General features: G+C 37.6%; 3 protein-coding genes across 5 annotated transcripts; 2 read left to right on the top strand and 1 right to left on the bottom strand.

Moving 5' to 3' along the window:
- Positions 1 to 2,652: 2,652 nt before the first annotated feature.
- On the top strand, positions 2,653 to 3,069 carry LOC134200509 (uncharacterized). The gene has a single exon (XM_062673503.1). The coding sequence runs from the start codon at positions 2,653 to 2,655 to the stop codon at positions 3,067 to 3,069; it is 417 nt and encodes a 138-aa protein (XP_062529487.1).
- Positions 3,070 to 12,942: 9,873 nt separating this feature from the next.
- LOC101739666 (protein eva-1) lies at positions 12,943 to 119,841 on the top strand. 3 transcript variants are annotated; one of them, XM_021347816.3, is made up of 9 exons: positions 12,943 to 13,308; positions 23,718 to 23,929; positions 75,284 to 75,501; positions 83,279 to 83,402; positions 91,214 to 91,363; positions 93,516 to 93,659; positions 105,324 to 105,416; positions 116,580 to 116,744; positions 118,374 to 119,841. In XM_021347816.3, exons 2-9 carry the CDS (start codon positions 23,857 to 23,859, stop codon positions 118,892 to 118,894), a joined length of 1,488 nt encoding a protein of 495 aa, XP_021203491.2. In that variant the 5' UTR covers positions 12,943 to 13,308; positions 23,718 to 23,856; the 3' UTR covers positions 118,895 to 119,841. The 3 variants fall into 3 exon arrangements, with proteins under 3 accessions (XP_021203491.2, XP_012546467.2, XP_062529283.1); XM_012691013.4 differs by having other exon boundaries at positions 83,264 to 83,402; XM_062673299.1 differs by lacking the exon at positions 12,943 to 13,308 and adding an exon at positions 24,459 to 24,484 and having other exon boundaries at positions 23,720 to 23,929; positions 83,264 to 83,402.
- Positions 119,842 to 128,910: 9,069 nt separating this feature from the next.
- On the bottom strand, positions 128,911 to 132,371 carry LOC119629787 (uncharacterized). Its single transcript, XM_038016966.1, has 3 exons — positions 132,257 to 132,371; positions 129,514 to 131,050; positions 128,911 to 129,016 (listed from the first exon to the last, which is right to left on the bottom strand). Exons 1-3 carry the CDS (start codon positions 132,369 to 132,371, stop codon positions 128,911 to 128,913), a joined length of 1,758 nt encoding a protein of 585 aa, XP_037872894.1.
- Between the last annotated feature and the right edge of the window lie 1,590 nt (positions 132,372 to 133,961).

Below are 133,961 nucleotides of genomic sequence, written 5' to 3'. Positions count from 1 at the left end.
CGTAGATGTCTATGGGCTTCAGTAACCACTTAACACCAGGTGGGCTGTGAGCTCGCCCACATCTAAGAAACATCATCGTCTTCATATCGACTGCAAGACTTGACTCCACTTAATTGGTTTCAATCAATCTGCCAATAATGTATTCCTGCGATCTCTGTCACTTGTTGTTTGACACAATATCACCGATTTTTTTAAATTGCTTTTATGGGTGGAGGAGCTCACAGCGCACCTGGTGTTAAGTGGTTACTGGAGCCTATAGACATCTACAACGTAAATACCGCCACTCACCTTGAGATGTGAGTTACAACGACTGCCCTGCCATTCAAACCGAAACGACAGCTTCACGACAGAAATAGGCGGAGTGGTGGTACCTACCCGTACGGACTTACAAGAGATCCCACCACTAGTAATTACGCAAATTATAATTTTGCGGGTTTGATTTTTATTACACGATGCTATTCTTTCACTGTTGAGGTCAATTGTGAACATTTGTTAAGTACGTATTTATATTACAAAAATCGGTACCCGCCTGCGGGATTCGAACACCGGTGCATCGCTAGATACGAATGTGCCGGACATCTTATCCTTTAGCCCACTACGATTATGAGGCAATATAAATTTTATAGTGAGGTATACCATATATTCCTTGACATAAGCATATATTCTATCAGATTTATTGTGAAGATTTCGTTAAGAGTGATTTTCCCACGTTAGTTTAGGTCATCAGAAAAAAAAAGATTGGCAGAAACTCTTTGCAGTCTACAGTACAGCATCAACTATAATACCTAGTCAGGTCATAAATTCTGTCACATGTTTAATGTAAAATAATTGAAACAAGTTTATTCATTATGTAACCATTCATATACCAAAATGAACTTAACAAAACATAGATTCTTATGACACTAAAGTTTATTCAAAATGACCTCCGTGATTTTGAATACAGGCCTTCAATCTGCGCGGCCAGTCGTCTATCGCAGCACGAACGAGGTCCATGTCAATATCGGCGGCTGCCTTAATCAAGGATGTCTTGAGTGACTCCAAATTGGGATGAGGCTTTGAGCACGCCTTTTCCTCCAAGTGTTGCCATATCTTGTAATCTAACGGATTCAAATCTGGACTGGAGAAGGGCCAGTCTTCGTGCCGGATGAAGTCGATTTCACGCGCCGCCAGCCAGTCTTGTGTGCTCTTCGCTCTATGAGCTGGCGCCGAATCTTGTTGGAATACCCAGTGCCTGTTATTGAACAGGGTATGAGAAACAGGTTCCACCAGGTTCGTCAGGACTGTATTTTGATACACAACTGCATTCGTTTTTACACCTTTCTCACAAAAATGTACCTCTGTTAAGCCCCAATAAGAAACTCCCAACCATACCATGAGCGAGGATGGAAAATGACCTCGTTGGACACGCGGAATACGGTTGCTCGCTTCTTCACTACAGTGTGCGTACACCTTATCATTTTGTTTGTTGTAGCTCTCTTCTACGATAAAATTTTTTTCATCCGAAAAAATAATTTCCCGATATTTTTTTCCCGCGTACCGCTTCAAGAAAGCGCGGCATCTCTTCAGTCTCAGGTCCATTAGACGAGCATTCAAACGATGTCCAGTTTTTCTTCGATATGCCCGAAGCCCTAAGTCTTCATTTAACACCCTTTTCACCGTGGTTCTGCTTAACCCCATCTGAATGGCCAACAGTTTCTGCTTACGTTTGGGATTTCTTTGAATTCGCGCCTTCACAGCTTTTATCACTGCTGGAGTCCTAACAGACCGAGGGCGACCACTTCTTGACTTGTCATCTACACTAGAGTCTTCATTGTATCGTTTGATGGTACGATAAACGAATCTTTTGGTTATATTCAAATATTTCAGTATGTTAAAAATTTGAATTGGCGCGTAGCCGCAACGATGCAACGCAATAACTGCAACACGGTCTTCTTTAAGCGTCCACTCCATATTTAAAAATGAGTAAAATTCTAAAAGTATACATGTTTATTTTCATGAACAATTCGAAATTCGAATTCAATAAACTTTTTTGTGGCCAGCATTCTAAAAGAAAAGTTTTTACTGTGTGACAATACTTATGACCTGACTAGGTAATGTATCAAAACATTTCGTTTTAGTTACATTTAGACTTTAAATTAACCACAAAGCCACAGAAATTCAACAATCCATTTTGAATTTCGATTTCACTAACTTAGAGGAAACGGATCAAAAGCTCAAACCGTTTAAATTAAGCCAACGTTACAAATAGGCATCAATACTTTCAAGTCACATTTGAGGGGTAAAGACATCAATCGCCGTCTTATTTGATATCTGTTGGCCGCTCGTGAAATTTGTTACCCGTTCAGATAAGGTGGCCAGTAATGAAGCCAGTTCAACCGGAAAAGCTTGTGATAAGGTAAGGCCCGTTTACGAAACGTCGTGCAGTTTTGTAAACTGTATCGCGCGTGTATTGACACTGTCACGTTGCATAAGTCTTGCTGGTGCATTTTGTCAGGCTCGCGATATGCGTTTAGTTCTACACATTCTAATAAAATTTACATAGGCTATCATCGACTTTGAAACGGTGTAAGTGCATTCTATCCTCTTTTGTGCGTTTTAAGGTGGACTTCATGTATAAGACATTCTATACCAGTCAATCACAGGGGCGCCACTATGGGAGCTGGAGGCCGAGTCGCTCGCTACCGATTATATCGGTGGCGTAACGAACTTCGTGCTCTAGGCGTGGCGCGTGTCCTCAAAAGTGAACTGCGGGCGCAGAAGGCCCATTCTTGGCGGTCCGTGTTCGAGTTGTGGTCGAGGCGGCTGGCCAACCCGATGTGGGATTTATGGACCGTAGCGGCGGTTTATCCGGTCTTTGATGACTGGGTAAATCGTGGTGGAAGGCGCCTAGCCTTTCGTCTGGTGCAGGTGCTGACCGAGCATGGGTGCTTCGAGAAGTACCTACACCGGAAAGGAGCTGAGCTGACGACGAGGTGCCACCGTTGTGGACACGACCTGGACGGGCGGAGCATACGCTTTCTGTCTGTCCCGCTTGGGAGATGCAGCGCCGTGTCCTGGTCGCAAGGATAGGATTGGACCTGTCAGTGGCTGACGTCGTGGCGTTGATGCTTGGCAGTGACGAGTACTGGAGGGCTAACCTCGACTTTTGCGAGTGCACGAACTCGCGGAAAGAGGCGGTTGGGCGAGTGAGGCAAAGCTCTCCTAACTACGCAGAAATCCGCCGCCATCGAGCAGGGTGTCGGGACTGGGTCCTGGGCTGGCCGCCTAAGAGCTTAGGGCTTCACCCGCTTTGTACGGAGAAGGACCCAGGCGTGGGACGGCGTGCACGCTCGCCCGTAACAGGAAGCCGAGTAATGGTAGGTTGCGTTTCCCCGAGTGCTCCGGGAAAAGGTGCAGCGTGGCGCCATTAATCGGGCTTCCGGCCTGTCGACTGAGGGAACCGATGATCGTGTCGCTGGTGGCCACCAGTACGGCGTTTGGGGGACGGCGGGATGGATGCAATATGCTTTGCGTCGTCCCTGTTCCGCCGTCTCATTGGCCCAGACTGGGCTCCGACCCGGTCCGAGGTCAGGTGCTGGTTGTGGACGGCAGGAGTTTTTGGTGAGGTTCAACTCCCACACACATATTCTCCTGTAAAAAAACAAAACAAGTTAACCACAAAGGTGATAGAGAGATAGAGAAAAATAAAAAACAAACATATTAATTAAATAAACAAATATGTACATTTATTATTAACCAAATACGTTTGTTATATTATTATAACGCCATTCATTAAAATCATAATAATAATAATTTACGACATTGGTGTTGTTTATATTTTACTTAAATTCGAGAGGGAGTTTGTTTGCTACACGCTTTCACACATCTTAGCTACGCAACCAACGGATCATTGCCGCCGGAAATTACATACCCGATCCTGTGGATTGAATGGTAAACAGTCGACGTCACTCTAAACACGTCATTACGGATCCTCCCGATCCATTCACGGTGTTTTTAGGTACCTCAAGCACCGGTCACCGTCCTCGCGGAATCCGTCGCTTGCGACAAAGGGCTTGACGAGTAAATTAACCCATAGACACAGCCCACTGAGTTTCTCGCCGGATTTTCTCAGTGGGTCGCGATTCCGACCAGATGGTAGAAATCTGCGAAGCGCTGATCTTGCCAGGGCCAGTGTTAGCGACACTTCCGGTTTGAGCCCCGAGAGCTCACCTACACGCTAGGGTATACCTGAAATAGCCTCTGAACACTATCAGTATAGGTAAGGCAAAAAAAAAACGATCATTATGATATATTGCGTATACATTAGCAGGGTTACAGAAAAGGATATAGAGTACCTTTCAACCAGAAAAAAAGTATTATACTAATCCTTAGGTATCAATATTTTTTCTACAGTAACGCGAAAAAAGGCGCGGGTAAAAGACGGTAATTTATATTTGAAACTGTCATCTTCAGTGACAGATCTGTAAATTAAACGATTTTTGGCATATAAAAACGCATTTCATTTATATGTAGGTATATAAAGTTTAATTTAGACTACGTAAGAGCTTAGCGGATACTCGTATCTTTTTTTTAATTAAAAAAGGTTCGTTTGTCTAATATATATTATGGAAATAATGTGCGTTATCGGTAATGATTTACGTTCTGAGACGTGGTGCTTCATGAAAAATCTATTGAAGAAGATTAGTGTCGTGCAGCGAGCTATAGAGAGGGCTATGCTAGGTATTTCTCAACAAGATCAAATCAGAAACGAGAAAATCCGTAGAAGAACTAAAGTTGCTGACATAGGCCGTAGGATTAGCAAGCTGAAGTGCCAGTGGGCAGGTCACATAGCGCGAAGATCGGACGGCTTATGAGGCATAATGATCCTCGAGTGGAGACCACGTAGTGGCAAGCGCAGTGTGGGACACCCAAATGGACCGACAACTTAATGTAATTCGCTGAGTGTAGGTGGCAACGGATCGGCGGCACTGGACATAATTTGCAGAGGCATATGTTCAGCAATGGACAGTGGACAGTCGAGATGATGATGATATTTTGAACTAATAGGTACCATTGCCATCATCATGGTTCCAAGTCGGCTTCGGCAGCGGCGACCAAAATTTTCTGTTCAATAATTCAACATTCATTCGCAAACTCAGCGGCTGTGCAAATGGGTTCGGTACTTAATTTACGAACCCGTTTGCGCTTCCTCCTACACTTGTTTACGAATGTCTCACGAATTTCTCCTCCTTTTTAATTCGTCAATAGAACTTTGAAGAGAAAAAGAGTTTTGAATTCTTTCCCAGACATCATTAACAGCCATGCTGTTTTTATGGGATTTCTTTTGATGAAGATACGCTACACAGTAGACGTCACGATCTATGAAAATAGCGAAACGTCCGTTGCCTTCGCAATCGTGGGCGCAACTGGTCACACGAATGTGTGGGAGACTACACGAAGGATCGCGGTTCGCGCGCTTTGATGTCTGTTAAAAAACCGACACAGCTTGGTAAACCACGAATGCAGTGAAAACTTTGCATAATCATTTGCAAATGTCGTCCTACACTTACGGGTTTGCGTATTCGTGCGAATGTGAGTGACCGGTGTAAGAACACCACCCACAAAGTTGTAAAAAATGGTGGAAGGCGGTCTATTTTTCAGTTTATTTCGTCTGTCGCCCAGTTCGTCTGAAGTCATTGTGGCCTAAAGGATAAGACGTCCGGTGCATTCGTATGTAGCGATGCACCGGTGTTCGAATCCCGCAGGCGGGTACCAATTTTTCTAATGAAATACGTACTCAACAAATGTTCACGATTGACTTCCACAGTGAAGGAATAACATCGTGTAATAAAAATCAAACCCGCAAAATTATAATTTGCGTTATCACTGGTGGTAGGACCTCTTGGGACCCCGCACGGGTAGGTACCACCATTCCGCCTATTTCAGCCGTGAAGCAGTAGTGCGTTTCAGTTTAAAGGGTAGGGCAGCTGTTGTAACTATACTGAGATGTTAGAACTTATATCTCGAGGTGGGTGGCGCATTTACGTTGTAGATGTCTATGGGCTCCAGTGACCACTTAACACCAGGTGGGTTGTGAGCTCGTCCATCCATCTAAGCAATAAAAAAAAAAGTTCACGCCTCCTATCTTTTTCTAAGACATACACGCCCTGCTGCACCAAGCGTCTCCACTCCAAGCGATTCTGCACTTGGGGCTCTCAACAAGAGGGGTCACCATTACCATACCACATATTCCGCCTATTTCTGCCGCGAAACAGTCCAGTTTGAAATAAAGTACATTCGGGATATTGATTTTATATTATAAATATGTCAGTGGATAGTAAACATACACTTAATAATGATTAGTAGTAGTTACTAAAACTATTTGGGCCATCAACTCTGCCCTTCTAGTGCAAATTACTACGGATTCATGCAAGTAAACACATCCATTACAAAAATTGACAACAAATACTCTTAGTAATCGAAACCTTTGCTCCACTATTCACGTAACTCTGTAAAATGAATACGGGATGTAAATATTCAAGCCAAATAAACCAACTAAACAATGTAACGGAACCTAATTTTTTTAATGAATCCAAAACACGATTGTGTAAGCAGAAATTAATATCCGCTCGCACTACGTGAAATGCTTTTTTAATTTACCAGAGCGGTATGGAAGCTTCCGCTGTTGATGAGCTTATAAAGCACTTTAAATTAAAAATTATAACAGTTATGCTATTTCCAATCAAGGTTGTCGATGTTTTTTCGTATGTAGGTCACGTTGGCGTGATCAATTTAATTACTTCGCAATATACTGGAGTGTGATTCAGCGATGTACGGAGATGATTTTGAGCTAATGTTGAGCATAGCTATTTCGCTGTGTTTCCCGCTACATTCAAATTGGTGGATAGCGGGAATTATGTAAATTAATTGTGATGACGCCTATACACAACCGCGGCCAAACGGGTCCGTGGCCGGTGTACTTATATCGAATTATGCGACTATAGGTTATTCTCATATAATTTCCTATATCTTCTTACCGATTTATCTACAAAAAGTTTATTGATCGAAGACAAAAAGCCACATAAATACGTATTCGTAAACAACTGTTATATTGAAGGAATAAGATCGCGTAATAAACATTATAAATCGGCAAAATGACAGAATGTAATTACTAGAGCGAACGTATTACATGTCCACGTAGGCGAGTACTTCTTTCTCGTCTGTTATAAAATATAGGGTGTTTCAGAATGTTTTTTTCGTTTTTGAATTGACTACTCGATACTGCCATATGATCCAGACTTTTTTGGCTACAGAAATGCAAAACCAGTATGGCTACAACCGCAACACCTTTTTCCAGGAAGATGGAGCCACTTCTCATGTTAGAAAATTAAATGACTTATTAGCTGCTCTTCAAGATTTATTCCCTGGAAGAGTGATAAATCGCCGAGGAGACATCAACTGACCAACGAGAAGCCCTGATTGAACGCCAGGTGATTTTTTCCCATGTGGCTACCTAAAAAGTAAAGTTTACAATCCATTGCTACCCAACTTGAATGTTTTGAAGCAAAGAATCACGGAAGAAGTCAACACTTATTCCACGAGCGCTGCTCCAGTGAGGATTGAAAATTTTAGCTCCAGGTTAAATGAGCGTGAACAAGAGAATGGTGCGCATTCTTTTTTTTTTTATTGTTTAGATGGGTGGACAAGCTCACAGCCCACCTGGTGTTAAGTGGTTACTGGAACCCATAGACATCTACAACGTAAATGCACCACCCACCTCGAGATATAAGTTCTAAGGTCTCAGTATAGTTACAACGGTTACCCTACCCTTCGAACCGAAACGCATTACTGCTTCACGGCGGAAATAGGCGGGGTGGTGGTACCTACCCGTGTGGGCTCCCAAGAGGTCCTACCACCAGTAATTACGCAAATTATAATTTTGCGGGTTTCATTTTTATTACACGATGTTATTTCCTTCACCGTGGAAGTCATTCGTTAACATTTGTTGAGTGCGTATTTCATTACAAAAATTGCAAATGGTTGTTTTTTCATAAATAAACTTCAAGAACTGCTCCTTAATTTAACAATAAATAAAACGAGTTTTAATAAATATTATTGTTTTTTATTTAACATCTAAAAACGAAAAACATTCTGAGAACCCGTTACAACGAGAATACGATTTCACTTTTCATGGTGTGGGGAGTTTTCACGATGTGATGCCCATTGCTTCCGGTAGCCATTTAACTTCGAGTATATGATGAGTTCGTTCACCAAACTAAAATGCACTGAATCAACAAAATAAATAACTGAAAAAATGGTGCGCGTGAAACTTGGTGCGCGTGAAAGAAGTGAAACTTCTTTTGCGGTGTCTAGTATTGTGGTTTTCTTCATTTTTCATCCTTATATCAAATTCTTCTGGAATGCTGTGTATGAGAGAAACGTCCTAGTTCACTTTGCCCTTTTCCTTTCTCCACGGTCGAATGGTTCGCAGGACGCTCTGTCTATTTTCTCACTCTCGCTTTTCCTAAATTGTATATTTTTTCGCTTTTTTTTAGCCGTAACGAATCTGTCACCAATAAAATTTTACTATCAACGCGCCTAATGAAGTCTCACTTCAAAAAATAAAAAAATGCTTACACATGTAATATTTTATGAGATACTAATTTTGAATCAAGCTGAATCTTACATACAATCTGCGAATATCCTTATACCAGATGTCGGTGAACTGGACAAAGGTGCCCTGACAATGGTGGCGATCGAATCTCATCCCTTCGAAACGAGAGAGGGCGAGAAATGTTTAGATATTATATCTTTTCAACGACGTTTATAACTTTGTCGTGTACTCACAGTAGTCCAATGAACCGTGTCACGTTATACAGCATTCATATACTAGATTCATTCATTCTTTTGTTCGTATGATATTGTATTATAAATACGGGGAATCGGAATGTATGAAATACTCTTACTACATTTTGGTGAATTTGTTCATTGTTTTTCATTCCTGGTAGTGTTTTAGTTTGTTATGTCTCGATATATTTACTGCTTGGTCGTCTTGTGAGTCCGCACGGGTAGGTACTACCGTCCTGTCTATTTCTCCCGTTAAGCAATAATTCGTTCTTGTTTGAAGGGTGAGGCAGCCGTAGTACTATAGATCTGTGGGTTAGAACTCATATCTACGGCTAGATGGGTGTATTTAAGTTGTTGATGTATGTACATATATGGGCTCAGTTAACTATTTAACACCAAGTGGGGTCGTTCAATAGGCCAAAGGACATAAAAAAAAATCAATAAGGAATCATGCGTGCGCTCTGTCAAAGCTAATAAAATTACTTAAATTCCCAAAAATGAACTGTCATAAGGGCGTCTTATTTCCGCATTGCGTGTCGAACGCGTGACAGCTTGTGACGGGAAGCAGAGCAAGGCTTTTGATTGTCATGTTTATGATTAACTTTAATGGGAAATCATATTTGTATACACGAATAACATTCTTCATTGAACTTTGTCTAATAATTGGAACGAAGTTCCTTACGGCAGGTTTGGAGGGGATAGGGATTTTGCTGCGCGACCGAACTGAAAAAAATGTGATATTAAAACCGTAAGAAAAAATCCGTGGAAAAAAGTGCGTGGAAAAAAATCCGTGGAAAAAAGTGCGTGGAATAAAACCGTTAAATGAGACGTGCGCAGGCGCGACAGTCGTATACACAAGCGAGTAGTGTATAATACCTTTCTCTTTCTCCCTCTTTCTTTTCGTTCTCTCATCCCTTCTCTCTCTATTTTGTAATTATTTCTATTTCTATGTAATTTTATGTTTTCAAACAAAAATAAAGAGACATATTTTGTTATTTTAATTGATAATTTGAATTACGATTTTATTTTTATTTTACGTAATTTATTATTTCCTAAAATACTGAATTTCCTAAATACTTTGCTGTACTTAAATAAAAACTAATCAGCAAAATTTAAGAGAAAAATCAAGAAAACCAACATAAAATTGAGCACGATTTTTTTTGCAAATTGTGTCGATTCTGCATTAGCCGAAGGAACTTCGTTCCTACCTGGTGTCCCACGACACCACATTTAATTCAACATTACAAGATCGTGTTGGACTGGTGGTAAAGCGTATTGCAAGCCCAAAGGGATAAGCAATACCGTCCAGCCTAATTCCTTTCATTAAACAAATTTAATTGACCACAACAACTAACAGTAATCTACGACGCCAGCTACTAGGCCAACAGCCATAGTACTGTAAATACCTTCAGACCACCTACCACCATGCAAGACGGCTTCATAAACTATTTATTTAGTCACTTCTTTGGATTTCGATATTCGTAGTAATAACGTAATTACTTCTACGGCTTAATTTCGCGTTTGTTACTGTCAATTGTTTCCGAAGTTTGGAAGTTATCAATATAGCACGGCGGATTAGTAAGCTGAAGTGGCAAATGGCTCATATTAGCTGGAGAATCGATAACGGTTAGAGTAAACGTGCTCTTGAGTGGAGACCTCGAATTGGCAAACATTGTGCAGGGCGCCATCAGGCCCGGTGGAGTGACTATCTATGCAAGGTAGCTGGTAAAACCAGGATGAGAGAAGCCGAGGGTCGTGCTCAATGGTGTGCTATTGGAGAGGCCTTTATCTAGCAGGCTGATGATGATGATGATGAAGTTTGGAATGCTTTACAATTTCCGTGGTCATGAATGACTAACAGCAGTTGTTTTAATTACATCTAATATCAGGTTATCTGTGAGCTTGTTCAAAAAACTATGACATAAAATGAAAATCTATTATTAGGTACCTTACTACACTACTGTGTGCGATATAGCTAAATTTCATAACTAATGTCTCATTGCCTCATTACCTCAATGTCTCAAGTTGAGTTGCGGGATTCAGTTCTATGGGCTCTACTAAACTACTCATGGTCTTATATTATTGCTTATCTTATTATAATAATACATTTTCATTAAACTAATATCTCGCAATAATTGCTTTCATCTCTTCATCGTCGATAGTAACTTGAATACAAAGTACCAATTTCTCTTGAATCTCAAGGATTAAATTTAATTATCTTTGACGCCTGCTACAGACCTTCTGTCTAAGCGTTTAATAACGAAACGAATTATAATCTATTTCTAAAACAATACATTTTGGTATAATTTTATTTAGTCATCAATTTTACAAAGTTTTTTTTTTTTTTTATTGCTTAGTTGGGTGGACGAGCTCACAGCCCACCTGGTGTTAATGGTTACTGAAACCCATAGACATTTACAACGTAAATGCGCCACCCACCTTGAGATATAAGTTCTAAGATCTCAGTATAGTTACAACGGCTGCCCTACCCTTCAAACCGAAACGCACTTCTCCTTCACGGCAGAAATAGGCAGGGCGGTGGTACCTACCCGCGCGGACTCACAAGAGGTCCTACCACCAGTAATTATTATGTCGTATTGGAATAAAACTTTATAAACACTATTAATTAATGGTACTCACCACAATTTTCACTTTTAATTATTAGTACCCGATATTTGAAATGTAAAAAACTTGCTAAGAACCTATTAAATAATAGTGTTTCAAATGTAGATAGCGGCGAAAGTTTAAAACAATTTGAATAAAACTGTTTAAGTTTTTATGTGTCGATACAGGACTTGGTAAAAACCTATTTAGTTCAATTCAATCAACAAATACTTGGTTTTATTTCACTTATTGTAAATAAGCAAATGGTATTATACTTTATACGCGAGCACACATAAATCTTTTTTCATTTAGCAGGTTGCCCCGCCTGTTTCTAAAGTGATCGTGGTAGAATTCAAGAAGCATGATAATATTGACTTTAGGGATATCAAAAGCTTTTCTAATGACTAAATACTTACTTCTATGCTATGATAATCTATTATAATAAAGATGTTTTTAACGTTCGCCTACAGATAACCAATATTTATCAGTCATCCGTGTTAATGATTACAATACATTGCTATTAATAGATTGTCAAATAGATGTTTTCGACTGTTTGGTAAGGCTCATCCTTATATATACCTCTTCCTGTGGGTGTTGTAAAATATAGTCAAGGAATTTGCCTGAGAAAGACAAGCATACCTACTGCGATAGTTTACCGTGCATATTTCACTATCATTCTGGCTATTTTAGTGTGATTAAGATTTTTGTCTAAAACACTCTGCTAATGAAAACGAGAAATACGGCTTTGTTTCATTATATTTGATCCAAAAGTGTGGCTACAACCTCTCATTAATGGCAGCTTGTTAACATTATATAATATTCCAGACATTGCAATTCTCTAAATTAAATACACTCCTCACTCGTTTGCCCAAGGATGTAATGCCTCGAATAAACCTTGTTCAGAAAAGGCCCGATTGTATGAAGCTTGTATTTTATTCGCTAACAACGAGAAGTCATTCGGAGCTGCTGAAACTGTGTGTATATTACGGAGCGAAGGTAGTTATTTAATTATGTGGTTCGGTGTTGTCAGGTACATACTATTGAATGTAGCCGGGGTCCTACTACGATTTACTATTTTAGAGTGAAGATCTGAATTAAATACCTTTAATCCGAATTCATTTAATGATAATGATTGATGAACAACAATATCCTTGAGATATTCAAGTTTGATGTAGTGAAAATTTTATTTGTTGTTAGCTGTTGCAATGCAGATAGAGAAAATTTGGAAGAAACATCTTCGAATACATAACTTGCAATGGATAATAAAAACTGTATAGTTAATACTAAATGACAAAAGAACACGGTATTATAATTTGACAATTCGTTCCGAAAAAATGTAATGCCTATGTTTCTCGCAAATCCTTAATATTAATTCAGAGAACGTTTAAATGTTTAGAGATTGCGTAACAAATTGTCCTTGCGAAGACACAAACATCTCATCGGAAACAAAAATAGCTTGTCAATACAAAAAAAAGAAACCGATATTAAAATGCCATAAACCAATAGTAGTGGCTCTGCGCACTTTGGGCGGGCGAGAGCAAGCTCCGAGATACGCCGATGTTTCAGAGCCAGTCGTCCGAACGCCACCGTTGTTATCGCCAGCGTATGGCGTACTCCTCGCCAAGCTACACATTTTACGCGCGTAAATTTAGAACGCAAAAATAAACTCGAGCGAATAAGTGAAACTCTGAAACTTTGTTTAGTGAGAGATTTATATAAATTAAGCCCGTTTGTGGTAAATTGTTGAGGTGCCACTTTATATTCTGTGCTGTGCGGAAATTTTATGTTTTCGCGCTATTTTAATTAGGAGAGATGTAATGATTTTCTTCGTGAATCCGTTTGCGGGGTTTTGGTTGTTCGAAGGAAATAAAATATCGGGTACGTACCTAGTTACGTTGGCTTGATTCTTTTTTTATAGAAATGGAGATATTAGTGAATATCTTTTTGAAATAATTGTGTATCATATTTCAACCCGAAATATTAGGCAGAGAGATAAATGTGAATTTGTCCAAGTTCTTTTGAAGAGTGAAGTTTCATCATAAAAAAATGTTCACGTATCTATATTATTTGAAATTTGATTTTCAATTTTATTTCTTGAATGTCACTCTCTAATTAAATTAGTAACATTTACAAACCTTTTGATACAAATAATAAGCCTTTTTTTTAGATTGTCACAAAAAAAAAAGATCTGTCAGTGGGATACTGCAAAATATTTGTTAGGCGTTTACTTAATACTGATTTGGATCCCAATTTGATTGATGAGACATCCACTAATTCGCAAGAAATCCTAGCCCCATTTATCTTTGGTTAATTTATTTAAGGGATATATCCACAGCGCTTAACGCTTATAAATGATTCCTAAAGTTAATAGACTTTTTTGATCTTCCTATATTTAATACATATATTGATACGTTGTTGTTTATCTATAAATTAAATATTGAAATTAATATTGCGGTCTGCTTTCCATAAATAGGTGGTTTACTGGTGGTAGGACCACTTGTGAGTCCGCGCGGGTAGGTACCACCTCCCTGCCTATTTTTGCCGTGAAGCAGTAATGCGTTTCGGTTTGAAGAGTGGGGTAGCCGTTGTAACTATACTGAGACCTTAGAACTTATATCTCAAGGTGGGTGGCGCATTTACATTGTAGATGTCTATGGGCTCCAGTAACCACTTAACACCAGGTGGGCTGTGAGCCCGTGCACCCATCTAAGCAATAAAAAAAAAAGGTGATGGTAATCGCGTTTTGATGTTAATAATTACGCACCGTTAATCGCTTAGCTTATAGAAGATAATTTTAACCTAATTTCTAACCCGACTAGATTCTAGATCTATAGTCAATTTAAAAAAACATAAGTTATTGTTTTCGATGACAGAAACGATATTTAAAAACAAATATTTTCAAAGAGGTTTAATTCTAAAAGAAGAGGTTACGATCTGCCGTTACATTCGTGACGACTGTTTCTTTAGACCATGATAATTGATTATACATGTAACACTGCGTCTCATAACACGGTATTTTACAAACAGTTCCACTCTAACACGAAAAGGAAAATTCTCCAATACCATATTATAAATAACGCGGCACTTCTACAACACGATAAAGAGTATTTAGTTTAAATATATTTAGAAAATTACATTACGCACTATGAACACAAAATATATGGGTATAACCGAAATTTTACTGCTTATTCTTTATGTATAATAAGTAAAAAAATACTACAGGCACAATTGAGATGATTCATTCAAAAAATTGCTCTTCTTTTTGTACTGGCTTCGAATCTCATATAACACGGTTTCGCACAACACGCGGCTTTTTAGGAATGTATCTACCGCATTATAGGAGGGTTACCTATAGGAGGTTGAAGTCGTCGTGGCCTAAAGGATAAGTCGTCCGGTGCATTCGTGTGTAGCTATGCACCGGTGTTCGAATCCCGCAGGCGGGTACCAATTTTTCTAATGAAATACGTACTCAACAAATGTTCACGATTGACTTCCACGGTGAAGGAATAACATCGTGTAATAAAAATCAAACCCGCAAAATTATAATTTGCGTAATCACTGGTGGTAGGACCTCTTGGGAGTCCGCACGGATAGGTACCACCACCCCGCCTATTTCCGCCGTGAAGCAGTAATGCGTTTCGGTTCGAAGGGTGGGGTAGCCGTTGTAACTATACTGAGACCTTAGAACTTATATCTCGAGGTGGGTGGCGCATTTGCGTTGTAGATGTCTATGGGCTCCAGTGACCACTTAACACCAGGTGGGCTGTGAGCTCGTCCATCCATCTAAGCAATAAAAAAAAAACCCTTTACTGTACAATAAAAAAATATATTCCTGATTTCTATTTATTGATGCTAGTTGTCGTCCAAATTTCCATCATTGAACGACAACTCGATTTAGTTTCAAAATTGACAGCATTAAAACTCGACAATAGTTACCGAACAAAAACAATAAAAATCTATTGACCAACCGTGGAGAAAATGGTACTTGTTCGATTTTCCTTGTAATAAATAACTGTCCAAATAAATCTCAGTGGAAACACTAAAACTTCTCAATAAAAAAAAAGAGTTATCGAATGAATTAAATCGGTTGACGAGCAAACAAGAAAACGGTACATAACTATGTTGTTTTTGCCTATACGCATTTAGATGCTTTTATTAAAAGGATGATCTAGAAAATAGTTTTTAACTAAAAACAGTTTTAAAGATGTATAACCTGTGGATGATATAGTTTTTGTTATCATACTTCCCATGTTTTTTTGCTATTTTGTTGTATTTTAATTTGGGAGCTTACTTACTTCCTTTTTATATAAGTATGTTTGAAAAGTCAATATTGCAAGGAATAAGAGAATACTCGGTTGTGAAAAATTGTGCTGTACCGTAAGAAGGAGAAAAATTACGTTATGCTTCATTTACTACCAACCGACATCTCTTTATTATATTACTAGGGACCCGGCCTCGCTTCGCTTCGAAAACTGTGATTTATTATTGATTTCTTCACTATTTAATGGATGTTATTATACATACTATGCTATTATGTTACCTTTTTCTTCAATCACGCTATCTATTAAAAAAAGCCGCATCAAAATCCGTTGCATAGTTTTAAAGATTTAAGCAAACATAGGGACAGACAGATATAGGGACAGAGAAAGCGACTTTGTTTTATACTATATAGTGGTGAATTCTACGATCACGCTCTGATCTTCGACAGGGTATGCCTAGACACTTTAATGTTCTTTATTATTAGTACCGATGTTCTATATAGAGTACTTAAAGGAGTTGTATGCAGTAATTATGTCCATTACTGAAATCACATTATCTGACTAATCTAATTACATTATCTGAAATCCTTGCATCCCAGCTAGGGCGCGCTTACACAGTAATATTTATTGAGATTTTATTTTCCACCAAGCACCGTCAGGGTGACTTTTATCCCCTCTATATTTGTTGGCAATAAAGTAGATTTAAAGAGCGTGGTGTCGATAAAAAATGGAAAGGGTTATAAGCGATTCCTGAGAATATTAAACTAGTTTTATTATACAACAAACTGATTACGATTTCAAAGATTCTTGTTTCGAAATTAAAATCGAGTCATTAATATACACCTGAAGGCTCTGCATGCTTTAGTTTGTGTAAATATAATAATCTGAGTTTTAGTTAATTATCGCAAATCTTATTTGTATTTTCCAAACAAAAATCAATTATCCATGTCTATTATGATTTATTAATAATACAATTAAATGTCAAATCCTTAGGTTCCAAAATCTAATACATATATTGATACGTTGTTGTTTTAATGGTTCATTTCATTATTACACATAAATTATATATTGAAATTGAGATTTCGATCTCCTCTCCTATATTAACATAAACAATATTTCTTTAATCCAATAAACTATAATCTGATTCCTTAAATTATTTTATTTCCAAATTCATAAGCTTCTCAATAAGAAAGATTAATTGAAAGCAGTTTATCAAGATAGTATTCCAGTGTGAGAATGTCCCTTAGTAGGTATATTGGACTTCTTTGGGTAATACTGAAATAAGAATTACTATGTTAAAATATAATTTCTTAAATATACTTTTTTTAAAGAACTTTTCTAATATTATTTTTGTTGTATGTCCGAAAAATACCTTTGAGCGTGATAAGACTTCCAATTCTTGTATGCCGTTTTTGAAAATGGGGTCAAAGCATTAATTAGATTTTACTGCTCGTAGGGCGTATTGTAAGACCGCATGGGAAGGTGTCACCTACCTGACTATTTTTGCAGCGAAGTCCTCATGCACTTGCTGGAAGTCTGAGCGAGGTATAATATTGAGACTTTAACTTGATGTCTCGGGATGGACGGAGGCATTCACATTGTCAATGTCATGTCAGTGGGCTCCGTCAAACATCGGTGGAGAAGTGAGCGCCTTGTTCCATATATACAATTAAAATATTAAAAAACAGTACCCATCCAATAGCTTCGGCTAGGTTTCTATACTGTGGAATAATGGCTGGTAGGGTTTTCCTGACGTGGTTATGTATATGAGACAAGAACAAGAATGTATAATTAGATCGCAAATATCAGATATTTTTAACAAAGATAGTGGTTTCGACCCGATTTGTCGTATTGAAATAAGAAGTCAAATTTCTTTATATCAACCTTCGACAAGTGACAACAGGCAGGAGAAATTAGCTTTAGAAAAAAAAAAAAATAACTTGGACACATTCTGTACACATAAATATTATCCATTTCGAAAACAACATTTAAAGCTTCCTTTTTAACAAAACAAAAAATTACCTTTCACTCTGCGAATATCTCCGTTAACTTACAATCCCCGAGGTATAAAATAAAGGGGATGATTTTTTGTGAAATTCCCGAGTAATAAAAGAGGGTAATCGCGGCCATGCCACTTTTGTATTGGCCATCTTAATGTTGAGCCGCAATGAATGAGTCTTCTAGAGAGCTGTAGATTTAATTTAAACTGTTCACTTGTTTACATTTCCTTGTCTTCGGTCTTGTACGCCTTTCATTTGTTTAAACAATGATCGAGCTCTGAACAGATGTCCTTTTATTATATAAAGGACTTCTTTAGGGATAAACCTTTATTATTAATTTATCTGTATTAAATATTTGTATGTTTCTTACACAATAACATATATCTGAACTTAATTTGATGAGCTTTAGAAAATATATTAAGGCTACACTTAACACAAACTTAAAGCTACACTTAAAATATGGTATATTTTTTATCTCCGTAAATGCCATGGGATATTAGCAATGTCGGGTCGAGTATAGTATTGCTTTAGTGTACAACTGTGTGTTCGCTGATTCGTAATTTTAATGGTTTTAATTCTAGGTTGCAGTTAATATTTTTAAGGAAAAAATTATAATTATCGTTCGGAATTTTGGTGAGCTTGATCTTGTTTTGTAAATGTATTTCCGGTCCATACAATGTTTAATATACTCAGATAATGTTGTAGTCTGAGGTCATTGTAACTTGACATTACAAGGTCAGAACTACATCACTTGGAAATGGTTAGTTTAAATTTCGTCGGCGGTTTAAATGCGTTATACTAATAAAAATATATCATTGTACTAAAAGACGTAATTTGTCAAAAAAGCTTCATTCTATAGCACAACTTTTTTTTAATATATAAAAGCTAATAGATACTTTTATTAAATTTCGACGCTATTGACTACTTCGAAATTTAACAAGATGCATAGGTATTTAAATATTTGAATATAATTATTATAATGAGAGGTAAAATAATATATGATAAGGGGGTTTTGAGTAGAATAGTATATAAATATAATATATAACTTTATATGTAAATGAAAGCAACTAATATTGTAAATGGTTAATATAATGTTTTGTAAAATTGTAAATAGAATATAAATGTTTTTTTTTTTTTTTTTATAATAAAATTAAATGTAAAACACAGTTCATTAAATTATATTTAAGTGTTATTAAATTTTTTGAGGCTATAAATAATTTCATTTAAATGTATCATAAATTTATTCAATGTTAGAAGAACTTATTCTAAAATTAACCTAACTCTATTCACTGAAAAGGTACAAGAAAAAAAAAACCTTAAACACTTGACTCTGAGTTCTTTGAGTTACTAATACATTTCTTTGCCTACGCCCGTCCTTAGTTCCTTATCGCACCATCCTCATTTATTCTTATTCAGATTATAATACACGTCATATAGCATAGGTCCATGGTAAATACCCCAAAGTATTAAATATCTTTGTCTAGTCCCAAATCCAGTATAAGTTGAACCATTTTGCGTGGACAAAGAATGTGCTCTCAAAAGGATTAATATCTTGCTGTCAAAATCACATAATGCTTCTATTTTCTTATTTATAATATATATTCCCAGTGCAATTGTATTGATATGAAATTTGTAACCTTATTTACCCAAACCGTAAAATGTTTCTATAAAAATAATTTCGAAAGCTTGTAAAATATCAAAATGTCTCATTTCAAAATTGTTATAAATTTCATTATATCATTTATTAATAATAATATAATAATAATAAGCCATTTATTTCTTGCTTTACAAAGTTTAAAAAAATATATAATATATATAAATGTATGTGTTAGTATTTAGGATGTAAAAGAGTTTTGTAATGAATCAGTAAAATTTAATTAGCAAGAACCCCGGATCGGGTAAAGGCCTCCTCCAAAGAAAGAAATATCATTTATTATTATAACAAAACTTTTCCTGATTTACTATTTCTAAGATATCAATGAAAATTCAGCTGTTTTAGATCTTACGTTCTCCAACCATATCAACCCAAAGATATCTAGGTTTGCTGTCGTCAACTGGTATAAAGGCGATCATAAATTTTGGTAGTAACGCGCAAAAAAGGGAGGCTACGAAAGATTTACCGTCCGAATGTATCCGTCGTTATCGGCCTTTTGTTTTCGATTCTTATACGAAACGGTCCAAGCTCAAATGGGTAACCAAGTCTGTATATGTATACAGCCATCCAAGACATGAGCGCTTGCTGACTCTGACCTAATATTCAAATGTTTTTACTTAACTTCTTGTGTCAGCTTTACTGGAAATACTTTACGGGCAAGCTTTCCAGAGGAACTATTAGCGTTAACTTTCCTTTTTGCTTACATACTATTTTCATTTTCTAGGTGTAGTAGTTTCCCGGTATTCTAATCTTCTATTATTTATGTATTATCTCTGGTTCGATTTATCGTTTTGTTATGTGTTAGTCTATTGGGATCAAGTTACGTAATTGATTTATGATCACATTTCCGATGCGAAATAAATACCTTCAAAAATGGAACAGGGACTGGACGATTGCTTCATTACAGAAATAAGAAGAACATTTCTACTTATAGTAATTTGGAACATATATTGATGTATATTATATTTGTGTATATTTCAATTCTTTTGATATCGTCGGTAGATTTTAGCTTTGATATGTCCACGCCCTGACTAAAGCATTCAGAATAGAGACGGCGCGGCGTTTGAACATTTTTTCCTTGTTTATGTTAACGTAAGTGCCTTTTGTAATTTTGCGTTGAGGGAAATATTATTTGGCTGCGTTTGGTTTTGAACGATTTGTGATTATTGATTATTGGCCTCTACAATAAACTTATATAATTTATGAGTTTGTTTTTTTAAATATAATCTTTCTTAAATAATTTTCATTTTTAAGCATATATTTGTACGGGTATAGGATAGATATATTTTTCAATAAGCATTATTATACTTTTAAATTGAACCCCGCTAAAAGTACTAGTGATTATCTTGTTAAATTGTCAAAACGGCATTTCTATAAACTTCCGTTGTGCTGTGCTTTTCAAACTTACAATAGCATGAATCTAATTCTAATAAAATAAATACGTTATCTATATTCCGGCAACACCATTTCAATTACGTTATTTTAAAAGATCACTTCAAAACGGGTGCTAAATTAGTAAAATTTAAAACAGAACTCAGTAAGCCCACAAAAGCTTTTAAAAATATCGTTGGTTTGTTTGTCTTGTTTATATTCGTCCAAATGTGACTCACAAAGTCTGCATTCATGAACACAATGAAACTTTGTTTCCAAACATAAAATCTAATTACATAAAGTGACAACTGAGAGAGCACCAATGTCTTCATATGAAACAAAATACTACGACCTAATTTAAACTTTATTTGTTTGACAAGTGGAGCTACAGTTGTTCAGCTGGTGATACTGGCGGATGCTAAATACAATGATTAGTTTTGTCGTATCTGGAACGTTAGCGCCTCATAGTGCCAACAATGTTAGTATTATTTTTTTGCTGGAATTCTTTGTCTCTTTTAACCGAAATTAATAGTTTTTTTGTGTTGATTTTTTAAATATTTTTTTAAAATTATTATTCGTTTTGTTATATAGTCCATATATTACCAAATACCCTCTTTCTCTTAAAAGATAAATTATAAACATCTAAGCATTTGTTCAATTGTGTCCAGAATATTTGAGAGTTTGCCGATTGATTTATAGAGGAAAAACCAATTTAGATTTAATTAGAAAATTAAAATTGTAATATGAATTCTTTGTAGAATACTTGCTCACATCGCGCATGAGAAAGTTTTGCATAAAGCCTCGACTTATGCAGAAATATCAAAGAAGTCATAAAAAGAGTTTATGATATCCGCATGCTTGAAAGAAGCGTGTGTCGTAGAATTCGGCGAATAAAAAAAAACAATTACTTGATTATTGTTGTGCTTCAAAGAGTTGTAAAAAAATAATAAATTCATTTGTAACTTTCATTGAATGATTCGTTCGGTTCAATTGACGGAATAACTGGCTACTTGTTTGTTACTTTTATCGAGGGTGATTATTTTCTGGAGTGTGTAAATAAATGATCAACTTGTTATTAAGCTGATTTAGTTAAACACCGAAAATAAACTCGGCCTTTTTTTATTTATTGCTTAGGTGTGTGGACGAGCTCACAGCCCACCTGATGTTAAGTGGTTACTGGAGCCCATAGACATCCACAACGTAAATGCGCCACCCACCCTGAGATATAAGTTCTAAGGTCTCAAGTTTAGTTACAACGGCTGCCCCACCCTTCAAACCGAAACGCATTACTGCTTCACGGCAGAAATAGGCAGGGTGGTGGTACCCACCCGCGCGGACTCACAAGAGGTCTTACCACCAGTAAAGTAGCCTATTACTGGGTCGGTCTGTGGCACTGAAGACACAACAGAAATCGGCAGTAGTAATTGCCTTAATAAAATGGCAGTACTATCCTTCGGTTCAGAAAGCACAAGGGTTGTGCGGCCGATTTTAATCGTCACATTATAGCACTACTAACAGCTTACAGAATAGGTACTAGCCCACTGAGTTTCTCGCCGGATCATCTCAGATGGTCGCGATTCCAATCTGGTAGTAGATTCATTCGCGAAGCAGCTGTTCTTGAATTGTTAGATCTTCTTTGGAGGCGCTCTGGTAGCTGTTAGCAAATCCCAGCCCTCCTGGCTGAGTTCATGCTCACCCACCTGTCTTGGTGAAACTGAAAAGGCCTACGTGCCTATCAAGTAATCCTTCAATAAAAAAAGGTATAAGTACTATTAGGGATTAGGAATTTAGGAGCCACGTAGGAGGTTAGGCAGAATCTGTGTTGTACCGGATCTTCTCAGCGAGTCGCGAGTCCGATCCGGTGGTAGATTTTACGAAGCACTAGTCTTGCTAGGGCCATTGTTGGCAAATTCTCTCAGGTTAAGCCCGTGAGCTCGCCTACCCGTCCGGGCGTAGCTGGAATAGCCTCTTATTTACCAGCTAATAGACAGGGGGAAAAAAAGAGACGGCGATGGTACCTACCCGTGCGAACTTATAAAACGCCTTACCATCAATAACAGTTAATTTAATAAGCTGTGTATTCGATAGAAGTATTTATCTAACAACTGACACATTAAAGTGTATTTAACTATGGCTTCCTCCCAAAAATGTAGCTCAACTATACTAATCTATACTTCTATACTAATATTATAAAGAGGAAAGATTTGTTTGTTTGTTTGTATTGAATAGGCTCCGAAACTACTGAACCGATTTGAAAAGTTCTTTATTTAGCTACACTATTTCCGAGTGACATGGGCTATAATCTTTTTAAAAAAAAAATTAGGGACCCTTGCTCCAATAATGTAACCCAAGGTGTAAAAAAATACCTAAAGTATTCTTTACATCGCGTGCCCTGCGAAAACTATTGATGATAGCATAAAATAATGTCCTACGACTTCGTAGAACTCATTGTTTACAAAAAGTGTCGCGACAGCATATGTCTAACTATTATAGTTATGCTGCAATAAGTGCTCTTTTACTTAAAAAAAAAAACAACGTCAAATGAGTCGACTATTATCAAAGCCGGCAATGTGACTTTTGGACAATTATTGGTAAATCAGAAAAACGAATTATTGACTTTGTATTCCATTGGCAGTCACAAAACTCTTCTGAACGACATCTTAGATAAATAAAAAGTTAAGTATTAACCTTTATTTAATGCAGGTTTTGAACCGTATTCTTTGAAGGAGACGATTATATTCAAATCAATCTGTATTGACATATCAATAAATTTTTTTTTTTCCAAATGCACAGATTACCACCTTTGATAATAGACGACTCAAATATCGTTGAGATTTTTGTTAAAGGCCCGAGCGGAGCGGGATCGGGCCGCTAGTTACTGGTAAATCTAAAAGAAACTTCTCACGCATATTTTTCTTGAGTTCTGTACAACAAGCAATACATAATTTCAACTAGCGAAATCCGTCGATACAAAATACCAAACGAGATTCTTTATTGTTTCAGACGCCGAAGCGGAAAGTTCAGTCGCCTTTATTCTTCCGCGCTAAAGACATAGCTTGTTCCGGAGCAAAACTTTGCCATGTGCAGTCAAGTGAAAGTGTTTAGTGAACTGTGCGCTAACTGACGCCTGTATCGAGTGAAGATGGAGCGGAAAACAGGCCTGCTTGTTGTACTGTGGGTCGCGATCTTTCCTTTGTACAAGGCTGATAACCTCGGTGAGTAATAGTGAATACATTTGCAGGAAATTGGATACGGTATTGCATGACAGAAAAACACTAGACCATATTATTTGAGCATTCGAAGTCGTCGTGGCCTAACAGATAAGACGCCCGGTGCATTCGTACCTGTCGAAGTGTGCCGATGTTCGAATCCCGTTGGCAGGTATCAACTTTTAAATGTAAATACTTATGAAAGACACGTTGACGAATGGCTCCCATGCATCCGCCCGCTGAGTTTCTCGCTGGATCTTCTCAGCGGGTCGCGATTCCGATCCGATAGTAGATTCATTCGCGAAGCAATTGCTCTTGAGTTTTAGGTCTCCTTCGGAGGCGCTCGGGCAGCTGTTAGCAAATACCACACCTCCTGGCTGAGCCTTTGCTCGCCCACCTGTCCTGGTGAAACTGAGAAGGCCTTCGGGCCACCAGTAATCTTTCAATCATAAAAAAAAAAAAATACGAATGACTTCCACAATTAATAATATCGTGTGTTCCCGAAAATTATAATTTGCGTATTTACTTCTTGCAGAGCAGTCGTCTGATGAGGCCCCAAGGGTAGGTACCACCATCGTGCTTATTTCTGTCGTGAACCAGTAACGTGTTTCGGTTTAACGGGTGAAGCAGCCGTTGTACTCTAAAAACTGAAACTAGAACTCATATTTCGAGGTGGGTAGCGGTATTTACGTTGTTGATGTCTATGGACTCCAGTCACCACTTACAACCAAGTGGCCCGTGAGTTCTTCCACCTATATAATAATAAAAAATATATCTATAAATTTATAAGATTGCTTTGTAAATTTAATGATTTTGCTATTCAAAAATGAAACTTTTAGGGTACATCATTTTGTCAAGTCAGAGCAAATCGAGTCGATAAGTCATCAACGACCCAATATTGACAACATACTGAAGATTATATGGCAAGTCATTAAATTACAGTTTCGATTACCGGATCCCAATATTAATAATTCCTAGATAGTATTGGCAGAAGATTCTGTATTTTTCCATTCTTAATTATCAGCACGAGAGTCCCAATAAACTGGAGTGTCACATAACATTAATCTCCGAGGTAGGTAGCGTTTTCCGGGAACATAATTTACTTAATTATTATCCGTTTGTCATTCTGGTCCCTCGTCAGTTTCCCGGAATGTAGCGAGAACTTTTGACAAACATAATTAAAATATTTATTCGGTGTTTTAATCTTATACCTTTAAACGAGCAATTCTTGTATATTAATATATATGTATATAATGAGAATCTCCGAAACGGCTCCAACGATTTTCATAAAATTTAGTATACAGGGGATTTCGGGGGCGATAAATCGATCTAGCTACGATTTATTTTCAGAAAATGTTATTTTATTCGTGTTTTCAATAATCAACTCTTCCCGACATCTATTGGCGAATAATAATACTATTTTTCTTAATTGAGGGCAACTAACCGCTTTAAAGACACGATAAGATGGCGTTATCAAAAAAAAAACCGACCAAAGCTCGGTCATCATCTAGTAGAATACTTATGCGAGAATGTGATAGAAATCACAACATTCTGACTTGCGTACGTTTTAGCGTCTATTTTCCATTGAAATTCATCGTAGAAGCTAGTGAATTTTCACGCACAATGATTAACAAAAACATTTCTAATTCTAAGTTATTTTTTTTGTTAAGTTACAATAGTATTGTTGAACGTAGAGTACGCTAACTTGGAAATACAAATTTTATGAAGCAACTCAAGAGAGATTTGTGTATTTAGGACTGATACAAACTTATTTGTACTCCGCATCGAGTCAGTATTCTAGACAAAATAATATGTTAAACTAATAACCGACTTTAGTAGTACTCCATCATTGTATTTTTAAATGACTCGTTTTTTTTGTTGAAAGCGCTCGGATACGAGAAAAAAAAAAAAAAAACTTATTCATGTGTAAGTTCTTATTATTGTAAAAATATGATAATGTTTTTTTAGGTTTGTTTTTGGTTAACTCGCATAGTTTAGTTTCTCAAAAACATTTTTGATCGGATTAAATGCCTTCTACTACTCCTCGCGTCCTTTCTGCTCAGGGTCGTGACCATCATGTTTAGACTGGATTTTATTCTTTACTAGCGGTCCGCTCCGGCTCCGCTCGGGTGTTTAACAAAACTTTCTACGACGTTGTTTTATTTTTTAAATAAAATAACACTTATTGCAGCATAACTATAATGGTTAAACATCTGCTGTCGCGACATTTTTTGCAAATAATATTGTGTTCTACAAAGTCGTAGTACATTATTTTTTTCTATCATCATTAATTTTTGCAGGGCACGCGATGTAAAGAATATTTTAGGTATTTTTTTACACCTTTGGTTATATTATTGGAGTTTTAGTTAGGATCCCTAATTTTTTTCAAAAAAGGTTATTGCCTATGTCACTCGGGAATAGTATAGCTTCCAAACAGTGAAATAATTTTTCAAATCGGTTCAGTAGTTTCGGAGCCTATTCAATACAAACAAACAAATCTTTCCTCTTTATAATATTATAATATATAATATAGATAATATAGATTATGTTTTTCCAGTGTTTCCGATCATTGGCCACGCGAAGGGCTTCGTGGAATGGAGTTTCTAGTGTAATGCGGATTTTTCTCGAACCAACATATCGGGCTGCATCCGCACGATCTCTTTCCTTTATCTTCCCTGTCTCTAAAATACTAGGTGTTTTATGAGCAATATGAATTATTGCTCGGAAAAAATCTGATATATGTATAAAACCAAAATAAAAAATTAAATATAATTGAAACCAAAGGGAGCTCCTGAATGAGCACACGACCCACTGTTAAGTGGCTACCGGAGCCCATAGATATCGACAGCGTTCATTCCACCACCTTCACATATGTGTTCTAAGTCTCAGTTCTAAAATACAACGGCTGCCCCACCCTTCAATCCGAAACGCATTGCTGCTTCGTGGCCAAAATTATCAGAGGAGTGACATCTAGCCGTGCAGGTTAACAATACACCTTATAACTAGTATTAATAGACTTTTATTTTAATTTCTAATGTAATTTTCTGGTGTCTGGATTTTCAATAATCATAATAGAGAAGAAATGTCTAGTTTAGGGCCTGTTGTATGTGGAACGTATACATGTGCATTATATTAAGTCTATTTGAATTTTCACAAAACGTTTTTTTTTATTGCTGAGATGGGTGGGCGAGCTCACAGCCCACCTGATATTAAGTGGTTACTGGAGCCCATAGACATCTACGACGTAAATGCGCCACCCACCTTGAGATATAAGTTCTAAGGTCTCAGTATAGTTACAAAGGCTGCCCCACCCTTCAAACCGAAACGCATTACTGTTTCACGGCAGAAATAGGCATGGTGGTGGTACCTACCCGTGCGAATTGACAAGAGGTCCTACCACCAGTTTTTATGTTGCTATGTAGAATCATACAAGCCACGGTCATCCAGATATAAGAACCAGAGTGAATATACTCGTACATTGTAAGCGTGAATACCAGCACTCGCGTTGAGATATAAGAACAATGTCTCAATTTTATTTTACGCTGTTTCCCCCTTCAAACTGTTACTGTTAAATACTTTGCAACAGTATTTAGCCAGTAAATAGCACACGCCCGACGTCTTACTCCTTAGGCTACGGACGTTTACATTACGGGCTACTGAAAATAATGTAACTTTACCCCGTTAGGTAGGTGTTTTAAAAAATTTGATGTAATTAAATTTTGGATAGATAAAAACGTGTTCAATTTTTTTTGTTCACTAGATGTGGTTTTTGGGATTGGTCAAGAAAGAGAAAAGGCTGTGAATAGATAGATAGCAGTATAATTTATGTATTACTGTTACGAACAAACACTGACTTATCCATTTGCGTGTCCATATTACCTTCTACCTAAAATCAAACCCGCAAAATTATAATTTGCATAATTACTGGTGGTAGGACCTCGAGTGAGTCCGCGCGGGTGGGTACCACCGCCCTGCCTATTTCTGCCGTGAAGCAGTAATGCGTTTCGGTTTGAAGGGTGGGGTAGCCGTTGTAACTAAAACATGAGACCTTAGAACTTATATCTCAAGGTGGGTGGCGCATTTACGTTGTAGATGTCGATGGGCTCCAGTAACCACTTAACACCAGGTGGGCTCGTCCACTAATCTAAACAATAAAAAAAAAAAACCTTCTCAAAGTTATTCGACCCTTTACTACCGAAACTTGGTCCGACTAAAAGTAATGTTTACTATTCTGTTACTTCAAGTATGAAAGTTTAGTGAGAAGTACGATATTACAAATTCATGGGTTATGAAATATTATGCGGTATGTGATTGTTCTAGAACATTGTTAGATATTGAATTAAACATGATTTACGCGTATTTTAAACAGCTACCTTTAAATTTTTTAGTGAATATTCAGTTTATCTATATATTAATACGTGAAGGAAAAACTTTGTATCCCTTTTTACGAAAATTTCCCGCACCGAGGAGTATGAAATTTTCCACACTTATAGAGAATATAGAAAAGGAGTGCCGAATGTTAATATATATATATTTTAATTATGCCTAAAAAATACATTAAATCAATAAAAAAAACCTTACACACTCTACCATGTATTTGACGCACACACGCATGCATACTATTTATTTATTGTCAAAATTTTTGTTCTTGACGTCTGTGGTCAAATCGAGAATACATTAAATATTGTTGGTCTTTATTAATATTTTTCTATAGTGTAGTCTTAGCGAAATTTGTGATTATCTAATATATAAAATTCTCGTGTCACAGTTTTCGTTGCCATACTCCTCCGAAACGGCTTGACCGATTTTGATGAAATTTTTTGTGCTTATCCGGTATCTATGAGAATCGGCCAACATCTATTTTTCATCCCCCTAAATGTTAGGGGTAGTCCACCCCTAAATTTTTTTATTTATTTTTTAGACAAAATTTTTAATTTCTATTTTTTTATGATACAACATACAAAAATACATACAATCCTCAATTTTCACCCTTCTACGATCAACCCTTATTTTTTATTTGCTAATTAAAAACTTTAAATTTTTTTGCCAGAATTTTGTTTTTATTTTGTCATGACGTAGAATAAAAAAAATCATATTACTCTGAAATTTTCACCCCTCTACGATCAACCTCTATTTTTTATTTGTTAATTATAAACTTTAATTTTGTTGGCAAGATTTTCATTTTTATTTTTATTTTGTCATGAATTAAAATAAAAAATCTGATGTTACTCTCAATTTTTCATCCCTCTATGATCAACCCCTATTTTTTGTTAATTATAAAATTTAATTTTTTTGGCAAGTTTTTTATTTAGTTTTATCATGACTTAAAATAAAAAAAATCATATTACTCTCAATTTTCACTTATACGATCAACCCCTATTTTTCCATCCGCAATAAGGTTGCAAGATGGCAATCAAATATTATAATTGTAGTACGATAAATTCTTATTCAGAGTTTATAATTTCAAGTTCCTTTAATTATGATTTTTTTTAAATTGAATTTGATCTCCCGCGCTCTCCGGTCGACTACTGATCAACTATCAATCGATCAGCTATCCCCACCAGGTGTCACCACTGATCCAGCAAACATCACGTAGTAGGGATGAGGACGAAGCTGGTCTCCTGTATTACTTACTCACTATACATCATAGATTATACACTTAATATATTTGAGAGCTATACAATACTATACATTTTTCAGCCATGTTTTGTTGGTTTTATTTGTGTATCAATAGTATTTTCAGTAGGTCTGAGAATCGGCTACTATCTATTTTTCATACCCCTAAGTGAAAAGGGTTGTCCACCCCAAACATTTATTTTTTATTTTAATTTTTTGGATATATTTTTTTGTTTATAATGAAGTATTATGTGGTTCAATGAGGTTTTTATTACTACAGTAGAATTTCCCTAGAAATCTTATTTAAGGCAACACAACGTTTGCCGGGTCAGCTAGTAGAAGTATAAAAGTCTTTAACAATAGAATCATAAGAGCCATTCCGACAGGAGCCCTCTTCTTCGATATAGCGAAGGCGTTCGATAAAGTCTGGCACAACGGTTTGATATACAAACTGTATAACATGGGAGTGCCAGACAGGCTCGTGCTCATCATACGAGACTACTTGTCGAACCGTTCGTTCCGATATCGAGTCGAGGGAACGCGTTCCCGGCCCCGTCACGTCACAGCCGGAGTCCCGCAAGGCTCCGCCCTCTCCCCGTTACTATTCAGTTTGTATATCAACGATATACCCCGGTCTCCGGAGACCCATCTGGCGCTCTTCGCCGATGACACCGCCATCTACTACTCGTGTAGGAAGAAGGCGTTGCTTCATCGACGACTTCAGACCGCAGCTACCACCATGGGACAGTGGTTCCGGAAGTGGCGCATCGACATTAACCCCACGAAAAGCACAGCGGTGCTCTTCAAAAGGGGTCGCCCTCCGAACACCACGCTGAGCATCCCTCTCCCGACTAGGCGCGTCAATAACCCCGCCCCCGCCGTTCGCCCAATCACGATGTTCGACCAGCCCATACCGTGGGCCCCGAAGGTCAAATATTTAGGCGTCACCCTCGACAGTAGGATGACATTCCGCCCCCACATCAAGACGGTACGCGACCGTGCCGCCTTCATTCTAGGACGTCTCTACCCGATGATATGTAGGCGAAGTAAAATGTCCCTTAGAAATAAGGTGACACTCTACAAAACTTGCATACGCCCCGTCATGACCTATGCAAGTGTAGTGTTCGCTCACGCGGCCCGCATACACTTAAAATCCTTTCAAATTATTCAATCCCGTTTTTGCAGGATAGCCGTCGGAGCCCCGTGGTTCGTCAGGAACGTCGACCTCCATGACGACCTGGACTTAGAGTCCATCAGTAAGTATCTTCAGTCGGCGTCCATGCGCCACTTCGATAAAGCGGCACGACACGAGAACCCTCTCATCGTGGCCGCCGGTAACTACATTCCCGATCCTGCGGACAGAATGGAAAGCAGTCGACGTCGCCCTAAACACGTCATCTCGGATCCTCCTGATCCACTAACGGTGCTTTTAGGTACTTCAAGCACCGGTCACCGTTCTCGTCGAACCCGTCGCTTGCGACGAAGGGCTCGACGAGTAAATTAACTCTCAGACACAGCCCACTGAGTTTCTCGCCGGATCTTCTCAGTGGGTCGCGTTTCCGATCCGGTGGTAGATTCTGCGAAGCACGACTCTTGCTAGGGTTCGTGTTAGCAACATCGTCAGGTTTGAGCCCCGTGAGCTCACCTACTAAAGTTAAGGCTACGCTGAAATAGCCGCTAGGGCTATCAGCTTAGGTAGGAAAAAAAAAAAAAAAAAAAAAAAAATCATAAGAGTACAAACTTATATTTCTATTAATTATAGTCGAATTTCGACTACCGGGGCATCACTAGTAAATAATTAATGTCCAGAGTGAATGCAGTAAATAGCGACGAGTAATGGATATTTCTGACTGCAATTGACTAAATATGTTAATATTTGTTAGCTTATTTCTTTATTAATAATTTCTTGTCGGAGTGATTCGTCTTTCTTTATTGCTTTAGTTTGTGTAGTCGTGCTGACATCTTCTGAGTCATCGACACCGTAACTTTCGTGTTATTCACATATATTCTTGCGTTGCAGCGCGTTGCTATTAGTATAATTTAGTATTATGGACGATACTCTGTACCCGTGAAACATTGTACCTATTTCAGGAAGACCTATGTTAGCATGGAATCATTTATTTCAATTTGTAGCTTACGGCAGCTCGTAATAAACAGCGAGTCTCTAAGTAGGCTCTAAGTAGCCGAGAACTAGCTAACGTCAGGTGCATCTTGAGACTATAAGCCCGTTTACGAAAGTGACGCGGCGTCATAAATCTCACTATCAAGCTCCTAATATTTCTCGATAATAAGAGGGGTTATTTTTTACTGTTTCGCGATGATATTTTTATAGAATTTTTACTCTAACATAGAAGGAAGCTTCTCTAATTCATGTCTTCCAGACATGTCTCTCATAATTACGGGTCGCATAGAGGGCAAGCGCGCCGTGGGCAGAACAACAGCCAGATGGTCAGATCTAGTAAGAGAAGCACTTGGTGGTCTGTACCATGCGATCCATGCCACCCATAATAGAACACAGTGGAAGAACGTCACATGTGGTTGCGATCCTCAGCAGTGAGGGAACGATATAGAAGAAAGGAGGAAACTGTGTAAATTACGATTTTGAAAAGATAACAGTTTTAATTCGGCCCTTAAAATCTATATAATATCAATACGTGAAGCAAAAACTTTGTATCCCTTTTACGAAAATTGCGCGGACGGAGGAGTGTGAAATTTTCCACACTTATAGAAAATATAGAGAAGAAGTGCACAAGTTTTTTTTTAAAATAATGCATAAAAGATACATTAAATCAATAAAGAAAACATTACACACACTACATACCATGTATTTGACGCACACACGCATGCATACTATTTATTTTCAAACTTTTGTTCTTGACGTCTGTGGTCAAATTTAAAATAGATTAAATATTGTTTGTCTTTATTTGTGATTATAGAAGTATAAAATACAATCATAATAGTGTATTAACTTATTATACAATTCTAATGAATTATAGTCGAATTTCGACTACTGCGGGACCACTAGTAGTATTAATTACGTATCCATTCTTCGTAAAACTACAAAGGCCATTTGCGAAAGAAAATAGTAAGCTTTTTCGGAGAAACAAATAAAAGACCTCGAGACCTTTGCAAATACTTACGAGAAATACTACAAAACACTGCCCTTAGGAAAAGGATCACACACCAAAGAGTGCCTTAAGAACTCCTAAACACACTTCCGTCGGCCTTGTAAGCAGTCAAGTATCGAAACTGATGCCACGATTGTGTGTGTGAAATACATAAACATAGTAACGCAAATAAACAAGGACAGGAATTGTATCTATCTATAATATACATTTATAAGTCTACCTGTGCGGACACACAAGTAGTTCTACCACGAGTAATTACGCAAATTATAATTTTGCGGGTTTGATTTTTATTACACGATGTTATTCTTTCACCGTGGAAGTCAATCGTGAATGTTTTTAAGTACGTATTTCATTAGAAAAATTGGTACTTGCCAATCGATCGGATTCGAACACCGGTGCATCGCTAGATACGAATGCACTGGAAGTCTTATCCTTTGGGCCACGACGACATTCCATCGAAGAGCATAGCACCTATCTAGCCACCTTTACTACAGTTTCATTTTGTAACTGTTTTATTTTATATTAAACTTCTATTGCTTAGATGGGTTGACGAGCTCACGATCCACATGGCCTTAAATGTTTACCGGAGCCCATAGACACTAACGTAAATGTGGCGACCCACCTTGAAACATAAGTCTGAGTCTTACGATACAACGACTGGCCCACCCTTCCAACCGAAGTCCATTACTGCTTCACGGCATAAATAGACAGGGTGGTGGTATTTGCTGTGACCCGTGCGGACTTACAAGACGCCTTAATACTAATAATGAAGAACTGTATTACCATAGTTTTCGTAGTAATACAGTTCAGGCTATTTTGCGAAGTTGTAATACGCCCGGTTTCCAGGGGATGATAACTGTTATTCTAAAATAAATGAAACCTAATTATTACTTGGTGATAGTAATTATTTTACGATGTAAATGCCCTCATTTAACTCTAATTATCAAAATATCTACATCATTATCCTGCCCTTCTCCCAGTCACCTGGGGTCGGCGCAACATGTTTTCTCCTTCCATACTCTTCTATCATATACCATTTCTTCGCTCACTCCCCTCCTACCCATATCGTCTTTCACACAATCCATCCATTTCTTCTTAGGTCTACCTCTTCCTCTAAATCCTTCCACATTCATAGTTAACACTCTCTTAACAACCTCATTTTCATTCCGTCTCATCACATGTCCATACCATCCCAAACGTGCACTCCTCAGCTTCTCTGTCACAGGTGTCACTTTCAGACTTCCTCTAACATATTCATTCCGTATTCTATCCATTCTCGTTACTCCACACATCCATCGCAACATTCGCATCTCTGCTGCATGCAATCGCCTTTCATCCGCCACTTTCGTTGTCCAACAAGCTGATCCATACAAGACGGCAGGCATCTACACGAAACCGAAATACGCTAACAAAACAGTACTTGTAATTTTTAAGTTTCATTATGACTTTAAAGTAAAGCTGGTTAAACGAATGTCAAATTTATTTTGTTAATGGCTGCGCTTAGCTCAATCTAAGTTAAATTACCATAAGAATCCTGAAAAAAAAAAGGGGAAAATGATTAACAAAAATGTCGTATACAATGTTTTATGTGGGACAGTGAGTGGTCGCGTAAAATGGACGTGATACGGGGCTCTGATGACCCTGAAGTGGCTCCCAGCGAGGGATAATGGCCGTAAGTCTGGCCGGCCACGTCTCACCGAAAGCCTGTATGTACGCTTTGACTACATACAATGTTTTAATGGAAATCAAATGTTTGTTTAAGAGTTTTGTTTGAAGACGTGATTGAATTTTTATGGGTCACTACCGAAACCCGACAACGTTCAGCCGTGATTACCGCTAAATAAATGAAAAACAATCCCTTTAACTGAATCAAAGGTATTTGCGGAGTACGGTATTATGAAAAAAACCTTCGCTGAAGTACCGACATTAACTGTATAAAGTTGAATCTGTATCGAATAAAAGGCGAGTGTATGTACATAATATAAATACATTTATGAACATAAAACATTTGAACATTAATGCGATATATTCGCTTTTTAAAAAGCGTTTCGTAAAACGCTTTTTATACCTACACATCTCTATACTTATAAAAATGAATTGCTGTTCGTTAGTCTCGCTAAAACTCGAGAACAGATGGACCGATTTGGCTAATTTTGGTCTTCAATTATTCGTGGAAGTCCAGGGAAGGTTTAAAAGGTGAGAAAATATAAAAAAGCTCGGAATTATATTAAAAAAAAACAATTTTGTTTTTCCTTTGATGTGTCCCCTTGATGTGTCTTTTATTTATTGATTGAGGCACTACTACGTCTGCCGGGTCAGCTAGTATTAGATAATGTTTGGTCGTGAAGACTTATGGAAATTGGTAATAGTTTGAGCTGATTGTCATAATTGTCAACGTATTTTCCCCGAACCCCAAGAGTCTAATCAGCACACCTCTGCTTCTGAGCCAATTTTATCTAGTTCTGAATTACGATTCCTCGAATTTCTGAGACCCATAGAACTAATTGACGTCTGGAACTAATTGAAAGCGACCAATTACCAATTAGTTGATATTACGATTCACTAATATCTGCGACCGAGTAGGTAAATTAACCATACCGAGCCATTAACAGCCTTTGAGTTGAGTTGATTGTTGTTGATTTTTAAAGGTTCAACAGGTTATCTATAATGTGTTTGGAATGTCCGTAGGGTAATGATATTTAGATTTAATAATAATTTGATTGTACAGTACTTACTATACGGGCTTCCATGAAGACGTAACAACATTATAAAAAATAACATAATTACTGATGATCGTGCAGTCCGGAAACCTTCACAGGTTAATAGTCCTATGCCTATTTCGGACGCCATCTAGGCGGAGTTCGGATAGCCTGCTGACCGAGAGGGCTGGTGGTCATGGCACCGACGACCGCCAGTCCGCCGTCCCGAGGGGGAGGGTGATGGGAGAGATGTGCTCCGCACTAAACGCTTCAGTTTCCTCCTTTTGCCTTTTCATGAGTTCTGTCTCATGCGAGGTTTGGACGTTGGTTGTTGAGCGACAGGAGGTTTTAGTCGGTTCGACTCCGACAAGTACGTTTTGGTTTCATTGAATCTTTGTCTTTTATACCAGTAATAAGGTACTGTAGTTGTCACGCGAGTCATTTGAAGCTATTAAGTGATTGTATCTGACAACAAAGCATTTAGCGACAGACACAAAGAAACGTGGCAGAGCCATGCATGAAATATGTCGTCGTAGTCGGTTGCTCTTGGCAGAGCAGTCGTGGTGGTAATGTGGAATTCTTGCTTATTAAAGCCTTGACAGATGTTTTCCATAGTTTGCGAACCGAGATCCGGCGCACGCACTCGTTAAGTGGGATTTCAGTAAGGTCTTTCACCTGATCAGTCCAGCGCATGGGGATTCGTCCACGAGATCTCTTACCATTGACCCTACCCTGAACAAAAAGTTTATCGATAGACTCTGCTGGCCATCGCGATACGTATCCAAAATATCGAAGAATCCTGGATTGCACTATTGACGACAACCTTTGAGAGATATTTAGTTCTTTTAGGATCGAGGCGTTGGTGCGATGCTCAGTCTATATATGCGTCAGATATACGGAGCATCCTTCTCCAGCACCACATTTCTAATGCATCGATCCTTCTTCTTTCTCTTTCTTTTACAGTCCAGGTCTCAACCCCATATAAAAAGAAAAAAAACTTCAGAGGTGTCAAGGGACACCCGGATGGAATGAAGTTTCTTTCGATTAATTAGTGAAGGAATTGTAATTTTTTTTTAAGTTATAATAATAAATTACGGCATTATGAAGAAGAAGAAAACAATACTATGAACTAAATTACTATTGTTGAAACGCTATCTCGAGAAACTGTACTCATTACGCGGACCAATCGGATACGAGCAATGTCACGCGATAAGCGCCTACACGTTGATTGGTCAGAATGACGGATCTAAAAAGTGTCGTGACAACTTTTCGTAAGAATTTTTTTCCGTCTAGCCCCCTTTCACAACGCGCGATAAGGAACTTCGTTCCAAAAGAAAGAAGCATGAAATATGTATGTACATAGATAATAATACTCAATATGGGACGGGATTATATAATTTTGCGCAACAAAAAATTAATAATATGGGCCCGTTTAATTATAAATAATGTTATACATTAAAATTAAATTCGCGATTATTGATTTGATTATCGAATCTATTTTAAGTTTGGATTGTGATTGAGTTTCAACTGTTTTTAGTAAGTCAAAAACAGTCAAAGTTTGCCCTTTTCTTTGCTGGAGTCAAAAACAACATGTTTTTAAATGTACAAAAGGGTTTTTTCGCCGAATCTCGTTTAACGATCCTCTTAAAATTAAATGAGGCATGCACAAAATGGCCGCGTCATGTCTTATTTCGCCCTGTTACGTTCACGATAAGCTCAAGTTTTTAATTGCATAATTTATTAAAACGGGCCGAGCCATTGTGGGCTGTTAGATAAAACGATTTTGTTTAAATTCACTAAGTCGTAGGTAGTAAAAACATTGTTTCGTCCGCAGTGAATACAATTTAACCATTAATGTTGCATTTTTAATATTAAATATTGCATACATATAAACCCTATATGAAACCGCTACTGATATAATCTGTGGCCACTAAATTGCCGCGAAATTTATCATGTGGGCTGTCAGATAAAATGATTTTCTTTAAATTCACTAAGTCGTAGGTAGTTTGTTTCGTCCGCAGTTAATACAATTTAACCAGTCATGTAGCATTTTTAATATTAAATATTGCAAGCATATAAGCCCTATACGAAACCACTACTGATTATAATCTGCGGCCACTAAATTGCCGCGAAATTTATCACACTGAAAAAGAAAATTTTACATAAAAACGCGCAAATTTAGCAGTCTTATGTGCTGAAAACAAGTCGCATTGTGCTTCGTTTTCAGTGTTTCGTTTTCACCTTCATTCGGTAAAATCTCAGAGCCAAAGTCTAGGTTCAACAAATGAAGATGCTAAAAAGTCAGTATTCGGCCTTTATTGGTTCTTTTTTTAGTAGTAAATAATTTAGTAAACGTTTTTAATAGCGGTAAATAGTAATTGACGTACTAACGACAGTTCTATTATATTTATTTAATCACTTCTAGTGGTGCTAGTGTAGACATCATGGCTTTTTTTTTATTTTTTTTTTTTTATTGCTTAGATGGATGGACGAGCTCACAGCCCACCTGGTGTTAAGTGGTTACTGGAGCCCATAGACATCTACAACGTAAATGCGCCACCCACCTCGAGATATAAGTTCTAAGGTCTCAGTATAGTTACAACGGCTACCCCACCCTTCGAACCGAAACGCATTACTGCTTCACGGCGGAAATAGGCGGGGTGGTGGTACCTACCCGTGCGGACTCACAAGAGGTCCTACCACCAGTGATTACGCAAATTATAATTTTGCGGGTTTGGTTTTTATTACACGATGTTATTCCTTCACCGTGGAAGTCAATCGTGAACATTTGTTGAGTACGTATTTCATTAGAAAAATTGGTACCCGCCTGCGGGATTCGAACACCGGTGCATCGCTTCAACACGAATACACCGGACGTCTTATCCTTTAAAAAAATGGCTTCTAAAATGTTATGAGTTCTCAACAATACAATTAGATTACGACCTCATACTTTAAGATGGATAGTGTTAATCACGCTCAGATGCTATTGCGAAAGTAATTTCGGAGGATGTAAAAAAATAAAAAAATAAAAAATTGCTTCTCTTATTCGTTGCGGTTCAATCATATTATCCTAATTTCATTTAAATGGTGGTACCATACAGAAAAAAAAGGCTGAAAGATTGAAAAAAATAGAGTTTTTTTTATTAGTTGGTAACAGAATCATACAACATATCCATAGGCATTCGATTACTAAAACACAAAGATCTAAAAAGTACTAACAAGAGAATATCCTTGAAACACAAATCAAAAAGGGTAAATAAATACTTTACTTTTAATTTACAGTTAATTGAGTCAATAAATTTGAAAAATTCCGCCATTTTTTACGTCAACCTAAATCCCTATAGCACATGAAATCATACGAACTGTCCAGTTTTCAAAGAATTTATATATTATCTTTTCAATGTTAAGTATTTTAAAATCCACCTTATGTTGCTTAGCATAAAAGTCATGAAAAACTACACGGAATTTTAACAATTTACTAGGCAACCGATTACTAAAACACAATCTAAAAAGTACTAACAAGAGAATATCCTTCAAAAAAACAAATCAAAAAGGGTAAATTAATACATTTGTGAAATAAAACAATTGAAACTTTACTTTAAATTAACAGTTAATTGAGTCAATAAATTTGAAAATTTCCGCCATTTTTTTACGTCAACCTAAATCCCTATAGCTCATGAAATCATACGAACTGTCCAGTTCTCAAAGAAATTGTGTATTATTTTTTCAATGTTAAGTATTTTAAAATCCACCTTATGTTACTTAGCATAAAAGTCATGAAAAACTACATGGAATTTTAACAATTTCCTTTGAACTCGTTCCCTGTGACTTCCTATTCCGTTTTACAATTTAAAAGACACTGCTCTGTTTACAGCAGGCGAGGGTGCAGCGTAGTGCGAAAAACGCTTGTTACCACTTTATCTTACTAGGTGCACACCACTTTGGCCGATATTAGAATTTTTTTATTTAAGTTTCGAAGCAGTTGTAGAACTTGAAATAAGATATAATAAAAGTCATTTTTCCCGGAGTAATACTTTGAAATATGGTTTTATTTTGTAGAGAGCGGAGTTTGAATTCTTCGTGCCTAATGAAGAAGGAATCGTAAATAATTTTTTTTTATTGCTTAGATGGTGGGACGAGCTCACAGCCCACCTGGTGTTAAGTGGTTACTGGAGCCCATAGACATCTACAACGCAAATGTGCCACCCATATAGTTACAACGGCTGCCCCGCCCTTCAAACCGAAACGCATTACTGCTTCACGGCAGAAACAGGCAGGGCGGTGGTACCTACCCGCGCGGACTCACAATAGGTCCTACAACCAATATATAATTTTTATAATATTTATATATATTTGTAAATATATATTTTTTAATGTCGTCTCTGTCTGTTTAATATGAATTGGATAATAATTAAGTAAACAGTGTCTTTAAATGTTAAGCACTTAAACCGTTTGCTTATATGGAATGTTAAAATAAAATAGGAAAAATAAAAAAAATGCGTCTACTAATAACTAAGTCGTCGTGGCCTAAAGGATAAATAAGATGTCCGGTGCATTCGTATCGAGCGATGCAATGGTGTTCGAATCCCGCAGGCGGGTACCAATTTTCCTAATGAAATACGTACTTAACAAGTGTTCACGATTGACTTCCACGGTGAAGGAATAGCATCGTGTAATAAAAAAATAAAAAAAGCGTAATTATTGGTGGTAGGACCTTTTGTGAGTCCGCACGGGTATATACCACCACCCCGCCTATTTCTGTCGTGAAGCTGTCGTTTCAGTTTGAATGGTAGGGCAGCCGTTGTAACTCATACCTCAACGTAGGTGGCGGCATTTACGTTGTAGATGTCTATGGGCTCCAGTAACCACTTAACACCAGGTGGGCTGTGAGCTCGACTACCCATCTGAGCAATACAAAAAAAAAAAAAAACTTTGTATTGGACTATTACCACTGTGAATCTTGTACAGCAGTGAGGTACAGCACTATTTAATGCGGAAAAGAGGGCAGCGGAGTGTGAAACGTATGTTGCCACTGCGTCTTACACTCCCCGAGACTAAAACATTGAATACATTACACCGAGTGTCACTGTCTCGAAAGCAAATTTTGAATTTAAAACTAATTTTTGCGGGAAAATTTAAAAGAAAATTTCAATTTTGTGTTCGATTTAGAACGGCTTAGAAAGTCTCATAGGTCTTAAATAATAACTATTTTAAGATCTTCAAGTATTTCAATCTAAGGAAAACATGAAAGTTTTTCCTTTGTTATAAATGAAAACACATTTTTTTCAACTAACAGCGCAGCACTATTTCAAATCTTATTGAAATGAAAACGGTCTAGAAATTTTTTCCAAAGGCTATTTTTGAAAAAAAAGAAATTTGGCCTGGGTCCAATCTACTTTCAGACGCCCATGCTGAAATGGCGCACTGGTTATATGGAATTTCCCTCATTGTAGCTTTGCTTTAGGGCATTAAACATCTCTACTACACACTTTACTCGAACGTCCAAGACCTGTCTGGAACTGCGAAAAGTATGAGGAACAACCGTGTTATTCACTGCAGATGCGTGGCCACGCCAAGGACTCCTAACCGGATAAACAGAGTCATTGACGAAAACGACTTTAGGTCGGCCACCACGTACGGTTGTCGGTCAAGCCGACTAGGTGAAACCAAGTATCAGCCAGGTAAACTAGAACCAGTTGTTGAGTAGGATCACGAAACATCGCTAAACCGTAATTCGTTAATATTAGGTTTACCACGAGTGTCTTGGTTGTTTTGCGGGTTCTATCTCCGGACGATCATCGATGGAGGTAGTCTTACAACGGGGGCTGGGCATAAAGCCCCGTTGGACGGTGATGGATCAGAGAGAGATGGCTATCTCCTGCTCAGCTACCTCTTTTTGCAAAATGATCGATTGTCAGAAGTTGAGCATTGTCATTCAAGACTCGTCGCACCCCAGCATTGTATCCACGATGGTCGGCAGTCACAAGTCTGGTTCTATTTGCGCGACGATGCTACGACGTTGCCTCTCCCAGGCGAAGTAGGCTACGAGTGTATGTCATGCCTTATCTACGTCACTGGCGCAATGGTGGCACTATATTATTGGCTTTCTTTCAACGGTACAGGTTGCAGCATCTGTTGCAGTTGCAAGGTATAGCGTCCTCGGTTACTGTCCATACAGTCCACGAGTGCCTGATTAACCAACTTGAAGTTCCGTAAGTCGGTAGTCGGGTCTGTCAGACGACGAAAGATCACGAGGCACGAAATACCTATAACCTGCCCTAATTAAACCATTATGAGTTGGACGTGTTCCAAAAAAATTTATAATGATAATTTAGAAAATTAGTATTAGCTATTTAGACATCTAATATATTCTAGATCATAATAAAGTATCAAGAGCGCTGTTAGTGAGATTCTTCACAACAGTTTATGTCATCTTTCACTTATAGCTTTCCATTGTTCTACAAATTGCGTACAGTTTTACCTTCAACGACTTAGCGTCAGCGCATTCAATATCTAAGTAATTCAAGAAACAATGCAAAGCTCTTGTTAATGAAAACCGATAAATCAGTGGCGATCCCGAAACACAATGGAAACTTGAAACAAAGCTACGCACCTACAAAATTTTAAGTAATATTGTAGGTGTTAGCCAATATCAGTGTACTTGTTTTTTATATTTACATACCTTTATAAATAGACGCAAAGAACCTTTTCTCCTCTGTCTGATACATTTATATTTTAATAATCGCCCAGAAAATCTATACATATAAATAAAATTGGAGTGTCTGTTTGTGATGTTGAAATAACCGCTTTTAACTACATGCATATGAATATATATACGGTACATAGACCAAAATACAATTTTTTACAATTTTTGTCTGTCTGTCTGTCTGTCGGTCTGTTTGTTCCGGCTAATCTCTGGAACGGCTGGACCGATTTTGACGGGACTTTCACTGACAGGTAGCTAATGATATAAGGAGTAATTTAGGCTACTTTTTTTAGACTAGCTTCGCCCCGCGGCGTCACCCGCGGTACGATAATAACCGCGGGTAACGTCGCGGGACTCAGCTATCAATAATAAAATTTAATGTTTCCGAAGCGAAGCGAGGGCGGGTCGCTAGTGTACAATATAATGAGATGATATGACAATTATAAGCATTTGCGTTCACTCATTTTTTTTTCTTTCTCATATACACAATAAAATGATCATCTTTTCTAAAAGCACTAATAATTCACTTTTCAACCATCTTTCTCGTTCACTATTTCAAACTTCAATTTCATTTCACTTAAACTTCGAATCAATTTTCACGGCTGAAGAATAGTTTCACTAAAATACATTTTCATAAATTAACAAATTCTTCTAATGTAATATGCCAAAGGATTTCCAGCTTTGACTCGAATCGCGTGGGTCCATATTCACACGCAAGCTCGCGAAAACACTCGAGGATACCAACAAAAAAGAAAAATGATCGCGTTTTAAAAACAAAAACGATTTCCCTTCGTTGAGAAATCCGTACGCGAACGAAGAAACATTTATCATATCACCATAAAAAAAACAAAATTATTATCATTGTGATATTATAATCAAAGTTTTCATTGAATAAATTTGTGTACTTAGATGTGAAAATTAGATTTTATTGAGTCTCATTTATATATTAGGGAATAATATATGACCAAGGCTCGTTCAAAACTAATAATAGAATCCTTTGCAATCATTTGGTAACTATTTTACTTAGGACGGATGCGCTTAGAGACCGATCGGGTAGGTACCAACGTCTTGCCTATTTCTGTCGCGAAGCAGCTATGTTTGTTAGAGCTTATGTCTCAAGGTGGGTGGGCGATGTTTAGATTGTAATTTTAATACTTTCACTTCGGAATAGGTCCTACCAAGGCGGACCTTTCAACTGATGCGGGCGAAGAGAACTATGTCCCTCTCGCTGATGCGGACCGATTATACTTTCAGGTGTTTGTAAGAGTTCAACACTGACAACTATATATACTCTATAAATTGTATATAGTACGTTTTCGCAATGTTTATAGCATTTTAATCTACCCTAGTGCCGGTGTATCGATAAAGACCTGCCACGCACTGGTGGAAATATCGTTGGGGGCGTACTTCTTTTCTTTTTTTTTCAAGCTTAGATGGTGGACGAGCTCACGGCCCACCTGGTGTTCAGTGATAGCCGGAGCTCATAGACATCTACAACTTTAATGCCGCCACCCACCTTGAGACATGAGTTCTAAGGTCTCATTTTTAACAGTACGATGGCTGCCTCACATTTCAAACTGAAAAGTATTGCTGCTTCACGGCAGAAATAGGCAGGATGGTGGTACCTACCCGTGCGGATTCACAAGATGAAGTTTTAGGATTTATTTGCCGCAGCCCAGGTTCTAAATGGCTGTAACACCAGTCTAATCGTAAGATTAATCATCTAGCGTATTAAATTATGAATTATTTTCCATATCCTAAAATGCTTGGATACAGAATTTGTTAGAAACCCGTACCCTCATGGGTTAAGCGTCCGTCGTAGCGGGTCATGATTTGCGGGCGACCACAACTTTATAAGCACGGAAAGCGACACGACGAATCTGCTCATAGCTTTGTGACCTTTAAATTAATCTGACAATGATTTTAGCATTATTTTTTTGTAGACTTCTGAACGAGATGGCGACCCACCTGGTGTTAAGTAGTTCTTGGAGCTCATTGATATCACAACGTGATTGCCGCCACCCACCTTGAGATATGACATCTTAGTCTTAATTGCATAGTATAATACGGCTGTCCCACCTTTCAAACTAAAACGAATTATTCATTCGTGGCTGAAATATAGGCATACTGGCAACACCTACCTACGCAACGCTATACAATGAATATGCAAATAAAAATTTGATAAATTGATTAATAATATTATTTTATTCCTTCATCGTGAAGTCATACGTTAATAAGGTTAAAGTACGTATTTTACAAGATAAAATTATATTCGGCTTCGGAATATTGCGATACAAGTGTCACCCCAGGCGTCTTGTCCTTTAAGCCACGGCGATGAGTATATTTTAGTTCGACTAAAAATTAGTTTTGTATCAGCAAAACCTTTACCTAACCACTAATATAAAGATTATCAAGACAGCCACATTAAAGGATAATTATATTAATATTTATAATGGAAGCAAAATCTGGCTTATACTTAAACTGAATGAGCGTCTATTAAATTACCATTACCACATTAACTGTCTCTATAAGACGTGTTCCATTGCTTATCGAATTGTTCCAGTGAAAAAAATGACAAGTTAAAACATTATTAAATTGAACCAAAATTATATCAAACGACAAACAAAAAAAAAATGTAATAAACAAGACTGTCGCGTTTTGAATAAAGCTCCTTTTACAAAGAAAACAAAACGAATTGAATTGTCGGATTTGACAGTCCGTTTTAGTTTATTTTCGCGTACCCGTTTCAAGCTGTCATATTCACGACACTTATTGCTGGTACCTGCTATTACTTTGAACAGACGGCGACGTGCGCTCACACACTTGGATTCGCTTATTTGGAACACGCTACATGCTTGTATAGCTTACACAGGGACATGGGACGCGAAAATAAATAAAAAAATGCTTAGATAAAACCAAGCTCGCTAAAGGTCACAGTTGAGTCAACTGTCAATGGAATTTGAAAGGCATTTTTTTTATTGCTTAGATGGGTGTACGAGCTCACAGCCTAACTGGTGTTAAGTGGTTACTGGAGCCCATAGACTCTACGACGTAAATGCGCCACTTGAGATATAAGTTCTAAGGTCTCAAGTATAGAACTCGTGCGGGAGCTGATTTTTCTCTATGAAACATGTGTTGAATGCACAAAACATTAGTAAAATAATTTTTCGAATTTGATAGATTTATTAGTGCAATCGCGTTCATAAGAATATTTTGGCAATAGTCGCAGTCGTACACCTGGTATTTCATTTTCAATTTCATTCTGACTTTATACTTGTCATTTCTTATTAGTCCGCACGCTATATAAGCGCGCTCCTTATTTAGTCGACTAAGACAAGAAACCCGTTATTATAATCCTCAAAGACTACTAATTTTAAAACATCGTTTTCTCCTTCATTTTTTTTAGGAAAATAGCTTCATTTTAAACCATACCGTAGCTATTTCTTGACTCGAATCACCGATTCCGAATGTTCAGGTCAATTAACCATCAAATACTAAAGTTTAAGTTTTAGTACCCTATTTCTTTAATTTAGTTCATGATCCCATGGTTATTTATATGAATGAGCATCCATGTTCCAGTTTTGGAGTCGTTCAGTATTTTAAAGTTCTTAGACTTACGGATCGGTTAGTTTTCAAAGTTTACAATTGAAAACTTACTCCCGAGAGTTTGTAGTTTACTAAATGTTTGTCTCGATCCACATTCGGAAACAAGAGTTTTCAATAAAAGCTTAAAAAATATGGAGGAAGATATTTTTACGGAGATTTATTACCATTTCAAATATTATATTTAAATCCGATATCATCATCATTCTCCTGCCCTTCTCCCAGTCATCTGGATTCGGCGCAACATGTTTTCTCCTTCCATTCTCCTCTATCATATACTATTTCTTCGCTCGCTGGAACGGATTGGAACAATCCATCCATTTCTTCTTAGGTCTACCTCTACCACTATATCCTTCCACATTCACAGTTAACACTCTCTTACCAACCTCATTTTCATTTCATCTCATCACATGTCCATACCATCCTAAACGCGCACTCCTCGACTTCTCTCTCACAGGTGCGACTTTCAGACTTCCTCTAACATATTCATTCATTCATTAAATCCGATACCAAATGAACATAATAAATAATGTTACATAGTTCTTGTATTATTTTGTGATGGATATATATATTGTGTATCTTACTTGGAATAGATATAACATACATTTATTTCATTGTGCCAGAGTGTGACCATATTATTATTTATTTATCTCTAATGGAACCTAAAATACGGGATTACGATTACGTTTTTAAAGACTCGTCCAAGTCTAAAGGATAAACGTCCAGTGTATTCGTATGAAGTGATGTGATAATGTCAATATTCAAATTCCACGGGCCAGTAACATTTTTTCTAAGGTAATACGTTGTTGCCAAGTATTGAGGAATAGCTACAGTGGTGAATGAATAATAAATACCATATACGACGTATTGTAAGATTGTACAGACACGGGCCACCAAGTTGCAACAGTCTTTTAATAAATTGAGAGCTCATTTCTCAAGGTGGGCGACCGCATTCACAATGTCATATGTCTTTGGGCTCCGACAGCTACTTAGCACCAGGTTGAAAGACTATGAGTTCGTTCATAAATGCATGTAATATTAATAAAAAACGCGTTGTTTTGGGTTTTTCAAGGTGTATTATTCATCATCATCATCAGCCTGCGGCAGTCCACTGCTGGACATAGGCCTCCCCCAAAGCTCGCCACTGAACCCGATCTTCGGTTCTACGCATCCAGTTACTGCCAGCTGCCTTGCGCAGGTCGTCGCTCCATCTAGCAGGAGGGCGTCCTACACTACGTTTGCCGGTTCGCGGTCTCCACTCCAGAACACGTCTACCCCAACGGTTATCGGTTCTGCGACTTATGTGACCAGCCCACTGCCACTTCAGCTTACTAACTCTGCGAGCTATATTGATTACTTTGGTTTTTGCCCGAATGACCTCATTGCGTATTCGGTCTCGCAATGACAAACCGAGCATAGCTCGCTCCATAGCTCGCTGAGTAACTTTTAGTTGGTGGACTAGTCGCACAGTCAGTGTCCACGTTTCGGCTCCGTAGGTAAGCACGGGTAGGACGCACTGATTATAGACCTTTGTCTTCAGACATTGTGGTATGGGCAACGACAAGACCTGACGAAGCTTCCCGAACGCTGCCCAGCCCAACTGAATCCTTCTGGTCACCTCCTTCTCAAAGTTGTTTCTACCTAGTTGTAGGTGTATTATTAATCTAGCACATTTTTTTCGCAATATAGAAATTATCATTATTATTAAATGTAGGAAAAGGCAAAGCTACCGCTACAAAATAACTGTGATATATTGATATTCTCAAGATAAACAATCGACATGAAAATATAACGTCCGATCTATTTTTTGCAATGACCGCTTTCATTATTATGGACCATTTTATCTTTTCCTGTTGTCCAACCTTTAGAATTTTTTTTGATTATTTATTATAGGATTATTATTATTTAAAATGAAGTTAAACTGTGATCTTTTAGGTATATATATTCTTATTGGTCTTATGACGAGAAATATTCGATCGAAATTTCTATTCTAAAAAAAGGAAACAAAAAAAAACACAAGCTTCCATTTCGCTATGGTTCCGGGTAATCAAATGTGTCATTAGACTTTTTCTGTATAGCAAAGCCATTCGGTCCCACATGGCGAGTATTTGTCATGGTTGCATGCATTTTGCACCATTGTTGCCATCCGGACTGTGGGTTTCATATTTTCGAGTGTGTATCGGCATAAAAAATATTTATAACTGCAATTTCCGTCGCGGGGTTGGTTCGGCAGTTTTGGTGCTCACATAAAATATGGCTTAGTTATTTTGCTGTGCACACGAGTGATGTTTACGTTAAATCTGGATGTGTATAGTTTTTTTTTATGTATATATGTTAACGGAAATGTATGTAATCCGTCATTGTATACAATTCCTAGGAAATGTATGTAATTCCTAAAATCGCACGGAAATGTGTGAAATAAATTATATTATACTTACACATTACACATTTCTTAGGAAATCTATACATTTCCTAAATAGCAATCGGAAATGTAAAACATTTAAGATATTGGTGGGTACGCGGGGACAGCGGGACGAGTCTTGCACTACGGTCAGTTGCCAACTTGCAATCCACTGGAACCGGCCAGGGATTTAAGAAGTGCCTTTGCAAGAAAAACTGTGCTACATCAAGATATCTGTGTTTTAAAAATAAAGTATTATGTACTTCCAAATGCCATTCGAGCTTACCCTGCAAAAATAAATAGCTATATGGACTGACAAAGTATTATAATATAAAGATTTACTTTTACACTTTGATATTTATAATTACTTAATTATCAGACTGATTACTTGCCAAATGAAAATTTGATTTTATAAGAATAAATATAAGTTGATTTTGATACGTTAAAAGTTAATAGATAGTTGATTTTAGAAGTTTTAATTAGTAAGATAATATGAATATATTATTATTATTTTACGGTATGACTGTTACCCGATTGTCTCAATAAGTGTTATAATAAAAAAATATTATTAACAACGTGTTTTATTACAGAAAGCATTTACTTTATACATTTCCTAAATAGTATCGGAATTGTACACATTTCCTAGGATTTGTATACAATTCCTTGATTTCATACATTTCCGGTAACATATATAATTATAATTGAGTGACACTGTGCACTTTGAGATATTAACTATATAGAAATCTAAATTGCATCCCACAGCATATCCTACTGAGTTTCTTGCCGTATTTCCTCTAATTGAGCCCCTTAAGCTACCAGCGAATAGGTACAAATAAATTGCATTAGCATCACGACGGAAATCGGTGGCTGTTGCGTTGTGGTGAATAAGAGCGGACTGTATTATTAGTTTGATATTTTTATTAGTTCTTAAGTGACAAATTAAAGAATTTAAAATTAATAAATATAAGAAATAAGAAATAGATGTGTCGCTCTTGGCGGCTGGAAATGAAAAAAGGGAAAAGTGTCATAGCGGACGTGGCTTGTTGTCACTTTTGACGTTCCTTCCGAATTCAAACATAGGCACTTATCGATGCGGGCACTGTAGCCATTTTTATCACATCTGTCATTAATTGAATAAGCTACAATCTACGAACAAACAATAAGTAGCTACAATATCAAAAATTATTGATTCCAAAAAAAACAAGTCGAAGAAATAATTTTACAGGTAATAATTTTCGCGGAAGTATTTTATTTACTATTATACAATACATACTCAAAGTAACATGTTGTTGATAGTGTAGTACCTCGTTACGCAGGGCCTATTACAAATGGTTCATAGTGCACGGTAGTTGAGCTTTGCTCGCATGCTACTCTTTTCAATTTGTGCTAACATAATTCCCACTTTGCGAAGTGATGTAGGATTCCAAATGACTATACCTCTTACTATGTATCTGATATCTGATTAAATTCGTTCGTGGGATACCGAAAGAGTTGCTTCTCCACGGGTAACCTGAGCCTGACAGCCCAGAGTATTTTTATGTAGTCATAGGTGTGGATCTTATTAAAGTGGTAGATGGGAAAAACGGGCAAACACCCAAAAATTAGATCCATATGACCTAGTTTTATATTACACAGTCGACTTGTAACCCGTTCGAACTATTCCGTCTGGCGTCTGGTGTAGTGGTAAGTGACATGGTCACTACACAAGGGGGTCGCGGGTTCGAATCCCGCCAAGGGAAGATATTTGTATGATAAATATAAATGTCTTTTTCAGGGTTATGGCTGTATATTAAAATGTTAAATATATGTATGTGTATAATAAAAATCCTACATTTATTTCCGTTATCTGGTACCTGTAACACAAGTTCTTTACGAACTTATCACGGGACCAGTTAACGTGGCATGATTGTTAATAAATATTTATTTAGTAAATATTCCTTGTTGGGCTAGCCACACTAGTCTATTCACAGCGTAACCATTTTAATATTTATGATATTAGTGTCGTAAAGCAAATGTGTTGGTAGCTATTGGGTAGTAAATAATGGAAAGATAGGCTCTATTGTCGACGTAGTGTACCTCTATAGGCACTAGCTCATAATGTTATTTGAAAATTAAAAAAATGTTATAGTTAAAAAAACGTATGTAACTTTACCATTTTTCAACATTTCTAAGGTGTAGGTCTTCTTTTTAAGTACCAGTGCTTTTTATTTGTAAAAATTTAAAAACTGTAAAATTATCTTAACTCATTATCATCGCCGGCCTACCGAAATGTTTGATTGAAGTAAGCTTCCCCTTAAGTATGTGCCATTGACATTCTGCGTCGTTAGCTTCTATCGGCCAGTCGTCGAATCCTACTAAAATGGCCAGCATCGAGGAAACTGTATAGCATTTTCCTATTCCCAATACCGCAATAACCCTAGTCAAAAGCCTTCGACTAGTTGCCAGTGTGACATTCGGAATTTTCTCCGAATCCACTTCCAATCAAGGTCCACTTGCGAAGCTACAGTGTCATCTTTTATAAACATTTATAATATTAAATTTAAGTAAACGGTTGTTACAATATGTATTAACAGATTTTGAATCTAAATAGTAACACATACATACATAATAATAGTATTCGTAGCTTTGCTTGATTACTCATGCGCCATTTATTTATTGGGGTTGTAACTATTATAATATACTGTAGAGAATAATAGTTTTGGCATGAATTGCCTGAAGATTTTCGGTTTATTTTACAAAAGTATCTTCAACGTATGACAGATGGGATGCAAATTGTTACAAACAAATCAGTGTATTACTTAAAGAATGTAAGCTAGAGAAATTGTTAAACCATTTCTAGTTAAAATTTATGTACATACTAAGTTTGGAGGTAAAATAATCGAAATACTGAGCACAGATTTTGGACTATATTACGATAGCGGTAACATATTATAATTGGGGAAGTCTATTAATTATATAACTCATCATTCAATAGGCAACTGCATGTATCCTTGATAAAATCGTTTTAATATGTTCTACGAAAGACTAAATAGAAATACAATTATTGCTCTTTTGTCGAATAATATAAGGAATCTTTGTCAACGAGGGCGCATGTGTGGTTACAGTGAAACAGAGAATAGTACAAACGCAGACCGGGTGGGTACCTTATGTGGCACCATACATCTCTAAAGACTGCACACAATACAGTTTATGGCTTCAAAGGATACGATTGTACTCCTCTATTTGCTGTTGCCCATGTTTCTGCCTTTAGTTTGTACTGTGTGACTCAAAGGATTTTGGCAAGAATAATATTGACTATATAGTGCAGATTTTTCAAAGCGAACACTTGTTTAGCTCTGTTGTCATTTGAAGCGATATTCCAAAAGTCGCTTTCAAAAATATTGTGGATTAATAAAAGATGTGGATGTACAAATTGTAAGCGTTTTAAAACATGATAGGCGATATGAGTGGCGTTTAAGTTATACTGCTCTTCTAGAATACAACTTATAATATCATATGTGAATTTCGACATATGATCCACTTCAAGTGGTAAATAATAAGTAACTACATATAGGTTTTCTTATGGATGAAAATTTAGAGTAAGCATTTGTCAATATTGAAGAATATTCTAATGACGCGAATTATCGTGAATGTTTAACAATAACTTTTATTGAAGAACTATTTAAATCCATTACAAACAATGTAATATGTCGTCCACATAAACACAGATAAGAATTTTGAATTTGTCAATTGACCAAAGCAATATTAAAGCATGAGAAGAAAGAAAACCTTTCATAACACATAACACATTTTCCTAATTTGAATTTGGAATTATCTTCTTTAAAATTTAAACTTTTAATAATACCAAAACCAGCCAGATACAAATAGTATAGCCAAAGAGATTTCATTACAAGTTCATACATATTATAATTCAAAAAGACTTTTTCCCCAATCTATTATGATTCCAATGCAGTAAAATTCACTAAATTCCAAACTATTGGGATAAATGTCGAATTAAAATTTAATGTCTCATTTTGGCAAAATGCACGAATGGCCACAATGGGTTCGACGACTAGTTAAAATTGGGATACGCGGGTAAAACTAATTTGTGCGTATACAATTTTAGACGCGACTGCGAATAATTATTAGAGAAATACTAGTCCTAAAACAAATTGCCCAACCGAAACTATTCTAAAACGTTTGTGTTCAAAAAAATACCAATAACATCATAATTTTTACAGGCCCATATAAAGCTGTATTCCAGGAGAGCTTTAATAGGGTATTCGACCATTAAACGCTGTTTAGCCGCCGTTATACAAGTCAAGCGTGCCATAAACGGTAAATACGTTCGCAGCTGTGTTCTTTACGTTTTTCATCAGAATGAACGTAAATCAGTCGCTCCGAGTCGTTCTATCGGTCTTAGCATACAGCTGCGGTTTGTGGTGCGATAACTTTTTGTATCTGTGATTCTGAAGACTAATTTAACAGCTATTATTGTACTAACTCAAAAGTTCCCTGTAGTCGAGATGAAATGGCGGACTCGTGTTGTGGATAGATCGTTTTAACTTAAGTTACATTCTGAAGAGAACATAAAATGTTTTTAAACGGATTCGTGGCACGGTTTTTTCTATCACAAATCAATAAAATGTTTTAAAAAAAAAATCATATATTGATAATAGATATTTTGGACATCCTATTATTTCAGTATCTTCAATAAATTAAATTCAATTTACACATAGACATACACACGGATTTATTTAAATCTATTCAGTTGTTCTATAGACCAGATAGTATTTTTCTTATCTAAAAGATTTTCTACTTCCTTCCTTGGCTTCCATGACAACTTCCCAGTCATTCTCTCTGACAACAAACATCATCATGCTTATTATTACCGCGAACTAATCTTGCATTTCGCTTTGCAAGCTGTTCCAATGCTATTAAGATTTTAATGTCGTGTCTCCATCATTACCGAACGTCGGCTCACCCTAATATATATATATATAGAATATTTTCCGAAGACGCTAAAAATAGTTTAACCTCTATCTATCTATGTAACTTAATTTTTCAACGTAATTTTCGGCAAATTTATGACGTCCGACTTGAAAATTTTCATATGTATCAAACGTAATTCATACGTAACTATACTTGAGACCTTAGAACTTATACCAAAAGGTGGGTGGCACATTTACGCCGTAGATCTCTATGGGCATCATTACCCACTTAACATCAGGTGGGCTGTGAGCTCGTCTACCTATCTAAACAATAAAAAAAACAGCGGCGACGATTCTTTATTTTTATTATAAATTATAATAGTTTAGCCGAATATCCTGACCAAGGACAATAATAATTTTAATGCGGCTAGCATGTTTTGTTTTGGCTTCAAAGTATACACAATAATTCTAATTATGGCTCGCTTTTATTCCGAAAACTATAAAAAAACGGTGACACGATCTGAAGGCACACGTTTACTAGCATTTACCGGCGTACCGTAAGAGACATAAAGCATGCGATGTCAGATAAGTGCGGTACGAGCTCACAGCTCCCACGTATTAGCCGCAAACGTGACTTTGTTATGGGCTTAGGCTATTCCAAGGTTTTATTAGGATGGTCGTTAGATGCGCTGACAACCCACGCAATACACGACCTACAAACATTTTTTTACTATTACAAGAAGCGTGCGTGTGGCTAAATAAGAAAACGATTAACTGTAAATAGGTATAACAATATGTTTTTTTTACAAAGACTCTACTCTTATCGACGCCCAACGCCAACAAATTTAATAGTAAATTCGACTGAAAACCCTGAGAAATTCCACGGCTTAGGATCTATAAATATAGCGTCCTTTAATAAAAATTAAAGACGCAATAATTTTTTTGTGTAAATACTGGTGTATGATTGCCTATTTTTGGTGCGAAGCAGTTGTTCTTTTCAATGAGACTAGATTCAAAGTGGATGACTCATTAGATGGATCGTGAAATACATCACCAATTGATGAGAAAGAATGTTTCAGTTGTATAGAGATTATGTTGAATCTGCCTATAACACCGGAGTGGATGTAATGCATACTTTACCGCCATTAAAATTTACCACTCTAAAGATAGGGATCTAAAATCAAAATGGCTTCGTAGCAACTTTTAAAACCATAATAAAATAAGTTAAATATAGTCAAATATAACTTTTGACCAAATCTGTCTTTAAAGACGAAAAAAATTCAAACTAGAATATTATACATGTCAGCACACGTCAGGGATGGCTGAGCGGTAGTTTCATCATCACTCGTATTCGATTGAACTCAGTTTAGTTAATAAAACTTTTTGAATAACAATTATTGAAACTCAACACACACAACTTTCACAATGACAGGATAAACCGACAGTTTCGTTGCACATACCGACAGACCGACTGACTGAGACGGACGGAATGACTGTCTGACACGGAATGCCACGACTCTGTCCACGTACCGCCATTTTATACTGTGGCGTTACGTAGTCTACCCTTCATTTTGTGATATTTATCAAAACAACATCTCATCATTTAAAATAATAATCAAAACCACCGTCTTTTACTAAAAGTCGTTATCCACGACAACTAAAAGTCGTTATCCACGACATACAAATAATCGAGTACCACTTATAATAGCATTATTGTGGTATGTCTTCATTAAGACTTCTCCTTGTTATCTTAAACCTCAGGCAGTAAATTAAACAACTTCCAAACCAAAAATGTAGACTTGACTACATCGTAAAAATCTCTTTGAGTGATTTCAAGGAATACAAATAATTTACTTTTACTTCAAAAAGACATGTCTTTTGTTTTCTTTGAACAGACTTTGATGTTACAAAGTGGTTTATCAGTTTACTTCATTGAAATTCTTGACGCGGCCCTTTTGAGGCATTTAAATTTTTTAGATTTACTTTTCTGAGAGTGTAAGAATGATAATTATTTAAATGATAAAACCAGATTGAATTTTATTTATTAATACGTATTGGATTACGGTAATAAGTATACTTATTTGGAACAATCATATTAATCACAGTCTTAATGTGCGCGTTAGCTGTTGGTTGTTGAATTAATTTAAGTTTTTAATAAAAGATAATGTTGGTTATAAAAAAGAATGGTTAGGCAAAGGAATTGAGCAATCACAAACTCTTTACGTGAACAATTTGTAAATCGAAATGAACACAAAAAATATTGATAATCAAAAAACTCAACAACGTGTTCGAATTTTAGTCCTTTTCTTCTCAGAAATAACTAAAAATGAGCCCTCATTTTTCTTATACAATGACTTGTTGTTCATACAAAAATAAATAGGTACGCTTACAGACATCCGCTGTAGAGGAGCAATATTAAAAACTCTTTCAAGTCCAATTTGGACAAACAAACAGACTCTTAACCAAGAACGTAATGAGGTGAAGTTTTAAGATGATTTTCAAAGTTTATATAAAATTCGAAAAAATGAATTTCAGACCGTTTGTCAATATACACATATTATATTTTAATAAAGATAAACAGTATAATAACTAATTATTTGTTAACTTAATGAACAAGCATGTCAGAATCATATTCATGTCTTAAACAAAGCCTTAGACATTGTTACCGATTTAGGCTGCTATCGAAATGTAAATTATTTACTATAACTTAGATTCTTATTATGATTTTTCAATTCATTTAGTGCTGTTGCAAACGCAAATCCTGTTTACGTAAATTGTCTGATAATTCAGTCTCTGGATTTAATGTTAAACCATTTAAATAAAGTCCAAGATTAATTACCCACTTTTTTAGTAGATAAAGTTCTCGAATGACCAAATGTTTAAAAGACATTCTATTTTTAAACTCTGAATTCGGTCCTAAAAAAAAATACAAGAGAAAAGTTTCCCGGTCGGAAGGAGAAATTAAAAGACGCAAATCTGGCAAACACTGCCTAATCGTCACGGTACCTAGAGCACCGTAAAAAGGTCATCCAATTAATTAAGGCAAATTTAGTAACAATATTGTGGAGGTGCCCATTAATTAATCCGGTCCTCTCCTTCGTGTTTTTTCCCTCTTCACGTCCTTTGACTTGAATGAACTTAGAGCCCTTGTAGTTAGCGTGTTTTATTTATTTTATTTTTTTATTTATTTTATTTATACTTATTGTACACACAAAGAAAATACAATAAAAAACAGATTTAAAGAATGTCTAAATACTATGTACAAAGGCGAGCTTAACTCATTCATGAGTTTTCTTCCAGCAAACCAATAGCAGAGTGAAATACGATGTATAAGAGGGGAATAGTGTACAATATAAAAGCTATTAAAGAATGTTTTTAAACTAAGCTTTAAAAAAAAAAAAAAAATTTAATATAAAATGAAAAATACATATAAATAAACATACATAAAACAATAACTTAAATACAATTAAAGTGACAGGAAATGTTTCTTCATTTGACTCTTAAAAACTTCTAGAGAGGAACTAGCACGAATAGGTTGAGGGAGAGAATTCCATAATCGCACTGCTTGTATTGTGAAAGAGCCACTATAGCGACTAGAGCTGTGAATGGGAGTTTTTAAAAGAAGAGATGTGGCTTGTCGACTAACTTTGCCGTCAGGAATCAGGTATTCAAAGCGTTCACGGAGATAGATAGGGGCATCGGGATTGTGAAGAATAGAATAGAGAAAAGAGAGAATGTGGCAATCACGACGTCGCCTAATCGGCAGCCACCCCAGCTCAGCCCGGAAATCAGACACATGGTCATACTTCCGGAGACCAAAAATGAAGCGGATGCACAAATTCTGCAGACGTTCGAGTTTATCTAATAGCAATTCAGAAGCATCTAGAAAACAGATATCAGCATAATCGAGAAGAGGAAGTAAAAGCGTTTGGGCAAGAGAAATTTTAGTGCGAAGAGGCAAGAATTTTTGAAGGCGTTTCAGAGACTGAAAGGAGTAAACAGTTTTTCTGCTTACTTCGGAAACGTGATTAATCCACGAGAGGTGACTGTCGATGTATAAACCTAGATTTTTTACACATTTCGAATACGCTATCGGAACGTTGTCGTAGAGGATGGGCGCTAACGAGCTGTAATCGAGAAGGCCGCACATATATCTACCACCAACAATGAGAGCTTGCGATTTCGAAGGATTCACCAAAAGACCAAAGGACTTTGCCCAGTTGTAAATCGCAGAGAGATCCACGTTGATTGCCGAAATGGCAGCCCCAACGTCAGCAACCCTCGTATGGCGATATAGCTGCAAGTCGTCTGCATAGAGATGGAAGTGTGAAGATATAGATTGAGAAATTGTGTTTATAAACACAGAGAAGAGGAGAGGTGAAAGTACGCCACCCTGTGGAACACCCGCAGTGAGGTCACACCACTCAGAGAAAGACTCTTCGTAGCGAACCGACTGCGAGCGTCCACGGAGGTAAGAATTAAACCACTGAATTACCGAAGACGAGACATTAAGAGAGGATAGGATACCGAGAAGAATGTCAAAATCAACTGAATTAAAAGCATTGCTGAAGTCCAGTAAAACCAAAATAGTAATTGATTTCCGCTCCATGGCCAAGCGAATATCCTCGGTGATTTTCACCAACGCGGTGACAGTGCTGTGACCTGGACGGAATCCAGATTGATACGGACTCAGTAGGTTATTCGAAGAGAGGTAAAAAGAAAGTTGTTTTTGAACAATGCTCTCGAGGACTTTGGAAAAGATCGGAAGAATAGAGATGGGACGGTAATGGGATAAAGAAGAAGGTTTTGCAATTTTAGGCAAGGGTAGGACATGAGCCTTTTTCCAAAGTGACGGAAAGGAACTGGACTCAAGAGAAAAATTTATTATGTGGCAAAGGATAGGAGCAAGTTCCTCCATGATAAGTGTGAACATTTGAAGCTGCAGATTATCACATCCTACTGCCTTAGTGGAAATGGATTGAAAGGATTTTTTAATATCCCGCTTAGCAATTGGTGTAAAGGAAAAAGAAGTATTTAATGGCTTAGAAAGATTTGAGAGATGATTAAGAGTAGAAAGTTTGATGGTGGCATCGAGCGTGACTGGAGGCTTGGCAAAATGCGCATTGAGTGCGTCAATATTCGCACTTACGGTATTCTCCTCAACAGCCTTACCGATACCAAGAGACTTGAGAAATCGCCATACTTGTGTAGAATCGAGATTAGTTACGGAATTGTGAATGTGGCGTCTCTTTGCATCCCTACACAGGCGACTGCAACGGTTGCGAAGTTTTTTGTAGACTGCCCAGTTTTCCTCAGACGAGTTCTTCCTATACCTCAATTTCGCTTTATTGCGCCTACTCATGAACAACTTAATTTCATCAGAGAGCCATGGTGCAGGCAAGTGCCTAACCCTGATTCTCTTGAGAGGTGCATGGTTGTTGTAGAGATCTAATAGTAGGTTGTTAAAGGCAGCGACTTTACTGTCGATGTCATTGCAATTGTAAACAGACGACCAATCCAGATTACCAGCATCAATCCTCAAACGCTCGAGAGCAATATCTTTGAAACTGCGTAGAAGGAGAAATTTAGATTTGCGTCGAGGACAACGAACTTTGTAAGAAAGGTAAATAAGGTCGTGATAAGAGAACGAAGCTGATAACTGTCCATGCGTTGAAACTTTGGAAGGGTCAGAGACAATAATAAGATCTAAGAGAGAAGGAGTAGAGTGAGGAGCACGATGAGTCGCCCCCAAGGGAAGAGGGTGCATGTTTACAGAAGAGACTAGAGAGAGGAATCTCTGAGACCGTACGTCATCCCTGATCATGCAAGTGTTGAAGTCTCCAAGGATCAAGACATGGTCATATATAGAACATACATTTTCTAACACACTTTCAAAAGATTGATCTAGGGGGTTGATTGCTTCCCGCTTCCGTAGGTTTAACCCGCGATTCCCTACAAGTGACCCCTGGGTGGTGCAAAACGGGAGCCGAACACATAATCGGTGGTAGGACTTGTCCGACTGGCTGGCGACCACCCTCCAACCAGAGTCCGCCGCCAAATAGCCTAGCTGTGTTCCGGCGTGTGGGTTGGAGAGCCAGTTTTATTCCTTCCCTTTCCTCTTCCTTGTTCGGGGTGAATCTTGATGATGCCTGGAACATGCGGAGCAGACGTGCGTGCGAGCTCGCGGGACGTGATTGTTTGACGGGGGTATAGGGAGACCCAGTGAAACGGTGTTCGCCGCCGCCCGCCGGTCAGTTGGGGACCTGAACCCGGGTGTCTCTACTAAACTCCGCCCCGGGAAGCTGTCCCGCCAACCGGTGTAAAATCCTGCCGTGCGGTCGTCGTGCCGGAGTCGGAGACCGGAGTGGATCCCGGCGATCGCACGCAGGGTGGACTGGGGGCCCTTCCATGCCCTGCGTCAGTCTCTCACGCAACCCGTGGTCGAGCACGTACTGTGTTCCGCGCTTTATTCAGGTATCGTCATGATTTCGCTTCGAACTTCCTACCCCACCCATTCCCACTCTCCAAAAAAAAAAAAAACAAACATGACTGTACAAAAAAGGAAAAGGGTTTTATCGGCGATGCCCCATTCCACATTTAATGTGGATTTCAGCAATGTAAGGGGCCTACACAGCAACCTCGACGCCGTACACCACCATCTTGAGACGGCGCAGCCTGCCCTCCTTTTTCTGACGGAGACGCAGATATCTGCTCCGGATGATACTTCGTACCTTGAATACCCCGGCTACGTATTGGAGCACAACTTCCTGCGTGTGTATTCGTCCGGGCTGATGTCTGTTGTCGCCGTCTACGAGGCCTCGAACAACGGGACCTGTCCCTCTTGTGGCTGCGCGTAGACCATGGGGGTTGTACCCGAGTCTACGCGTGCCTGTACAGGTCCCAGAGCAGTGATGCAGGTTCAGCTCTGATAGAGCATGTGCAAGAGGGGACTAGCCGCGTGCTTGAGCAGTACCCATCTGCGGAGGTGGTGGTTCTTGGAGATTTTAACGCTCACCACCAAGAGTGGTTGGGGTCCAGAACCACTGACCTCCCGGGTCGGGCTGCCTACGATTTCGCCCTGGCCTACGGCCTCTCCCAGCTGGTGACACAGCCCACCCGTGTCCCAGATATTGAGGGGCACGAGCCTTCTCTGTTGGACCTTCTGCTGACCACCGATCCAGCCGGATACAGTGTAGTGGTCGACGCTCCGCTTGGATCGTCTGATCACTGCCTTATCCGTGCTGCCACACCACTCTCTCGTCCTAGTCGTCGAACGACGACCAGGTATCGAAGAGTTTGGCAGTATTTGTCAGCAGATTGGGATGGATTGCGTGAATTTTACGCATCCTACCCATGGGGGCGGTTCTGCTTTTCCTCTGCTGATCCTGACGTCTGTGCGGACCGTCTTAAAGACGTGGTGCTCCAGGGGATGGAATTGTTTGTTCCCTCCTCTGAAGTGCCCGTTGGGGGTCGCAGCAGACCCTGGTATAATAATGCCAGCAGGGATGCTGCACACCTCAAGCGGTCCGCATACGTGGCATGGGATAATGCCAGGAGACGTCAGGACCCTAACATCTCAGAGGAAAGGCGGAAATATAACGCCGCTTCCAGGTCCTACAAGAAGGTTATTGCCAAGGCGAAGTCGGAGCACGTTGCTAGAGTTGGCGAGCGACTAAAGAGCTATCCCTCTGGGAGCCGTGCTTTTTGGTCGCTCGCCAAAGCCGCAGAAGGAAACTTTTGCAGGTCTAGTCTCCCACCACTGCGAAAGTCCGATGACAGTCTGGCCCATAGTGCGAAAGAGAAGGCTGACCTTCTGGTCAAACTCTTCGCCTCGAACTCGACCGTGGACGACGGGGGTGCCACACCACCGAACATCCCCCGGTGTGATAGTTCCCTGCCGGAGATCTGCTTTACACAGTGTGCAGTCAGGCGGGAACTCCGACTCCTGGACGTCCATAAGTCGAGTGGGCCAGACGGCATCCCCGCAGTGGTTCTGAAAACGTGCGCCCCTGAGCTGACGCCTGCGCTAACGCGTCTGTATCGCCTCTCTTATTGCGCTAACAGGGTTCCGTCTTCATGGAAGACCGCCCACGTCCACCCTATCCCCAAGAAGGGTGACCGGTCGGACCCATCGAGCTATAGGCCTATCGCGATAACTTCCTTGCTTTCCAAGGTGATGGAGCGAATAATAAATATACAACTCCTGAAGTATCTTGAAGATCGCCAGCTGATCAGTGACCGACAGTACGGTTTCCGTCACGGTCGCTCAGCTGGCGATCTTCTCGTATACCTTACTCACAGGTGGGCTGAAGCCTTGGAGAGCAAGGGAGAGGCTCTTGCTGTGAGCCTTGATATCGCGAAGGCCTTCGACAGGGTCTGGCATAGGGCACTTCTGTCGAAGCTACCATCTTACGGAATCCCCGAGGGTCTCTGCAAGTGGATCGCTAGCTTTTTGGATGGGCGGAGCATCACGGTCGTTGTAGACGGCGATTGCTCTGATACCATGACCATTAACGCTGGCGTTCCACAAGGTTCGGTGCTCTCCCCCACGCTTTTCATCCTGTATATCAATGACATGCTGTCTATTGATGGCATGCATTGCTATGCGGATGACAGCACGGGGGATGCGCGATATATCGGCCATCAGAGTCTCTCTCGGAGCGTGGTGCAGGAGAGACGATCAAAACTTGTGTCTGAAGTGGAGAACTCTCTGGGGCGAGTCTCCGAATGGGGTGAATTGAACTTGGTTCAATTCAACCCGATAAAGACACAAGTTTGCGCGTTCACTGCGAAGAAGGACCCCTTTGTCATGGCACCGCAATTCCAAGGAGTATCCCTGCAACCTTCCGGGAGTATTGGGATACTTGGGGTCGAGATTTCGAGCGATGTCCAGTTTCGGAGTCATCTGGAAGGCAAAGCCAAGTTGGCGTCCAAAATGCTGGGAGTCCTCAACAGAGCGAAGCGGTACTTCACGCCTGGACAAAGGCTTTTGCTTTATAAAGCACAAGTCCGGCCTCGCGTGGAGTACTGCTCCCATCTCTGGGCCGGGGCTCCCAAATACCAGCTTCTTCCATTTGACTCCATACAGAGGAGGGCCGTTCGGATTGTCGATAATCCCATTCTCACGGATCGTTTGGAGCCTCTGGGTCTGCGGAGGGACTTCGGTTCCCTCTGCATTTTGTACCGTATGTTCCATGGGGAGTGCTCTGAGGAATTGTTCGAGATGATACCGGCATCTCGTTTTTACCATCGCACCGCCCGCCACCGGAGTAGAGTTCATCCATACTACCTGGAGCCGCTGCGGTCATCCACAGTGCGTTTCCAGAGGTCTTTTTTGCCACGTACCATCCGGCTATGGAATGAGCTCCCCTCCACGGTGTTTCCCGAGCGCTATGACATGTCCTTCTTCAAACGAGGCTTGTGGAGAGTATTAAACGGTAGGCAGCGGCTTGGCTCTGCCCCTGGCATTGCTGAAGTCCATGGGCGACGGTAACCACTCACCATCAGGTGGGCCGTATGCTCGTCTGCCTACAAGGACAATAAAAAAAAAAAAAAAAAAAAAAAAAAAAAAAAAAAAAAAAAAAAAAAAAAAAAAAAAAAAGATGAGAAATAATCAATGTGACTTGAAGGACTATAAAAAACACCAAGAAGTATCTTGGTGTGCTGGATAGTTACCTCTATAAAGAGGTGCTCAGCAGATTGAGTATAGTCGCTTGGTGACTGATCAACGACTGCATGCTTCAGATCAGCACGGAGGTAGATTGCAACACCACCACATCCGCGACCCGTCCTGTCATTTCGCAAAAGTTTGTATCCGGGGAGTGCATATTGCGAGGATGGGAGTGAAGGCTTAAGAAAAGTCTCAGAGATAAGCACAGCGTGAACATGGTCTGAGTCAAACGAAGATAATAGATCAGGAAAATGTGTTTTAAATACAAATTTATATTAATTATTTTATGGGGATGGCGTACCATTTTATTTATTTATTTAAACACATTTGTTCTGTACGTAGTTTAGTAGCAGCACGTATTCACTAAAGTTCAATTAAAGTAGGTTAAAAATAATCTTTTTCTTTGTTTTATACGTCATAAAATAATCTTCATACTCTATTTATCCTTATAAAAAGCCTACATCGTGAAAAGAACCCGCAAGCGTGCCATTATCAAATCTTTGGGGTGAGCTATCTGCGGATTATGCTAATTTTAGGTATAGAGTTTGAAAAACTTTCCTACTAGGAAGGAGCTTTTCATTTGTCAAATTAAAGATTGGATAAGCAAAGGCGCACACATAAGAAATAAAGATACTCGAATCACCTACAGAAATTTAAACAAACAGGTCAACTGAGTTTAACTTACTTGGTATTCATTGTAGAATAAAAGGACTTGACCCACTTAGGTATCCCGTTGATAACTTTTCAATTCAAGCTAATAAAAAATAAATAAGAACACCCATAAATTAAAATACATTAACCTCATTTTAAATTAATCCACCCATAGCTTAAAACCGCGCTGATTGTACAAAATTCATTGAATATTAAATAGGTCGTTCCACTCAGAGCGTGCCATCAAATATTTATGTGACAAAGATTGATCATTCGTTAAGATGTCTTCGACGGGTCGACTCTCGTTATCTCTTATGTCTATTCACGTTGGTGCATGCTACACCCACACGTGTACGTCGGCTCTAATTAAATCGGTAATGTACCTATTTATAGTATTAAAAGCGTTTGTATGTACTAGTCGAAATTCGACTATAATTAATTGGTATTGTAAGTTTGTACACTATTATGATTGTATTTTATACTTATATAATCACAAATTCCGCCAAGACTACACTATAAAAAATATTAACAAAGACAAACAATATTTAATCTCAATTTGACAACAGACGTCAAGAACAAAAGTTTGAAAATAAAATTATGCATGCGTGTGTGCGTCAAATACTTGGTATGTAGTGTGTGTAATGTTTTCTTCATTGATTTAATGTATCTTTTAAGCATTATTTAAAAAAAAATTTATCATTGTGCACTTCTTCTCTATATTCTCTATAAGTGTGGAAAATTTCATACTCCGCCGTCCGTGCAATATTCCTAAAAAGGGATACAAAGTTTTTGCTTCACGTATTAATATATAGATAATGATAGGGAGTGTTCAAGGATAGCAAGTGTTCACGATTGACTTCCACGGTGAAGGAATAACATCGTGTAATAAAATTGAAACCCGCAAAATTATAATTTGCGTAATTACTGGTGGTAGGACCTCTTGTGAGTCCTCACGGGTAGGTACCACCACCCCGTCTATTTCTGCCGTGAAGCAGTAACGCGTTTCGGTTTGAAGGGTGGGGTAGCCGTTGTAACTATACTGAGACCTTAGAACTTATATCTCAAGGTGGGTGACGCATTTACGTCGTAGATGTCTATGGGCTTCAGTAACCACATTTAACACCAGGTGGGCTGTGAGCTCGTCTAACCCTGTAAGCAATAAAAAAAAAAGAGTACTTCAGAATGAATAAACAATAACAGGGCTTAATTGCGTTTTCTGTTATATGTATAATAAGAAAACAATATTTAAAAACCTTAATCTCTTTTAAAATTAATATTAAAAATTTAACAGTAAACGGTATTAATAAACTATACAAAACTGTGCTCTCTGTTTACTGAATTACAGACTTTATTACTCCATGACATTGAATGACACTGAAGAAAAATCCGCTTTAAAAACTAAAGATCTTTAAATAATAAAGATTTTTCTTTAGACGTATTAAAGGTAATCACTTAAAACCGAATGACATTGTGCTGATGTGTGTTTTATTTTACACATTTTGGTTACTTAATGTCAAATGATTACATTATTTATTCAGTATCTTCACTCTTTTCAGTGCGATTCTTGTGTCGTTTGCCCCATAGAACGGAATGTCTGCTTCTATTCGCTTTCTTTTCCTACCTATGCTGATAGCCTTGAGAGGCTATATCAGCTTCTCTTTGACGTGTAGGTGACCTCACGGAGCTCAAGCCGGGTGTGTTACTATCACTGGCCCTAGCAAGAGCAGTGCTTCGCAGAATCTACCACATGATCGGAAACGCGACCCACTGAGAAGATCCGGTGAGAGACTCAGTGGGCTATTATATTCGCTGTTAATCTTGTACACTCATAAACTGAACTTCCTAAGGCAACACCCTGCTTATTTCTGCCGTAAAGCAGTAACGCGTTTCGGCTTGAAGGGCGGGGCAGCCGTTGTAACTATACTGAGACCTTAGAACTTATATCTCAAGGTGGGTGGCGCATTTAGGCTGTAGATGTCTATGGGCACCCGTAACCACAACACCTGGTGGGCTGTAAGATCGTTCACACATCAAAGCAAAAAAAAAATTAAAGCAAAACATTTGCATATTATTCTAACTATTATAGTTTCTAAATATTCGATACTACTGCTGTTACTTATAAAATAACAAGCCAAAGAAAACAGGAATCTATTTATTTGTATTTAAAACGAAAGCAGTACACGTCGCTCGTTTCGGCATCTTTATATTAATACGTGAAGCAAAAACTTTGCATCCCTTTTTACGAAAATTGCGTAGACGAAGGAGTATGAAATTTTCCACACTTATAGAGAATATAGAGAAGAAGTGCACAATGCTAATTTTTTTTTTAAATATTGCATAAAAGATACATTAAATTAATAAAGAAAACATTACACACACTACATACCATGTATTTGACGCACACACGCATGCATACTATTTATTGTCAAACTTTTGTTCTTGGCGTCTGTTGTCAAATTGAGATTAAATATTGTTTGCCTTTGATAATATTTCTTATAGTGTAGTCTTGGCGAAATTTGTGATTATAGAAGTATAAAATGCAATCATAATAGTGTACAAACTTACAATTCCAATTAATTATAGTCGAATTTCGACTACTGCGGGACCTCTAGTAAAACTAAATCCAAAGCAGTCGAAGTCACAAACAACGGTTTGTTTCTTTTAAGCGAACAATACCAGTAATTGGATGGTAAAAATAGAATACGGAGCGAGATTGGGGAGACGATTTTTACGCGATTAAAAGTTGGGGGCTCGTAACGGCTTTTTGTAATTCTAGACTCGATAATTATAGTTAGCTATTTTGGAAGTTAGCTTACGTTTGGTTAAGATGGTTGAACGTTTGAAACTAGGATGCATGTTTTGTTTCAGTAGTTGTTTTTCTTTTTGAAGTTATTGAAGTTATACTTCTTTAGGCGCGTTATGAAAAATTGATGAGAGTGAAATTTTACGTTCCGCGCGCACCGTGACACAAAATTAACAGAAATGAAGTTGCCCACTAAATCGCTCATTACAATACGACTGATGTAACTTGGCGAGTCTGAATATAGCCGCAGGTGAACTTTCGCGCATGTACACTCGTAAAAAAAAGTGTTATTAGCATTCATTTTTTAGTAATATAAATGACAAAATTATTATTTAATATAATTCATACTAAATATTATTAAATTATTAACGTTAAATATTTATTATGAATTATTAAATATCTAAAAAAAAAAGAAATAAATTTAATAAAAATAAAGTATAACTTCTTACGCGCGTACATAAGTACACGCACCCTTTTTTCTATCGACACAAGCAGCTTTTTTTGTGATACAGAATCTTAAGAAATATATGACAGGGTTTAAAAAAAATAGTGATACGTATCAGGCAGCTTCCCGTGCTCCTGGTATTTTAGACAGATGCCTTTGAGTCACTGAAAAAAAAAAACAAAACGTTCAGTTAAGTTGAAAAAATATACCTTTTACTGAAACAGAAACTTGTATCTATACATTAATACGTGAAGCAAAAACTTTGTATCCCTTTTTACGAAAATTGCACGGACGGAGGAGTATGAAATTTTGCACACTTATAGAGAATATAGAGAAGAAGTGCACAATGCTAATTTTTTTTTTTAATAATGCATAAAAGATACTTTAAGTAGCGTGTGGTGGGCGCCTAAGAATACCCCCAACCCAAACTTAGCTCATGGGTATCGTAGAAGGTGACTAAGAGCCAAAGCCAGACCAAAGCCAATAAAACCTCGGCCCAAGGTCAACAAAAGCATTCCCAAGGAGGGTTGACGTCAGGCAGGCGGCCGGTCATAAAAACTTTGCCAAAACTTAGAGCAACATGAGAAGGAATAAAAAGAAGAGCACCAGGGCTAGGGCGTCCCCCGCAGGCGACGCGCAGGGACAGCACCCGGTCTCTGTGGAAAGTGGACGAGGGTTGTCGCATCACGGGCGGGTGCGACGTAAGACGCAAGCCCAAAATGTGAGAGAGATGAGATTGAGGTATGCAAGCTGGAATGTGGGCAGTATGACTGGGAAAGGAAGGGAGCTAGTAGATGTGTTAAAGAGGAGAAGAATAAATATAGCATGTCTGCAAGAGACTAGGTGGAAAGGAGCGAAAGCTAGAGAAATTGGTGAAGGATATAAGCTGTATTATAGTGGAAGTGATGGCAGAAGGAATGGCGTGGGAGTAGTGTTAGATAAGATAAGATTGTCTGGCGCATGTCATAAGAACGAGTGATAGGATAATAACCGTAAAAATAGTTTGTGAAAGTGTTATTTTGAATGTTATAAGTGTGTACGCGCCTCAGTCCGGGTGCAAGGAGGACGTGAAAGAAACATTTTGGCAGGATTTTGATAGTGTTATCCTTGGGCCCGCGGTCTGCTCACAACACCATGCAGATCGTTGAGTCTCACATACCCCGCGCGCCCCTTTTGCGCGGCTTACACCAAGGGTCTGCACTAAGTCCCTATCTCTTCCTGCTTGTGATGGAGGCCTTGACATCGGAGATACAGGAAGAGCCCCCTTGGTGTATGCTGTTTGCCGATGACATAGTGCTTGTCGGAGAAAACGGGCTCGAGGTCCAAAATATACTGGAGAAATGGCGATGCAAGTTGGAGAGTGTTGGCCTAAAAATCAGCAGATCGAAAACCGAACATCTGTTCTGTGATTTTGGCGGTCTCTCCAATTTTACACCCATTTCCCTCGACGGAACACCTTTGCCAGTATGCCAAGACTTCCGATATCTAGGGTCTGTTATCCAAAGCGACGGTGAACTGGATCGTACTGTGAGGCACAGAATTGACGCAGGATGGATGAAATGGCGGCAGGTCACGGGCACCATATGTGACTTTGAAGTCGTCGTGGCCTAAAGGATAAGACGTCCGGTGCATTCGTATGTAGCGATGCACCGGTGTTCGAATCCCGCAGGCGGGTACCAATTTTTCTAATGAAATACGTACTCAACAAATTTAATGTTCACGATTGACTTCCACGGTGAAGGAATAACACCGTGCAATAAAAATCAAACCCGCAAAATTATAATTTGCGTAATTACTGGTGGTAGGACCTCTTGTGAGTCCGCACGGGTAGGTACCACCGCCCCGCCTATTTCTGCCGTGAAGCAGTAATGCGTTTCGGTTTGAAGGGTGGGGCAGCCGTTGTGACTATACTGAGACCTTAGAACTATATCTCAAGGTGTGTGGCGCATTTACGTTGTAGATATCTATGGGCTCCAGTAACCACTTAACACCAGGTGGGCTGTGAGCTCGTCCACACATCTAAGCAATAAAAAAAAAAAAAAAAAAAAAAACATCCCTCTTCCCCTAAAAGGGAAGATATATAAGACCTTAATAAGGCCTGCCGTCTTGTATGGATCAACTTGTTGGACAACGAAAGTGGCGGATGAAAGGCGATTGCATGCAGCAGAGATGCGAATGTTGCGATGGATGTGTGGAGTAACGAGAATGGATAGAATACGGAATGAATATGTTAGAGGAAGTCTGAAAGTGGCACCTGTGACAGAGAAGCTGAGGAGTGCACGTTTGGGATGGTATGGACATGTGATGAGACGGAATGAAAATGAGGTTGTTAAGAGAGTGTTAACTATGAATGTGGAAGGATTTAGAGGAAGAGGTAGACCTAAGAAGAAATGGATGGATTGTGTGAAAGACGATATGGGTAGGAGGGGAGTGAGCGAAGAAATGGTATATGATAGAAGAGTATGGAAGGAGAAAACATGTTGCGCCGACCCCAGGTGACTGGGAGAAGGGCAGGATAATGATGATAAAAGATACTTTAAATCAATAAAGAAAACATTACACACACTACATACTATGTATTTGACGCACACACGCAAGCTTACTATCTATTGTCAATCTTTTGTTCTTGACGTCTGTTGTCAAATTGAGAATAGATAAAATATTGTTTGTCTTTGTTAATATTTTTTATAATGTAGTCTTGACGAAATTTGTGATTATAGAAGTATAAAATACAATCATAATAGTGTACAAACTTACAATTCCAATTAATTATAGTCGAATTTCGACTACTGCGGGACCTCTAGTAAGATTTATTTCAACGCAATAAAGTATTTACGATTTATACATAATTTGTTTGTTTCACATAATCGTATTTTCTTTCGGTTTCCGTAACTCCTATACTCAGTTAAATCTACTTTTACGATTTAATCTCGCGTTTATGAATCTCGTTTTATTATATCCGACTTCTCGAATACTTAATGGCTTACGTGGTCTCCGACGGCTAAGGTGTCATCGAATTTTGAGCATTATGATAACTACGGTCTGTTTTTCAGTCTTATTAATATGTCGGAGAAACCAAAATTACTAACACCATCGTCAGACATCGTAGGGGCGAATAGGGTGATCGAGCTAATAGATATTATATTGAGTACACCAATTAAGTTAGAAAAACAATTTAATTAATAAAAATAAAATAATTTAATTAAAAAAAAACAATTTAGAAATCTTCTCTTGACGTTAGCGAACGAAAACGAATGACAGTTCTTAGGACGGAGGCACCGCTCTACAAGAAGGCTGGTTGGTAAGTGTGTAATGGCGTCTATGCGCCGCTATCGGCTAGGCTCTGTCGTAGCACGAAGTTAGCCGAGTTCCGACGACACCGCAATCGTGCTGCCATCTCTCGGGAACCGTGCTACGTTTCGTTTAGCTACCAAACTAATGACTGTCTCCGACATTATATATTATTATTTATTTTATTAATTAGATACGTGGATGAACCCACGGCTCATTTGGTATTGAGTAGTTACCGGAGTACATATACTCATAATATAACTACATGCTACTACGTGTTATGTGCTCACGGATCGTTTGGAACCTCTGAGGAATTGTTTGGTCAAATCATCTGGTTTTTACCATCACACCGCCCGCCACCGGAGTAGAGTTCATCCATACTACCTGGAGCCACTGCGTTCATCAACAGTGCGTTTCCAAAGATCTTTTTTGCCACGTACCATCTGATTTTGGAATGAACTCCCCTCCTCGGTGTTTCTCGAGCGCTATAACAATATGTCCTTCATCAAACGAGGCTTGTGGAGAGTACTTAACGGTAGGCAATGGCTTGGCTCTGCCCCTGGCATTGCTGAAGTGTATGGGCGACGGTAACCACTCTCCATCAGGTGGGCCGTACGCTTGTCTGCCTATTAGGGCAATAAAAAATACATGTATGCCACCAGACATGAGATCTATATCAATTGTACAGTACTAAGGCTGCCCCACCCTTTAAACTACAATCCATTACTACTTCGCGACAGGAATAGGCACGTCTGTTACTAAAACATGTTCTAAGCCCGCTCGGATTTGTTTTCTGCCCGTAACTGTAAAGTAAACTTTACTTTTGATAATTATTTTAATTTAAAATCATGTACAATTAAACCACCTGCACAGTTCAAAACATCATCAGTTTATTTACAGCAAAATTTAGTTCTGAACTTATTTTCGCATATTTTGTAAAAATTGCTACCGGTGATATTTAAAAAAAAGTACCTCGTATAAAAACTTAACTTTAAAAAAATAACTTAAAAGTCAATAATAAATTCACAGCAAAATAATTTTAAATGTTTTATTTATAAATGAAGTTATTAAAAACGTTATACATGCATGCGCTAAGACATCCGTACGGGTTGATACCTAATACCTATAATCAAACTGCGCAATAGTCTGCAGTTACGCATTAATAGAGAGTCGATTTATCGACGGTTGGCGCTCAAAAGGTAAAGCACAAGCACAAAAAAGAATAAGAGTGCGAAGATGTACTTCGATAATACAAAACGACAGTAAATATGAAGAAAAAAAAATTAAAAAAGAAATCATTTCTATAATCATTATCGTACATGAACGCTGTAATCAAAGCGTAAGCGTCTTGCATTAAGTCAATCAGCTGACAAAGGGAAGACCACCAGAAACACACACATCGAACAGGTGACATTGCTCCGTAGACCGACGCGGCGACGGCCTGAATGCTATTATTCAGAACTTGAGTATGGGCAAACATATCATGAAAATGTCGTAGCGATATTTAGACATCTGTCAAAATCTTATGTTCTGTGATAGCTACCCGCTGTGTATTCACGGACTTTATTATTTGTGCAGCCTGCGCTAACCACTTAATTACTAGAAGGACCGTTAACATCACGACTCATTAACGGCATGAAAACGATTTTTTTTTTTTTTTTTTTTTCCTACCTAAGCTGATAGCCCTACCGGCTATGTCAGCGTAACTCTAACTTTAGTAGGTGAGCTCACGGGGCTCAAACCTGACGATGTTGCTAACACGAACCCTAGCAAGAGCCGTGCTTCGCAGAATCTACCACCGGATCGGAAACGCGACCCACTGAGAAGATCCGGCGAGAAACTCAGTGGGCTGTGTCTGAGAGTTAATTTACTCGTCGAGCCCTTCGTCGCAAGCGGCGGGTTCGACGAGAACGGTGACCGGTGCTTGAAGTACCTAAAAGCACCGTTAGTGGATCAGGAGGATCCGAGATGACGTGTTTTGGGCGACGTCGACTGCTTTCCATTCTGTCCGCAGGATCGGGAATGTAGTTACCGGCGGCCACGATGAGAGGGTTCTCGTGTCGTGCCGCTTTATCGAAGTGGCGCATGGACGCCGACTGAAGATACTTACTGATGGACTCTAAGTCCAGGTCGTCATGGAGGTCGACGTTCCTGACGAACCACGGGGCTCCGACGGCTATCCTGCAAAAACGGGATTGAATAATTTGAAAAAAATGATTTTACAAAAATGTAATCTAAAATACTTTATTTTGTTTATTCGCCATTTCTCGTGTATTGCGCCGCACAAAACGCATCAATTTCATCCGCCGCGTGCTGTCTATTACCGCTCTCGTCAAGTATGAAATACGAGATAATTCAACGTTTATAAATAGAATCCATCCCCTTAATGACCCCTTGTTTAAGCGGCCGCCTCCCTACATGCATTATACCATTTATTTTAGTCTGAGCGGATAGAAATAGTACGTTTTTCGGTACAGTTGTGGTCGAGCATGTTTGTAAATGGATTCTTGATGGGTTTCTACTTTTGTTTATTGATTTGCAAACAGCGTAATCGTTAAAAACGAACTAAAAGATACGAAACTTGTATCTCTCCGCATTTTAGAGCCTTTACTTTAAATCACTACAATGAATTTCATCCGAACAGATTTAAAAAAAGAGAGTTAATTCGAACACAAGTTCTGTTGGTTTATTGTCTGTTTGCTTTAGGTGCTACTACCCTGGCCATTTATTCAACGATGCAGTTATCCATAGGGGTTTGAAGGATGTGATAACTATTAATATCATCACCATTCCGGACAGGTCACAACACGTTCTGAAATCATTAATTAAGGAAATAAATATTCTTTATGGTTAGCATTTTATTACAAGACGCTATTCCTTCATCGTGCTATTTACATTTTTAGAGTAACCGGCTAATACGCTTACGTAATAGGATTTGATCATGATACGCATAGGGTTATGTCGACCGAAGCACGGATTCTGTGCATATTCATAGTTCCGGGGACCGAATAGCTCAAAATAATTGGGACACCTATGATATTTACTGGTGGTAAGACCTCTTATGAGTGCGCACGGGTAGATACCACCACCCCACCTATTTCTGCCGTGAAGCAGTAATGCGTTTCGGTCTGTAGGGTGGGGCAGCCGTTGTAACTATACTGAGACCTTAGAACTCACATCTCAAGGTGGGTGGCGGCATTTCGTTGAAGTTGTCTATAGGCTCCGATACCCACTTAACACCAGGTGGGCTGTGAGCTCGTCCAGCCATCTAGGCATTTAAAAAAAACCTAAAAATGTCCTCGGACAGTGTAATCGATTATGTTGGCCACTATATTATTATATGTGAGCTAAATTTATGAAGTACCTAATTGTTTATAGCACTGATAAGTTCTATGTCATTTTTGGGAAGAAGGAAATACACTTAGCCTTTTCAACATCCAATTTATGACGATATAGCATTTTTTGTACAATGTCTTCTAGAAAGAAAGTCCATTGAAATCCAAGCGAGCCTTAAGTTGAATAACGTCTAAATATAATTCATGTACATACAATACCATGAAGATTACAATATAACATGTCAAAATGGATGGCGGTACTAGGGTTATCACCTCTATGAGCTTCGGTTTTGTGTAGTATCAAAAATGTTCGTGTCAATATATCCACAAAAAAACCAACAAAAAACAAATCACTACTAAGTGATTTGAAAAAAACACCGTTAAATTTTAGCTTTTTATATAATTTAGCAGATATTATGTTATGGCACATGTAATTTAGATTATATAATTACAGAACAGAAAGATTATTCCACTAGAAAAAAGAGTCCAGAATTCAAGGGGTATTATCGTTATGTTTTCTAATGGAATAATATTTCTGGCAAATTATCGTTATTTTTTTCTTTAATCTTTTAATTATAATCCAAAAAACAATGTTCGTACATACTTGTACCTTCTTCTATGAATATTTAAACTAACAGTCTCTGATTGCCATTAATTACCGCCACGTTCGACGTATAATAAAATATAATTGCTTCTGAACCTAATAAAATTATGAGCATACCAGTCCCGGAGAAGTAAATCCAAGCACTAATCTATCTCGACTTCATTTCTTTCGAACGTTTCACATTTGCCCGTTATAAATATTTTTATTTCCTTTTATTATCATCCACACGTGGTGAATGTGTGGGGTCGATAACGCTAAGAGCTGTTCGGTTGTAAAATTCTGTAATATAAACAAACATAGCTTGAAATTTATTGGCCATTATAAATTCGGTGTAATGGGATAAGTGGCTAATACTCTGTCAGTGTTTTGATATAAAGTAGCATGTTACGTAACGTTAATTGGATTAAATAGGGTGGACCGTACCATTATTGGCACCTTCCAGTTATTTGAACTGGAATTTTAATTTGTGTTTTTTTTCCGATTTATTGACGTTTTTTAGTTGAACATTTTAGTTTATTTAGTAGTAACAACGTTTTTTTTTTATAAAATCTCGACTTTATACTTTCTTCACCTCTATGATGAAAATATCCTTGTTGATAATCTCAAAAGAGGCAATGAGATGTTGTTTTTTAATTAAATAAATGCTACTTTACTCTCGAAGAGGCAAGACCTTTTTTAACTGATATATTCGGAACAACTCTTAATTTAGATTTTAAAATTGAATAGAAATAAAAACATATAACATACATTTTTCTTCATGTAAATTACAGTAAACATATAATGTAAATATTTTTCCCAAACAGCAACCAATTATTATACAAATTGTAATATAATGTTAATATATTAGCCGCTGTATAGTTTACCCTACATTTGATGTGACCATAAATTCTGGTCGTATCCCTTTTGATCTGTTTTAGATAATATCAGAATTGATGTCGTTATTGTGTTATGAATTAGATCAAGTTTTATGAATGTTGAGGTGGATTTATTCTTCGACATATTAAATATTTTATTATTGATGTCAAAGTAAGGAAATAAATAACTCCATTGAATTATTAGTTCTGAGCTGGCCCCATAATTTTAGATTTGTAAGCATTAACGATGTATGTACGCATCATTTTAAATTGAAAAAAAAAAAAAAAAGAATTAGGGCGACATCCTTTTATACAATTGACTTATTGACCGTTGTCTTAAGATGGGTAAACATTTGGCATCAGCTAGCTAGTTTTCTGCCGTGAAACAGTAATGCGTTTCGGTTTGAAGGGTGGGGCAGCCGTTGTAACTTATACTGAGACCTTAGAACACATGTCTCAGGGTGGGTGGCGTATTTACGTTGTAGATGTCTATGAGCTCCAGTAACCACTTAACACCAGGTGGGCTGTGAGATCGTCCACCTATCTAAGCAATATAAAAAAAAACAACTATACAATAAAAAAGAACAGGCAAGAAAAATAATAATTTTAAACTACACGATTTTAAATCGAAGTATTGTCCACAGAACTGCTTCTGGGAACACTACGAACACACCAAAAAGCAGCTTGCGACGAGGAGATGGTGACACTCGTGTGTCCCCGTGGAACAACCATTAGCATCCAGGTAGCGCAGTACGGAGCTTCAGTAACCCAAGGATCCTGTGCCTCAGAGCTGGCCGAGTATCAACCGGTGGCAGTTGAAGTTATTGGCGACACATCCTGCGTCTGGCCTAGTACTCTACAGGTTTGTTGAATTGTTTCTCATCGATTTAAGGTTAAGATGGCCGGTTATTTTACCAGTGTCCACCCGATGGTTGTCTTAAAGGGATTTTTATATGTAATGTTTTGAATTTGTTTTGGTTTAATATTGATGTACAATAACGCATACTTTACTCAAAATGCAAAATTTTTCAAACTGCAGCATTAAAATCTCAAAATTATAATTTGCGTAATTACTGGTGGTAGGACCTCTTATGAGTCCGCGCGGGTGGGTACCACCACCCTGCTTATTTCTGCCGTGAAGCAGTAATGTGTTTCGGTTTGAAGGGTGGGGCAGCCGTTGTAACTATACTTGAGACCTTACAACTTATATCTCAAGGTGGGTGGCGCATTTACGTTGTAGATGTCTATGGGCTCCAGTAACCACTTAACACCAAGTGGGCTGTGAGCTCGTTCACCCATGTAAGTAATTAAAAAAAAATGTGTTGAATACATTTCCTTAAGCAAAAAAACCACTCATACTGCTTTTGTATTGGATATTTTAAATTTCTTGTTTTATCTGAACGATAAATATTTCTCAATCAAATAATCTGGGGCGGTAGCTATACAACACAAAATATTTGACAGATTCCTGAAATCTCGCTTACGACATTTTCAAGATATAAGCTTGCATAATAAATATATAAATTACGAACAACAACATCCCAACATGGCCCTCGGTCTACCGAGAAATTTCATCTGTTCAGTGGAAGATCTTCCCTTTTAAACCCCCCAGAAATCAATCATAATGGACATAACTGGCAGTTCTGGTGCACATTATTTATAACCAAGTATCATTTTGAAGATAGGTTCTTAGTAAGATGAAATTGAATAATATTTATATTCAGTGTTAAAGTCAGCAACGAAATTCACTTTGTTGTAAGCACAACAATCATTAGAAAATTAAATTCAAGGCAGTGAAGTTAATAACTCAAAAATTAAACAAAGTCAAATGAAAAGATTAATCCACGATTTATCTCTGTATCCTTGAATTAAACTACTTTGTGTTTACTAATACCAACGTTGTTTATAAACGAATTGGAAGTTCCCACTAAAACGCACCGAATTCCCAAGCGGCGCGTTTACGACTCATTTTCTCATATGTTTACTCAGTATGGTGGTTTTATGAGCAGATGTCGATGGTATTACCCTCTATATACCGATAAAGTACAAAACGCGATTCCATTCAAATGCCACTATTTCGGATCCAATATATTATCTATTTTATTTGAGTTACACGGAGCGCATAAAATGTTAGACTACTAGGGTTTTTTTGATACACGATTTGAGAAAATCAGTACAGAAATAGGCTGAAACTAATCAATAATATTTATTGGAATTAGATGTTTTTATTAATTTACTAGCTGACCCGGCAGACTTTGTAGTGCCTCAATCGATAAATATAAGACCTAAACTTTTGTTTAAAATAGACTTATAACAAACAAAAGGAATCCATCAAACAAAATTGTTATTTTTATTTAATTCCAAGTACTTTCATATTTATTTACCTTTTAAACCTTCTCTGGACTTCCACAAATAATTCAAGACCAAAATTAGCCAAATCGGTCCAGCCGTTCTCGAGTTTTAGCGAGACTAACGAACAGCAATTCATTTTTATATATATAGATATGTTCAGCGTTAGGCAATATCTGGGACCAATAATTATAATTAACGCATCGCTTGTCTTCAATCAAGTAGAAACGGTAATCAGTTACGGCAAGAGTTTAATGTTTTCTAAAATTATTTCGCATGTCAAATGCTACTTTATCACCCAATAACAAGATTTGTATTTTATTGAAGAAAATTAGGGATCCCTACGAAAATGGCCACAATGTAAATCAAGGTTACCAACAAATGAGTATCAAAAGCCTTATTTGGCGTGCAATGCGAAGATTAATTGATGATCCATAAAATAATGTACAAGCTAATGTTTAGTTAAACAATACACAAGCAAAAACAAATCGACGCTATAGTATGTCTTAAGTCACAATAAAAGTCTATATTACACAATGAAGACAATATAGACAAATAGAAACAAAAGATGATGACAATCATATCATGACTTTAATTGTTTTTTTTATTTTATTTTTATTGCTTTCGGTAGGCAGACGAGCTTACGGCTCATCTGATGGGAAATGATAACCGTCGCCATAGACATCCAAACTACATCAGAGACTCAGATGCGCTGCCTATCCTGGCCTGGATGGGCAGCCTTCTGTATGTTACACCGGCTATCCTCTCCTTCAGAACGGAACACAGTATTACTGTTTTGCGGCAGAAATAGACAGGACGGTGGTACCAACCCGGGCGGGCTTCTACACAGAACCCTACCACCTGGTTATCAAAGTAAATAGAAATTTCTCTTTAAGCAAATTATTCGAATAGGACCATTCGCTTAGAAATTATTCTTCCTTTTAGTCTTTACACTTTTGGCAAAGAGGTCGTGATCGTCATAAGGAATTGAAGGGAGCAAATTTGATGCGTCTCACTATGTCCCGACATCTCTATGTCCGATAGATGTTACGGTGTGCATAAAAAAACATTTATTTATTTATTAACTAATTGCCCATATGTGAATGAATATCTATATTTTATTATTTGTAAACTAGAAACATTCGAATAGTATAGAAGTATAGTATAGTATAATATTATATATATTTTGTAATTTTAACAATATCTATCATTCTTTATATCTTTGATGTTATCCGTCCGATATACTTAAAATTTGTTACAGCAAATACATACTTTTGTGGTGAAAGCGCTCGTTGCGAACGAAATTTCAAATAATCTTTCTAAACTTACCCAAAATTATATTTTTAAGCGACGCAGTGATGTTACCACGAAAATTATGTTGACCAGCATTTAGATAAGTCTTTCCGAAAGGTTTTTAGACATATATCATAATACATGCTGTTTATGCATCAACTCCTCCTTCGCAAAGTCGGGAAAGACGCAGGCAGCGCGGCGAGGGAGGCAACCGGGGAACGGCGAGCTCCGCGACGCGGAAAAAACACACAACCACCTTTACTTCTGAACGGGACTCAACAGCTACAAGACGCGCAATGTTATGCTCAATATTACTTCATATTAAACCAAAAAGAATTTAATAGTATTTTATAATTTAACGGCAGACTTCACAAACCACCTAAGAAAGAAATCACAAAGGAAATACAGTCTGAAAATATTCACAATCAAAACACATGCAAATTATAAATACATATATTCATAATTGACGAGAAGCTTTGATACCATGATAACTACTGAATACCACCAGATGAGTAACGAATATCTAAGAACAAACCGCCTTTGGTAAAATGACACCCTAATGGGACTTACCTATGATTGCCAAGTCGCAGGCATACATCATTGAAGAGGCAAAGTACTTAAATGTTGTCATTTATGAAAAGGATTAGTTTAATTAGAATTTCTAGGTACTCTAATCACAAAATTCTAATTCACCGGTACCCCCCGTAATTTTCGGCGAGTTTCTAGTTAATACTACACAAACAAAAAATTTAAGAAAATACGGACCTTCGAGTTCTCCGAAATCGCTTCATTAAAGGTACAAAAACAAATTGCACGAGTAAAACAATCAAAAAGGCCTCGGAAAGGGATATTTTCATTTCTTCCTTATTTGTTCAGAAGACTAATTAAGGACCCTTCATTAACTCGCAACAAAGTTCCACAAAATTAAGAATCGAAAATCATTTTTGTACCTACCAAACGGAAGTAATACTTTCGTATTTTCTAGGAATTCATTTAAATGGTTTCTTTTTTACCAAGCTTAATGATGGATGTCAGCAGTAAATGATTTTTCAGAAACTCTTTAATATCTGGTTTAAATGCCTGCCTTCTTCTTGCTTCGGTTTCCTCAATACTGAGGGTCGTGACCACCTCCTCGCGACAAGAGTTTATTACGGACAATTCCACACCATTTGCCTCTATCTGCCGCCGAGTTTAGAACTGTGGTGTCGAGGGTAGTGCGGATCTGGTCAGTCCAACGTATCGGGCCTCTACCTCGTGGTAAAAAATGCCTACCAAAAAACCGTTTTCTACATTTTGTTTATTTCTGTCTCTATTTTTATATTTTTAACCCTCTCTCAAATGTAGTTTAAGATATTTTCAAGACAGTTTAAAGTACATACTGGGCTCAGCCTGAGACACTTTGCCTAGGAGCAATGTTTCGCTGAATCTACCACCAGATCGGAATTGGGACCAACTGAGAAGGTCCGGCGGGAACTTAGTGGCCTATCCTTCCCATTCGACTCACACACAACGACACACTGTGTAAAGCTGATCTCTTATCAAGATTCATTCCGAATAAGGTAGTGGAAAGGAAGATAGTGGCTCTGCAATTGCCTTTTCTGTTCTCGTATAACCAGCACCCAGGGGTAACTTGTATAGTATTGCTAGTCAAATCTACGGACGCAGAAGCATCAAACCCCAAAATAATAAGTGGGACACTTGAGTTTTAATTCTATAGAGTGATTTTCCGGGAATCACTAGCAGCACTGCGATGAAATGTTTGGATTCATTAAATGTTCCCGTAAGCGGAAATAAATTGCCAGAAATACCTCTGTAAATAGGATAAAAAAACATTTCTTCAAAGTAAAATGTATTTTTAATCAAAACCTTCGTTTCCAGATCCCTCCGAAGTAATCTCCCGTTTTCTGTTTTACGTCGATATTCGTTACAAGGATTTCGGATATACATTTGAAATGCTTGTTTTTGTTAAGATATTATAACGATTTCACCAAAATATTATATTATTTTCGTGATATCGACATATTCGGACATCATTTTCAAACTACGTTTATTGAAAATAATTGTATACTCGTATGTATTTGACTTCCATAAATGGGTTACACTTTTTCCTCGTTTTGATATCTTTTGTTGCTCTTTCCCGGAAAGGAAACTATTTACAAGGTATTATTCAAATCTGTCATTGTTTTTCCTGTTTTCAACAAAGAGCATTAAAAATCCTTGTTTTTAAATTAATCACATATAACCGATATAATTAATTAAAAAAAAAAAACCAACAGCGCAATTCCTCACCTTAAAGTTGGTCAGATTCCTCAACTCATTCATTTTCGTCTGAAGCTCAAGTTTTACAAAGAACGAAGCGTTCTTTATAGAGACCGTTAATATATTCCAGACTTTCATAAGTTCTATTTAAAATATTCCTTTTGTAGTCTTAGTTCTTATGAAAACTTTTTTATTTGACACTACTTTCAAACTACGACTACCTTATTGAAGAACATACGGAGTTTTTTTTTATTTATTGCTTAGATGGGTGGACGAGCTCACAGCCCACCTGGTGTTAAGTGGTTACTGGAGCCCATAGACATCCACAACGTAAATGCGCCACCCACCTTGAGATATAAGTTCTAAGGTCTCAAGTTAGTTACAACGGCTGCCCCACCCTTCAAACCGAAACTCAGTACTGCTTCACGGCAGAAATAGGCAGGGTGGTGGTACCCACCCACGCGGACTCACAAGAGGTCCTACCACCAGTAAGTTGCTCGTCTGTCTATAATACTCATACATAATTTACTATTTGCGGCTGTTTGTGGCAATGTGTTAGCGTACATTATAGCCTGAGTATACGTCTTGTATTTGTTTAGGTATGACAAGACATATCTTCTATCCTTGTTATGTTTAAGGGTGCCCCCGAGATCCATAATGCGTGAGTGCCGTCAATCATCTCAGAGTACCTCGTGGTGGTACAAATTACAGACGTAATGCATACTTTAAAAGAGCTGCTAACAGTTTTAATGCTCTAGCCGACTGCCCTGAACTGGACATTTTCAACACTTCTACTAACAGTATTAGGAGAACATTAGTCGATGGTTGAATGCAGATATTTAATTGATTATTTTCTATTTACTACGTTTTACTGTTGTTTTTTTCTTCTTCAAATTGTTGTTATTTTTGTTTTTGTTTTACGTTTTGCTTTAATTATTTAATTCTAGGCGATGCGACGCCTCGGTGTTTAGTTGTAAGGTTAGATTTTATATAGTTTAAGTTCACTGTTGGTCTTCCAAATAAAATATAATATAATATAGCTTAGTGCAAACCTATTTTTGTAAGTTTAAGCTTAAAGCATTTTGCTTTCACTGTACGAATGTTTATTATTAAAATACATATATACTTAAAAGGTACTCCACGATTGGCTTGTAAAATACTCAAAGTTTGATCTCTTAGTCCAATAGCGTTTCCAGCTTTAAGTTGATTTCAAATTTGAATTTTGATATTAAAATGTTATCATATTTTTAACAGATCGTAAAAAGATCACTCCGTAAGATAAATAAAATACTACCTTAATATGAAGTGATTCATTCGCTACTTTTACCGTGCATATTGTAGTTGAATTTTCATGACACTGAAATTTAAAGGTAGCTGGTAAATGTCCTGTGTTCATTTGACAAGGAAGATACCAAATAAATTGTTTTAAAATAGTGATTCCTATTTCTTTTATGCTTTTCATTGCTGCTTATGTTTTTTTTTCTTTTTTCTTTATTGCTTGTGGAAGAGCTCACAGCCCACCTGGTGTTAAGTGGTTACTAAAGCCCATAGACATCTACAACGTAAATACGCCACGCACCTTGAGATATGAGTTCTAAAGTCTTAATATAGTTACAACGGCTGCACCGCCCTTCAGACCGACACGCATTACTGCTTCACGGCTGAAATAAGCAGGGTGGAACTTACCCGTGCGGACTCACAAGAGGTCCTACCACCAGTAAAATATGCTGATAACCGCACGTCTCATTGACATCTTTTATTATTAAAACAAATGCAGTCTGTGAAAAGTTTGAAGACACGATAAATAACGAAAAATTCTGAACAGCAAAAATATAAATGTCAAACGAAACGATTTTTGTTCGTTCATTCAATATTTTTAGTGCACGTAATCTCTGAACATGCACAACAAGAGAGCATCCGAGAGCAATGCAATGCAGCAAAATGTGTTTTTAAATGAGAAGGCAACGCTCGTGTAAATGCTCGTAAAACTTGTGTATCATTTTGTTTACTTTAGGTGTCTCGCTGGCTTTTCTTGTTGGAAACATTGTTGTGATAATGCTATACACTTTTAAATATACATTCATTCGTTCTTTTACTTTTTTTTTAATCCTTAGATGATTGGACGAGCTCACAGCCCACCTGGTGTTAAGTGGTTACCGGAGCCGATAGACATCTACAACGTAAATGCGGCCACTCACCTTGAGATATAAGTTCTAAAGTCTCAGTATGGTTACAACGGCTGCCCCACCCTTCAAACCGAAACGCATCACTGCTTCACGGCAGAAATAGGCAGGGTGGTGGTACCTACCCGCGCGGACTCATCCTACCACCAGTAATTACGTAAATTATAATTTTGTGGGTTTGATTTTTATTACACGCTGTTATTCCTTCACCGTGGAAGTCAATGGTGAACATTTGTTGAGTACGTAATTCATTATAAAAATTGGCACCCGCCTGAGATTCGAACACCGGTGCATCGCTCAACACGAATGCACTGGACGTCTTATCCTTTAGGCCACGACGACTTCATCTGGTATATTAGATTTTTTTATGCAACCTTGAAATACCACACCGTATACATGATTTCATTTAAGACAATATTGCCAGCTTCTGCGTTAATTCTCGAAATCTTTCACCCGTCTGTTTAACTTATAATAGATATGTGCGGTTTTTAGCACATCGAGCTATTTTTAATGAACAGATAATCTAACTAATGTTCGTAGTATTCCTTGTTGCAGACAGTTGTAGAGGCATGTCAGAAGAAGCGACAGTGCAAGTTCCACACCAGTCCCAAGGCGTTCGGAATGGACCCATGCCCCGGTTCCAGAAGGTTCGTCGAGGTCGCCTATAAGTGCCGTCCTTGTAAGTTTTTCTCATTATCATCGTCTTTCCATACGACACTTTCAAAATCTTATTTGAGTTTTTCTTAACTGTAGTTTTGTTAAAAGTTTTAATTTTTGACATAGTAATCATGTTCAATGAGAGTTTGGAAATAGTTTTTGTGTTAAAAGCCTCATTGGCGTTCGTAATCCAGTTTCTTAAAACTTGATCCTAAGCGGTTGTCACCGTTTATTTACATTAGACATTCCATGTACCCGACTTGGCTGTATCTTGGTTCTCACAAAATGCAACATTATAATACTCTTACCTATACTAATCTAAATAATTGTAATTATTATAATACAGTGTCATTGGATTAATACCTTTTATTCACTTTACCGTGGAATTAAAATCATTAAAATTATTCAGAGATAGCCGCCATAATTATTGTCCGTAATTAGATCGGATTCTCGTCCTTGCGTCGCTTTCCTCATCACTAAGGGGCGTGACTCCCCCGCTGCATCAATCTCTCAGGTACAATTTCCCCCCATCTGCTGCGATCCTTGATTTCGTGGAGGGAATCGCGGAACTTGATGTGGAAGGTGTGACGTGGAACAGTACGCTTGATTGGCTTGGATTGATTGAAAAAATGTATAGAAGCATCGACGGAAGGAAGTCTGATTGAAAAATACAATAAAATAATTGATAGAAGCCAATATTTTAATAGTTCTGTAGTTAGGGATGAAAAAGAGATGCTATGTCTTGTTCTCGCAACTGAATATTGTTATATCATATAATTTTATTACATTTTCGGTACGGCGTTACCATTATAAAAAGTATTATACTCTCTGTCTACGACAAATTGAAAATGCTTAAGCAGAACAATTTCTGAAAAGCTGTTTTTGCTGATCGGATCAATAATATAAATCTGTATTTTTAATTACACAATAAAAACATCAGACAACACGCGAATGATCCGTGACGTTCAAAATGTAATTTATGTATTTGTTCAGTGTTTTTCGGAACGCAATTAATCGCCATTAATAAAGCAAGAACGATGTATTATATGGTAATATGTATATTGTGTTCATCGAAATGATAATTCGTGCAATAAAATCGAGTTACGTGCTTAGTTTCATAATTTTAGTCTCTATTATTATTCGTATTGTGAATATTTGGAATTCACTTATATTAATTGTCGATTGTATGGTTATTGTTTCGGGCTTAGCTCAAAGCTGTTTATGATTTTTAAAGGTATGCTTAGATTATTAAATTAATAATTACTCTGAAGGATTGAACTTAGCTCTATTGTGGGTATTATCGTTTCGATTTATCTCGTCATTGTTTTCATAAATATTTTTTTATTGTTAGATCTGTGGTTTGTTATTCGTTGTTCGTATTCGCGGGATATTATACTCCGAACATATTATAAAAGTCAAACACAACAATTCCACAATATCTACTTAGTCTGGCCATAAATACTGTTACAATAAAAAATAAAAAATAAACTATTGCAAATAACATTTATTACTTTTACAGTGTGTTAGTTTAATACATAAATATAAAACAATTTAAAGTATAAAAAGCTTATTCGAAGTAGTCTCCATTGGCTGTAATACAGTCCTTTAAACGTTGAGGCCAGTTATCAATAGAAGCACGCACTCTTTCCATAGAGAAAAATTTTCACTGCCAATCGTACGGATTGTTTTAGGGACTCCAAATTATCATGGCGTTTAGAGCAAGCCGTACTCTCTAAAACTGACCATAAATCATAAACCAGCGGATTAAGATCGGGACTAGACGACGGCCAGTCTTCAACTCTGATGAAGTCCGAAACATTCGTTTCCAACCAAGACTGCGTAGACCGAGCTTTATGATCAAGACTCGGCTGGTTGGAAGGACCATTCTTGATTATTGAAGATGGTGTTGTTAAGGGGCTTCATTACCTTCTCAAGAATGGTATCTTGATACACTTGTGCCGATGTTTTGATACCTTTTTCACAAAAGTATGGCTCAGTCACTCCTTCATAGCTAATACCCCACCAAATCATCACTGAAGTCGGATAGTGCCCACGTTGCACTCTGTCGACTGATTGGGAAGCTTCCTTAGAGCTTTGAGCATAAATACGGTCATTTTGTTTGTTAAAATGTTGCTCAATTGTAAAAATTTTCTCATCCCTAAACAAAATTTTTCTATGACCTCACTTTGCGTATCGCTTCAGTAGTTGTTTCGATTTTACCACCTTATTCTCTTTTAAATTAACAGTTAAGAAATGACGACCAGTACCTTTCTTATAGGCTGCAAGTCCTAAGTCATCTTTTAAAATACGCGACATGGTTCTAGGTGCTATCTTCATCTCCCGAGATAAAATCTTTTGCTTTCGGACAGGATTTCTTCGAATTCTTTCCCTTACTGCTTTGACCATCTTTTTCGTACGAATACTACGTGGACGGCCAGATCTTTTTCTGTCACAAGCAGAGGAGGTCTCATTGCACCTATTAATAGCCCGGTACACAAACATTTTGCTAATACCAAGCGTATGGAGAGTTTTAAAAATTGCATTTGGTTCCATACCTACTTTGTGTAATGCAATCACAGCGATTCGGTTATCTTTATCACCCCACTCCATTTTAATATCGCAAAATCTTGTACAATGTATTGGCCCCAAAATGAGAAAACTCAATGAACAATCATATAAAAATGACAGATTCCAAATTCAAATGTAATATTTTGTTTATTTTTAATTGTAACAGTATTTATGGCCAGACTAAGTATTGAATAGGCTCCGAAACTACTGAACCGATTTGAAAAATTCTTTCACTATTTGGAAGCTACTTTATTCCCGAATGACACAGCTTATAATCTTTTTTGAAAAAAAATTAGGGATCCTTACTAAAACTCCAAATATGTGACGCAAGGTGTAAAAAAAATACCTAAAATATTCTTTACATCGCGTGCCCTGCGAAAACTATTGATGATAGAATAAAATAATGTACTACGACTTTGTAGAGCATATAATTATTTACAAAAAGTGTCGCGACAGCATATTTCTAACTATTATAGTTATGCCGGAATAAGTGTTCTTTTACTTAAAAAAATAAAACAACGACAAATATCCATGAAATTTTTGTTGACCCGAGCGGAGCCGGAGCGGGCCGCTAGTTAGTTAATAAAAAGACGTTATGATTAATTGTGGACTTAAAGACACTTTCTCAATCTCAGTGTGATTTTTCTAGCATAATTTTCTTTCAAAGGAAAAATAATATAATCAAATTTGCCACAACATTCCAAAAGCCAATCTCGCTGTTTTCAAAAAACACATATCAAAAATAAACGAAGCGATTAATGAAAACGAGTATCGGTACTAAGTATCATTCATAAAATTATAACGAAGCGCCGGAAATCGTGTATGAACTCGCGAACGCGACATTATTGGCAACGATAGCCTATTTAAAGCTATGAATCAAAATAATAACTGTGAAGTACCATTTTCTGCAGCTGCGTCGGGTTTGTTGGCCTGAGTCTTTTATAGGATTAAAGGATCGAAATCAGGGGTTTTGTATTAAAAAAAAACATAACACAAAACACGTGGACGAGAATATTCAAGTTGTGGTCTTTGGTTTTTTTTTTCTTTCTATCAGGCCTAGAATTCCTCAGTCGAAAGATTCTAGGAATTGAAGTCTATGAAACAGCATTGTCTTTGAACTTCAGTAGCAACTTAATTGTCTATAGTTAGAATAAACTTAGTATTTTTAGAACAAGATTTTATTTTACTTCATCTTGTTTTACTCCGTCAATTAAAAACGGATTTAGATTTTTTACGTTTTATTTTAACGAATGTACTTTCGGTGTAATTCAATAAAATCGGTCTCGTGTTTTCGATTTTTAAATCAAAGTTTATGGAATAATTTGTCATTTAAATTGTAAATAAAATATAATAAAAAAGCCTGTCTTTCCTTATCCTTAACTTTCATTTCAAATGTAGTGTTAATGTTTAGTTAGTTATTAATGCTTATTGTCTAAATGTTAGTAAGAGTTAGTTTTTATTATTGGATATGGACCCTTCCAATTTGTCATTTAAGTTAACGAAATTGTGTGTTTTGCTTTTAATTAAGTAAAATTCTTGAGAATTTAAGTTTTTATTTTATGTAGTAAAACCCGGCTGGGCTCTAGTGACTATCACAAATTTTATGAAATGTTTTCGGTGGATTCTGCAAACATTTCGTCCGTTCAAGCCATGTCCAATTACGATTATGAACACGAAAAAATATTCAGTCAAATTGGTCGAGCGGTTCTTTTGTGATCCTTCGTTATTCATATGGTAATTTATTTTGAATTAGACAGATTAACTTGTAGGCATCACAAACTTGAGACACGAGACCAAAGTTTCAATGTAGTTTCTGATGTAGAACGCATGACTGACTGCACATGACTGCTTCATAGCGGAAATAGGCAAAATTGCGGCACGTATCCTTGCGAGCTCACATCATACGCCTTATCACCGATCATTGAATTAGGAGCGCAAATTTATATTTAGTGGACTCTTCTTTTACTATTTACTAATATTATTTACTATTTACTAAACATAGTATAGAATAGATTCACACAAAACTCAAAGGAACTTGAAGTTAATACAGTGATAATTACATGTCAAATATCAATTAGATTTAATAGCACTGGGCTGCGTTTTGATGATTGCACTGTATTAATATAATTGATTTTCACAGCCCATTCAGCTCGGATTATGTAAATGAATTCAGCTAGTTCATCATTTGTTATAGTGTAATTACGACTAAACTGGGTCACCGAACGGCTCCATTCTAAAATGTAATAACTCCCAAAGACTTTGTTTACTAAGGGTCGATTCGACCAAACAAGAGTAAATCTTATTCTTAGAATAACTCGTCAGTTAATCGAGAGTAAATCAATTTTACGTTTTACCATCTACAATTCTTAGAATAGTGGGCCTATTCGGGAATTGTTACTATACCGCCGTTTCGCACGGAATAACGGAGCTATTCCTAGAATAAAGTAATGGCGTCTGTCAGTCCAACATCTGATTTCTGTCATTTCATAAATATTTATTCTGTTTTAATTTCAAGTCAACGCAATGCACTAAATGATTATTAATAGTCTGAATGCAACGTTTAAACGAAAAAAGATAAAACCACACGACAAAACTTGACAATTCCCTCAAACAAACAAGAAATAAAAATAATACGTTTGACAGCTGGATATCTTACACAACAGCTACTTTTTCACACTAAAATACGGCAAAATCGAGTTGACGATTTGTATGCTCTTACACTATGCCGTTGAACAACAACATTTATTTGCCGGATTTTATTTTTGTTCACCATTCACTCTGCTATTCGCGTATTGTTATTCCTAGCGCAAGTATACGTGGAAAAACGACTATGAATTTACTCGAGATTAAAATCATGGAATAGGTTATTCCTCGTATAGTTACTCGAGTTTAAATTTAAGTTTGGTCGAATCCGCCCTTATTCGCTTTTTTGTATTTATACGTGAACCGTGATGTTGGGCTGTGGATATTGATTCGTCTTTGATCTTATTTACTGGCGCACAATTCATTGTAAAATTCTCCGAACAATATGTTAACCGTATAAAATTCAGCTAATTTACTATTAGAGAATGCGGCTTACAAATACCTATTTGAAGATTTATTTCCATTCTATTGAGCATTTCAGTGTGGAAAGCTTCAGCGGTTTAAAAACAAGTTGTTTGAAGAGTCATCTGTGGGCTCATAGCGTTAGTAGGAAAGAGGTCTAGGGGACGTAGTCCCATGCGCTGGTCCGATCAGATTAAGGCGACTTTGGAATCCAGCATCAATGTCGCTATCCACTGCGCATAGGACAGGAGTGAATGGAGGAACATAGTCCTAACAAAAGTGCTCCGTAAAGATCACGACCCTCAGCACTGAGGAATACGACGCACGGAGGAGCGTTAGTTTTTTTATTTTTTATTTATTTATAACTTCTTATACTAGAAAGTATAAAGGCGGACTTAATGCCATAGGCATTCTCTAACAGTCTACCTTAGGGGAGTGCAGAGATGAAGCTTAGTAGGTGTAGTGTGAAGGGGATATTACTTAAACATATATTATGTGTATATATAACATACATAAAATATAGTACTTAAATAAATACATATACATAAATATATAGATATATATATATATATATATATACATATAAAACATATATAAACAAATATTATCATTTAGATGACTCTGCTAACTCTCTGAGAAACAGTTCTCGAACCTTCGTCTTAAACGCTTCACGTGTAGTGGCCGACCTTATTTTGAGTGGGAGCGCATTCCATAGAAGAATAGACTGAATTGTGAATGAAGAATGTAAAAAGTCAGAACTATGTGGAAGACAGCGAAGAAGAAGATTGTGAGATGAACGAAGATTTCGGCTGTGGTCAGACCCTAAGTATTGAAAGGAATTAGTTAAATAAGCAGGTGGATTTGGGGAGTGCAACAAAGAGTAAAGAGTACTGAGAGCACGCAAGCTACGGCGTTGACGAATGGGGAGCCATTTGAGTTGGGAGCGATAAGAAGATACGTGATCGTATTTCCGAAGATTATAAATAAATCAAATGCAGTTATTGAGAAGCCGGTTAAGTTTATTGAGTAGATCTGCATTCAGGTCAAAGTAGCACACATCACCATAGTCGATCATGGGGAAGACCAAAGTTTGAACGAGCATTGTCTTGGTCTCGGGCGGAAGGAAATTCTTCAGGCGGTAAAGCATACGGAGTGTAAGTGTAACTCGCTGACACACGTTAGTCAACGCAATAAATAAATTGGCATTTTAAGTGGCATTCATTACTGGTGGTAGGACCTCTTGTGAGTCCACACGGATAGGTACCACCGCCTCACCTATTTCTGCCGTGAAGCAGTAATGCGTTTCGGTCTGAAAGGTAGGGTAGCCGTTGTAACTATACTGAGTTCTTAGAACTTATATCTCAAGGTGGGTGGCGCATTTACGTTGTAGGTGTCTATGGTAACCACTTAACAGCAGGTGGCCTGTGAGCTCGTCCACCCAACTAAGAAACAAAAAAAAAGTGGATAAGTGATTGTAAAACATAATTCTAATGTACTGTTATAAATGTGAATTTTTATATGTTTGGATGTTTGTTGTTAAGTAACGCAAAAATAGCTGAATGGCTATAGAGGATGGATTTTAGGAAATATAGTTTTGTAGCCTGGATTAACACATTATTTTATTATGATAAACGACACGACCCGGCAAAGCGAGGTATACCAGCTGTAATAAATACGGCAGCGCGTCCACTGGTTCGTGCTTTTACATACCAACTACAAATCAACTTATTGTTTATGGCCTAGAGAATAACACGACCGACTCTTAATCCGGAGAAATCGTAACCTTTTTCATTATAATTAAAAGTCTTATTTTATACGTTTAAAATCGCATGGCACGTCTAGTATCTTTATAAAAACATAGTTCATATAGATCGTTGGACAGTGAACCATACGTGTATATTGGAATAGGTTCGTTGACATAATAGTCATTACTACTACTGTGCTGTCAGATTCTAGAGAGTTAGGTTTGGTTCTTGGTTTTGGGTTCACGTATTACTTTATTGTATTTATAATTTTCCAAAAAAAAAACGTAATTTATTGTAACTTCTTTTAAAGTGACATCTTCTAATTTTGGTAAGCCATTATCATTTTAAACAACTATATCATCGTTGTAACCTACAAAAAGAAGGAACTTGTAAACATTTAATTACACAGTTATACTTGTTTATCTGTCTAAGTTATCACTTAATTCATGATCTCAAGAAACGTTTTCTTCAACAGATGAATTTCGAAGTAAAGTGGGATGTGAGAACGACGTGTTACACTTGAGCTGCAACCCCCACTCGAGGGTCGCTATTTATTCCGCTCAGTATGGCAGGACGGAGTATGACTCGATACAGTGCCCTCAACCGCGCGGCATGAAAGAAGAAAGTAAGTTTTTTTTACAATTCAATTAATTTTAACATGAATATTTCTATTATTACTACCATAGGCGATATCCATCGGTACGTTGTGTTTTTTTTCCTACCTATGCTGATATCGTTGAGTGGCTATTTCAGCTTCGCCCTAACGTGTGTAGGTGAGCTCACGGGGCTCAAACCGGAGTGTTGCTAACACTGACCCTAGCAAGAGTAGTGCTTCGCAGAATCTACCACTGTTGTGTATTGTCCAGGTTCATGCTGAGATAATTTTAAACGTACCATATGACTTTGCAATGAACTATTTCTCTCGATATTTCCTGAGTGCTACGTACGACATGTCCTTTTCCAAAGGAGGTCTGAAGTAAATCCTCAGCAGTAGCTCCGACGTCTCTGACCTTGTCTAACTAACATCCATTAGCGACAACCTCTCACCATGAGCTGACTAATATCTACCAGCATTTCAAGGAAAAAAATCTGACGATCGTTGGACCCATAACTTTAGTGGAAGCATTGAAATTTCAATGTTTGTTAGCTTCGGTAATCGATTAAAAATCTAACAAAAAAATCAAAATGCCTGTGATAATAACAGGAGCTCAGATAAATTTATTTACTAGATATTTATTTGGCTTATACCACTTTATCTCCTTTCCAGATTTGTGTCTATTTTATTTTGTATGATGTTATTAAAAAGATACGTCGAGTTGTAATAGTAATAAGAAACAGAATTTGGTCCCCACTTGGGTCGGATAGTCTAAAAAGAATTTTAACGGATATCGTACAAAGAGTCAAGAGATTGTGAATGACAAACGACTGAAATATTCACTTGTTTTTTCAATAATCCCGTCTCTTTAGAGTGTTTAGATATATTCCTAATTCCTATTTCGATAATAGATTCAGTCCTCAAAATATAAGGATTATACTTTATAAATAATCTCGTTTCCTTAATAATAGATAGCATAAATAATTTCCTTCATAAATTTAAATGAAATCACTCCATGATCAATCTCGCAAACAACTCCTGTTTTTTAAATCTCTCCCTTCAATTATTCACAATATTTTGAGTGTCAAATGAATATTTATACAGCAGCAGAATTTATTTCAGAGTTAGAAAAGCCAATTTCAAACGCAAAATTTCACGTCAGGCGGAATCACAAATTTAATTTTAACCTGTAAAACAGCCTATGGGGGCTCCTTTATTGAATAATTTATTTGGGCGGGCAGTTGCTAACGTTTTAGTTCGGCCTCGGTAAACATGCTTTCCCATGTTCAGGTTCTAAAAGTGAACCTTCAACCGTTAGCGTATAGTAAATTTAGCGTAAAAATACTTACGGAATAGGCTTATTTGAGCCGCGCGAACAAAATTAACGCTTGTCGATGAACGGGAGATAACCAAACATTGAAATGACTATTAAAATGATTATTAGTTTTTTTTTACTTTAGTATGTTAATATAACAAATATTAAAATACAATTGTCGTATTTCGTCTATAACAATAAAATGTAGACTCTACACTAGTCTACACAAAGAACGCAAACAAAATTATCAAATAGAAATTTTGTTGTCCTTCATAAAAGGAACATTGATGTTAAAATGGTATGAATTTTTTGTTATTTCTTAGAAGGTTGGACGAACTCAATTATGAAAGTATGGGAGTTAAAAAGTGGAATTATATCGCATTATTTAGTGTACTAATCACATCAGAGAATATTTCTATAATATATAATAATATCCAGCATTGTAATTGATCCCAAAAAAAAATATTTCGCGTTCAAAGTCGAATCTATATACTGTATTTTTAATAAAATTAAAGAAATAAACCAAACATCAAATATATTATTAATCTATTGTTACAAAGCTCAAAATACAGCCGTTGAACTTGAAATATTTGGTACATTACAATAACTTCAATAACCTAATCTAGTTGATAGCCTAATAATCACAATATGAAACATGATTATATTTCTTTATTGGTGGTGGTATTGGCGTATTTTGTGTCCGTATGGGTAAATGCCCTAATCCTGTTTATTTTTGCATCGAAGTAATTATGCCGTCCAGTTTTAAGAATAGGACAGTTATCCTTATTGTCGCGGTAACTATATCTTTAAGGCTGGGTAGCCAAATAAATTGTAAGAATTCAAAATATTTAAATCTTCTTTTGACAGCCTGCCTGGAGCCCTATGCCACAGAAAAAGCGATGCGAGAATGCCACGGCAAGAGGAGGTGCGTTCTATCCGCCGACAGCAATATGTTCGGGAATCCTTGCCGACCCGGCAGCAGAACTTATCTCAAAGTGGTTTACACTTGCGGTAAGTGTTTCTACTTTGTCTGCAGACCTTCAAGTTCCACATACCCCACGTGTCTCATAGGCGCGGACACCTCGTGTGAGGTTCGGCCTCTGACCGAAATATAATGTGTTTCTACTATAACCCAAAATGTATCCACTTTATTTCAATTAAAAACTCCAACAAGAAGAATAAGCAATATATTTTAATCCCATAGCTATATGCCCAGTTATGATGATGAGACTTTTAATTAATTTTTATTATAAATTTTCATTTAGTAAAATAATAATGTGTATTTAAAAATGTGTGTGTAATGTAATAATGTATGTAATTTACGCTGAACTAAATTCATGTTAAAGAGTACTTACTTATTTTTAATCTTGTTTTTATTATTTTCAACTTCTTGCACACTGAATGTAAAAGTGCTTATTCCGCATAGTTTGTGTTAGTCACAAAGTCGCACTTAATTTTATTCTTCATGAAAATATAATCGAAAAAGCCATAATTTTCTAGTTTCTACTTCTATCAGAGGTTTCTATCAAAATTTTAATTTTTAAGACTGCCGCATTGATGAAGAAACTTGCGAATGAAATACTAGTCACTACGAATGTAACCCTACTAGTGTTATACTACAATTGGCCTAAAGCTTTTGCACATTTCTATCTTATTATTGCTAGACTAGTTTAGACTAGTGATTGAGCTCACTGTCCATATTAAATTATGTGGTCACCAGATCCCATAGATATCAGATATCACATTGTGTTTTAATTATACAGTACAAAGGTTGTCCCACCCATCAGACCATGATAGACTATTCACAGAAATCGGTAGTATCTATGTGCCTGAGCTTACAAGACGTCCTACCATAATAATGTAAATAATATTTTTTGCTAATTTATTTTTAGTAGATACATTACGTTATTATTACTTATTAACGTAGAAGTCACATGCGAACATTGTGCTAAGTAAGAATTCCTTTATTTTTTTTAAATTGCGCTTTCGTGCAACATTTGGCAACTGGGTTAGTCGTATCGCTTGATATAAGTATACCTCTGCTCCTCCTATAGTTAAGGCCACGACGACTTGTAAGCTTTCATACGCACATAGGTCCTAAGTTCTTATTTTGCCGTAGGTAATCACAGCTGCTATGCAATACATGAAGTCGACGTGGCCTAAAGGATAAGACGTCCGGTGCATTCGTGTGAGCGATGCACCGGTGTTCGAATCCCAGGCGGGTACCAAATTTTCTAATGAAATACGTACTCAACAAATGTTCACGATTGATTTCCACGGTGTAGGAATAGCATAGTGTAATAAAAATCAAACCCGCAAATTTATAATTTGCGTAGCTTTGCGTAATTACTGGTGGTAGGACCTCTTGTGAGACCGCGCGGGTTTGTGCCGACACCCTGCCTATTTCTACCGTGAAGCAGTAATGCGTTTCGGTTTGAAGGGTGAGGCAGCCGTTGTAACTATACTGAGACCTTAGAACTTATATGATTTATATCTCAAGGTGGGTGGCGCATTTACGTTGTAGATGTCTGTGGGCTCCAGTAACGACTTAACACCAGATAGGCTGTGAGCTCGATTAAGCAATTAAAAAATATATATTAAAGATATGAAAAAATAGTGCTCTATTCTAATTTAGTCCCTCGATCCTATATCTACTATAAATAAATCAAAGAATTTTAATTTTGGTTAAATTTTGACCTTAGAACTTATATCTCAGGGTGGGTGACGCATTTGCGTTGTAGATGCCTATGGGCTCCAGTAACCACTTAACACCAGGTGGGCTGTGAGCTCGTCCACCCATCAAAGCAATAAAAAATAAAAAATACAGTTAAAACGTCGACTTCAAAAATGCAACTCCTTCAGTTGACAAATTCAACTAATTAAATTCTTAATCTATAACAAAAGTATAATCGAACATTGTTAGAGAGTTACAAATGTAGTAATAAATTAAAGGAACCCTGTTTGCCTTCAAAATTGAATTTTCTTAATGAAATATTGCTGGCAGATGTTCGTAAATATGATACTGTAGGCTTTGCTTCGTTATTCACTGTAATAGTGTGCTTTCGGCCGTTTTAACCAAAATCCCCGTTTCGTATCTATAAATTGAATCTTTTAGTCATCGTGGCCTAACGGATAAGACGTCCGGTGCATTCGTGTTGAAGCGATGCACCGGTGTTTGAATCCCGCAGGCGGGTACCAATTTTTCTAATGAAATACGTACTCAACAAATATTCATGATTGACTTCCACGGTGAAGGAATAACATCGTGTAATAAAAATGAAACCCGCAAAATTATAACTTGCGTAATTACTGGTGGTAGGACCTCTTGGGAGTCCGCACGGCTAGGTACCACCACCCCGCCTATTTTCCGCCGTGAAGCAGTAATGCGTTTCGGTTCGAAGGGTGGGGTAGCCGTTGTAACTATACTGAGATCTTAGAACTTATATCTCGAGGTGGGTGGCGCATTTACGTTGTAGATGTCTATGGGCTCCAGTAACCACTTAACACCAGGCGGGCTGTGAGCTCGTCCATCCATCTAAGCAATAAAAAAAAAACCTATATATATAAATGAACTGCTGTTCGTTAGTCTCGCTAAAACTCGAGAACGGCTGTACCGATTTGACTAATTTTCGTCTTAAATTATTTGCGGAAGTCATCAGAGAAGATTTAAAAGGTAGATAAATATGAAAATGCTCGGAATTTTCCTTTGATGTGTCCCCCGTCGGACGGATTCCTTTTGTTTGTTTTAAGTTTTATTTTACACAAAAGTTGAGGTCTTTTATTTATCGATTGCGGCACTACGAAGTTTGCCGGGTCATCTAGTTGTTTAATAAATATAGCACGACTTAGCTTCTGCGTGGAAGAGAATCTGAAATTCTTTATTCAATTCGAAAAACAAACATTACAGTCAATTGATATAATTTAAATTTGCGTTTTTCATTTCTTGATAAGATAGATAAGTGGTTACCGGAGCTTATAGACATCTACAACGTAAATGCCGCAACTCACCTTGATACAAGAGTTCTAAGGTCTCAGTTTTAACAGTACAACGACTGCCCCACCCTTCAAAACGAAACGCATCACTACTTCATTCCAGAATTAGGCAGGGTGGTACCTACCCGTGCGGACTCACAAGACGTCCTACCACAAGAGAAAAATCTGTATAAATGATGGTATATATTGTAAACTACTATAGATATTCTACATTATTCTTTTTTTTTTTATTGCTTAGATGGGTGGACGAGCTCACAGCCCACCTGGTGTTAAGTGGTTACTGGAGCCCATAGACATCTACAATGTAAATGCACCACCCACCTTGAGATATAAGTTCTAAAGTCTCAGTATAGTTACAACGGCTGCCCCACCCTTCAAACCGAAACGCATTACTGCTTCAGGGCAGAAATAGGCAGGGTGGTGGTATCTACCCGTGCGGATTCACAAGAGGTCCTACCACCAGTGATTCGTGATTCTCGTGTTAAATCAAAATACGAAATTGCAATAGAATGCATGACACGAGAATTTCAATTGAATAAGATAACCTAGTTGGTAAGCTTATGTATGTGCTTATCATTTAGTCCTCTCTCCGTTATAACTAATTTAAATTAATTGTTTCTATTCGAATATACCTAATTGAAACTACAATTTTTTTATCTTATTTTTTTTTGCCCTTGTAGACAGACGCATCAAAAAGTTAATGTATCATATTTAAGATGTCTCTGATTTTAAATACCAGCAGTTAATCCAATAAAATAAAATAAAAAATTTACATATCAACGCTTCTCATGCAAAATAATATTACCTAAACGCTAAAAGTATTTCGTTGCGCTTGAAAAAATTCTTCCGCGTCCTGGCATCCTGAAACCTTGTTGTAAAATCTAGAACATTCTATTAGGGACAGCCTTCGCGTAATAAACTTCATATTTTCACACTTTATTAAAGTCCGGAACATTTACCCCGACTATAAAATGTTTTATGAATGTGATATAACGTCCTAAAATGTTTACATAAAGTTTATGTAAAATACTCTTTATGCCGTCAATTATGACTATATTATAGGAATGAGAATTTTATTAAACTTGAAATTGATATTTTTTTAAATAATACTAACTTTATTACTAAGTAATAATAATTTAAAATAAATAAATTTAATTTTACTTAATATTTTATTTTTTTAACGTTTTTTTTTTCAATGTAGCAATAGAAATCATTATTTATGTTTAATTTCAATTTCATTGATTACACGCATTGAAAAAAAATGAAAGTGTAGTAAAATTCCTAACATCCGTGGCCGTAATATGTAAGATTTATAGTATCCATCTATGGCACAATATATTAATATCAAATTTTAAAGGCATTTACTAATTAAAAAATGTCCTTCACTAGTCTAATCCGGATTCACAAACGACCTTACGACGAATAAAATCGTAAATTAAAAACCAATAATGATTAATTATGATTACTTTTTTTTCCTGTGTCCCAAATTTTACGACACCTATAAGGGAAGAAATGGGGTGGTGCAATTCTAGGCGGACAGTCTGCCGTCAACAAAAATTATTATTGAAGTTTTTTTTTTTTTTTTATTGCTTAGATAGGTGGACGAGCTCACAGCCCACCTGATGTTAAGTGGTTACTGGAGCCCATGGACATCTACAACGTAAATGCGCCACCCACCTTGAGATATAAGTTCTAAGATCTCAGTATAGTTACAACGGCTGCCCCACCCTTCAAACCGAAACGCATAACTGCTTCACGGCAGAAATAGGCAGGGCGGTGGTACCTACCCGCGCGGACTCACAAGAGGTCCTACCACCAGTAATTATATGTTTCCCAATATATCGAATAAAATACGTATCAATTACATGTTCACTAATGATTTCCATGGTTAACGTATAACATAGTGTAATAAAATCCAAATAACATAATCCAAACCCATATCCTAATCCAAACCCACATAAATTTTAATTTGCGTAATTGCTAGGGGATAGGGGGTCATACGAGCCTACGATTAGGTACTAGGACCACCAGTCATTTTAAGGAATAGGCAAGAGATCAGTATCGACATGTAAAATATGTAAAGAGTATTTTAAGTCAGACTTTTAAAATTTAAACGTGTGTAGTAAGTACATATTTATCTATATATTAATACGTGAAGCAAAAACTTTGTATCCCTTTTTACGAGAACTGCGCGGACGGAGGAGTATGAAATTTTCCACACTTATAGAGAATATAGAGAAGAAGTACACAATGCTAATGTTTTTTTAAAATAATGCATAAAAGATACATTAAATCAATAAAGAAAACATTACACACACTACATACCATGTATGTGACGCACACTCGCATGCATACTATTTATTGTCAAACTTTTGTTCTTGATGTCTGTTGTCAAATTGAGAATAGATTAAATATTGTTTGTCTTTGTTAATATTTTTTATAATGTAGTCTTGGCGAAATTTGTGATTATAGAAGTATAAAATACAATCATAATAGTGTACAAATTACAATTCCAATTAATTATAGTCGAATTTCGACTACTGAGGGACCTCTAGTATAACATTAGTACCTATGTATTTAGTTCGAAGTGATAACGTTAAAATATTAAACTGAAAATGTTTATCATGAAAGAAACATGAAAATTTACGATGACGTAAAAGACGAGCGCTATTCGCGTGCTTTAAAACTTATAACAAGTCTTAGACTAAATTCAGGAATGCAATCCAGAACCAGAACATTATAAGGACCGCTGATTTAAATACATTACAATATGACGATGATGTTATTTACATTACATCACATTAACTCAACAATATTACGTGTACACGGTTACTGATTACACATTTACAATCTTAGTAGAATTGCAAAAGACTAACTGTTAAATGGCCACAAAGTCTCGAATATAATAAGAATTGATTTAAAATTTAACCTAAATTAAAATTCTTTGATTTATTTAAAGTAGATGTAGGATCGAGGGACTTCATTAGAATAGAGGACTATTTCTTCATATCTTTAATAAATAAAAAAATGCTTTGATGAGTGGACGAGCTCACAGCCTACCTGGTTTTAAGTGGTTACTGGAGCCCATAGACATCTACAACGTAAATGCGCTCCACCTTGAGATATAAATCATATAAGTTCTAAGGTCTCAGTATAGTTACAGCGGCTGCCCCACCCTTCAAACCGAAACACATTACTGCTTCACGGCAAAAAAGGCAGGGTACCTACCCGTGCGGACTCACAAGTGGTCCTACCACCAGTGAACATTCCTAATCTTAAGTACAAATATATAAATTCTAAATGTTTCATATGACAACTCTCTTTTTCTGATATCGCTGTTACACTTTTCGTATTGCGGTGTTGCCTTTATCGAAATTATGTTAATCACATAGTTATACAGATATAAATACCACTCGAACTACCACGATCATAAACACACAGTAATACACATATTCACACTCGAAAGTCTGGGATACGCTTCACTTTGGTAGGCAGCGGCTTGGCTCTGCCCCTGGCATTGCTGAAGTCCATGGGCGACGGTAACCACTCACCATTAGGTGGGCCGTATGCTCGTCTGCCTACAAGGGCAATACAAAAAATTTTTTTTTTTTTTTGCTTTGAATATTGACATCCCTGTCTTTTCTGTCTAATTGGGTGTTGGAAGCGATAATGCAATTTTATGAAATATTATATTAGTGAACGTATTATTATTCAAAATGTATTGTAATTATTTTCAGATAATTAAATATAGCAGCGTTGTGTACTGCTGCTTTACAAACTGTACAAAGTTTCTAGTCAATCGGTTTTTCTGAGAAGCGGGAATAAACAAATAAATTCACTTTTTTTTAATATAATTAATTTTAGAAAATGTAATAATATGTAATAAAATTTAATAAGTAAAATGTAAAATTCAATAATATGGAATAAAATTTAATAAGATGTGCTATTTTTATCAGAGAAAAATCACTTTACAATAATGTAAACACAACCGTCGTTGTGCACAATAAGGTTGAAAATTCAAAATAAATGATCATTACCTACCGACTTTAGAGTTCTGACGAGCACCAGCTTTTTTTTTTACAAAATTAAGTATGTATGCTTACCCTGCACGCCCCATTCTACCTATTTCTGATGATGAGCACCTAGCATTCTAAAGCGTAAAACAATCCACTATTAAAATAATAGCTATTATTCCAATACAATCCAAACTTCATATTTTAAATTGTGTTTTTGTGGTAGGTACTATTTGAGTGGACATGTTCAACTGACTCAGCCTCATGGACAATATAACTAATTAAAATGAAGCCGCTATCCCTGAGATACGATATCCAAGATCCAATTATATTTCATAGTAGCTATGTGATAAACGACTACTTCACGACAAAAAAATATATAAAAAGAGTTCACGATATACTATATCGCCAGTGTAGTCTAGATTTTCTTTCTACTTTTATCAAAAGCTTTTACTCCAATATTCTCAAGGCACTTTTTGTTTGACGAATAATTCTTTGAGACCTTATAAAATTTGTACATAGGCAGATTTTTTGTGAAACAGTACTGAGTTTTATTGGCGTCTATAATAAATCTCAGTAATAAAAGTATATACAAATTAAGGAGTCGTATGACTGAAGCCTAGATCCATTCTAATTTATTATCCGGTTGAATGCTGCAAATCGCTTCCAAGATAAAGTACGTATTAGCTAATGTTACATAATTTCGATTTTGTTGTTTCATTGTAGCTTTATTTTCGGGAGTTGAGCGTAGTTAATACTACTAGAGGTCTTGCAGTAGTCGAAATTCGACTATAATTAATTGGAATTGTAAATTTGTACACTATTATGATTGTATTTTATACTTCTATAATCACAAATTTTGCCAAGACTACACTATAAAAAATATTATCAAAACAAACAATATGTAATCTATTCTCAATTTGACAACAGACGTCAAGAACAAAAGATTGACAATAAATAGTATACATACGTGTGTGCGTCAAATATATGGTATGTAGTGTGTGTAATGTTTTCTTTATTGATTTAATGTATCTTTTATGCATTATTTTAAAAACATATTAGCATTGTGCACTTCTTCTCTACATTCTCTATAGTGTGGAAAATTTCATACTCCTCCGTCCGCGCAATTTTCGTAAAAAGGGATACAAAGTTTTTGCTTCACGTATTAATATATAGAGATGACAGTGAAAACGTTTACTAATACAATAAGCTTATCAACGCGTCTGTATCCTGTAACAACGGTGTGATTGAGATTTAAACGCATTCCATCTAATAATTGTGCATTTAGGATGCGAATATCACTAATCTCCGAAATGCGAAAGTTGCAACGATTTAGATGATAAATGCCCCTTTCTAGTGAAAAATGCCTAATACGCAAATTTTGAAACTATAAATCTGAAAATTTTATAATTGAAAAGAATTTTTCAGACCCCATCGCATGAAATATATACTGCACACAAGACAATACCCGCATAGTTTATCCGTAGAGATGCGTAGACTTATAAATAACCACTACATAATAATGGAATAGACAAAAGGGTGCGTAACTCTTTTTTTTAATGGACTCACCCAATACCAATTCGTGAATGACTTCCTCGGCGAAGCACAAGCAAATCGGATAAGATATTTACGTAAACTATGACACACATTTTTCTAATGAAATACGTACTCAACAAATGTTCACGATTGACTTCCACCGTGAAGGAATAACATCGTGTAATAAAAATCAAACCCGCAAAATTATAATTTGCGTAATTACTGGTGGTAGGACCTCTTATGAGTCCGCGCGGGTGGGTACCACCACACTGCCTATTTCTGCCGTGAAGCAGTAATGCGTTTCGGTTTGAAGGGTGGGGCAGCCGTTGTAACTATACTTGAGACCTTAGAACTTATATCTCAAGGTGGGTGGCGCATTTACGTTGTAGATGTCTATGGGCTCCAGTAACCACTTAACACCAGGTGGGCTGTGAGCTCGTCCACCAATCTAAGCAATAAAAAATAAAAACACACACACACACACATACACACGTCTAAGCGACAATTTCCCTACATAGAAAATTTTATAACTAATCTAATCCGAAAGTTTAACTCGAATAAAATGTATTTTATTAAAACTTGTTCGACAACTATTTTTGTTACAAAAATTCTCACTTAAATAATAAATTATATCGTTGTTTTCACAACATTAAGCGCGTTTACGCTTGAAAAGTTTGCGAGCTGATAATAATTGTTTCAATAGTTTTAATTCGATTTGGTATTTTGTGGAAAAACAACGTTTGAAAATTACGGAGAAACTGCTATTTTTTTAAGTAAGTAAACACAGATTAGTTTTATTTTAATTAGCTTAGATGGACTAACGGGCACACGGCCCATTTGATTTTAAGCGGTTAGCGAATGCTTCTTTGAGAGTAAACGTCAAAGGGAAAATATTTTACGATACGGATGAAATTGCTCGGTAAACTGAAAACGCGAATGTTATTGTCTGGAACTTTTATGTATTTACATATGTATGCAACTTAATCTTGAAAATGTCGTTAGTGCGATTCAGGCTCGATTTTGAAGGATAAGACGTCCGGTGCATTCGTATGTAGCGATGCAACGGTGTTCGAATCCCGCAGGCGGGTACCAATTTTTCTAATGAAATACTTACTCAAAAAATGTTCAAGATTGACTTCCACGGTGAAGGAATAACATCGTGTCATAAAAATCAAAACTCGCAAAATTATAATTTGCGTAATTACTGGTGGTAGGACCTCTTTTGAGTCCGCACGGGTAGGTACCACCTAGGAACTTATATCTCAAGGTAGGAACTTATATCTCAAGGTAGGTGGCGTATTAACATTGTAGATGTCTATGGCCTCCAGTAACCACTTAACACCGGGTGGGCTGTGAGCTCGTCCACCCATCTAAGCAATAAAAAAAGGCATTTGTGGAATATATTTTCTTCTATGACAGCTGTTTTATGTAGCTACCGGCTATACCTTTGGTCACTTTGAACGGTAAGGTTGAAGAATCGGAAGAACCGTAAGGCACAACCGATATACGATACTGGTTGTGCCTTACTTCAAATCAAAATGCTTTACTCCAAATCGAAATGATTTACAACTTCACGGCATGTGCGATTCTAAAAAATGGTGGACCAACCAGGGCAAACCCATTATTGCTATTTATTCCCTATCCCAAAATATATTCTTAGCTTATTCGAATTCGCGATTCCCATTTCAAATTACTTGTGATGGATAGACTCGCTCATGGAGCCTCATTGAAGTGGTTAATGAAATCAATAAAGACCACGTCCTTAATGACGTCACTCACCTTGAATAAGTCTGTATCCGTGGAAGCGTGCCGTAATTCGCTCGATTTCACAACGTCAGCTTAGTCTGCGAACTAGATCTCCGCGTTCAATTGATCCGGATCCGGGAATGTATCAAGATAATTTGAATTTAAAATACGTATTCTTAATCCGGTCATTTTCGGCTTTGAATTCGTTTTCCTGATTTGAATCGTTTGAGTTTTATTATTTGCTTAGCTAATTTAGGCAGGACGTATTATAAATAGCATATCACTAGATAGTATAAAACAAAGTCGCTTTCTTTGTCCCTATATCTGTCTGTCCCTATGTATGCTTAAATCTTTAAAACTACGCAACGGATTTTGATGCAGCTTTTTTTAATAGATAGAGTGATTGAAGAGGAAGGTTTACATGTATAATAACATCCATTATATAGTGGAGAAGTTAATAATAAATTATAGTTTCCGAAGCGGAGCGAGGGTGGGTCGCTAGTAATAGTAAAAAGCACAAGGTAGCCCCGTCTAGCCTATTTCTGCCGTGCTTACGTTATGCGAACTACGGTTTGGAGAGTTGGAGAACTTACATACAATTGAATGATGTGTTGAAATAATATAATCTATTCCAAATATTCATGTTTAATATGCTATATTATATTTGTACTTAATTTGATTGCACTGACTCATTTAATATTCAATTTAAATTACAATAATGATGTCGTAAATCGAATTTTTGTTATTAGTGAATAAAAAAATGTAATTTTAGTAAAGTAACACATTTCATATATGAATATTAGTTGATCAGAAATTCAATTCCGAATTGCGGTCATCCACAGTGCGTTTCCAGAGGTCTTTTTTGCCACGTACCATCCCGTTATGGAATGAGCTCCCCTCCACGGTTTTTCCCGAGCGCTATGACATATCCTTCTTCAAACGAGGTTTGTGGAGAGTATTAAGCGGTAGGCAGCGGCTTGGTTCTGCCCCTGGCATTGCTGAAGTCCATGGGCGACGGTAACCACTCACCATCGGGGGGGCCGTATGCTCGTCTGCCTACAAGGGCAGTAAAAAAAAATAATTACATCTCTATAAACAATAATAATTAAAAACCGTGAAGGAATATTAAAAAAAAATGAAAAAAAAAGCTGACAGTCTATCTTGAGGATCTTTAAAAAAAAAACAGATAACAAACCGAGTTCTTAGAGAGCCGCCCGTCCATACTAGAAACCGTACGTCTGTCGCTCTTCAGAACACAAAAATACACTTAAAACAAGGAACACCCTAAAAATCTAAAATTAACATCCCCTTAATGAGTCCACTCGACTTATTTGCTACGTTAAAATGGATCTTATCAACGAACACTAAAGAGGATTTTCGTTTGCAGTTCCGCGTACAGTTCTCAAAGAGAGGTACGAAAGTGCCCCTGAAGAGGACGAGGCTGCTCACGATGTTTCCGATCCCGAGCACGAAGATGTCGGTAAGTGCTTTTTTCGTTAAAAAAATAGAGCTAGTTGCGAAATTATCCTAAGTTTTTTTTATGTCGAACGGTAAAGTTCGAACACACGCGGACTCATAAGAACCGACAAATAGAGAACTGTTATTGAAAGACATTGTTGAGTCTTTTTATCGGGCAAGGATCATCTGACTCCAGATCAGAAGTTTGCGTGCTCAAATCACGTCGAGGTCACCAGTGTTGAGTCTCTATATCGGGCAAGGCTTAATGAGACACGTGTTCAGTTAAGTTACTAACGTATATTGGGATTACAACCTCACGAGCTATCGACAGCCCGAGAATCCCGAGACTCACGTAGCATCACTGCAATATAAATATCGCTAACACATACATATTTTGTGGACATTTGTGGTCCCTACAACATTACACAATTCTTATAGGTTTTTGGAACGAAGTTCCTTATCGCGCGTTGTGAAAGGGGGCTAGACGGAAAAAATTCTTACGAAAAGTTGTCACGACACTTTTTAGATCCGTCATTCTGACCAATCAACGTGTAGGCGCTTATCGCGTGACATTGCTCGTATCCGATTGGTCCGCGTAATGAGTACAGTTTCTCGAGATAGCGTTTCAACAATAGTAATTTAGTTCATAGTATTGTTTTTTTCTTCTTCATAATGCCGTAATTTATTATTATAACTTTAAAAAAAAATTACAATTCCTTCACTAATTAATCGAAAGGAACTTCGTTCCATCCGGGTGTACCTTGACACCTCTGAAGTTTTTTGTTTTTATCTAAGACACTTCTTCATATAAACTAAAATATGTTTGCGTTGTTAGTTTGTGAATCAGCTTCAAAGAAAGTGCGTGTTACAGATTAAATTACATTCGAATAATTTAAAAAAAGTAAAAAATATAATACAAGACGTTTACAAAGAATCTTAAATGACACTCGACTTCCCTCGTGTTAGTGCTTCCACAAACATTATAACATCGTCTCGAACGATCGTAAGCAATGTAGGAGAGATAAAAGTATTTCCTCGAAACCATTTAACCACGATTGAACTTAATCTAAACACCTCCCTCGAAACAGTAAGGATACTTGTGGCTACTCAGAAAAGAGTTCAAAAAGCATTTCAAAAGAAACGGTTAAGTTCCAAAATGGGGCGATTAAAAGAAATGCAATTTGTTAGCTGTTTCCCTGTATCGTAAATATATCGCACGAGGATCGTGTCCTTATTGTGACATTGGCAAATTCATTTCAATTCATTGAACTAATGGTAATCTTTATAGGCATCTAATAGGCATACTTTAAGCCAGATGGATTGGTTTGTTGAAAACTTACAAGGTATGCGTACATACGGGCTCTTACTGTCTTACTTCTAAATCTGTAACCATTTCCAAAATTATCTCTTCATCTTTTTAACTAATAAGCTCCTTTTTTATCCCGAGGTTTTGTGTTGAAACCACATTAGCAAAAGATATACATGAATCCCTAACCAATCAGTGTGCTTAGTGCGAGTTTTTTAACGTTCTCGATAGCGTAAAAGTTAACTCAATTTTGTATGCAGTTGGAACAGCGACCCTAGCCGCAAACGTAGGCAAACGCATACAAATTTAAGTTAACTTTTTCGATATCGCGAACGTTAAAATAACTCGCACTAAGCAAACTGAATTCGTTAATACATTGGTAATCATGTTATTATATTTTAAAGTTATGTACTCCAATGTTAAAGATCACATACATTGAGTACATGGAATTTAAAGACAGCTATCTCGAAGGGACTAGAATACCGGACCTAAGGATATCAAAGCTTAGAGCATCACGCTTAAGATATCTCAGTGAATAGCGTATCTAGGCTCAAACAGCTCGAGAGATACACGAACTAAGCTGGGCTTTTCTTAGATAATTTTTTTCTCAATCGGATCTAAGCAATTTTTCGTTCGTAAACCCCTTTATAGTGGATTTGGCTCATCACAGCTTACTCTAAAATGATTGAATTCTATTTTTTGTGTCGTACCTATTTTTTTGAGTCATTATATTGTTGATCAATACGAAGAAAATAAACGATGATTGACTAATTTATGCATTAAACAAAAAAAATATTACTATCTAGTAAGTAAACTGGTGGTAGGACCTCTTGTGAGTCCGCACGGGTAGGCACCACCACCCTGCCTATTTCTACCGTGAAGCAATAATGCGTTTCGGTTTGAAGGATTGCCGTTGTAACTATACTGATACCTTAGATCTTATATCTCAAGGTGGGTGGCGCATTTACGTTGTAGATGTCTATGGGCTCCAGTTACCACTTAACTAGAGGTGGACTGTGAGCTCGTCGACCCATCTAAGCAATAAAAAAAATGAAAAACAATAATCGGGAAGGACCTAACAGCGCACTTAATATTAAATGTTTACCAGATCCGATTGATATATCACGAATGTCGCCATCCTCCTTAAGACATTAGGTCGAAGCTAGCTATATTGTATTATAGTGGTAGCTGTGTATAGAAGAAAAGCAGTAAAAATCTGATTTACAAGATAACCTACCAGAGACGTACATATTAATAATTCCCGACAACAATATCTATATATTAATACGTGAAGCAAAAACTTTGTATCCCTTTTTACGAAAATTGCGCGGACGGAGGAGTATGAAATTTTCCACACTTATAGAGAATATAGAAAAGAAGTGCACAATGCTAATATTTTTTTAAAATTATGCATAAAAGATACATTAAATCAATAAAGAAAGCATTACACACACTACATACCATGTATTTGACGCACACACGCATGCATACCATTTATTGTCAAACTTTTGTTCTTGACGTCTGTTGTCAAATTGAGAATAGATTACATATTGTTTGTCTTTGTTAATATTTTTTATAGTATAGTCTTGGCGAAATTTGTGATTATAGAAGTATAAAATACAATCATAATAGTGTACAAACTTACAATTCCAATTAATTATAGTCGAATTTCGACTACTGCGGGACCACTAGTTCGAATAATTTTATATCGTCGGTTTATCAAGCAATGACAGTCGCTTTGCATAAAACCTTCACTTTGTCATTACCTACATTATCTTCACACGAATAGGTAAATTTATTATTACAATATCTACTTCTGTTATGATTATGAATAGTACTTTAAATTCAGTACACTCTTAGCGTTCTCAACATTTTTTACCAGTTTCAAAATGGAACAAAAATAGGTATAGACTACCTAATAAGGGAATAATAATTTCGTTTTTTTTTTCTACCTAAGCTGATAGCCTTTAGAAGCTAATCTAGGGTAGCCTTAACTAGCAGGTGAGCTCACGGGGCTCAAACTGACGGTGTTGCTAACAAATCAAATCAAATCAAATCAAATCAAATCGAAAACACGAAGCTTCATTTATTCTCCAAAGAGTTAAAATTTATGTCGCATTCCCGCCCTCAAACGCGAACTCACTAATTTGAATTTCTATTTCACATGAAAACGCTCTGAATATTGTTGACATAAAATGCAGTGGCTGATACATACAGTCCCCCAGTGCTCATCCACTCGGACAATTACAACGTTGCTTAAGTTTGTAGCGTTAGCCTCGCTCGGTCTACTTTACTGGCGGGATGATGTTGTGTGAACGAACACGCATTGCTGTAAACAACTCTAAAACAACATTTCAGAGAGGAACTATATCTTCATGAACTAATATATGGATAAGCGTTCTTAGTTATCGCTTCTGTAAATGTAAGAGCTAATCAGGCTCTTAGATTTAGTTATACGAAATCTTAAAACGTAACGACGTAAATATTGCCTAACTTCATACAGAACGCTAAGTTACATCTTCTTCGGGTACTATAGCTTGACCAGCATAAATAAACAATATGTTAGTCTTATGTATGCTAAAAATAAATAAATTATTTATATTCGATTGAGAAGAGTTTACGCTTTCAATTGGTTAAAGTATTTAAAAGATTGTTTATAAATTGAATGTCTATAAAGAATTATAAAGATTGCAGTTGTCACGACAAAAAAAATCAGACTTTTTATTTATTTAGATTATATTGATGGTTCAACAAAGCCGCTAGGTGTCAAGTCGTTACTGGAGCCTATAGAAATATCAATGACAATACCACCACCGACCTTGAAACATGAGGTCTTGGTCTAAATGATATAGTGCAATGACGTCCCACCCTTCAAACCGGAAAGCATAACTGATTGGCTACAGAAATAAGCAGGGTGACGGTACCTATAGAATTAGGGTAATGTGCCAATCCAAGCTCTAATTCAACAATCCTTAATAAAGTTTAACAAATCTAAGCACAAAATTATGGTCACTACACTAACGAAGCGATAGAAATTAAACATTAGTTTGTATAGTTTCATGCATTACAGTTACTAACTTAAATTTCTGTCGCAAAACACATTTTGCCTAACAATTTCGAAATTCATATTCCTTTTTACTTTATCAAACCGACGCATAATTGAGGCAATAGTCCAAAAGGTCGTGTTCTCCTTAATATTGTCCCATTTTAAGTGTCGCATGTTCGGGACATGACAAATTGTGCGCTACAACAACGGGGCTCTCGTAGGAACCGGGAGCCGAGCCAAGTCTTGCTGTGAAAGCATAAAATGAATTTGATTTTTTTTAAAGAACGCCTCGTGTTTTACGCCGTGTAATATTGCAGGCGTTATTATGAGAACAAAATCATTAACTTTAGCCAGTCTGCTTTAGTAAATGAAGAACAAAATAGCAGTTTATTGCCAATACCAAAACATATGTAATTGATTACAAATACAATGAGAAGTTTTTTTTTTTTTATTGCTTAGATGGGTGGACGTGCTCACAGCCCACCTGGTGTTCAGTGGTTACTGGAGCCCATAGACATCTACAACGTAAATGCGCCACCCACCTTGAGATATAAGTTCTAAGGTCTCAGTATAGTTATAACGGCTACCCCACCCTTCAAACCGAAACGCATTACTGCTTCACGGCAGAAATAGGCAGGGCGGTGGTACCTACCCGTGCGGACTCACAAGAGGTCCTACCACCAGTGATTACGCAAATTATAATTTTGCGGGTTTGATTTTTATTACACGATGTTATTCCTTCACCGTTGAAGTCAATCGTGAACATTTGTTAAGTACGTATTTCATTCGAAAAATTGGTACCCGCCTGCGGGATTCGAACACCGGTGCATCGCAACAACGAATGCACCGGACGTCTTATCCTTTAGGCCACGACGACTTCAAAGATAAACATACAATAGTCTATCTTTCTAATACTATACAGATGATCGTTCAGCATTAGAAGAAAATACAGATAGTTCCATATCTGTTGTGCTAAATATTATTTAATGATTAATATACGGTGTAGTAGCAATATCACTACGAGTTATCTTTGTGAAGGACATGAAAGGAAAGACGACAGAAAAAATAAACGGAGATATATTAGGGAAATAGCCGAATGACTTTGGAGAATAGTCTTGAATTGAAAAGTAAGCTTATCCAATCCAATTTTGGTGGTGTTTATTAATTAAGTCAGTCTTCTAAATTTAATTAAAGAATCTCGCGTTGTCAATATCACTACCCACCCACAGAGACATGAGTTATGAGAGGTGTAAGTCTTAATAGTATCGCATAACAGCCTAAAAAATAAAAAAAAACAGCCACAATTGATTCCACAAATTAATTTATTTTTAACCAAGGACTGTACTAATAAAGAAAATCCCTAATAATACAATCTAAAGATCCACAAGCGATCCAACAACTCACATTCACATAATCTACAATTGATACGCGGTAATCCAAAATTAAAATTATCTCCACGGAGTGTAATACCAGATCCCTTGAATGGAACAAGCGAAGAAATTTGCTTAATCCCCTCTTAATTTGGACGCGTGCAATCTACCAGGATTTGTTTTGCTCCGTGTCAGGGTGGTTCTTTGCTTTGTCAGTCTAAAAACGGATTAACGGATAAAAAGCTTCCTTTAGAGACAGCGTCCGCCCGTGATGCTTCATATTCAGAACCTATTAGTAATGAAGTATTTTTGTTAGACATTTCATTTCTATTCCCAGCCTGATTTTTTCTACTTTCCATTGAAATGCTACTTTAATATAATACTTCATTCGAACTAATGATGCTTACTGAATTTTATGTATTTTTTTATTCATTAATAAAATATTTTGACATTTCATCATTCACGATTGTTCGAGGAAAACTCTTTGAAATCTTCTCTGAGTACTTTATTTTTAACAGGATAAAGGTTCGCTCATTTCGGTAAATTGCCCGATCCAATAATACCTTGACTCCATCAAAGGGAATTCGTATTAAATCAGCCTTCAACTAAAACATTAGGCTGAAAAATTTCCTGTTTTTTTAAATAGCTGAATCAAAAACGTTGTGCCAAACTTCAGTCATAATGAAAGTTAATTATTCTAAGCTGAAATAATAAGGCGTAGTAGGCTTAACAAGCTGATTATTCCCTGTCTACCAAGTAGCCGAATCAAGAAATTTATTCGTGTTATAATAATAGGCATTTATCTAATGAAGTTACCGTTTTACAATATTCGCCATTTGAAACATATTTTTTTATGGCTGGCCATTAAATTTTATTACCAAGGAACAAATAAAAAAAATTTGGAATTCTATTCTCAATGGAATAAATTCACTATATTTTTTTATATTTATTTCCGAGTGCGAGTGTTGTTTTTTCTTTACATTTGATATCGACACGATAAAATTACTTGTACTTATGGATTACGAGTTCGGTCGCGTTAGGAATGCCGCACAAATGGCTCACAGCATTAATGACGTGTACAGAGTGAACCCTATAAACGAACGCAGAACTCGTTTTATTGGTTCGAATGTTCTGAAATATGTAGAAATTTGGATTTCAATAACGAACACCATGGTTGCTCGTAAACTAAAATCAACAACAACAAATTAAAGGTGAGAGTGGAAGCTGACGCTTCTCAATCAACCATTGACCTACCGCTAGCAGCTTTTAGCGTTAGCATCAAAACAACGTAAAAAAACTTGTAAGTGGGCACCGCACAAGCTGAACGATCGTCAGCATCGCAGATCGCATTGTCATTTGCGATAAGAAATGGATTATTTTTGAAAATCTTTCATACTTCTACCGAATATAAATTATATGTAACTTGAATTTTATAAAGACATTACAGAGAGGACCGTTTGCATAATTGCACGCAAATATGCTTTAACTTTTTACTTGACGCTGCCTGTAATGGTCTTCTTCTTTAGTACGTCCTTTGCAGACGAGCATACGGCCTACCTAATGGTACGTGGTCATCGTCGTTCGCAGACTGCTACAATCCAAAGGGCGCAACTAAAACTACTGCTTATCATTGAAAACTCTTTCCAAGCCTCGCTGGAAGAAAGATATGTACTTAGGATATAACTTGGAGGGAAGTTCACTCCAAAGCCGGATAATACCTGCCAAAATATCTCTGGAAACGGGCTGTGGAGGGATACATTGATTCTAGGTAGAAATGAATCTTCCTCATCCTCCCACCTGACAGCTGCAATGTGCTTATTCCAGTTTATATATTTTTTATTCAATTGATGGATTCTTTTTTTGGGTCTTTATCCCCAAAGTCTTCAGAGATCACTATGTAAGGAGGATCATGTAAGGAGGCTGGAGGATCGCCAGCTGATCAGTGACCGACAGTACGGTTTCCGTCACGGTCGCTCAGCTGGCGATCTTCTTGTATACCTTACTCACAGGTGGGCTGAAGCCTTGGAGAGCAAGGGCGAGGCTCTTGCTGTGAGCCTTGATATTGCGAAGGCCTTCGACAGGGTCTGGCATAGGGCACTTCTGTCGAAGCTACCATCTTACGGAATCCCCGAGGGTCTCTGCAAGTGGATCGCTAGCTTTTTGGATGGGCGGAGCATCACGGTCGTTGTAGACGGTGACTGTTCTGATACCATGACCATTAACGCTGGCGTTCCACAAGGTTCGGTGCTCTCCCCCACGCTTTTCATCCTGTATATCAATGACATGCTGTCTATTGATGGCATGCATTGCTATGCGGATGACAGCACGGGGGATGCGCGATATATCGGCCATCAGAGTCTCTCTCGGAGCGTGGTGCAAGAGAGACGATCAAAGCTTGTGTCTGAAGTGGAGAACTCTCTGGGGCGAGTCTCCAAATGGGGTGAATTGAACTTGGTTCAATTCAACCCGTTAAAGACACAAGTTTGCGCGTTCACTGCGAAGAAGGACCCCTTTGTCATGGCGCCGCAATTCCAAGGAGTATCCCTGCAACCTTCCGAGAGTATTGGGATACTTGGGGTCGACATTTCGAGCGATGTCCAGTTTCGGAGTCATTTGGAAGGCAAAGCCAAGTTGGCGTCCAAAATGCTGGGAGTCCTCAACAGAGCGAAGCGGTACTTCACGCCTGGACAAAGGCTTTTGCTTTATAAAGCACAAGTCCGGCCTCGCATGGAGTACTGCTCCCATCTCTGGGCCGGGGCTCCCAAATACCAGCTTCTTCCATTTGACTCCATACAGAGGAGGGCCGTTCGGATTGTCGATAATCCCATTCTCACGGATCGTTTGGAGCCTCTGGGTCTGCAGAGGGACTTCGGTTCCCTCTGTATTTTGTACCGTATATTCCATGGGGAGTGCTCTGAGGAATTGTTCGAGATGATACCGGCATCTCGTTTTTACCATCGCACCGCCCGCCACCGGAGTAGAGTTCATCCATACTACCTGGAGCCACTGCGGTCATCCACAGTGCGTTTCCAGAGGTCTTTTTTGCCACGTACCATCCGGCTATGGAATGAGCTCCCCTCCACGGTGTTTCCCGAGCGCTATGACATGTCCTTCTTCAAACGAGGCTTGTGGAGAGTATTAAGCGGTAGGCAGCGGCTTGGCTCTGCCCCTGGCATTGCTGAAGTCCATGGGCGACGGTAACCACTCACCATCAGGTGGGCCGTATGCTCGTCTGCCTACAAGGGCAATAAAAAAAAAAAAAAAAAAAAAAAAAAAAAAAAAAAAAAAAAAAAAAAAAAAAAAAAAAAAAAAAAAAAAAAAAAAAAAAAAAAAAAAAAAAAAAAAAAAAAAAATGTAAACAAATAAAAATCTGCTATAGTCAACGTTTTTTTTTTTCACGTAGCGATTGTTCGTGTCTAGATAATGCGTGGAACGTTCTAGTACACTATTCATTTTCAGAACCCGTTTGATTCGCCCCCACTATTTTCCAATATCGCAGACTCCTTCTACGCAATTCAGAAGGATTCAATGTTATAATAAAAGCTTCTCTGAAGTAATTCTTCTTTTATACTTTCGAATGTACTGCTCTTACAAGGGATTTATACAAGAAAAGTATAGCGAGAAAACAAAAAAAATATATTTAAGCGTTGCCAGAAAAAACAAAATGGGATTTATTTTCGTGAGCTTGTGATACCTACCTTGGTTTTTTTAATGAAACGGTTAAGGGATTGGGATTAAGTTCCTATTTAGATGACGATCTAAATCTATTTAACGCCGCAAAATTTTTATTATAAAAAAAAAAAAAAAAACATAAAATCCGTGCTGATTTTAATGATTCGCTTCAGCAGACTATTGTTTTCTTCAATCCCCCGGTCTTATAGGAGTAATGTTCCACATAACTTTCAATTTGTAAAATCCACCTTGAAACCGTCCCTAGGGTAAATAAGCCCTCTGAGGCCTTTAGAACGTTTCCATTGTGTGGCTTCATTGCGCACACATTCCTGCTTGCAATGTTTATGGCTAAATACCGTAAGTAAATAAGCAAACTATTTACTTATGATATATGGTTTCTACATAAAGAAATTAACACGATTTTTATAAATTGAATTTACACGTACATACTATGTTTTATATTTTTTACAAATGTAATTGAGACTTGGAACTTTTCTATTTATTGCTTAGATGGATGGACGAGCCCACAACCCACCTGGTGTTAAGTGGTCACTGAAGCCCATAGACATCCACAACGTAAATGCACCACCCACCTTGAGATATAAGTTCTAAAGTCTCAAGTATAGTTACAAGGGCTGCCCCACCCTTCAAACCGAAACGCATTACTGCTTCACGGCAGAAATAGGCAGGGTGGTGGTACTTACCCTCGCGGACTCACAAGAGGTCCTACCACCAGTAAAAAATCTTAATATAAAAAGGTGGGTAATCGTGTCATGATGTACATGCACTGCAACAACTGCTTAGTGTGAATAATTGGTTAAGAGTTACCTGTGCATTAAACAAATAAAACAAAATAAAATAGCTTCTCTTACCAATAATTTCATAAACGCAAAAAACGCAAATAAAAAATGGGGCGCGTGTAGCTTTGTGCACGTGAAAGAAGTTAAACTTCTTTCTATCAATTTTCTCTTGTAATAGGGAAGGGAAGGCTGTGTATAAAAGAAATTACCTCTTTACCATGTACATATATTATAATATATTTTAAATTATAAATAGGAAAACAAATATTTTTTTAAAATCCTTCTTTAAAAATAAAATATAAGATAGTTAATATGTTACCGCCATCAACAGGAGCAATAAGAAACGAATAACAAGCCATCTAGTGGCTGACGCCCGTAAACAGAATGTGTATAAGAGAAACGCCCTAGCTCGCTTTCTCGCTCTCTCCAAGGTCGAGTGGTTCGTGAGACGCTCTGTTTCTCGCTCTTATCGAATCTGTCACGAGTTAAGTTTTACGCTCAACGCGCTTAAAGAAGCTTCACTTCAATCACAGAATCTGGGACTTGTATTTTTACCAGAAACGTTAATTCTCATATCTATGTGTATATAATCGTGGTGGTCGCTAGCCCATATTGGTACATAGTTTGAATTTTTTTTTTTTGTTTTGTTTTGAATGAATAAAACATTAATCACAATGCATGTGGGTCTTGAATGTCGTCCAAATTCTCAGAATTGTTTTGAAAATTTCACTGCAGACTTGCCTGTTTTAGTTGCTTTAATGTGTGAACGGGACATCAAAGAAGAAATTTTACTTAAGACTTGACAAGGCACGCATACTTTGGATAGAGGCCGCTGTCACTACGTAAATTCTCGGGAATGCCTTACCGCTGTGTAGTGATAATGATGATCCATTACTTCATCTTACTTTCAATATTAGTTAAGACTCAGCAATTCAGCATATTGTGCCTTCAATCAATGTGAACAGCATTTTTAAAGTAGTGTTTATTTCAGACGAATCAAACGACCGATGGTGGGGCGAATCAGCAGTTCCTCCGGCTCCAGCAGTAGCAGCTGTACCCCCTCAACGCCCTTCTACGACGACCGTCTTAAACGCAACCAGCATAAATAGGATCGAACCTCCAGCCGTACCAACGAATCATCACTTATCTAAAGATGGTAAAACTTTGATATAAGATACTAACTAGCCGTACTCGCCCGCTTCGCTGGGCGTTTAAAATTAACATTATTATTTATTGTCATTATTATTAGGGAATCCAACACTCATATAAATATTAGCATATCCATTAAGTACATGTATTTTTTACATGGATACCAAGTTTCAAGTCAATCGGATGCATGGTTCAGTGGTTATAACGGAACATCCGTAAAAACCACTGTAGATTTATATATTGGTATAGATTGTGTGTACACTGCTTAACAAGAAAGTCCCAAACTGCACTGCCCCTCTCCTTTTCTCTCTTTTGAAAGATATAGTTAAAGGCGCCTGAGAGATGTCGTCGTGGCATAAAGGATTAGCAATCCAGGGCACTCGTGTTGAACGATGCACCAGTGTTCGAATCCCGCAGACGAGTACCAATTATTCTAATGAAATACGTGTTTGACAATTCTTCACGATTGACTTCCATGGTGAAGGAATAACATCGTGTAAAAATCAAACCCGCACAATTATAATTTGCGTAATTACGGGTGGTAAGAACTCTGGTGAGTCCGCACGGGCAGGTACCACCACCATGCCTATTTCTGCCGTGAAGTAGCAGCATTTCGTCTCATTCTATATCAGCATTCTATGATCGCTAATTTATTTTTATTGGTATTTTCTTGCTTACTTATGCCGCAAAGCAATCATACGCGAAACCTTAAATCATTGGATAGCCTTTTCATGCTATCCTAGGTATATTAGGCAGTGAGCAACGGTAGCCACTTACAATCAGGCTAACCGTACACTGGCCTGCCTACAAAGGCAGTAAAAAAGGATCTAAAAATATAAAATATTAGTAGCAAAATATCACCATATTTATAATGAACTGTCGTTTTTGAGAACTCGGAAACCTCTACGAAAAAAGGTACATAATATGAGTTTTAAGAATATTATTCCATAATAGTATGAATCCAGTCTATAATTCGTTCAATTGAAGTAGACAAGGGATTGATTTTTGATCAACCAAAAAAATTCACCCGAATTCGGAAAACGGATGCCACAAATCACATTGATCTAAGAAAAAGAAAAAAATATATCTATCGATCTTCAAACTAAGCTACGAGCATCCCCACATATTGTATGTACCAACCAGTATTAGTCTAATTTACAGCAGTTGTGGTTACAATAAGTTATAACAAGGACCTTTATTTAGGTCGAAGGTAATATACCTTAGTTTGGGAAACTTTGGATAGGTAGGTAAATATAATTAGTGGAAGCTAGACTTTACAAGAATTGTTTGTGTAAGCCCAAGCGTGAAATTGTTTGATGAATAATAACTTGTAATACAGTTTTGATTAAAATAATAATTGTAATTAGGTTCTAAAACAGTTCATTCATATACCTATTTGTGTTTGGTAATTATGATGTATCTTTATTCTACATCAAAAGACCTATTTAGTTTCTCTGAAATCTTATTTTGTCATGATTTTTCCCCCAAAGGATTTGACTCATTTCTTTTAGGCTATTTCATTTTTGTCACATAAATATATTTATAAACAATGTTTCATAATTTATGTTTCATTACAATTACTAACTAATCGAAAGTAAATTAAATATTCATTTATATGTAATATGGAATTTTACAGATAGCTTCGACGTAATATACGTCTATATAATAGCGGCTGTGGCTGTGGCATTGCTACTCTGCATCATCGTTGGGATCATCCGCTGCGTTATGCATAAACAAAGCACTGACCAGCCCAAAGGGCCCGACGTGTCTGCCACAACTGAAATCCCCAACGGATTCAACGACAGCATCTCCGAGGTAGACAACGACATCAACATAACAAGTCTTTCCGGTCCGGTCGATTCCGCTGATTCCGGAATGAAACAAGATATGCAATTTGGGAATGTGGCTGTCAGTCCCAAAATCAATAGGTACGTCGGTAGGCCAGTTCCTAACACATATCCTCACGTCAGTACTAATATGTATGGGCAGGTTGCAGAATTCCCAATAGAAATGCCACTGCGGACTATACCGATGCACGGTACTTTAGGCCGAGGAGTTGCGGTCAAAACACTACCGAGAGTCCAAGTGCAATCAGAAATAGACCCTAACACGAGAAGTTTGTATCGATATTCGAACGCACAATACTATTTCGGGTGACAGCAAGAGAAAGGGCAGTGTTCGGACGTATCTAGGACTTACTGTTTCTAGTTAAAGTGTAGTGAAGTGTAAATAGATCAGTGAACTAGTTAGAAGTTTGTAATGTCCTACTTTAAAAATACGGAAACTGTGATATTAATTGAAAACTTTCCTATTGTATTACCTAAGGTTTAGCGAGTTGTAGACACGGTGTATTCAGACGTGGAGTTTGAGTTGAATTAACAATGAAACAAGTTTGTTGCCCTGTGAGAACTTCACGCAAAGTTACTTTCAAAAACGTTGCTTTGAGACCTCGATGGTTCATTATTACAGTTGTGTTAAATGTTTTATTACGTAACGTATTTTCTTAGTCAACTGGGTTAATCTCTGCTTGTCCTTGTAATTTGACTACCCAATTGACTATCATTACAATTTTTTATTTAAGGCATGGTTTAAAAAACTATCTTTCACATCCATCATAATAATTTTGTCTTGTCTAAACACTTTGTGTCTACAATTCGCTTGAAAGTTTATTGGTGAAATGTTGTGAATTTTATATAATTGGTTATCAATTTGTGCTGTAATAATTAACCTTAGTTTAATCAAAATTATTATTTGACATTCTTGTTGCGAGTATCTCTTTGTTTTTACTAATTTAACTTCACCTTTCGTTTGGAATGTTAATTTTGAAAATGAATTTTCAGAATAGTCAATCTTTACTCAAAGAGTTTTAACACTTGTCTGGGAATTCGCATTATTCGAATATAAATTAATTTGATGCGTATTCTAGTTTAATTTTGTTACATTATATAAGTTTATAAGAACGTTAATGTTGTAAGGTATTTAGGGCTGACCGTAGTCTATCGAAGGTCGTGTAAAAATAATTTAATTAAATGTAATGACTTGCAAGTGTACAGAAAACTTTTTATGTCGTACATCGATTTATTAATAAAGTACTTACATGCACATATTTTTTGTTTCGTATTTATAGTATATACTTCCCTATCTCTTTAATATTGTTTATACTATGCACTTCGTTGGTGCGATTGATTAGATATTGAACTGACTTTTATAGGAAATCGTAATTACATTGCAAAAAACAGTCACCTTATTGTAACTATTATTGGTCAGTGTTTTGATTAATTTTTTCTTGTCCGATTAGAGCAGATGAGCTCGCACTGTACCTTCTTTTTTTTATTGCTTAGATGAGTGAATGACTTCACGGAGCACCTGGTATTAAGTGGTTACTGAAGCCCACAGACCTCTACGATGTAAGTGTCGCCACCCACCTCGAGACATGAGTTCTTAGGTCTCGGTTTTTACAGTACACCGGCTGCCCCGCCCTTCAAACCGAAACGCATTACTGCTTCACGACAGAAATAAGCAGGGTGGTGATACCTACCCGTGCGGACTCACGATACGTCCTACCACCAGTAATTACGCAAATTCTAATTTGGTTACTTTTACTATTCAAATTCTTTAAATGAGGCTTGAAAATAGTCCTTATCGGAACGTAGCAGATTAGCTGTTTCCGTGGATCAGTTTGTATGTCGTATTAATAATAAAAAAGCCTCCTATATTCAAATTTGAAATCGCTTTCAAGAGGCAGTACCATTTTTTTGTAAACAAATTCACATCGCTGGTTATTTTAGAAATGAAGTCCCATAATGAATTTACTTTTAAATTGAATATACTGGTGTGTAAATAACAGCTGAAAAGGATACCATTAAAAAGCCAGCCGAGAGAAACGAAAAACTCGAACGCTACAAACGTAAAACAATTAAGAGGAACTAACTACAAAGAAAGATGAAAAGTAAGAAAAAAAAACTAGACGGTTCGTTGCGAAAGTAATGGAATAAAAACCTTTTAAAAAACAAAAAATACCTAAAGCATACAAGCCAATGGAATTCAATGTTAGCCTACAAATTTATGCGGTTGAGATTTTTTTCATATCTGCGTGAACTGGCATTTTTTTTGTTGGACCAAGATACTTTCTTTAATGCAGATTGTCTATTCTGGGCTTTAATTTTGTTTTTCTATAACCTATACTAAATGAGTTTAAGACTGAAATGTAAAGTAAACCCCATTACGGCGTAGTCTCTAAACACAATTGAAAATTAGTTGAGAAAAATTGGCGTAAGAACAACATAGAAACCAACCACAGATAATATACATAAATTAGTTATAGATAAGCAGCTCAAGCATTCCACAAAAATGTTTACGGGCGTCGGCCACTAGATGGCCTCGCTTCGATTAGTTTCTCATTGCTCCTGTAAATGGCAGTAACAAATTACCTATTCTATATTTTATTATTAATGAAGGATTTTGCAAATTTTCAGAAACCACTAATTGATAAAATTTAATCAATTTGTCTCTAACAAATAAAGTATGTTTGATTTATTACTTTTTTTTATTTTCGTCGTTTAGTTATACAATAATTAAATGCCTTAACATTAATAACATATAAATTTATGGGCATTCGCTACGAGATGTCGATAGTTTCCATACAAAAAAATAATGTCTTAAAGTATCGCAGTTTCAGGGCCCTGGTACCAACAAGGCTTTTGAGACGAGATTTATTCTTTTGTAATTCTTTTATTACGAGATTTGAAAGTATATTTAGTGTCAAGTGGTTGTTTGTAATTCATGGATGACATAAAGTCGAGATGTAGACGATACTTAATACTTGTAATCGAAGCGATCCGGTCTACTCAGTTCGATTGATGTGATTATAGCGTGCTTCTAATGGTAATGTGGCGCGTACCACTTACAGTGAGTAAATAAAAACCATTATTAATACGTATTGGTGACCGTATTTCGCTATTGTACCGGTATTTCGTATTATACTTGTGTTAGGACCTCTTGTGAGTCCGCACGGGTAGGTACCACCATCCCGCCTATTTCTGCCGTGAAACTACTGCTTGACTGTGAACGCATTACTATGCGTTTCGGCTTGAAGGGTGGGGCAGCCGTTGTAACAATACTGAGACCTTAGAACTTATATCTCAAGGTGGGTGGCGCATTTACGTTGTAGATGTCTATGGGCTCCAGTAAACATTTAATACTAGGTGGGCTGTTAGCTCGTCCGCCCATCTAAGCAATAAATAAAACATATTTTCTAAATTTGGATGGGTGACCATCTTTGGATGGGATGGGAGTAATATTTGTATGTTTTCCTAACTATTCGAAACTACGCTTCAAACTTAAACGTGTGAGTGCTTCTTGTTATTCAAGTTTGGTACCGTTGAATTTGTAATTTATATGGACTCAGGTGACGTAAGTATAATATTATCAAGGAGGCCGTAAAGTTAAGGTTTCAACTACATTGTAAAAGTCATAATGTTGAAATCTCGAAAAAGTGCACAGAGCATACTAGTGTCACAATGTGGAATATAAACTACACTATTATTATGAACGTAAATATAAAAAACCCGTGTGGTACTCGGGGGACTACCGCGATAAAACTATTGCATAGCATTTTTTATCAACTTATGCAATTATAATCTATCTATATATATATAAATGGATTGCTGTTCGGTAGTATCGCTAAAATTCGAGAACGGCTGGACCGATTTGGCTAATTTTGGTCTTGAATTATTTATAGAAGTCCAGAGAAGGTTTAAAAAGTTAGATAAATATGAAAATGCTCGGAATTAAATAAAAATACCAATTTTGTTTTTCCTTTGATATGTCCCCCGTCGGACGGATTCCTTTTGTTTTAAGTTTATTTTATACAAAAGTCTCTTATTTATCGATTGAGGCACTACGAAGTCTGCCGGGTCAGCTAGTTAGACAATAATAATTTAACATTAAAACAATAATAAGATAAGACCACGCTATGTTTATAAACATTAACAAAAGCAAAACATTAACTGTCCCCTTCACACCCATAAGTTAGACCGCGCGAGAGAGAGATGGGCAGACTTTTCATGATGCGCATGCAGTGCGACGTCATGCCGCGCGCTTATCCACAAACACTACACAAGCGCAACGTGTGAATGTGTTGAACGCGAGCTACATGATAGGCGGAGTGGGGGTGTTAGGTTTTATTTTAGTTACGGAATTTCTTGATTCAGTCGCCGCGCTCAAAGATCGCGATTAAAGCTATGCAATAGCTTAAAAACTTTCTGCGGATATCACACTATCATAACCGTTGACAAACATAAACGGATACATAATTATCTGAACGCTAAAATTTCTTCGAATATGAATCTTCACGAAAAACGTTTCGATAAAATACGTACTGTCTCATTACTTTTATTCAAGTTCCAGAGCCATTTCGTTATAAATTAGTTTAACAAGCCGTCACCAGCCACCGAGAATATAACAGGACATAAATCAAGTGAATTTATTTTATGATAAAAAATGTTAAAATTTCAACGACTCGACGAGTTCCAGGGAAAACGTTTGTTTTGATACAAGTCGTGGATCGCGTCTCCGTCCACTTAAAATTTTTAATTTAGAAAATATGAATAACGTTGCATTTTGCTGTGATAAAGAGTGGTTTATAGAATAACGGTTGATTTGCCTGCGAGGGATTCTTGAATACTTTGGCCACATTGCAAGGAAATACAGTGACAGCTTGGAGAAATTGGTGGTCACTGGAAAATTCGAGGACAAGCGACCAAGAGGCAGGAACCCGACCCGTTGGACGGACCAGATTCGTGCAGCCCTTGATACCACAGTGCACGATGCTCTGCACTCAGCTGCAGATAGGAACAGATGGCGGTGCATTATAAAAAACAAACTGTTTCAAGGCCATGACCACGACCCTCAGTAATGAGGAAATCGACCCAAGGAAGAGGAGGAGCAGGTTGATTAACAGATTATTTGGTACGTAAAATCATGAAGTAGCGAACACACTATCGGACGAACTCGCGGCCAACCTTATGTTAAGTGGTTACCGGACAATTCTTCGCGTGCGGTCCCTCTCGGACGAGGCCGTTTCTCGGGGTGGGGTGGCGCTGGCGGTGTCTCTTGACATCGCCAACGCATTTAACACTCTGCCCTGGACCGTGATAGGGGGGGCACTGGAGAGGCATGGAGTGCCCCTCTACCTCCGCCGGCTGGTTGGGTCCTATCTGGGGGCCAGGTCGGTCGTATGTACCGAGTACGGTGGGACCCTTCATCGTTTTCCGGTCGTGCGTGGTGTTCCACAGGGGTCGGTTCTCGGCCCCCTCTTGTGGAATATCGGGTACGACTGGGTGCTGAGAGGCGCCCTCCTCCCGGGCCTCCGCGTTATTTGTTACGCGGACGACACGTTGGTCGTGGCCCGGGGGGATGATTATAGGGAGTCTGCCCGTCTCGCCACAGCGGGAGTGGCCCTCGTCGTCGGAAGGATAAGGAGGCTGGGTCTCGACGTGGCGCTCAATAAATCCGAGGCTCTGTGGTTTCACGGGCCGCGGAGGGCGCCACCCGTTGACACCCACATCGTGGTTGGAGGTGTCCGGATAGGGGTCGGGGTGCAGTTGAAGTACCTCGGCCTCGTGTTGGACAGCCGGTGGGCTTTTCGTGCTCACTTTGCGGAGCTGGTCCCCCGATTGATGAGGACGGCCGGTTCTTTGAGCCGGCTGCTCCCGAATATTGGGGGACCGGATCAGGTTGTGCGCCGCCTCTACGCGGGGGTGGTGCGATCGATGGCCCTGTACGGTGCACCTGTGTGGGCTGAGCCGCGCAACCGGGCCACTATGGCTCGCTTCCTGCGCCGGCCGCAGCGCACCGTTGCCATCAGGGTCAACCGCGGATATCGCACCGTCTCCTTCGAGGCAGCGTGTGTTTTGGCGGGGACGCCGCCATGGGAGCTGGAGGTGGAGTCGCTCGCTGCCGACTATCGGTGGCGCAGCGAGCTTCATGCTCGGGGCGTGGCGCGCCTCCCCGAAAGTGAACTGCGGGCGCGGAAGGCCCATTCTCGGTGGTCCGTGCTCGAGTCGTGGTTGAGGCGATTGGCCAACCCCACGTGGGGGCTACGGACCGTCGAGGCGGTTTACCCGGTCTTTGATGACTGGGTGAATCGTGGCGAAGGACGTCTCACCTTTCGTCTGGTGCAGGTGCTGACCGGGCACGGATGCTTCGGGAAGTACCTGCGCCGGATAGGGGCTGAGCCGACGACGAGGTGTCACCATTGTGGACACAACCTGGACACGGCGGAGCATACGCTCGCTGTCTGCCCCGCGTGGGAGGTGCAGCGCCGTGTCCTGGTCGCAAAGATAGGACCTAACTTGTCGCTGCCTGGCGTCGTGGCGTCGATGCTTGGCGGCGATGAGTCATGGAAGGCTATGCTCGACTTCTGCGAGTGCACCATCTCGCAGAAGGAGGCGGCGGGGCGAGTGAGGCAAAGCTCTCCTCACTACGCAGAAACCCGCCGCCGCCGAGCAGGGGGTCGGGACCGGGGTCGTATCCGTGACCTGGCCCCCTAAGAGCTAGGGGTCCCACCCGTTTTGTGCGGGGAGAGACCCAGACGTGGGGTGGCGTGCTTTGCACGCTCACCCGCAATAGGAAGCCGGGTGATGGTAGACCGCGTTCCCCCGACCGCTCTGGGGGAAGGTGTAACGCGGCGCCATCAAAGCGGGCTCTCGGCCCCCTGAACGTGGGAACCGGTGGTCGTGTCGCTGGCAGCCACCGGTCCGGCGTCCGTGGGACGGTGGGATGGATGTAATGTGCTCTGCGTCAACCCTGTCCCGCCGTTTCAATAGCCCCGACTGGGCTCCGGCCCGGTCCGAGGTGGGACGCCGGTTGTGAGCGGCAGGAGTTTTTAGTGAGGTTCAACTCCCACATACCCCACCTGCCGCGCGGGTGGGGATCCGGCGATTTTCTCCTGTGGAAAAAAAAAAAGTGGTTACCGGAACCCATAGACATCTACAACGTAAATGTCGCCATCCACCTTTAGGTATAAGTTCTAAGGTCTCAGTTTTTACAGTACAACGACACGGCTCCACCCTTCAAACCGAAATGCATTACTGCTTCACGGCAGAAATAGGCAGCGCGGTGGTACTTGCCCATGCGGACTTACAAGACGTCCTACCACCAGTAAGTAAAGGTTGAAAATATTTAAAGGTTTTTCTGGTTGTCTTGTTGCAGCCTAAGAACATTACACCATTAACGGTGTTCGAAAAATACCGACTGTTTAATATTTATAATATGAGAATTGAAATACTCTACTCATCTATACTAATATTATAAAGAGGAAAGATTTGTTTGTTTGTTTGTATTGAATAGGCTCCGAAACTACAGAACCGATTTGAAAAAATCTTTCACTATTTAGAAACTACACTATTCCCGAGTGACATAGGATATATATTTAAATTAGGGATCCTTACTAAAAATCCAATAATGTAACCGTGTAAAAAAATTACCTAAAATATTCTTTACATCGTGTGCCCTGCGAAAATTATTCATGATAAAATAAAATAATGTACACATTATTATTTACAAAAAGTGTCGCGACAGCATCTATCTGTCTGTCTTAACTATTATAGTTAAGCCGCAATAAGGGTTCTTTTATTTTTTTAAATAAAACAATGTCTTTGAAACTTTTGTTAATGACCCGAGCGGAGCCGGAGCTTGCCGCTATTGCCTAATAAAAAGGATATCATAAAAAATGTACTGTACTGAAGAATATTAGCAATGCATTACTTTACAACCAGATTGAAAACTGAGCGACACAACAAATACTCATAGATCTCCACATCCAACAAGCTAAGCCGGCAACTAAAAGCTCGTAATAATAATTGAAAGTGCGAGTCACGAAGCGTCTCGCTCAGATAAACACGTGGGAGCAAAATTTCATCACGTAAAAAGCAATGCTTAAAAACATTCCATCCAAACTGCGTCTAGCTGTAATTACGTTTGTATTTTTATTAGACGACTTCAGAAATAACATGTTTTGAGGAGCCTAGTGAATATCACGACGTGAATGAAACCCAACTTGAGACGTTAAAATCTTATGTATATTAAAGACTAGCGACCCGCCCTCGCTTCGCTTCGGAAACTGTGTTTTGAATTTAAATGTTTGGGACTGGGAAAAAGGATAAGATTTAGGACTCACTCTGTATTTCGTTGATGCACTATTCAATTTTCTCACTGGCGAGAGTAATATGTGCTGATTGATCAACAAATCACAATTTTATTGTTTTTGCACCGGCACCATGTTTTAGTTTTTTTTTTACACACTTCGCGCCATTTTCGTACGCGCGTAGTTTTTCTCGTAGTGTCAACAGATGGCGTGGATAGGGGATTGAGAAAGGAATAAGGAAAAGGAAGTCCCAACATTTCCCCCCACTTGAAATCATTGGAGGATTTCAAAAGATTTTAAATACGATAATAAGCTGTGGTAACTAAGGTACCTAGTGAATTAGAGATAATAATATGCTAAGAATAAAGTAATAATTAAGATAAAAATAATAATTATGTGAATAAATAAACTATTATATTAAATTAGATAATAGTATAAAGTAAATTATAAAGGTTACAAGTTTTCGTGAATTGGCAAAGGACACAACTTTGTAACTGGTCGGCGCAGCAGACCGTGAGCTGTTTGGACAGTGACAACCCGTACTACGCCATCAGACCCGGGATGAATTATGCTAATTCTGCCGATACGCCATTCCAACGGTGGAAGGTTTTGATCCACGATCATAACTATATCTCCCAGCTTCACGTTACCGTGTTGTTTAAACCATTTAGCGCGTTGCTGTAATGTATGAAGATAATCCAAATGCCAGACACGCCAAAAACTTTGAGTTAGCTTTTGTAGCATCTGCCATCTAGAACGAACTGACATTTGTATATCAGCAAGGAGAGGCTCGGGTAAGCTCACTAGAGGGCTCCCTGTCAAGAAATGCCCAGGTGTCAATACGTCTACCTCGTTGGGGTCAGAAGATACCGAAATTAACGGTCGTGAATTGAGAATAGCTTCGATTTTGGTAAGAATTGTTGTTAGCTCTTCAAAGGTTAATATTTGACTTCCGATTACCCGTTTCAGGTGATACTTCATCGATTTTACCCCACTTTCAAATATACCTCCAAAATGACTTCCGGTTGGCGGGTTTAGTTTCCATTGGATTCCTCGGTTTATCAAAATAGACTCAACTTCAAGATTCTTACTTAGCATTAATTGATGCATCTCGCTAAGATAGCGTTTAGCACCCACGAAATTCGAACCACAGTCCGAAATAATAGTACTACATAAACCACGACGAGACACAAATCTATCTAGAGCAGCAATAAAGGCCGAGGTGGAGAGCTCAGTTACCAATTCAATATGAATCGCCTTAACCGCTAGACAGACAAATATACAGGCATAAGTTTTATATGTTTTGGCATTTCGTCTGCGACTTTCTTTCACGATAAAAGGTCCTGCAAAGTCGACACCTATATTTTGAAAGCAACGAGCTGCTTGAACTCGGATAGAGGGAAGATCACCCATTACAGGTTGAAAAGGTACAGGATTTACTTTAAAACAACTGACGCATTTTGAAAGCCGCGATCTAATAAGATTACGAATACCTAGGATCCAAAATTTTCTTTGAATTAAAGATTGTAACGCACGAGGTCCACAGTGTAGAAATAAACGATGGTAATAATCAATAATAATCAGAGAAAGATGGGAGGTTTTTGGCAACAATAACGGATTTATAGCTGATTGTGGCAAGTTTGCATTTTTTAATCGTCCCCCCACTCGTAACAGACCCCGTCCATCGAGAATTGGCGCTAACTTTATTATAGTGCGAGAACAAGATTTTCCACTTTTAATTGCACTAATTTCGCTAGCGAATGTAAGAGATTGAACATGTTTTACAATGGTAAAGAGAGAGTCTTCTAGTTCTGTAAAAGTTAAAAAAGATTTGATACGTTTTTCTGGTGGACGAGTTGCGTTTGCAATAAAACGTCGACACCAGGCAAAGATGCGTTGTAGCCTCAACAATGAAGAGTACTTCTCAATTAACTGAGTTAGAATAGTATTGTTAGAAGATTCCAAAAGAACATGGCACAAGAAGCTGGATTTTACTTCGGCTAATTCCTTTAAATAAGGTAATTTTTCAGACACCGGCCATGTAGAAGAATTCGAGACTATCCATTTGGGTCCTGTCCACCAAGTGGAACAAGCCACAAGCTGAGAGCAGGTAAGACCACGACTGCAGTAATCTGCTGGATTATCATACGTTGACACGTGATACCAATTTTCGACAGACAAATTATCTAACAGCTTCACGACACGGTGTGCAACGAAAGTTTTAAGACGATGAGGTGCTGTTTGCAGCCATGATAGTACAGTTGAGCTATCAGTGAATGCCCATATCTTTGAAATTGTTATGTTTGAGGTTTGAGTTGCATTTAGTAAATTACTAATATGCTTCAATATTTTTGCTAGTAATACAGCACTACATAGCTCCAATCGGTTGACAGTAAGAACTTTTAATGGAGCTACTTTAGATTTTGCAATAAGCAAGTGAGATGTAATTTCAGTGTCGGTAGTGATACGTAAGTACACAGAACAACCATAAGCCTTGGTAGATCCATCACAAAAACCTACAAGTTCGTATGATTTTGAATGAAGAGGTACAATTAGTCGAGGAATTTTAATATCCTTCAGGTAGTGAAACTCGGATGTAAATAGATGCCACTGAGACAACATATCTGACGGTACAGTTTCATCCCAGTCAAGCTGAAGGCGCCATAGTTCTTGTAAGGTAAGTTTAGCTATTAGAACCATTGGGGCTAACCATCCGAGTGGATCATAAATTCTGGCGACGTTTGATAGAATAGCACGTTTTGTATTCCCTGGAGTGAGTTCTGATAAAGCATAAGTGAAGTTATCATCAGCTGGATCCCATTGGACTCCAAGAATCTTGATACTTTGTTTTTGTTTTTCATCACAAAATGTTTTTGGAACTTGACAATGTTCAGTTGGTATCTGGGTGAGGAATTCGGGTGAGTTGCTACTCCATTTACGTAATTCGAACTTAGCACGCGCTAACATTTGTATTAACTCTTCTTTATGTTTCAGTGCAGTTTCAATAGATGTAGCTCCAACAGTGATGTCATCCATGAAAGTATCATGACGAAGACTAGCAGCAGCTAAGGGCCACTCTTTTTCGTAGTCAGAGGCTAATTGATGCAGAGTACGTATTGCCAGATAAGGGGAACTCGTAACCCCGTAGGTTACCGTTTTCAGCTCATACTCAGTTACAGGATCAGAAGGAGAATCGCGCCAAAGTATATGCTGCCATTTTCGGTCCTCTGGCCTGAGTTCGATGTTTCGATACATCTTACTGATGTCGGCAGTAAAAACAACAGCATGCAACCGAAATTTTGTAAGTATATCTCCTATATCGTTTTGAAGTTTTGGACCAGTATATACAAGATCGTTAAGAGATTTGCCATTGGTAGTTTTGGCGCTAGCATCGAATACAACCCTAAGTTTAGTCGTTGTACTTTCCGGGCGAATGACACAATGATGAGGAATTATATACTGCCCGATTTTATTCGAGTCAGCGCTAGGCTCCATATGCCCTAACAACTTGTATTCGCGCATAAAGGCGGTGTACTCTTTTTTCAACTCTAAGTTTCGATCAAGGCGTCGTTCTAGGTTAACGAGCCGAGAGAAAGATTGGTTGAAAGAATCGCCTAGTTGACTGATAGGTTCTTTAAGAAGCATAGGTACAACATACCTGCCGTCGGGATTACGATACGTTAGATTTGAGTACATTTGTTCACATTTAATATCTTCAGGGTTTAAGATAACCTGATTTGGAGGTTCTTCGATCTCCCAGAATCGCTTAAGTCCCTCGTCCAGAGAACGTGTGGATGCTAAGAGAGAAGATATTGTTGGCGGAGGTAAATGGTTTGTATCAAGTTTGCCGGTGATGACCCAACCAAATACGCTGTGTAAAGCTACCGGTAGATCATGACTGGGCTGAATGCGTTGACCGTCATAAATACTATGGAACAGTTCTGCGCCAAGTAGTAAATCTACATTTGATGGTTTATCAAAATTCTCATCAGCGAGGACCAGATGTTTAAAAGATTCACGAAGATTACTAGGTAAGTTTGTAGCAGGCATTTTACTCGTTATAGTATTTACTACGATAGGATTAATGTTGAAATGAGGATTTTCTAAAGTACGAGAAAGTACAGTGCAAGAAGTAACTCCAGTCACGTGATGTACAGCATTTTGACCTAGACCAACTACGGTTAATGGACAGCGACGTAATGGTAAGCCCAAACGTTGACAACATGACTTGGTAATGAAACAATCTTGAGCACCACTATCAATCAACGCACGTACAAGAAATGATTGATTAGTACTGCGAGGATGACGAACGCGAACTACACAAGTACCCAACAGAACTACCGAGCGACTGTAGCCCACATACGCATTAGTGGAGGCTGCAGTGCTAGACTCGAAGGTAGGATTACGTGTGATCTCGTCCGGGCGTACGTCAACTGTGACCATGCCACTCACAGCTGTATTGACCTCATGGAGAAGCGTATGATGTCGTTGTCCACAAGTAAAACAATTTAATTTTGAATAACACTTGTTAATGTTATGATTTGGGCGTAAACAGTTTTTACATAAAGATTTTGATGTCACTAAATTAAGCCGGTCTTGTATGCCTAAAGCTTGAAATTTAGGACACTTATATAGATTATGTTGTTGTTCACAACAGCTACACGGTGCGCCGGTGTTGACACTTGAAGATATATTTGAATTAACGGGCAATGATGTTGATTTCAAATAAGGTTTTTTAGAAAAACATTTATTGCGAGGTGCACTCTTATAATTTGTGAGTTGTTTATTAGTTTGTTGTATACGTACAACAGATGACGAGCTTGGTTCACTAACCTCTAGTATCTTAACGTAGTTTTGTAAAAAAGTTAGTAAGTCGTTTATAGTAGGTAGGTTATTTGAATTTTCCTGTAACTGTGATTCAAATCTTTTACGAGTGTCACTGTCTAAAGTACGGGACGCCAAATAGAATAATATAAATTCACCAAGATTGGGAATGTTTATTGCCTTGAGGGCATTGACACTTTCGTATAATAAGTTATTTAATATCAATAAATCATTAATGTTAGAACTTTTCAATTGCTGAAATTGTATAATTTTGTCTAAATAAGATGTAGCTAATAATCTTTTATTTTCAAATCGACCCACTAGCGCGTCGAAAACTATTTGATAATTATCAGATGTAACAGGTACCCCTTTGGCAATCGATAAAGCAGCACCCGATAGACACGATATTAAATAATGGAATTTCTCAATTGCTGTAATATTCTCATTCTCGTGTACAAGCGACGTAAATGTATCATAAAAAGTCCGCCATTGCTCAATTCTACCATCAAACTTGATTAAATTAATTTTTGGTAAACGTAATTGCTGACCAAACGGCTTGGGTGAGATGTAATGCGACGCGGGTGCGCCGGCGTCGCCGGGGTCGGCGTTAGACGCTTCCGATATCGCGTAGTACATGTCGTCAAATGCCTTAACAACTTGCATATCGATTTTGTCTTTAGGATTAATTTCAAGTTTTATCGCATTTATTTGATTAGTTAGATCTAAATATTCTTGCCGTAAAACATCTAGACGTTTGTATCGAACATTGAATTGAGATAATTTTGACGAATCTGATGCAATTTGTTGTGATAAGTTATAAAGTATTTGTATGTCCTTAAAAACATATTCACGCTGACTTGTTAGGAGTTTTAATTTGAGTTCTGACATTATAGAATACGTAAATTATAGTAACAATACAAATATAATTTGAATTTGAATACAAAAATTATGTAGCAAATGAATGCTATTTTTACAACCGAGAAATTTCTTGAACTACCTACGTCACTTGAGATTTATAAAAAGTATATTGTTATTTTATGCTTTAAATAGTAAAATAATATTATAAAATAATAGTTATATTGTTATTAGGATAAGATGAAAGCGAAATGAAATGTATAACTAGAGTTTTCTAACGAATATGCCCCTAGTTACCATAGGTTATTCGCGCTCGAAACGGACCACTATATATGTTTTGAATTTAAATGTTTGGGACTGGGAAAAAGGATAAGATTTAGGACTCACTCTGTATTTCGTTGATGCACTATTCAATTTTCTCACTGGCGAGAGTAATATGTGCTGATTGATCAACAAATCACAATTTTATTGTTTTTGCACCGGCACCATGTTTTAGTTTTTTTTTTACACACTTCGCGCCATTTTCGTACGCGCGTAGTTTTTCTCGTAGTGTCAACAGATGGCGTGGATAGGGGATTGAGAAAGGAATAAGGAAAAGGAAGTCCCAACAAACTGTAATTTATTATTGATTTCTCCTCTATTAAATGGATGTTATTATACATATAAACCTTCCTCTTCAATCACTCTATCTATTAAAAAAAACCGCATCAAAATCCGTTGCGTAGTTTTAAAGATTTAAGCATACATAGGGACAGACAGATATAGGGACAGAGAAAGCGACTTTGTTTTACTATGTAGTGATGTTTCATCAGTGCAAAACCTGCAACTGCTACTGCTGCAATAGAAAGGATGATATTTACCTGTGCGAACTCCCAATATGCTTTAACATAGAGAAATGAATAAATAAGCATTCAGGGAAAAATCATACACGGTCATCTGGCCCCAACTAAGATTTCCTATACTACGGGAACTAGAGACAGATGAATATACTTCGGTACGTTTATATACCTACAGAAACAGATATTAAACCGAATGACCGAGTGTGATTATTTTTTTATAATTACGAGTACAATTATGTTATCGCAAATTTGATTATTGTTACAAAATGTTATTCTTTCATTGTATAGATACTAGTGGACCCGCAGTAGTCGAAATTCCAATATAATTCATTGAAATTATAAGTTTGAACATTTTTAAGGTTCTATTGTCAAAGACGATTTATGCTTCTATATAACTGATTTCACCAAGACTACATTATAGACAAACAATATTAAAGATAAACAATATTAACCTATTCTCAATTTGACCACAGACTTTAAGCAATAACAAAAGTTTGACAATAAACTAAGAGTATATTATATTTGTGTGTGTGTCAAATACATGGCTGTATGCGTAATG

This window comes from Bombyx mori, chromosome 17 (assembly GCF_030269925.1).
Source record: "Bombyx mori chromosome 17, ASM3026992v2".
Lineage (NCBI taxonomy): Eukaryota > Metazoa > Arthropoda > Insecta > Lepidoptera > Bombycidae > Bombyx > Bombyx mori.
The sequence above is the reverse complement of the archived record's forward strand: the minus strand, read 5'-3'. Positions and strand labels throughout refer to the sequence as shown.

What these genes read in the sequence shown, in the direction of transcription:
- LOC134200509 (XM_062673503.1), top strand. Translation starts at nt 2,653, where the DNA reads ATGGGAGCTGGAGGCCGAGTCGCTCGCTACCGATTATATCGGTGGCGT.
- LOC119629787 (XM_038016966.1), bottom strand. Translation starts at nt 132,371, where the DNA reads ATGCAAGTTGTTAAGGCATTTGACGACATGTACTACGCGATATCGGAA. An exon ending in CATCTCACCCAAGCCGTTTG is followed by an intron (nt 131,051 to 132,256) that starts GTCAGCAATTAC and finishes TAGTTGGTCTAG; the next exon opens with GTCAAAATGCTGTACATCAC. An exon ending in GACTGGGATGAAACTGTACC is followed by an intron (nt 129,017 to 129,513) that starts GTCAGATATGTT and finishes ATAATCCAGCAG; the next exon opens with ATTACTGCAGTCGTGGTCTT.
- LOC101739666 (XM_012691013.4), top strand. Translation starts at nt 23,857, where the DNA reads ATGGAGCGGAAAACAGGCCTGCTTGTTGTACTGTGGGTCGCGATCTTT. An exon ending in TCTGGCCTAGTACTCTACAG is followed by an intron (nt 75,502 to 83,263) that starts GTTTGTTGAATT and finishes TAATGTTCGTAG; the next exon opens with TATTCCTTGTTGCAGACAGT. An exon ending in TCCCGAGCACGAAGATGTCG is followed by an intron (nt 105,417 to 116,579) that starts GTAAGTGCTTTT and finishes TGTTTATTTCAG; the next exon opens with ACGAATCAAACGACCGATGG.